The sequence below is a fragment of the Sminthopsis crassicaudata genome, chromosome 5 (assembly GCF_048593235.1).
Source record: "Sminthopsis crassicaudata isolate SCR6 chromosome 5, ASM4859323v1, whole genome shotgun sequence".
NCBI lineage: Eukaryota > Metazoa > Chordata > Mammalia > Dasyuromorphia > Dasyuridae > Sminthopsis > Sminthopsis crassicaudata.
This window is the reverse complement of record NC_133621.1, coordinates 39191590-39335768: the sequence shown is the minus strand read 5'-3', so window position 1 is coordinate 39335768 and position 144179 is coordinate 39191590. Positions and strand designations below refer to the sequence as shown.

At 35.8% G+C, this 144179-nt stretch overlaps 5 protein-coding genes across 11 annotated transcripts; all 5 read left to right on the top strand.

The window, feature by feature from the left end:
- Nucleotides 1-6392: 6392 nt before the first annotated feature.
- On the top strand, nt 6393-13143 carry LOC141544740 (C-C chemokine receptor type 5-like). Of its 2 annotated transcripts, XM_074271235.1 has the most exons (3): nt 6397-6526; nt 7500-7578; nt 11077-13143. In XM_074271235.1, exon 3 carries the CDS (start codon nt 11088-11090, stop codon nt 12135-12137), a length of 1050 nt encoding a protein of 349 aa, XP_074127336.1. In that variant the 5' UTR covers nt 6397-6526; nt 7500-7578; nt 11077-11087; the 3' UTR covers nt 12138-13143. The 2 variants fall into 2 exon arrangements, with proteins under 2 accessions (XP_074127337.1, XP_074127336.1); XM_074271236.1 differs by lacking the exon at nt 7500-7578 and having other exon boundaries at nt 6393-6526.
- A 13978-nt stretch (nt 13144-27121) lies between these two features.
- Nucleotides 27122-30768, top strand: LOC141544737 (C-C chemokine receptor type 5-like). Its single transcript, XM_074271227.1, has 2 exons — nt 27122-27232; nt 29431-30768. The coding sequence occupies exon 2, from the start codon at nt 29442-29444 to the stop codon at nt 30498-30500; it is 1059 nt and encodes a 352-aa protein (XP_074127328.1). The 5' UTR covers nt 27122-27232; nt 29431-29441; the 3' UTR covers nt 30501-30768.
- A 6393-nt stretch (nt 30769-37161) lies between these two features.
- On the top strand, nt 37162-50786 carry LOC141544734 (C-C chemokine receptor-like 2). 3 transcript variants are annotated; one of them, XM_074271216.1, is made up of 4 exons: nt 37276-37541; nt 39300-39343; nt 48624-48857; nt 49662-50786. In XM_074271216.1, exon 4 carries the CDS (start codon nt 49700-49702, stop codon nt 50738-50740), a length of 1041 nt encoding a protein of 346 aa, XP_074127317.1. In that variant the 5' UTR covers nt 37276-37541; nt 39300-39343; nt 48624-48857; nt 49662-49699; the 3' UTR covers nt 50741-50786. The 3 variants fall into 3 exon arrangements, with proteins under 3 accessions (XP_074127316.1, XP_074127317.1, XP_074127318.1); XM_074271217.1 differs by lacking the exon at nt 37276-37541 and adding an exon at nt 37910-38204; XM_074271215.1 differs by lacking the exon at nt 39300-39343 and having other exon boundaries at nt 37162-37541.
- Nucleotides 50787-57003: 6217 nt separating this feature from the next.
- Nucleotides 57004-85175, top strand: LOC141544729 (DNA topoisomerase 2-binding protein 1-like). 3 transcript variants are annotated; one of them, XM_074271209.1, is made up of 14 exons: nt 57004-57313; nt 58011-58099; nt 58548-58682; nt 59008-59151; nt 60147-60328; nt 61889-62085; nt 67652-67831; nt 68266-68390; nt 70937-71106; nt 71293-71525; nt 75795-76111; nt 77056-77231; nt 81877-82088; nt 84155-85175. In XM_074271209.1, the coding sequence occupies exons 2-14, from the start codon at nt 58019-58021 to the stop codon at nt 84157-84159; spliced, it is 2157 nt and encodes a 718-aa protein (XP_074127310.1). In that variant the 5' UTR covers nt 57004-57313; nt 58011-58018; the 3' UTR covers nt 84160-85175. The 3 variants fall into 3 exon arrangements, with proteins under 3 accessions (XP_074127310.1, XP_074127309.1, XP_074127308.1); XM_074271207.1 differs by having other exon boundaries at nt 57302-57379; XM_074271208.1 differs by lacking the exon at nt 81877-82088 and having other exon boundaries at nt 57234-57313.
- A 7843-nt stretch (nt 85176-93018) lies between these two features.
- TOPBP1 (DNA topoisomerase II binding protein 1) lies at nt 93019-135364 on the top strand. 2 transcript variants are annotated; one of them, XM_074271187.1, is made up of 28 exons: nt 93019-93209; nt 93505-93595; nt 93705-93839; nt 93945-94088; nt 94737-94918; nt 95784-95980; nt 97453-97632; nt 98443-98597; nt 102483-102646; nt 102796-103040; nt 108703-109019; nt 109801-109976; nt 112368-112579; nt 114062-114345; nt 120013-120186; nt 120269-120378; nt 122685-122808; nt 124738-124887; nt 125053-125155; nt 126666-126858; nt 128121-128341; nt 129378-129544; nt 129851-129962; nt 132994-133157; nt 133801-133938; nt 134436-134525; nt 134698-134859; nt 135152-135364. In XM_074271187.1, exons 2-28 carry the CDS (start codon nt 93512-93514, stop codon nt 135293-135295), a joined length of 4527 nt encoding a protein of 1508 aa, XP_074127288.1. In that variant the 5' UTR covers nt 93019-93209; nt 93505-93511; the 3' UTR covers nt 135296-135364. The 2 variants fall into 2 exon arrangements, with proteins under 2 accessions (XP_074127288.1, XP_074127287.1); XM_074271186.1 differs by having other exon boundaries at nt 98428-98597.
- Nucleotides 135365-144179: the final 8815 nt, after the last annotated feature.

Below are 144179 nucleotides of genomic sequence, written 5' to 3'. Positions count from 1 at the left end.
GAAAGAAAGAAAGAAAGAAAGAAAGAAAGAAAGAAAGAAAGAAAGAAAGAAAGAAAGAAAGAAAGAAGCACTAGTGATGTTAAAAAAAATAGACTAATTATGAAAATAATTCTGCTTCTGCCCAACCCTGGGAGATGGTTTTGCAGAGTTGTGCTCCATCTAGATAAGGAGATGTGACTTCTGATTAGGGAGACGGGGAAAGATGACAATATCTGCTTAAAAAAAAAACAACTTTGCAGAGCTCAATTTTCTCAAAGAGAGATGTTTAATTTCAGAGAATCTTTAGAAAAGTCACAAGGGGAGAGAGAGGTTATAGAAAGCTAGGGAAAATTCAGGGTCCAACATGTTCATTTTTAAGCTTTCCTTCTTAGAGACTTCTAGAATGGATCTTTTGGTGTAAGACTAGTAAGTATCTCTCTTTTGGTTTGAAATGAAATATTATTTTATTCCCAGATTAAGAGTTCATTCTCTCATATATTTCTGGCATATTAGAATATGCAGTTTTTCTCTAATTTTTATTTGAACTTTTCCTTGGATAAATAGGTTTATTTACTATTCTCTACTTATGATGGTCTTTCTTTTCTGTGTTTGTGTCAATTATAGTAGTAAAATAGAACTCTACTTAACATTTTATTTATGAGGTATCATTTAGTGTTCCAGTGGCTAGCTGCAAATATTATAGAAATTTCAACTATATTATCTTTTGTATACTTTTTAGCAAATCAAGAGGCTTACTAAATTGGATCATATTTAAAGTACGGTTATCACTTGAGTAGATATCAGCCTTGAAGATCTTATTTTATGTACAGCTGATTATAAAAACTTAACTATGACTACATACATAATATCTATAACTAGCACTTTGATAATTGTTATATAGGTCTATAAGATTTATAATAATAACATTTTATAAACAATGCAAAAAACCCCACCACATTCGTGATGGACTTTGATATCAGAGTATCTACTACAATCCTGAATGCAACAAGATTAAAATGTTATTGGGAAAATTTTAACAAAATAAATAAAAATACAACAAGATAATGTTAATATGTAGTTTTCTAAGTCAAAATACAATCCAGGAGGATCCTTATGTATGGGTTAGTGACCCCTGTTTCTATTTGAGTTTGACATGGTTTTACATAACGCAAATTTGGTGGGAAGGTGCTAAACCTGAAAGTAAGCTATGGGCTACCCTACCCTCTAAGAGTGACCAACAAATGACTAATCATTTTATCCTTAAACCAAAGGCATTTAAATAATTAGAACAGATAGATAGATAGATAGATAGATAGATAGATAGATAGATAGATTATATTATATATTATTATAGCCCAGTACTCCTTTTAAACTCTTGAGAAAAGATCACCCAACCTTAAGATATTTCATGCTCTACCTGCTACCATCCCACCATACCATATTAACTACGGGAAGCATGGCTCTTGGCTCTCCTCCTCCTCCCCATTGGGGTGGAATATGGCTTGATACACACAAGCAATATCTATACATTTACACCATACAAGGCAACATACATCTCACATGGGTATATCTATGTTACATATATTTGTGCATTTTCTATAAAGTATTCACAGCTTGTATCATTTTTTTAAAAACCAACTGCAAACACTTTCAAGAAAACAATTCACTGGCTGAGGAGCAGAAATGACATATCCCAAAGTCCCAGAAGTATTAAGAATAACTTATTACTCATTCAGATAACTTATTACTCATTCAATGATTATTGACCTTAACCTAGGATAACTTATTTTCTGAACCTTACTAAACAAAATGAGGATATAATAATAACAATAGCAAAACAGACAACTGCTGCCCACAATCCTTCAGATATAACTTCAATTTATAAAAATTTAAGAACATTTTTCACAAATGACTGTGATTTCTAAGTTATATTTATTGAAAAGCTTTCAAATAAAACAGCACAGAAGAAATTAAAACCATATAGGAACATGAGGAAGCACCCATCATGTTATATCTGCTACTGAAGATATTCCAAAGGAGTTTTCAAGGAGCCAAAAGAGAGCTTCTTCGTGACATATTTAGTCAATTTAGGGGGAAAAAAGAAAGAAAACAGGCATTTTATGCACCTGTACAATAATCACTAGAACAATAAACATAAGAGAATAATAGCAAGCTAGTTACTTGTCCTGGTACCATTCCTACCTTAATTCCATCTAATGAATGAACAGAACAAGATAAAAATAATCATAATCATATTTACAGCAACAAGATTCAGAAAAAAAACACAGAAGAAAAAGAGATAAGGAACAAATGCGATATTTTGTTATTAAGAGATAGAACTGAAAAGGTAATTTAGTTCAATCATTTTACAACTATGGAAACCAACCCTCAGAGAGGTTATGGAACTTGCCTGATATAATATCCCTAGTAAATAGCAAAGGACTCTAAGTGTAATGTGCTCTCTACTATATTACACTATAATTTGGTTTAAAAAGTATATTATTAAATAAACAAACTATAAATAATAAATCAGAAAGGCAGAAAATGTAATGAATAGAGTTCTGAACTCTATGAAAAGAGTCAGGTCTGCGTTTTAATTACAGCTCTGACAAACTCTAGCTGAGAGATCCTGGATGAGTCATTTAACTTTTATGTGCTTTCAGACTATTGCCTAGGAGCTTTCTTCTAAGTCAGCTGTATTAAGGTTGGAAGAGAGAATACAAATTACCTGGTTTGATCCCTCTTGTATTAACTATCATTTACATTTTTCCTTGGATTTTATTTTTAAATGGTACTTTACTTGAATATCTTTGTGGATGGCTACTCAATATAGTATTTTTTTAATATGCAAAAACAAAAAAATGTCTTTGTTGATGGTTACTCAAGGTAGTACTTTGAAAATCTGCAAAAACAAAAGAAGAAAAGTTGGTTTCTTTCCTTTCCCACTGTTAGGTGATTTACCCCTTTATTGGCTGACAGATATCAGCTCTTTATCTTTGGACAAAATCTTTAACTTTTTTTTTCTAAAGTCAGAGATAAAATTCTTTATCTCCTTCTTCATTTCCTTGTTTATTCTTGACTTGAAGATTGAGGTAGGACTTTATGAGCCATTTTCGGAGAGTTTCCTTTCATTTGCTAAGACTGAGCCAATTTGGCAGGGGAAATCTGAGCCAATATAGAGAAGATGTGTTTTTTGGCAGAGGCAGGATTGAGGCACATGTGTGTATGGGCATGAGTGTACATGTGTCTCTGTTAGGAACAGTTAAATTATTTTTGTGGTAGAGGTTTGTGTGTGTGCGTGCGTGTGTGTATGTGTCCAGGACAAAGCAACTAGAGCCCCAGAAGAGCTAAACTCAACCTTCTTGATGAATCAATTTTTCCTTTTCTTTTTTATGACTGGGCACAGGCATGGATCCCTTCAGAGGAATGATGGTCCAGTGGATTGTGTACTCCCATCTTGCAGAAATTCATTTTCATTTTTTGAAAATTCTTTTTTTTTAAACATTCTTTTTGAATGTTTAAAACCTAGAACTTACACTGAATTCAGTGAACCCCCCAAAACCCCACAAATTATCTACATCCCAGACCATTCTAAAAAGTAAGGATTTTGGTCCATTTGGTTTTTAGGTGGCAGGAGTTTATTTTTACTGAAAGTAAATATATCTTTACTTTTCTAAGAGAATCAATAGAAAGGATCAGTGACAAGTAAGTCCATAAAGGTGTAATTTTGGAAATAAGGCAGACCTGGGTTCAAATCTTGATGCTGACACTTACTAACTGTGAGCTCCCAAACAAGTCATTTAATCTCTTTTAAGCTTAGTTTCTTCATCTCTGAAATGAGGACATTGGACCAAGTAGTTTGTAAAGTCACTTCCAGATCAAAACCATGATTCTATGCATAGTTAAATGGCTCACTTACATGACCTAAGACTACTAGGCTACTTGAAAAGTACAACACTAGGATGGAGGTGGGGAGTTCCAAGCCAAGATGGCAAAAAAAAAAAATGCAGCATCTTACTTGAACTTTCCTTAAAGTCCCTTCAAACACCTTTAAATAATTCTATAAAACAATTTCTGGGATTTCTGGGATACAAACATGCAGTTCTGGCAACAGAACCCACAAAAGGACAGGGTGGAATAATTTTCCAGTCAAACATAATTTAGAAAGTCAGCAAGAAAACTCTGTCACAGTTGGGTAAGAATGGAGCACAATCCAATGCAAGCCATGCCAACACAGAGCCAATCCCAGCAAATTTGTGTCATTGAATCAGCTGTGGCAATAGCTGCTTCCAGAGCTCTCAGCCCACAGACAGTAAGGGGCTCAAACAACTAGTTACAAGATTACATGGGTCTCTTTACTAGCACTCACTCTGTTGCTTTGTAACTCAAAAAACTTTCTCATTATTAAGGAAATTTGAAGAAGCATATCTACAGTCAGAGGGCACAAGTATAAGCTGAATACTAAGAGATGATATCTTAAAAAATAAAATTAAAGGGGAGAAAGGAATGCACTGAGAGAAAAAGAAATAAAGAAGTAGAATGAGATATTTATCTCACATAAAAAAAGTCAAGTAAAAACTTTTACAGTGGAGGGGAAAAAGAGGAGGTGAGAGGAATAAGTGAACCTTACTTTCAACAGAATTTGTTCAGAGAGGTAGTAACATACACACTCAATTGTGTATAGAAGTCAATCTTACATTATGGGAAAGCAGGAGGGGAAGGGGATAAGATAAAGGAGTAGGATATGATAGAAGCGAGGACATATTTGGGGATACAATAGTCAAAAACAACACTTTTGAGGAGGAACAGGGCAAAAGAAAAGAGAATAAATAGGAACTGAAAAAATAGCAATAGTAATTGTAAAAAAAAAAACTGAAGCAAGTTTCTTTGATAAATTTTTCAAACACAGAACTACAAAATTAAAATAAGAGCCTTCCTCCAATTGACAAATGATCAAAAAATATGAACAGTTTTCAGATGAAGTAATCAAAGCCATCCATAGTCATATGAACTCTAACTAACTATTGAATGAAGAAATGAAAATTAAAATAATTCTGAGGTACCAACTCATTTCTATTAGTTTGGTTAATAAGACAGAAGAGGAAAATGACAAATGGTGGAAGGAATTTAGGACAAATGAGACATTAATGTATTATTGGTGGAATTGTGAAATGAATTATCCATTCTATAGAGCAATTTGGAACTCTGTCCCAAAATCATGTATGTTCTTTGACCTAGCAGTATCATTACTAATTCTATATCCCAAAAGAGATTTAAAAAGAAACAAATAAAAGGGAAAAGGACCCATATTACCAAAAATATTGGTGTACAGCAATGTTGTAAGATGATCAGCTGTTCTCAGCAATACAGTGATATAACTCTGAAGGATTTATGATGAATAATGTTATCCATTCCCAGAGAAAGAATTTATGGTGTCTGACTACAAAATGAAGCATACTTTTTTACATTCTTTATTTTTCTTGAGAGGTTTGGAGGTTTTTTTGTCTATGTTTCCTTCAACAACATGACTATTAAGGAAATGTTTTGCATGACCACACATGTATAACCTATATGTAATTGCTTGCCTTCTCAATGATGGGGGCAGGAGGGTAAAGAGGGAGGAAGGAAGAAAATTTAGAACTCAAAGTTTTTTTTTTTTAAAAAATGAATGTTTTTAAAACTGGTTTTTACATGGAACTGGGAAAAAATGAAATGTTAAGTCAAATTTTAAAAATAAAAGTATAATACTTCTTTCTTCCCATCCCTGACTCTAGTTCTCTCTTGCCATGGCACAATTTTCTATACTATATTTCTTGGCAGAGAACAGGTTCCAGCTTGGTGAAAAGTCAATGAGTATCGAGGAGAACATGGCTTATCTCAGTTTTGGAATTTTTAACTCTGCCACTGATAATCTGAAGTCTCACTTTTCTCTTTTTGTTTCTCTAGTCAGTCACTTTAAATCATCTATTAAGTGCCTAGTATGTACCAGGTCATCTGTAAAGTAAGGTTGTTAATGACAACCTGCAAAGCTTGTGTTCTGATTCTTCCTTTGGGTTCATTAGCTAGGTACTCTTTCTTTTTTTAGGTTCATTTTGAGACAGGGTTTCCCTGTCTCACCCAATAGCAATTGAATTTTTACCATGAGTGCATCACTGGAATCATCGGTACCATTCATTGCTGACTATTGGGCAGAGGTTACATCTGAGGAGGCTTCTAGATTTGTAAAATAATGAGAATTATGGAACACTGGGCCACATACCAGGGTGTGCCAAATTCAAATCCAGGATTGTGAAATAAGATTTCAACAGATATATTCTATTTGAGTGCTGGAACAAGGAGAAGAACAAGGATTTGTGCAAGTACAGTGGAAGAGGTTTGGTCAATTCTATACTATGTATATGTGTTCAGTATATCCCCGCCCTCTTTTTTTTTTTTTCAGGAAATGTTATTTCCTATTTTTGCACAGCATGTTTTATCTACTGATTTTCACAGCAAGGTCTATGAGAAGGTTAAAACTTTTGTGCCTTCTGGAGAAAACTGTCTATTGGTAAGTTGTGGGATTGTTATTATTACTTTTTTTATTTGCTACCATGACTTCTTTCTCTAAAAGGGAGTCAGGAGGAGGTTATTACAAGCATGCATCCCAAAGTAAATGTATAGTACATTTACATTTGGGTAGCATTTAATTCTGAAAATAATCAGCAAGATAAGAGCAAAGGATTTTCCCTTGGACTAGATCTATTGCTAGATGATTTTGAGAGGTTGCAATGAATGGTAGGATTTTGAAACATCTAAAAGATTATCTAGTACAATATCTTCATTTTTCAGATGAGGAAATTGAGCCCCAAAAAATGCAACAGGTGATTCAAACCATGTTCTTCTGACTATAAACATACACATCAAGAAAGGGAGAAATGGGAATTCCCCCAAGAATTTAAGTGAGACAGAAGAGATTTTTGCTAAAAAACTACAAAGAGAATTAAAATTTACCCCCGAATTAAGCAGAATTAACTTTCCTTCCTTCTATCTTTGCTCCATCCTCACACTATCTAGTTTCTCTTTTCTCTACCTCAGGGAAGAATGGAATGGCTTAAAATCATGTGCTAAAAATTTCCACTGTAGAAGGCAATGTTTTTCCCCTGCTAACTTTCCACATTTATAGTAGTCCAGGCACTTGAGTCACTATATCTCTCCTTCTGTCAAGAATTCTTATTTAGGTATTGTTTGGACTAAATGGCTTCTGAAATCCAGTGATTCATCTCCTGAGAGCCACTGTTGGGAAGTGAGTTTGTTTTCATTTAGGTGGTAGCATTTAGATTTCACTTGGCATTTGTATATATCTGCTTAGTCCAGTACAAGCTGCAATGAAAACTCCCTTTTGTTCAAAAACTTATTTCTTGCATAACTTTCAATCAGGGATCTTAATTTACACTGTGGAAGGTAATTGTTCATCTCTTGCTAAATTTTTTACATATATAATAGTACAGGCAACTGGCTTACTATATCTCTCCTCTTGTCAGGGATTCTTATTTGGGTGTGGACTGAACTAGATGGCTTCTAAAATCCAGTGATTCATCTCCTGAGAGTCACTGTTCTGAGGTGAGAGTTTTTCTTTTCATTCAAGTGGTAGCATTTAGACTCCATATGGTATTTCTATAAATCTGCTTAGTCCAGTGCACGCTGCAATGAAAGCCTCCTTTTATGCAATAACTTATTTCTTGCATAACTTTCAATCAGGGATTCTTAATCTGGTTCTGGGTCCCTAGATAAGTTTCAGGCAGTCACTGAATTTGGATGAAAAATATTTTAATAACTGTGTCTCAATATGATTGCTTGCCTTGACAAACATCTGTATTTCATTTTATGCATTTAAAAACATTCTGGAAAGGGATCCAAAGGCTTCCCTTGACTGTCCAAGGGATCTGTGCCACAAAAAGTATAACAACCCTTGTTTTCTATTATGGAATAGAGATAAAGTCTAGAACTATAAATTCATTGGCCTTTGGAACTCCTGAAGGAAGACATTCCTTCTATCAAAGCAGAGCTCACTTTCTAAAACCTTGAGAGTTAAATGACTTGCCCAATGGCATACAATCAATATGTGTCAGAGAAAGGATTTGAATTCAGGTCTTGTTGGTTCCATGGCCAGATCTCTGCTACCCCAACACTTTGCCTCTCTTCATGCTATGATTATTATAGAAATAACTTTTAACTGGACTTTGAGGGAGTCACAGTTCTCCCTCTGATTCAGGTAATTGTTTCAGCTATTTATGCTAATGGAACTGTTATGTAAAAAAAAAAAAGTCAGTCCACTTTTCTGTAGCTTCGGTTTCCCCATCCGTAAAATGAGCCAGACTGGACCCTGAAGTCCTCTCTATCTCTGAATTTATAATGCTCTGATCCTTTGACCTGAAGGCTTTTGAAATGTTAAAAATAATCTGCAGAAAGCCCAGATCAAAGCTTGCATAGCTGGGGGGAATGTTGGCTCACTATTGTTGTTATTGTTTAGTTGTGTCCAACTCTTATGACTCCATCTGGGGTTTTCTTGGAAAAGATCCTAAATTGATTTGTCATTTCCTTCTTCAGCTCATTTTACACATGAGGAACCTGAGACAAATAGAATTAAGGGACTTGTCCAGGTTCACATGGTTACCAAATATCTGAGGTCATATTTGAACTCTGAGAATGTCTGCCTAACTCCAGATCCAGCATTCTATCCACAGTACCAACTAGCTACCCCAAGGGGAAGTTAAAGACAATTCGTACCATACCTGATACCTACAAGCTTTCTAAGAGCCTTAGCTTGACCTAAGTTAAAGTTCTGCCTTTAACACACACTGTGTCTGATATACTGTGACTATGTGACTGTAGGCAACCCACTTTAACTCTCAAAATTCTAGAAAGTGAACTCTGCATTGATGGAAGGAATCTCCTCATTCAGAAGTTCCCCAGGCCAATGAAATCATGGCTCCAATCATTATCTCTGCAAGCTTAATGAGAGCCGGTGTGGCTTAGTGGAAAGAGAATTGGCCTTGGAGGTTGGAAGAGCTGCCTTTAATGCTGACTAGTTGTATGAACTTGAGCAAGTCACTTTAACTTCCCAGTGGCCAATTTCCTTCTTCTCCCCCCCCCCCCACAAAAAAAAATTAAGTAAAAAATGAGATGTTGATCTGTATCAGTGAAAGGTATTCATTGGGAGTACCCTCCTTGATAAAGTTGGACTCTCCCCTCCCCCTCCAGGGAAAAAAAAAAAAGAGCTTTACCTAATGCAAAGCAGGAAGTACTATCCACTCCATTAATTTAATTGGTCCAGTTCATCTCTACTTACCTCTCCCACCCTGTACCCACAAGAAGTTCTGCTATATCTATTGTATGTAATTCTAAAAGGAAAGAGAAATTCTCCACCCACATCAAAAAATAAGAAACATTCCACTCTACTTGTGTTCTTGGTGGTCTTTTTAAAGTACCCCAAAGCCAAGGAAGAATGCCATAATAAAGGGAAAAGGCAAGGAATGTCTTCATATTAGTGCCCCGAAGATACTTTCTTAGGCAGCCTGTGCCTCAGATCACTCGACCTTTGGCCACAACACAGCTGACAAACTCAGTTGTCTGGTGCAATCAAGATGTCCCCACAGACAAACCTGTATAAAGGCAACAGACCAAAAGTCATAATTGCCTGCAATAGGTAAGAACAGCGATCAAATCCATGTGTTTTGCATGTTTGCCCTTATGTTCACTGAGATGAATATTTAATGTCTGGTTTTCTACCTTTAGCAGAGGTAGAGTTAGGAAGAGCTTTGGATATAACCTAGATTGATGTCCTCATTTTATAAGTGAGTAAACTTTGCCTTGGCCTCAGACACTTCCTAGCTATGTGACTCTGGGCAAGTCACTTCATCCTGTTTGCCTCAGTTTCCTCATCTGTAAAGTGAGCTGGAAAAAGAAATGACAAACCTCTCCAGTGTCTTTGTTGAAAAAACCCCAAATGGGGTCATAACGAGCAGGACATGACTGAAATGAGTCAATAATAGCAAAACCAACAATTTTTGTCCCAGAAATAGGACATGCAGTTTGCCAATGGCAGATCTTGGGCTGAAGGCATCTCCTTTGATTCCTCAACACAATGTTCTTTCTATTATGCCATGTAGATAAAAGAATTTGCTGAATCTGATGACCATGTGTGAAATTTAATATTAATGAAATTTGCCTATGGTCACAAGAGGAATGGAGTGGAAGGACATTAATGAATCACTATATATCAATTACTATTTCTTTGAAGTGGGGTGAAGGAATGCCTAAAAGAGCATCACATTCTGAATGACACTGTGCTGAACTTAAGAGTTCAGTCTGAGTTTAAATCTGTCCAACTGACTTGCCATATCTCTGTGCAATGGGAACAAATAACAGCAACTTCCTCACAGGGTTATGTTGGATCAAATCTGATAAACTACATAGACTGCTTTTTGAACCTTAAAACAAACTTTATAAATGGTAGACAGTGGATGAGAAGCATCACCCCTTAGATGAAGAACACCATTAATGTCATCATAAATATGAACTGATTCAGGTACAGTACCTGCAGTATAGCAAACACTAAATGCTTGTGGGTTAATTGATAGATTGACTTTGTGCATCTCTCAAAGACTACTTGAGAGGCAGCTCACTCTAATGAAAAGAGCAATAAATTTGAAGTTAAGATACATACTTCAAAATTATTATACATGCACAACCTATTGCTTACTGTCTTGGGTACGAAGGGGAGGTAAATGATGGAGAAAGAAACAAATTTGGAACCCAAAATCTTATGAAAATGAATGTTGAAAACTATCTTTACATGTAATTGAAAAAATAATATACAACTGAGAAAAAAAAATTGCAAGTTAGGCAAGCTGGATTTAAACTAGGCCTAAGCTACTATGTATTTAACATTAAATAAGTAACTTAACCTATCTCACCATAAATTCCTCATCTATAAAACAAGGGGGGCTGACTAGAAATCCTTCAAGGTTCCTGTTTGCTCTAAATTTATGGTCTTGTGATTCTTGGTGATACTGTATTGAAGGAACGGCAGGCATATTATTTTTTCTTTATTCACAGAACAAACCAAGATGGAAGACTTGACCACCTCCCCATTCTACTATGATTATAAAGCTCCCTGCCAAAACTTTGATGTGAAGTACACAGCATCATGGCTCCTCCCCCCACTCTACTCCCTAGTGTTCATTTTTGGCTTTGTGGGCAATGCCCTAGTTTTTCTCATCTTGATAAGATGTAAAAAACTGAAAAGCATGACTGACATCTATCTGCTCAATCTGGCCATCTCTGATTTGCTTTTTATCATCACCCTCCCATTTTGGGCTCACTATGCTGCAGATGAATGGATCTTTGGAGATGTCCTGTGCAAGCTGCTGACAGGATTCTATCACATGGGGTTCTTTGGAGGAGTGTTCTTCATCATCCTCCTGACCATCGATCGGTACCTGGCCATTGTCCACGCCGTGTTTGCCTTAAAAGCTAGGACAGTCACCTTTGGCATTTTGACAAGTGTCATCACCTGGGTTGTGGCTGGGTTTGCTTCTCTCCCAGCAATTATCTTCACCGAATCTCAGAAAGAAGGCAACCAGCACACCTGCAGCCCTCATTTCCCAATAGATCAGCCTGTTGTGTGGAAGAACTTCCAAACTTTAAAGATGAATCTTTTGGGACTAGTGTTACCCCTCCTTGTTATGATCATCTGCTACTCAGGAATCATACAAACATTGCTGAGGTGCCGAAATGAGAAGAAGAAACATAAGGCAGTGAGGTTAATCTTTGTGATTATGATTGTTTACTTTCTCTTCTGGGCCCCCTATAACATTGTGCTTCTCTTGAACACCTTCCAAGTTTTCTTTGGTCTGGACAATTGTGATAGCTCCAAGAGGCTGGGCAGAGCCATGCAATTGACAGAAACACTTGGAATGACTCACTGCTGTATCAACCCAGTGATTTATGCCTTTGTTGGGGAAAAATTTAGGAGATATCTCTCTACTTTCTTCCGCAAATATATTGTCCGGAATTTCTGCAAACAATGCCGCATTTTCCATGGGGAGGCACTTGACAGAGTGAGCTCCACATATACCCCATCCACTGGGGAGCAAGAAGTCTCTGCTGGTTTGTAAAAAAAAAAAATTAGTCTTTAGGGGATCCTACAAGTCTTGAAAGGAAGTAAAAATTTTAGAGATTCAAGAACAAAGAGCCCTAAAAAGAATACATAAGAAAACATAAGAATAATCAGATTCCAGGTACAAAACTGAACTTAATATTCCCACCTCTCAAGAAATACATCATCAGAAGACTCTTTGTGTATCAAATAATTTTTCCTAAGTTACAACAGAATGGCCTGTTTTCTTGTATATATACATAAACATGTTCCAAAGATCCCTGCTATAGCTTTTGTGCTTAAAATGAAATATAAGACTGAGACCAAAAATTTTTGGAATGTTAAACTTTTATGAACTAGGGATGGAAATTCCTTGAGTCCTAATTTTTTAAAGCAAGGTAAGGAGATAGGCATAGGGCAGCATAGAAATGAGACAAATGGACTGGAAGGACCGATAAGGAGTGGAATAGCAATGTCTCCTGGGCCAAGATTCAGCTAGTCAGATAAGAGAAAGACTGGCTAATGTTCAGTGTAGAAATGGTCACATGTCATAGGCCAGGCCATGGTCACTGTCACAGATTAAATCTTAGAATATCTAATGCAAATCCCCTATTTCCCAGTGGAGAATACTAAGGCCCAGAGATGGGGAGAGAACTAGAAACCAGCTCTTTAACCCTAAAGACTGAACATGCTCAGAACAAGTTGGACAATTCAACTTCCCAGATGCAAAGTACTGACTTATTCATGTTGTGTCCTTTTATGTATTTGCTATCCATTCCATCAGATCATTCTGGATAAGAATGTAAACGGTATCCTGGATAAGGAGCCTCCAGCTTTGATTTAAAGGGAATTTATTAAATGGCAATGCTCTTTTTTTTTTCTCAAGCATCCTCAGGATGTAACTTAGAAACCTGGTCAGCTCAGATGGCCATAGTTGATATTTTTATTGGTGCCGCTCAAAAAAAATAGACTGGTTTGCTTTCTAGAACTTCATGTGACTTTATTTACAAAATAAAAATTTTCAAACAACATTGTCTGACTTTATAAAGGGGTACAAGTGGCTTCAGGTTGGTACTGGTAACATAAGAGCCTAAGGATGAATTTGAATAGCGTGTCCCAAAAGTCTTAGTGCAGCTGCATATTGTTTTTGAAGTAATTTTATATAAGATGTAAAAGATTTTACATAAGCTGTAAAGTGTCTTATTATCTGGAGGTCATCCAAATGAACTCCTTCATCTTGTAAATATGGGAACTGATGTCCAGATATATGAAGTGATTGAACTAATGTCAGAGAAATAACAGTAATAGTGATGGTCATTATATCATTTTAAGTTTTTCATTAAAACCCCCATTTTCCAGATGAGGAAACCAAAGCTCATTGAGGTCCAGAGCTTTGCCCATAGTCACACAACTATCTAATGTAAAAGTACCAAGAGTAAGGATTCAAATCCATAGTCTGTCTTTATCTCATCTGATCCTATTAATGACCCTATGAGATAGGTAGTCTAAGAATCACCCATATTTTGCAAAAGAGGAAACTGAGTCATAGACTTACCCCAGTTGTCTGGTAAGTAGAACTAGCAACCAGCCATGGACTCTGCCTCCTCTTTAATTTTGTTTTCTACTAACACCAGGATATCTTCCTACATCAGCATCCTGTGAAACAATTATGTCTCACAACTTAATTAACTGAACAGCAATTTAAAGCCCCATTCCATACCAGAGGCATCTATGTGATGGACAGGAGATAAGACATACACAAAAGGATATAAACAATAGTGTATTTGGAAGGTCAAATTTAATGAAGAAATCCTGCCCAAAACATTATTTTTTCCCTTCCCGATTAAGTATTCCTTAAGGGCAGGCAGGTAATGTTAATCTCCTTTACTTTGTCAAAATAATAACAGCTATAGTTTATCTCCAGAGATCTTTAAGGTTTCTAATGTACTTCACAGATATCTCACTTGATCCTCACTACCACCCTCAAAAATAGGTGCTATTATCATCCCTATTTTACAGATAAGAAAATTGAAATAGAGAGTGATTAAAGTAATTTGCCCAGAGTCACACAGCTACTAAATACCTAAGCTATATCTAAGCTCAAGTCTTCCTCATTCCAGGTCTAGAGTTCTGTACATTATGACATCCTCTCAAACCTATCCCACTATATGACTGAGAATTGGAAAAATCAGTCCTTTCTAAAGTCCTGTTAGGGAATATGATTAGTAGAATATGAGAATAAAAGGCAGTCTCAAACATAACACTGGAAAACATGTTTTTCTTTAACAGATATTTTGTCAAATAGATACTTTGCCACGTGACAACTAAAAACAAAACTGCTTAAATGAACTAAAATTATCATGCCCAACTCATGTAAAACTGAATAAGAAGTTTTCCTTTTTGTCTGAATGTGGACTTTATGAACAAATATCATTCTGAAACAATGGGAGAAATAGGGAACTGATAATGAAACTTAACTCTCTCCAATCAGGAAACAGGTAGAGGTCTGTTAGTACAGAATAGAATATAAAATGGATTGCCAAATATGTTGGTTTCATTTAGCTGTTTGTCTGGGGGGAGGGAAGATTGCTGTCATTATTTTTTTAAAAAGATGGTTCAGCGGTGGAGAGGAACATATAGGAAATGATCATAGTCCCTTAAAAACAAAGGGACATCAATAAATACCTTAAAAGATAAGGGAGGGAGGAAGGAGAAATAAGTTGTGGAAAAATATATAGGACCTGTGAGACAACTTGTGAAAAAAAAATCTAGTCAATATTCAAGATGTCTTTTATGGTTCCTTCTACCTCTCTCCTTGACCTTCTTTCTCTTTGCCTTGCTCAGAATTTTTTTTCTGATTCAGTCTTTGGATTAGGATATGAAATTCAATTTGAAAACTACAAAATTAAGAACTTAAGTATATAAGTTCAGAGCTAAAATAAATTTTTCTTATAATAAAAGCCAATGTACTGTGGGGGAAAGAACTCTGAATTTAGAATTAGAAGCTCTCAATTCATCTTGACTCCAGAAGACTGATGACAAGAATATTTTCACTCTCTTAGCAGAGTAGTTATGGGTATAAAATGTGGCATACATTGTGAGAGGAAGTTTCTGAGTCAGTTGGTTTTCCCTCACCATTTTTCCTTCTCTGTTGATGTCGCAATAGAAATTTGTACTGGTTAGAGAAGTAGGGAAGTGGAGAAGGAGGCAGTTATTAGGAAATGATTATAGTATATTTAAAAAGCATCAAATACATGCACATATGCAAATATATGTATGTAAATGTGTGTGTACACAGACATACACCTATATAAATAAATATATATAATTACATACACACACACCAAAAAAAAAAAAAAAAAAGAAGAAGGAAGAAGAAGAAGGAGGAGGAGGAAGAGGAGGAAGAGGTCTAGATTTCTAATACTGGATTGGATAACTTTATCTATGATCTTGGGCAGATTACATCATTCTTGTCACTTTCTGCCCTTATTTTCCTCAACTTAAAGATGAGGAAGATAATATGTAAATTATTTACCTTGAAGAACAATGTGAGAATTACATGAGATATGAAGGGACAAATACTTTATTAAAATGTTAAGTGCTTTATAAATGGAAGTTCTTATATAATTATTATTCAAAGCTGATTTTATCATGTATCATGGATCAGAATTGTGGATCATTGGTTAGGTGTTGGCAACACTTAGACTAAAACTTCCACTTGGGTTTCCTTTCCTTATTTAATTACACAAATTTAGGGGATATTGAATTAAAATGTACTAAACAAAGCTTGGCACTCTCCTAACAAACTAGTTTCTCAGTTTTGATTATGATAAAAAAAAATAAAATTTGTTCAAAAATATTTGAACTGCTCAATGGTGTTATGTTCTGTGAAGTGGGACTCATTCTTTTTATTATGCTATTCTGTTGAATGAACAAATGAATAAATGAATGTATATTATTGTGCTAATCTCCAGGCATACAAATATGAACGCAAAGACAAATTCCTGCTTTCAAGTATCCTGAAATAGGGAGACAACATATAAAGAAGTGGTGGACAAGGAGAGATATATTGGCTTTAAAAGTTACAGGGGTGATGAGTAGGGCCATAGGGAATAAATTGACACATCCTTTCAAGTCATAATGAGTGAGCAAATGAATGAATAAAGCATTTATGAAGAACGAATTGTGAAGCATGTTCTGAGGATACAGGTATATTCCATTAGAATGCAAGCTCCTTGAGTAGAGGGACTATTTTTCTTTTTGCTCATATATGGATCCCCAACACTTAGCATAGTGGCTGGCATATAGTAAATACTGAATAAATGCTTTTTGCCTTGCCTTCCTTATGGCAGACTATGCTAAAAATCTGAAGTGATTTCTGCTAAAAAACAAACAAACAAACAAAAAAATCTACATCTCATTTAGATCTAAAGTGACAATAGAATGGGAATCTATGCTGAGGTATAACTTGTTATCTATGTGCTTTAAATGAGTGCATGAATATCACACTTCCATGCCTTAAAGAAGACTGTGATTTTGTGATTTTGGCAGAATGTTATATAAATATCACCTCAAGGGATAGACATATGGTTCAGGGAATAAACCACTGGTTCTGAAATCAGGAGAACCATAGTTTAAATCATACACTTAATGTTTACTAGCTGTGTGACCTTGGGCTAATCACTGAATACCAATTGAATGAATGAATAAATAAATAGATAAAGAAATAAAGAAATGAATAAAGAAATAAAGAAACAGATGATTGATAAATAAATAAATAAAATAGATGAATAAATAATAAGCAAATAAATATCGCCTCATTTTATTTTCTAATAGGCTTAGAGTTGGTCCCAGAGCTGTCAACAAATTTTATGAAGATCCCCAGACATCACCAGCCCCTATTATGAGAACTGATGGGATTTCAATCCAAGTCTTTTTCATTCCAAGACCAATTCTTTACACATTCTACCATGATTGCTTTGCTAATAATTACTTAATCACATCAAGAAGGAATAATTCATGAAAAATTCAGCATAGAAATATATCTCACATCCCATAACAAAATGAGGTCAAAATGATTTAAGCGTAAAGGGTAATACCATAAGCAAATTAGAAGAGCAAGAGATAATTTACCTATCAGATCTTTGGAGAAGGGAGGAATTTATGACTAAAGAAGAACTAGAGAACATCATGAAAAGCAAAATGGACAACTTTGATTACATTAAATTTAAAAAGTTTTTGCACAAACAAAAACAACACAACCAAGATTAAAAAGGGAAGTACAAAGCTGAGGGGGGAATGTTTATAGCCAGTCTTTCTGATAAAGGCCTCATTTCTAAAATATATAAAGAATTGTGTCCAATTTATAAGAATACAAGTCATTCTGCAATTGATAAATGATCAAAGGATATGAATAGACAATTTTCAGTTGATGAAATTATAGATTTATACACATATGAAAATGCTCTAAATCACTATTAATTAGAAAAATATAAATTAAAATGACTCTAAGTACCACCTCTTAGATTGGTTAAGATGACAGGAAATGATAATGATAAATGTTGGAGGGGGCTGTAGGAAAACTGGGACACTAATGCATTGTTGATGAAATTGTGAAATGATTTAACTCTTCTGGAGAGCAATCTGGAATTATGCCCAAAGGGAAACAAAACTTCCTATCCTTTGACCCAGCAGTTCCACTATTGGGTCTCTATCCTAAGGAACTTGTAGAGGAGGGGGAAAAGGATCCACATGTGCAAAAAATATTTGTAACTGCTCTTTTTGTGGTGGCAAAGAATTTAAAAAATTACCAGAGGCCCATCAATTAGGGAAAGGCTATATAAGCTATGATGTATGAAAATAATGGAATATATTGTTTTATTAAAAATGATGAACAAGCTGATTTTAGAAAGACCTAGAAAGATTTACAAGATGCTCAATGAAACAAGCCAAGAATCCATTGTACACAGTAAGAACAAGATTGTGGAATGATCAACTTTGAAAAACTTGGTTCTTCTTAACAGTTCAGTTATACAAGGCAATACCATTAACCTTTTGACAGAAAATACCATCTGCATCCAGAAAAAGAACAATGGAGATAGAATGTAAATCAATATTATACAATGTTCACTTTTATTTCTGTTTTTTTTTTTTCATGAGAGAAAAACCATGAGAGGTTTTTTTCCCTTTTGTCCTGAGTTTTCTCTCTCCAACATGATTCATAAAGAAATAGATATTTAAAAAATTAATATACATGTAAAAAACAAAAAAATTAAATTTCTAAAAAGGGAGTAACTATATGGGAAATGTTAGATGTTCATAGAGACTTGGAATCACTTAATAAAGAACTCAGAAAAAAAATAGAAGGGGATATTTGTCAAGAAATATATATTATTGACAAAGATCTAAGAAATAATTTCAGTTTTTTGCTGAAAAAAATAACTAGATTTCATGGTATTTGCTCAATGTCTAAAGGAAAATCGAGAGAGAGAGAGAGAGAGAGAGAGAGAGAGAGAGAGAGAGAGAGAGAGAGAGAGAGAGAGAGAGAGAGAGAGAGAGAGAACATGCACTCACCTGTGGATAGTTCTATGAATACAAATACAAGCTTAAGAAACAGTTCCTGCCCTCAAAAAGCTTATTTTCCACACATATAGGGATGCTAGAATGTGGGGGAATGGGTACCATGTTGTGATAAGGCATCAGGAAAAAAAAAGAACAAGAAATCTAGTGACTGAGTCTAAACATGAGAGAGGTGAAACTTGACTGGGTTCCTTCTTGAAATGATAGCCTTGGGGAGGGAAACCTCAATCAAAAGAGCAGAGGCTTAGAAAAGGTTTCTATGAGAATTTGCATTCTACAGATGCAAAGCAACAGGCAAAGAGAAGTCTAGACACTGGGTGCAGGTGTGAGTGAGGTGAAAGATGACTGCAGTCCTTCCTAAAATGATAGATCTCTGGAGGAAATCATAAATCAAGAACATAGATGTCACCAAAGGGTTAGATCAAGGAATTCTAAAGTTAGAAGAGCCTTTAGGAGTCATCTAGTTCAATCTCTGATCCAGTATGACTCTCTTTTTGAAAATAATCCTATGAAATGCAATCTGCATAAATCATTCTAGTGACAGGGAGTTCACAGCTTCAGGAGGTAGTTCTTAGAAAGTTCTAATTGTTAGAAAGTGCTCCCTTACTTATATTGAGCTAAAAATATTCCTTTTATTAGCCTAAATTCTGCCTTCTGGAGCTGTTTGAAATAAAGGAAAATCACAAAGTTCCTATTCTTAGTAAAACATACCTGATACCTTCAGCTTTCCTCATATAATGTTTTCAGCCTCTTCAGCCTAATAACTGTCTTTTGGATATGTTCCAGTTTGTCAATGACACTGTGAAAATGTATCTTCCACTACTAATCATGACGCTCTAGATGTGGTCTGAGCATAATGGAATGTAAGGAGTTGCCCCCAATGTAACTTGGACCATTATTATTCCCATTAATGTAAGCTAAGATAGCATGAATTATTTTGGTAATATAATCATAGTGTTGATTTGTATTGAACTTGTCAAATAAAAGCCTTGCCGTTTTTTTTTTCACATGAACTTCCCTTAAGTTAGGTTTCTTCTATACTATATTATTACTGCATTTGCCTTTTTTTAAACATTGAGAGTAAGACTTTGCATTTTTTTGTTCACTTCCATCCATTCTTTCCTACTTCATATCTTTTTAAATTTTGATTCTGTCATCCATTGTATTATAGATCACCTTCAACTCCTCAAAAATTGAATAGGCAAGCTTTATGGAATAGGAAGGAGAGATCTGAGAGAAGAAAAATATAGTGGAACAAGTGCCCATGTTTGAACCCAATTTCTCCACATCACTTAAAAAAAGGAGCAAGAAATGTACCAATGCAAAAGAAGAAAACAAAAACAAAAACCTTCATAGGGAATATGTCCTCACTGAAAGAGGAAGGGGGGAATCAACTTAAGAGATAAGTAACCACACAATGAATAGTTTGGGATGAAAAAAACTAAATAAAGGGAAAAAAGTCTCTGGAACAAAAATGAAATAAATATATAGCTCTCCAGAAAAGCTAAGTAGCATAGAGAAGTTAAGGAAGAAATTAATGAAAGAAGATAAGATGAAAAAAGTCAATAAGTGAGTAGTAAAAATACACAAATAAGAGAAGTTCAAAAAAATTGGAGATTCTTGCTAAGACATTACAATCTCTGAAGAATTTGATAGTTCTAATGGAAACAAAATAATTAATAAAAAGCAGAACAATTAACTAGAGAAAATCTCCCAGAAAGAATATTTAGAAAAAGTCTGTTTCAGGAAATTATATTTTAAAAAGACATCTAGATAAAACTGAAGAAAAAGTAAAGGCCAACAGAAAACATAGGATGTCAACACAAAGTGTAATGTTCTTTTTCTCTAAAATATAATCGTTCTCTGGGAGTAGATTTCTTGTGGAGCTTCTGGAGGCAGTCTTGGCTTTAGTTCAGTTTCAATAATCACCAAATGCAGCCAGGAGTTAAAGTCCAGATCCTTTATTGTGTCCTTCAAAATCCTGAATCTTTTCCTGGGCCCAGTTAGCTTTCCTTAGAGGCCTTTCTCTCTCTTTGGTTCCTGAGAGCTCTTGTTCGAGTGTCTCCAGCCAGCAAGAAAGTTGAAGTGGGAATGAATCTTCACTCTGAATTTCCCTGAGAAGTTTTCCCAAAGTCCTCCCTGGCCCTGAGAGCTGCTTGCTTATATGGTCACACTGAGTATACACCAATCATTATATCATGAGGAAACAATTATTTGTTGGAGGATTAAATCAATGCTAAATTAAATTTAATCATTGTCTCCTCAATTCCACTCAGTACCTTGTTTCAAGTTCTGGCCCATAACATCTCCTTGTAGGGTCAGATCAATCATACTGAATTAAATAATTATTGTCTCTATTCATTCCAGTGACTCAGCACCTTGTAAGAATCCTAACAATAAAGGAATCACAAATTAGGCTCATTCAATCTTTAAATCAATGAGATTTTGGAAGCAGCATGGAGGAGATGAATCACATAATCTTTCCATTCTTTTTTTAAAATAAAAAAATAATGTTTTTCTATGAGAACATTGTACATAGTAACAACAAGATTATGTGATGATCAATTGTGATGGATTTGGCTCTTTCCAATAATTTGGTAATTCAAGATAATAATCAAGACTTTTGATGGAAAGTGCTATCCACATCCAAGGAAAGAAATATAGAGACTGAATATGAATCAAAGCATGGAAGGAAATAAATGGTAGAGATATTGTGAAGATATAAATGTCAAGATGTAGCAACTTACACACACACACACACACACACACACACACACACACACACACACATATATATATATATATATATATATTTATATATATATACAGAGAGAGAGAGAGAGAGAGAGAGAGAGAGAGAGAGAGAGAGAGAGAGAGAGAGTCCTTCTTTTTTCTCACCCTATATATAGGGTGAGAAAAAAGAAGGACTCAAGGGAAATCCTGAATTTGCAATCTTAGATAAGCAGAAGGATGGGAATATTTGAAAGGAAGGTATATTTTCAGAGGAAGAAAATTAGTTCAGTTTTGACATGTTGAGTTTGAGTTATATATAGGATTATTCAGTTTGAAACATTCAATGAGGGGATGAAGTCAAGATAGCTGGAAAAAAACAGGTACTTATCTGAGTTCCCTCAAATTCAAAAAACTTTAAAGTAATGTTTCAAAAAAAGTTCTGGAGTGGCAGAACCCACACAAAAAAATCAAAGTTAAACAAATTTCTAGTCCAAGAAAACTTAGAATGTTGATAGGAAATGTCTGTCATTGTAGGATGAAAATGAGCCCAGGCCACATGCCAGAAAACTGGAAGCAGGCCTTGGGAATGACTGAAACAGCAATGGCATCAGTGGTTTCCAGAGCTCTCAGCCCATAGATGGAGAAAAGGTCAGACAATTGGTTAGAAAGAGATTACTAGAATCTCTTTGCTAGCACTGAGGCAGGACTCTGTTGCATTGTTCATATGTGGATCCATATTGTGGCCTGCATCCCAATCCTAAAGTTAGGAGGAACACTACCACACCAGATCTTGGGGACCAAAGGTAGCAGGAATGTTAGTTATAGTAATTGGTGGTCATTCATAGACTAGAACACAGGCCAGGAGAGCAATAAATCCATTTTTCCTTAAAAAGAACTAAAAATCACAATTTCCCTACAGATAACTCTGAAAATAGCTGAACAAAAAAACCTAATACTTAGGATAATAGTCCCACTATCCTGGGAGCAGAATTAAACTTTAACATAAAGTTAAAAGTCAAAAAATAAGCTGAGAAAATGATCAAACAACAACAACAAAAAAGATCTTGACCATAGAAAGTTACTAGGGTCACAAAGAAGATCAAAATACAAAGTCAAAACTTCTATATCTAAAGGTCTTATGCCTAAAAAGAATTGCTGGAATAACTCAAAATAAGGCAAAAGGGGGGAAGAACACTGGACAAAAAGAGGTTAAAATGATTCTCTATTCAAATGATATGATGGTTTGCTTAGAAAATCCAATAAAATCAACAAAAAAAATCAAAAAGCTTTAACAAAGTAACAATAAAAAATAAACCCTCAGCATTATTTCTATATTATTTTTACAAGGAAAAAGAACAGAAAAAGAAACACCATTTAAAAATCACAATAAAATGTATCAAATATTTGAGAGATAGCGAACAAAAACACAAATACATGGCCATATTACCCAACTTATTAAAAAAATGTCATTTTATAGCAATAAAAAATATCAATGGGTGTTAGGATTACAAGGTGAGAACTAAGGTTATCTGGACAGTTCTCTGATGTTAGGTTAGAACTCAGGTTGTCTAGACAGTTCTCTGGCTCAGAATTCACACCTTTGGTTCGGCCTTTGAAGGGATCTTCTGAGGTAGAGTTTCCATGTTTAAAAGAAGTTTGCACCTTTAAGAAGCCTGAGTTAAAGAAGCCTTTAAGTCCCTGAGTTCTCACGTGCCCCTTTAAAAGGAGCAAGTACATTGGTTGAAGTATTTTCTCACAAGCCCCGTTGAGATCTCACTACAATCTCTGTGAGGATAAAAGAAGACAACATTGGGCCCAGAGAGGGAGTCTACTCTAGGTCAAGTTGGGGCGGCTCTCTATAGGAAGAAGTCTGGCCGGGAGATTGAGTCGAGACAGCAGATCTCCTCCCAGAGAGCCATCAGCAGTTTCTGGAGACAACAGAACATTACAAATGGGATACTTTATGAAATTAGACAAAATAACAGCAAAATTCATATGTGGAAAATTATAGGTCAAGAACATCAAAATGAATAATGAAAAAAGTAAGAGAGAATGGAGAATGATACTTTTTGGCCTAAAATTATTCTATAAATCAATGCTTATCAAAATAATTTTATACCTTATTTTAAAAAATAAATCTAATAAGTTAAATAAACAAGAAATAGAATCAAATGCATATGGTAGTTTGACATCTGATAAACCCAAGAATAGATTACTGGGAAAGAAAGGCACTTGTTTCTCAACAAAAACTATTGGAGAAGAGTTTGGCAGGAAATGCAATTATACTAATATCTAGTATGATATACAGCCATAAATTTCCAAGAGATTCATTATCTATACTTTAAAATCACCTGGAAGTTGGGTAAGAGAGTAGGGGGAGGGCAGAAGTTTCTATGAGTGGGTAGAAAACTCCTAGTGAGGAAACTCCCCCTATTGGTACAAATTGGAAACTTCTGCAGCTTAGAAAATTGCTTGGGCAGTGCTATTACTGGGCTTACCGTGTTTCCCCGATAATAAGACCTATCCTGAAAATAAGACACCCACATACTCTTTAATATTCCGCTAAAATAAGCCCTCCCCCGAAAATAAGCCCTATCGAACTTACTATGAAAACGGTCATCATGGTGATCCCCTGCGCTATATGCTGCGTAGCGGTACCTTCAGTAAGCAGCGCCGCCCTCCCCTCCCGGGTGAAACGCACGTCGCGCTCCGAGCTGCATCCAATCAGAGCTGCAGCAGTGAGCGCGTCATCCTCTTCTTCCCTGGTGATTTGCTTGCTGGCGCTACTGAGAGCAGCGCCGCGGAGTAGAGCTGAGACAGGACCATCTAAAAACTCGGTAAGTTCAGTAAGCGATGGAGAATAAAATAAGCACTCAGGGGGCATGATGGAGGCTAAAAGGGGCATGATGGAGGCTAAAATGGGCATGATGGAGGATAAAAGGGGCATGATGGAGGATAAAATAAGCCCTCCCCTGAAAATAAGCCCTCTGGTGTTTTTTAGTCCCAAAAAAATAATAAGACAGTGTCTTATTATCGGGGAAACACGGTATATCCCAAAGAAATATTAAAGAAGGGAAAGGGACCTGTATGTGCCAAAATGTTTGTGGCAGCTCTTTTTTGTAGTGGCCAGAAAGTGGAAATTGAGTGGATGCCCATCAATTGGAGAATGGTTGGGTAAATTGTGGTATAAGAATGTAATATAATATTATTGTTTTGTAAAAATGACCAGCAGGATGAATACATGAACTGATGCTGAGTGAAATGAGCAGAACCAGAAGATCGCTGTACACTTCAACAACAATACTATATGAGGATGTATTCTGATGGAAGTGGATATCTTCAACATAGAGAAGATCTAATTCAGTTCCAATTGATCAATGATGGACAGAATCAGCTACACCCAGAGAAGGAACACTGGGAAATGAGTGTAAACTGTCTGCATTTTTGTTTTTCTCCCTTCCTCCCTCCTCACCTGGTATTAAAGAAGGAAACCATTTGATATAAATTTATAAATCTATGTAAAATCATACTATACATACTTCTATTTAATATTTCTTTCACTGGAGGGTGGGAGAACCAGATCCAGAACCTATATTCCCAACATGTCAATTCTGTTTTTTTCTTCTATGATCATGAGTCATAGAATTTCAAAACTGAAATGGACCAGAGATATTATCTAGTCCAACAAATACCTGAAGAATTTTCTGTACAAACCATTAATTTTCAGTCATCTAGCCTCACTTGAAGACCTCTGGCAATGGAGAACTACTACTGACCTTCCTTACTATGGCAAAACTTTTTAATCCATGGATTGAGATCCCATATGGGATAGTGTAATTGAATCTGGGGATGACAAAAAAAAATTGGCAACGGCAAAAGGTATCAAATATTTCTCCATGATTGAATTCTTTATGCAAAAATAAACAAGCATATCCATCTTATTAGCATGCAAATTTGCTTTTGTCTTTAATAAATGATAAAAGTATACATATACCAAAAAACTTTTTAAAAATAAATTTCTTTATGACATTATCAGTAAATGTTTGACTTTGTATACCTATTTTATATACTTAAATACCTGGGGTCTCATAAAAATTTCTCAGGAGAAAGGGGATCATGAATAGAAAAAATTTTAAAAGCTCTGCACTATGACACCATGCTATCTTCTCAACTGTGCTTCATGTAGTTTTAGGTTCATTTGGATATCCAGATTAGTGGCTATCAGATAAGTAAGATGTTTCACTTTCTTCTTTTTGTCAATGCTAATAAGAGCTATCATTCATATAGTACTTTAAGGTTTGTAAAAGCACTTTAGTTTCCCTCATTTCATCCTCATAACAATCCTGTGATATATTCCCTATCTCCTATTATTGATAAGATTAATAATATTAATAGTAACTAGCATTTATAAATTGCTCTAAGGTTTGCTAGGTACTTTACAAATATTATCACATTTGAGCTTTATAATCACCCTGGAAGATGGGTTCTATTATTAGCCCCATTTTACAAATCAAGAAACTGAGGCAAACAGAAGTTAAATGATTTGCCTAGGTTATATAACTAATTAGTGTCCAAGGAAAGATTTGAACTCAGGTCTTCGTTATTCCAAGGGTTAACACTCAATCCAATGCTTCTCTTACCAATGACAAATATTCTCTAATAGTTGTTTTACATAAATTATTTAACTTTAGCGACTAAGATTACAAGCACTTAAGGGGAGGGAGCATATCTACTACTTCCTTGAGGTCCTTTAAAACATGCTATATAACGTGGGTCATCCTGAGGGTACTGATCAAAGCTAAATGATCAGATGGCCAGGGTTAATGCCTCTAATAATTCTAACTCATTGATAAGCTCACCCAGTGTTTTCCTCAGAAGGACAATTTTTAGTATCATTATTTTGCAGATAAAGAAAATGATTTTTCAAAAACATCAGCTAGTCTAAGGGAGAGGGTGAAGAGAAAGGAGGGAGAAAAAATTATGGTCCATGAGGTTTTGCAAAGGGGAATGTGGAATTATCTATGCATATATTTTGGAAATAAAAAGGGAAAAAAAAGCATCAGCTAGAAGTTCTATGTACTCTCTACTCCTCCAAACTGCCTCTCTAGATGGCACTGAAATTTTTAAAAGTGAAACCTCCTTATACCCTTTCCACTATACCTGCTCATAGATGAGGCTCTGAAATCCAGTCTCCTAGGGAAATTTCACCATAACAAGATCATGGGTGTACATGCAACCCAGCTTAACCATAGTCACAAAGCAGGTAAAGGCTCACTCCAGCCATTGATATAACCCATCCTGTGTAACAGTTAATCAATCAATTGGGCTACACATTTGCAAAAATAAAATAAAATAAATACCCACAAACTGCAAAATAAAAATCCCAAATGATTTGGGGACCAAGCTGCTTGAATCAACTGCTTATTCTGCCATCTTGTGGACAAAGATTAAGGAAGTCAGAACCACAGAGATATTTGACTTCCCTTCCCTTTGTATTTGTAAGAATGAATCTTGCCCCTCAGTGTTTGAGCAGAAGCTAATTGGCAAGACAAGTGACTGGGTGTTTCACAAGATGTTCCATACGCCCTCAAAATTGGATGATCTATTTATAAAAAGAAGAACTTTTTTTTTCATCTAATTAGACCAAAAAGAAAAAAAAAAAAAAAAAACCCAACCCACCTCCCTCTGAAGGCAGGAAACATTATTTCCTACTTGGTACTATACTGTCTATACATAATTTATTTTCACAGTTCACTTGGCCAGAAGAACAGAAGTTCCCCTGACAGACTGAAAACTCTTCAGGTAAGTCACTTTTTAGCTCTTCTACCTACTGATTACCAATGCTGCTTAGATAAGCCAAATGAAAATAACTGAAAATAAATGAGAGAAGAACAGAAAATAACTCATAGGAAGATTGTGTTTGACAATATGTCAAAATGATGAAAAAATTATCTTTTTAAAGGAAAAATCATCATCATCATCAAGATAGGGAAAATAGAGAATTTGGGATGTATTTCCGCCTATGATCACATTAGAATCTGAGGAAAATTGTGATGAAGGACAATTGCTATAGAATTCTATGCCAACTCTGAAGAATAAAATCAGTCAGATGACAAATTGTAAATTTAATCTCTAGTCAGAGAGAAGAAACTTTACTGAATCCTTAATTGAAAAAAAAAAGTATTTTGTGTGACAGGAAATTTAAACTGATCTCCCCAGTTCCTCCAAATCTATCTCAGGTCCTGTTTCTCCAAAGGAAGGAAAACCATTACAAAATCAAAACTAATAGCAAAGTTACCCACAAGCTTTAGTCTTATTGATAGAGCCTCTGTTAAATGTAGAGCAAAGTCAACTGTAAGTGGGAGGTGAGGTAGTCTACAAGAAAGAGAACTGTCTCTGAAACCAAGCACCCTTGGTTAAAATCCTGCTTTGGATACTTAACTATTGGGTTGACTTTGAACAAGATATTTAATCCTTTTCTTTAGTTTCTTTACTTGTAAAACAAAGAGACCTCTAGAATCACTTCCTGCTCTCTATTTATGACCCTCTAAGTTTATTTTAAACCTAAGTAATGGGCTGTCATACATTAGATTTAATATATATTTCTACCATGTTTAACATATATTATACTATTTGCTATCTAGGGAAGGGTGTAGGGGAAGGGAGGGAAAATTGGAACACAAGGGTTTGTAAGGGCTAATGATGAAGAATTGTCTGTGAATATGTTTAAAAAAAATAAACAAAATTTTAATAAAAAGAAAGAAAGAAAGAAAGAAGAAATGGGCTGTCATGTATGTCCTGGAGCATACTTTCCACTTCACCATTATATGTCTCATTTTGCATGGCATATGTTCCTTGCAGTGGCTTTATCTAGATAAAGAAAGGTTTCTACACTCCTTTGTAAGGACCAGAGAAAAAGAATATGCTACTCCCTAGAGTGTGTGTAGGCAGAGATCAGCCTTTTGGGTAAAGAGGATGTGAAATTTCTAATGGAAACCTAAGAAATGTGCTGACTATGTATGTCCTTTCTATTTTACCACTATATGCATGAGGGAGGATCCCTAAATATGGTTACATAAAATGGAAAAGAATGAGAAACCATTAAAATTGATAACTTTAGGAGCACTTTCACCATTCCCTTGAAGAAAAGAATTGAAAAGAGCAAGTAGATGGCATGCCCTTGATTATCTAAACTGACTGTATGAAGAAAACTGCTGGGAAGACTATGCATCTCTCCCCTTCATTTAAATTGTAGAGACTCCAAGCTAATCCAATTTGAGTCCCCAGTCTTCCTATTTATAACATGCTGCTGAAATGAATGTTCTCCTAAGACAACATAAGCCGAGGAAGTGGGGGCTCTCTCCTACCCTGAAACTGTGGGATTTTCACTCCCAGTCACTGTAGAAAGCCATTAGATTTCTACTAGTGGAAAATTATGTCCATCCCTCTTCCCAACAGAACAGAATTCTTTGCTTTGTGAAAATGACAGGTAAACCCTCACCAACTCTTGAAATGTCAGAAGCTGGATGAGAGTCTACGTATCAATTAGCCCAGCCCTTTCATTTTACAGATTAAGAAACTGAGACCTAAAAAGTGAAATAACTTAGACATGACCTTCATGACTGGCAAATGGTGGGATATGCATCCTCAGGATCTATTTCCCTGTAAATATTCAATGAATTTCCATTCATTTATTCACTCATTCTTTCATCAAATAGTTATTAGGTACTTTTTATGTACTAAACAATATAGAATTGGGGATACAAAATAAGTCTCTTCCCTCAAGGACCTAATATTTTGTTGGGTGAAGTGATACATACATATATATATATATATATACAGAACTATGTAAATAACCTACAAGTAAAATATATATGAAGAAGAGTTTATGTATGAATGTGTCTGTGTACATAACTATAATTTTAGTTTGTAGGGTAGTTAGAATTTACAATAAGTAAATTCTATGTTTTGAAAAAGAGTATCTCTTCCTTTATTCACAGGACAAAGAAAGATGGAAAATGAGTCAACCTCACCTCTCTATTACCCTGAATACTTTTATGAAGAACCCTGTCAAAAAATTGATGTGAAGTACACAGCATCAAGGCTCCTACCCCCACTCTACTCCCTGGTGGTCATTTCTGGCTTTGTGGGCAACGCCCTAGTTTTTCTGGTCTTGATAAGATGTAAAAAGCTGAAGAGCATGACTGACATCTATCTGCTCAATCTGGCCATCTCTGATTTACTTTTTATCATCACCCTCCCATTTTGGGCTCACTATGCTGCAGATCAATGGATCTTTGGAAATGTCCTGTGTAAGCTACTGACAGGATTCTATCACATGGGGTTCTTTGGAGGAGTGTTCTTCATCATCCTCCTGACCATCGATCGGTACCTGGCCATTGTCCACGCCGTGTTTGCCTTAAAAGCTAGGACAGTCGCCTGTGGCATTTTGACAAGTGCCATCACCTGGGTGATGGCTGGATTTGTCTCTCTCCCAGAGATTATCTTTATCAAATCTCAAAAAGAAGGCAAACTACACACCTGCAGCCCTCATTTCCCATTACATTGGTATGATTTCTGGAAGAACTTCCAAACTCTAAAGATGAATCTTTTGGGACTAGTGTTACCCCTCCTTGTTATGATCATCTGCTATTCAGGAATCATACAAACATTGCTGAGGTGCCGAAATGAGAAGAAGAAACATAAGGCAGTGAGGTTAATCTTTGTAATTATGATCATTTACTTTCTCTTCTGGGCCCCCTATAACATTGTGCTTCTCTTGAACACCTTCCAAGTTTTCTTTGGTCTGGACAATTGTGATAGCTCCAACAGGCTGGACAGAGCCATGCAAATAACGGAGACACTTGGAATGACTCACTGCTGTATCAACCCAGTGATTTATGCCTTTGTTGGGGAAAAGTTTAGGAGATATCTCTCTACTTTCTTCCACAAATATATTGTCCGGCATTTCTGCAAACAATGTCCCATTTTCCATGGGGAGACACTTGACAGAGTGAGCTCAACATTTACTAGATCTACTGGGGAACAGGACATTTCAACTGGCCTTTGAAGTGGATTTATTACTGTGTCTGTTTTAATTAACAGTTTTTTTCATAAAGGTTTTAAAAATAAGTCCTCATTTTTTAAAAAAAAGTCTTCATTGTCAGATTTTTTTTGAAAGTTTACAGCTATAGGGATTGAAATAATTCATTTACTTATTGCTTCTACAATCTCATATTAAGCAGCCATTGTGTGCTTTGTACTAGCCATTTTTAAATCAAGCTATCAAAAATTTGATTGCCTCTTTTGTCTTTAGTATTACAAAGGATATAAAAAATTATGAGGTATAGTCTTTACTCCTATTCTCATGGGTCTTACTATCTAGTTGTGAAAACAAGACATAAATAGTCAAGAAATAAATAAATTACTTCAGTATAACTGTATAGGAAAAAAAATAAAGTAGGAAGAACATAATTGCCCCCAAAAAAGTTCTAGTCTGAGGATTCTGAACTTTATTTTACATGTCATTGAACCTTTTGGCAGTCTCTATTGAAGCTTGGAAATCCCTTCTCATAAATGTTTTCAAATATGTAGAATAAAATGTATAGGATTGTAAAGGAAACCAATTATACTAAAATAATGTTATGAAAATATTTAAAAATAAACTCATACCCCTGAAATTTTCCCATGGATGCCTTGGGGATTGACAGACCCTATATTAAGTACCCTAATCCAGGCTTTGAACACTGGAGAATACTAAGATTCAAGAGCTAATTGTAAAATCAGGGAAGGGTTCACGAAGAAGGAATTCAAACTTTGCCATTGGATAGATGGAAAGAGAAGTATTTTAAATAGGAAAAAGTATATGAACAAAAAGTGTAAAGGTAAGATCTCACCTGTGTAACCATTGTAACAGGTCCGTCCATTTTGATTCTCTCATATCTTTTCTTGCTCCTCTAAAACCACTGCTCACTGAACTATTTTTAAAATTTCCCATCTCTATTAACTTCCTAGAACAACAAAAAGGATGTTCAGTCCATCCATGCTCTATGGTGGAGGCAGACCACAAAGATAATACTAATGAGCCTTAAAACATTTCAGAGTAGAATACTTCAGTAAAGACAGAAGAAAAAAAAGGTCAAAGAAAAGTCAAGAAAATAAAAAGATAGGCATGAGTTTCAGAGCATGAATCTATCTGGAAAAGACACTAGAAACCAACCAATCTAACCCTCTCACATTACACAAGAGGAAAAAACTCTGGGCCAAGGAGATTAAATAATTTGTCCCAAATCATGTGACTATTAAGAAACAGAACCAAGATTCAGAGATATATCTTTTGATACTGAATCTACAACTCAGTATACTATTGCAAGCTGTGATGAAAAAGGAGCAAAGAAGAAAGTATTGTCAGCATATCATGTCATCAAATGAAACTTGTGGGGTTTTCTATGCTGATTCAAAATGAAACATCAGTCTCTATTGAGACTGAGGAGGTTGAGGAGAGTTGTCTTATAACAACGTTTATTTTTATTGGAGACCACCAATAAAACTGAGGATTCAGATTATATTACTATTTCTAAGATGAGAATGACGTGAGGGTGATGCCAGGAAAAATAGTTCATATCAGAAAGAGAATAAGTACTGAGAACAGGGGACAGAGACGCAAAGGGTGAAAGTGAAAGAAAGAAAAGAAGAGAAAGAGAGATGTAAGGAGAAAGGAAGGGGGGAGGAAAGAAGAAAGGGAGGCAAGGAGGCAGGGAGGGAAGGAAGGAAGAAGCAAGGGAAGAAAGAAGGAAGGGAGGAGGTAGAGAAGAAAGAAAGAGAAAAAGAGAAAGAAAAAAGAGGGAGGGAAGGAAAAAGAAAGGATGGAAGAAAAAGAAAAAAGGAGAAAAGGAGAAAGAAAAAAGAAATGAAAGAGAAAGAAAGATTGAAGAAAAAAGAAAAAGAAAGGAGAAAGAAAATGAGATTATAGAAATAGGGATTAAATCTTAATGGAAAGATGAAAAAAATTGTGAAATAATTTTAGACTGATTTTGGTCTCAAGATTCTTCTTTCTGGTTTTCCTTGTGCCTTGATCTGATTTCTTTCAAGACCTGATAAACTAATATTCACATATTTAATAATAAACATTCACCTTAAATTGTACTGTTTTAAAAAATGGACTTGTTCCATAATTGCATTATAAAGACACAACTGTCTTTTCAAAAATATTCTTAGGTGGAAATAAATACAATTGATAGAGAAAAAAAAAAAAAAAAAAGATCACCCAAGACTTTTATTTTCTTATGATGTTAAGTATTTAAAATAAGTAAAATGTAGCTCTGGTTCACACAATTGATATATAAACTCCATTTTCTACTTCTCCAGAAGTATAGTTGACCAGTCTAATATTGACATGATCCTATGGATGGAAGTTCCAAGAAAAACCTTGAGAGTAGTTACTCTGGGGGCAGCTAGGTGGCGCAGTGGATAGAGCACCAGCCCTGAAGTTCAGGAGAACCTGAGTTCAAATGTGTTCTCAGACACTTAACACTTCCTAACTGTGTGACCCTGGGCAAGTCACTTAATCCCAATTGCCTTGGGGGGAAAAAGCTATAAAAGAGAGTAGTTACTAGGTTTTCACTGCTTGTCAAGGTTTCTTTTGCCTTTATTCTTGTTCTGGGTGTATTTAACTGATTTACCTATTTGATGATAGGACTGGCATCTGTGTTCTAAAATAGTAAGCAATTTGTAGCACTGATTTTCAATTCTTTTCTTCTAACTTGTTTATATTAATTATTAATTATATTAATTATAATTATATTAATTACAAGCATTGGGCAAAAAGCTCCACCATGATATACATGTGTCATGATTAAGGGTATAGAGCTATCCTTTAAAAACATTCTTCAAGGAACATGTGATCCATACAAATTGTCAGGGCAAATTTTTAATGTGAAGTTACAGTAATATATTTAAAAGGGATAAGTTCACTGTCTTAGACAAAAATACCTCTTAGTACCTCTAAACATACATATAAATTTTCTTGTTATATAGAATAAGGTATGGAATTTATTGCAGCCACCAGGTAGATAGCATACTAGATAAAGCATTGGATCTAAAAAAAAAGGAAGACCTGAATTTAGATTCAGCCTTAACCACTAGCTATGTGACTTAAGCAAATTACTCAATCTCTATCTGCTTTGGTTTCATCAACTATAAAGTGGGAATAATAATAGCATCTACCTCTCAGGGTTGTTGTGAGGACCAAATGATATATTATTTTTAAAACAATGAGCACAATGTCTGGCACATATTTAATAAATCCACAAGCACTCAAAGGAGATGGATTTAATAATCCATACAGGAAAAACCAAGTGGATGAAGAATCCATATTGTCCAGGTTACAACATGTAGTTGTATAGACAAGTCATTGAGCTGGTCTATCAATATATTTATCTTAGAAGGCCAAAGTCTTGAGCACTGAATAAGAGGTTGGAAAGCTGGGTTGAACTGTACTTGATAAAGAGAATAATCTTTTTAGTGATCTAAAGTGGTTTCTTGATGTAAAAATTGATCTCTTTTTAAATACCAAATTCCTCCTTGTAATCTGTGGCTATAAAATACAGAATATAGCAATCTAAGAATAGGCAAAATTGCAAGTGAGCCAAAGGATAATAGAAAGGACATATGACGAGTAGAAGTCTGAGGTAACATTAACAGCCATGACTTTGAGTATAAGAAGTGGGGTAAAAAGGATCATAAAGGATATATATCATCAAAAAAAAAAAAGTATTGACAAGACATAAAGTGATATTGTAGAATAAGAACCATCTAGCCAAGTTGCTCTGGAACTCCCAAAATAATCAAAAAATTAGAGGAAGGCTTCCAATGAATGCCTTTCCAGGGGCTACATCCCCCTTTTAAAGTATTTAACAAATGGATAGGACACAAAGAGGATAAAAACGTATGAACTGATTGCGATATGCACAGATAGAAGGAATGTCTATATCATGACAGGAATCCAAGTATATCCAAGTATACTCCCATAATCCATTCATGTTTCACATGATTATATTATGTCTATCTTCCCATAATTTCTAGTATCCTTACTAATTGTTCTCCCTGTTAAGATGCTCATAAATGGTTCTTTTCTTTATTTTGAAAACTCTCAAGAATACTATAGTCAAATTCCAGAACTTGCTTGTCAAGGAGAAAATATTGCAAGCATCCAGAAAGAATCAATTAAACTACAGTGAAGCTACAGTCAGAATAATACAAGATTTAGCAGCTTCTAAATTAGAGGGAATGTGTGAAACCTTATTCTCATCAGAATTAGCTCAAAGAGGAATTAACATATATACTCAACAGGAACATAGATATCCATCTTATCCTACAGGAAAATAGGAGGGGAATGGGATATAGGAAGGGGGAAGAATGATTTAAAAAAAAAAAAAAGAGGGCATAGGGGCACTTAGGTGGATAGAGCACCAGCCCTGAAGTCAGGAGGAGCTGAGTTCAAATCTAGCCTCAGACACTTAACTTCCTAGCTGTGTGACCTTGGGCAAGTCACTTAACCCCAATTGCCTTAGCAAAACAAAACAAAACAAAACAAAACAAAAAAAGGCATATCAGGGGAGGGAACAGTTAGTATCAAAACACTTTTGAGGAGAGCCAGTTAAAGGAGAAAGGATAGGAAATAAATACAGTTAACAAAAGTCAATGTAAAAATGAATTTCAAAGCAAATTTCTCTGATAAGACCTCATTTCTCAAACACAGAGGGAACTGAGTCAAATTTATAAAAAGTAAGAGTTATGTCCCAAATGATAAATGATCAAAAGATGTGATCTGTGTCAAAAGGGCTATCCTTTTCTTTCACGGCTTGACTTTTATGGAAATGTTTTGCATAACTTCACATATCCTTTGACCTAGCAGCTCCACTTTTAGACATGAATACCAAAGAGATTTTTTTTAAAAAAAGGGAAAATGACCTATATGTACAAAAATATTCATAACAGCTCTCTTCTCAGGGCAAAAATATTGGAAATTGAGGATATGCCTGTCAATTGAGTAATGGCTCAATAAATTGTGGTATGTGTTTGTGATGGGATATTATTAGTCTACAGGAAATGATGAGCAGGATGCTCTCAGGGAAAAAAAAAACCTGAAAAGCCCTCCATGAACTCAAGCAAAGTGAAATGTGCTATATACAAAGTAATAACAATGTTCTGGGATGATCAGCTGTGAATATCTTTGCTGTTCCCAGAAATACAACCATTCACAACTACTCTGAAGGACTTATGATGAAAAATCCTACCCATACCTAGAGAAAGAACTGATTGTGTCTGAATACAAATTGAAGCATTCTCTCTTTCTCTCCCTCTCTCTTGCCTCTCCTTCCCCCTCTCTTCCTCTCTCTTTCTCCCCCTTCCCCTCCCCTTCCTCCCCTCCTCTTAATTTTTCTTGAAAGTTTTATTTTTATAAATTTGACTCAGTTCCTAATACATTTGAGCAATAAGGCCTTTATCAAAGAAACTTGCTGTATAAAATTTATATATTATTTCATCATGATAATTTTTAGCAAAATGTGGTTTCTCTGGTTATTTCTATTAATTAAGTCTATTTTTGCTTTTGCTTTATCTGAAGTCATGATTGCTTTCCCTGCCTTTTTACTTCAGGTGAAGCTTTATATATATATGATCCAGCCAAGACTTAAAATTTGAAAACAAAAAACAAATGCTAAAAATAATTTCCATGTAATTGGGAAAAAATAAAATATTTGAAAAAATTTTACTTATACTATCTGTTTCATCCCATAGTTATAAGGAAATGCTACATGATAGCAAAATATGAACTGGCACATGTTTGCTTAATAAATACTTATTGATAACTCTCACTGAAGGATTATGAATTCTTAACATTGGCTGACGAGCTAAGGATCATTTAATTCAACTTGCCTTTAAATGCATGAATCCATTCTATAGTGTTTCTGACATATGGTCATTTAGTCACTGCTTAATATTGCCAATGATAGAACTCACTACTTTACAAATCAGCCCACTCAATCTTTGAACATATGGTTCAATTCTTCACAAGATACTTCCTTTCATTGTTGACACCTCTCATTTCTTCTATTAAACTGAAGTTTGCCTCCTTATATCTTCTACCCATTTCTCCTAATTCTTTCCCCTACAGTAGAGAACTTAATTCTTTTCTATTCTCGCTTTTTAAATATTTGAAGACTGCTATTCTGCTCTCTTTCAATCTTGTTTCTAAACCAAAGATCACAAATCCTTCAATTATCACTCGTGAGATGCTTTTCATGCCCTTCCTGACTCCATTCCTGACTCTAAGGGTCATTCCAATTTGCCAGTATTTATCTTAAAATATAATGTCCATTCGAGCACCAGCCCTGAAGTCAGGAGAACCTGAGTTCAAATCGGATCTCAGACACTTAACACTTCCTAGCTGTGTGACCCTGGGCAAGTCACTTAATCCCAATTGCCTCAGGGGGAAAAAAATGTAGTATCCAGAATTGGGGGATGAGATACTGCAAGAAATTTAGATGATGTCAAAACAAAAAACATCAATAAAAATCTATTTTAAAAATATATAGTATTCTGAATTATATGAAATATTCCAGACACACCTAATGATGACGGAATTCGGTGAGACTACTCCTTTCATTTTCCAGACGCCTTCCTTCTATTCAAACAGAAAGCCAACAATCGTCTCAGCTGACATGAGCCATGAGCATAATTTTTTTGTGACTGCCTTTTTTAACTGCCTGCTTTGTACTGATTTCAGTTTCACTCTGAGTTTCCATTTCCCCCATTAAGAAAACAGACACACATGCCACGTAACTGCCAAGAAGAGCCTGTGATTGTTGGGCTGGTGAGCAGGGGATGCCAGCAGAGCTGGAGCCACTCAGCCTGGGGCTGGATTTCATCACCGTTCTGTTATGCGGTGGTGGAATTTCCTAGTAAACAGTCTATAAAGGAAAGGTTCTGGGGTGGAAAATAGTCGCTTTTGCTGGTGGAGTTCAGCTTGGCTACAACCCCTGTCGCCTCTGGAAGGGAACAGTTCAGCTCTGAAGAAAGGAACTGACTGACCTAAGTCAAGCTTCAGCAGGTGGGAAAGGGGTTCAGGGGATCATCAGGGTGGTGAAATCCTTCTCTGAGGTGCTCCTGGGAAGGTGGTTGATGAAGGGTGGTGGAAGCTCTTGGGGAATTCTGAGTGCTGGAGAGTTCTTGGGGAATTTCTGTCTCCAGCACTCAGAATACCTTGGGAAATGAGACTGTGCTCAATATCCACTCCAGAATAGGATGTTAATTTATCAAAAGATAGAGATATATAAATTTAGATACCACCTTGGCTGCATATCTGATTTGGTTTTTCCTAATAGTTATAGATATCTTTTGCTTTTACATTACCTATATTTTTTAGTGGTTTTGATGGTTTTATAGTAGTTTTCAGTGCTTCTGGAGTCAGAGGAGCAGGTTCAAATCCTGACATTGACTACCTGTATATCTTTGGATGAGTCACACTTTCCCCATTTCTCAGTTTCCTCATCTGTAAAATGAGAAGCTGTAAGGTTCCTCCAATAATAAATCTCCAATGCTACTTCTATATATATCCTTCCTGGTTCCTTTACTCAGAATGTTATTCCTTGTAACAGAGAGTAAAAGAAAGGGGGTGGGAAAGAAGTTCAGGAAAACTACCATTGACTGCTTCTGATGGCGTAGATATTGTTCCACCCTCATACTACCCCCCTCACCTCTACAAAAAGAAAAGGTGATGTATTTTCTTATCCTTCCTTTTGTACCAAACTTGGTTAATATCATTACACAGCATTGTTAACCTTCTTTTCATAGTTGTTTGTGCTATTCTTTGTTTTCTTTATTCAAGTCATGTCAACAAGTATTTATTAAGGCACAGCATTAAACACTGAGAATATAAAGAAAACCCTAAATAACCCCTGCCCTCCAGGGCAATTTAATAATGGGGAAGGACAACATACAAAAAACTAGGGACAAACATGATATATAAAAGATAAAATAGAAATCATCTCAGAAGGGAGGCATTAGTATTAAGGTAGAGTAGGAAAAAGTTCTTGAAGAAGAGAGGATTATAGGTGAGACTCGAATGAAACTAATTTAGCCAAAAGCAAAGATGAAGAAGGAAAGCATTTGCTTTTACTATATTATTGTTATCATATAAATTTCTCTCCTGGTTCTGGTCACTTCATTTTGCATCAGTTAGACAGATCTTTCCAGATTTCCCTGAAACCACCTTATTCACTATTTCTTATATTATAATAATGGTCCATCACATTCACATTCCATTATTTGTTTAGCCATCCATCAATTGCCGGGTAATCCTTAAGATGTCATTTTTTGTTACCACAAAAAGTTGTTACAAATATTTTTGTATATATGGGTACTTTTCCTCTTTCTTTGATCTCTTTGCAGTATGGACTCCTCTCTCCATACAGTAGTAATTTTGGAGCATAGATTTCAATTGCTTTCCAAAATGACTGGATCAGTTCATGGCCCCACCAATAGTGCATTCATGCACCTTTTTCCCACAGACCCTGAAGCATTTGTCTTTCTTTCTTTGTCCATTTTGTCAAAATGATGGGGAGAAGTGGGACCTCAAAATTGTTTTAATTTGTATCCTTCTCCTTATTAGTGATTTGAGTTACTTTTCCATAAAGCTATTGACAGCTTGGATTTCTTCTGAAAAGTACTTGTCCATATCCTTTGACCATCACTTGAGTGGCTCAAGTGTACAAAGTTTTCATTCATTTTCCTCTCTACCTTAGAAATAAGAATTTTTATCAGAGAAACTTGGTTTCTCCCTAATTACCTTATTCTCTTATAATTTTAGGTGCACTGGTTTTTAAACAGAAGATGTTATATTTGATCCTAAAGGTAACCAATCAGATCACTTTGATAGATGAGTTTGGAAGATGGCCTGAAGTGGGAAAAGATTTTAGGCAGAGAAAGCAACTAAGAGACTATTTCAATAACCTATCTATGAGGTAATAAGGGCTTGTACACAACTGGCAGTAGTATCAAAGGAGAGAATGGAAAGGAGAAGAGAGATATTGTGTAGGCAGAATCAACAGTTCTTGGCAACAGATTGGATATGGGGAAAAGGTGAGAGAGAAAGTGGGAAGTCAGAATGACATCCTGAGGTGGTAAGCCTGGATGACTAGAAGGATGGTGGAATCTGTGACAATAATATGGAAATTAGGTGGAGGGAAGGATTTGTGGGGAAAGATAATGAGTTCTTTTTTAGACATGCTGAGTTTAAAAGGTCTATAAAATAACCAGTTATGTTTCTAATAAGCTGCTGGAAATGTGAAACTAAAGCTCCACAAAGGGGTAAAGGATGGATAAATAGTTATGAAATAGAGCATCTGACTTACTTCAGTTTTCATCAGTTTATCTAGTTTTTTTTCCCAGCTGCCTATTTATAAAGGTAATTGATCTAAGACTCTGGTTCATCCCTCTTGAGATATACTGGAAATTCTCTAGGACAGCATTTCTACCATAAACAGAGAAACATCTCAGCCTCTTCCCCTGCCACTTTGTAAATCCTGGTACTAGAACTGTACCTAATATTCCATCTCTTCCCTTTGTACCTTTGTATAGTTCCCCATGCTTTGGAATGTCCTTTCTCCTTACTTCTATCTCTTAGAATATTTAGCTTCCTTCAAAATTCAGTTTAAGTACTACTCCCTACAGATCCTCAGTTGCTAGTATACTTTCCTCCAAAAGTCTTTTATCTACTATCTATTTTCTATTCTCTTGCCTGTACACATGTCCCTCAACTTTTATTAGAATTTAAGCTCCTCAAGGGCAAGCACTTTTATTTTTGTCTCTGAATTCTAATGCCAGGCATAGTGGCTGCCACATTAGTGTTCAGTACATGCTTAGTGAATTGAATGGATTTGGATTTACATCCTCCAGGTAAAACTGTATGACTTGGTATTACTGGTTTACTGTTTAGGTGAGGGGTCACATCCAAAGGTGGCTATTTTTGGTCTGTGGTTGGCCCTCCAACATCACAAGCCACAGCAATTTCATCTCTACCAAAACCAATAATAACACCACTAACACTCCTTTAAAGGTCAGTCTCAGCTAATGTGAAAAAAACCCAAACATTTGTGACAGTTAAAATTTAATCTTGAACTTGTCTGGTTTAAGTATTTTTTGTATGATAGAAAGTGTATTAGGGGCTACTATAAGGTAGAAAAATCCTCAGATTTAAAAAAAAAAAAAAAGGTAATTTTCTTTGAGAAGCTTTTAGCAAGTTTAGGAGGTGTCTCATGAACCTTTGGGGTACCTCCATGAAAAGAAAGTTGTAGTTACTGTCGTGCTGGGACTCTGACAAGAATCCTTTTTTATATTCTATATAAATGGAATCTGTCAACTGATAGTCATCTTGAGCTAGGAGGAACTATTTCTTGGATTCAAAAATTCAACTTCACATAAGCAAAGTTGAGGAAATAGGGCAAGTTACTGAGAAAAAGATCTTGGATGATTTAGTGGACCACAAACTCAGTGAGTCAGCAGCTGCATTAAGACAGATATAATTGCAGACTAAAGTCTCAATACATTCTGTCCTGTTTAGAACTCATTTAAAATTTGGACTTCAGTTCTGGATGCCACATCCTAGGAAGGACAGTATCAAAATCTAGCTAAGGGTGAACAGGATGGTGGAGGGTCTTAAGCCCTTGCCACAGGAGGATTTTTTTAAGCAACTGGGGGTGTTTAACATAAAGAGAAGCCTTAGAGAGAAATATGAGGATTGACCTCAAGTATTTAAAGAGCTTGGGGCAGCTGGATGGCTTAGTGAATAGAGTATTAGACTTGGAGATAGAGGAAGCCTTATCCTCCTGAGTTCAAATCTGGTTTCAGACACTTTCTACCTATGTGACTCTGGGCAAGTCACTTACCCCTCTAAGTCTCAATTTCTTTATCTGAAAAGTGGGTTGGAGAAGGAAATGAAAAAAAATATTCTAGTATTTTTGCTAAGAAAACCCCAAATTGGGTCACAAAGGTTTAATTATAACTGAAGCAACTCCACAACAATAAACAATTTGAAAGATTGTGATGTGGATTAAGAACAAGACAGTATATATTGAAGGACCTCAGAGATCATCTAGTCTAACTCTATTTTTTTTTCTGATGAGAAAAGTACGGAGAAATCATGTGAATAACCAAGTTTACAGAGGAAATGGTTGACAAAAAAAGAATTCTGGAGGCATTTTTCAATTGAATCATACTGTGTCTGTTTGTTTGGTCCCAAAGTACTGAAGTTAAAGCAATGGATAGAAGTTGCAGAGAGGCCAGGCCAAAGGTCCTAACAACAAAAACTAACCAAAAGTGAAATGGGTGACGGTGGGAGGAGCAGATTCCTGGTCACTAGAGGTCTTCAAAAAAACAAACTAATGGACTCCCCACCACTGGTTAGGGATTTTTGTAGAGGAAAAGCTTGATATGGCTTAGGCTCTGCGTCCTTTGATGTGCCTGCTGAAGCAGATTCTCGGCTCATAGAAATATTTTGAAAGAACTTTTAAATGCATAGGCCCATTTAAAAGAGAGCTGGTGTTCTCATTTATAGTTTTCATGAACAAATATTTGAACCATTACACAGACAACAGGAAAAAGTGACGGCTCTTTGATAAGAAAGACAATAGAGTAGTACTATGACAGGAAGGCCCAAGATCATGCAATGAGGATCTGCAGAAGAGGGGAGCCTCCTAAAAGGGAACAGGTTTGGCCTTGCTATAGACTATGTGGTGTGATGCCCCTGATCTTTTAATTTGGCATTCAGGAGTTCCCAAGAAGGCAGCCTTTAGAAGGAGATGGAAGTCACAATCAAGGAGAGAACTCTGACTCTGAGAATATGGCTGGAGCTGGAAAACCAAGAATGTTCTACTGTCTCTTGTGCTCTGACTGATCAATCAACTAAATTATTAAATTTAATTATGAATTATAAATTGTGAATTAATAAAAATTTACTATGTGTCAGGTACTTGGCTAAATATGAAACACACCACTGCCTCAAGAAACTTACAGTTGAATGGGGAGAAAAATATATGAATCAGAACATATATGATAAATATAGAGAAAATATAAGATAACCTTATTAGGTTGTCTAAGTAGCTGGGGGGACCAGAATAGGTCTTTTGAAGGAGATGGCACTTGAGTCTTAAAGGAAGGCAGGGATTCTAAGACTCATATTGGGAGGGAGAGGATTCTGGACATGAAGAAAAGCAATTGAAAAGACAAGGAGATGGGAGATAGGATTCCATGTTTGGGAATAGCAAGTAGGCCACTGTGGCTAAGGAATATCATAAACATGGAAAAATGGATTGTCTTCCTCATATGACAGATGAAGGTAATGAGGTTCAAAGATGTAACATGCTCAAGATCACATGCTAAATGACAAAGCCAGCATCAGCTCCAATGCCAATTTCCAGCCCAATCCTCTTTCCATTAGGCAACACTGCCTTCCGTCATACTCTAATTATTATAGTATTCTCCCTTACCACGGTGGTCCCTGAAAGCTACCAATACAGACCAAACTACCAATGGGTTGAGGGAAAGATTTAAAGGTTTTTTTGGTTAGAGCAAGACAATACAAATTGTGGGTGAGAAGCTATTTGTAAGAAATGTAAGTAAGATCTTTGAGGGTAAAGGCTGGCTTTTCTTTGTTCATCCTTTTTTGATTGTTTATATTCATGATTTCATTAGTTTACAGAATTTCCTTTACCTAAGCAGATCAACAACTGTTCTGTGCAACCAACAGGCTTAGAAAATGGTCAAAGGCATAATTAATAACTTCACCCAAGAAAATGACAATAATGAGACATCATACCAAAATGTGTGGGATACAGCCAAAGCAGTAATTAGGGGAAGTTTTATATCTCTACAGGCCTACTTGCATAAAATAGAGAAAGAGAGGGCCAACGAATTGGGCTTACAACTAAAATTGCTAGAAAAGGAACAAATTAAAAACCCCCAGACAAACACAAAACTTGAAATTCAAAAAATAAAAGGTGAGATTAATAAAATTGAAAGTAAAAAAACTATTGAATTAATTAATAAAACTAAGAGTTGGTTTTATGAAAAAACCAACAAAATAGACAAACCCTTAGTAAACCTGATTAAAAAAAGGAAAGAGAAAAAGCAAATTGATAGTCTTGAAAATGAAAAGGGTGAACTCACCACTAATGAAGAGGAAATTAGAACAATAGTTAGGAGCTACTTTGCTCAACTTTATGCCGATAAATTTGATAACTTAAATGAAATGGAAGAATACCTTCAAAAATATAGCTTGCCCAGATTAACAGAGGAAGAAGTAAGTAGTCTAAATAGTCCCATCTCAGAAAAAGAAATAGACCAAGCTATTAACCAACTTCCTAAGAAAAAGTCCCCAGGACCAGATGGATTTACAGGTGAATTCTACCAAACATTTAAAGAACAACTAACTCCAATGCTATGTAAACTATTTGAAAAAATAGGGATTGAAGGAGTCCTACCAAATTCCTTCTATGACACAGACATGGTACTGATACTTAAACCAGGTAGATCGAAAACTGAGAAAGAAAACTATAGACCAATTTCCTTAATGAATATTGATGCTAAAATCTTAAATAAGATATTAGCAAATAGACTTCAGAAAATCATCCCCAGAATAATACACTATGACCAAGTGGGATTTATACCAGGAATGCAGGGCTGGTTTAATATTAGGAAAACTATTAGTATAATTGACCATATTAATAATCAAATTAATAAAAACCATATGATCATCTCAATAGATGCAGAAAAGGCATTTGATAAAATCCAACATCCATTCCTACTAAAAACGCTTGAGAGTATAGGAATAAATGGACTATTCCTTAAAATAATAAGGAGCATATATTTAAAACCTTCAGTAAACATCATATGTAATGGTGATAAACTAGAACCTTTCCCTGTAAGATCAGGAGTGAAACAAGGTTGCCCACTATCACCATTACTATTCAATATAGTACTAGAAACTCTAGCCTTGGCAATAAGAGCCGAGAAAGAGATCCAAGGAATTAGAGTAGGAAATGAAGAAATCAAATTGTCACTTTTCGCAGATGACATGATGGTATACTTAGAGAACCCCAAAGACTCTGCTAAAAAGCTATTAGAAATAATTCAGAATTTTAGCAAAGTCGCAGGATACAAAATAAATCCACATAAATCCTCAGGATTTTTATACATTACCAACACAATCCAACAGCAAGAGATACAAAGAGAAATTCCATTCAAAATAACAGTCGATAGTATCAAATATTTGGGAATATATCTACCAAAGGAGAGTCAGGAATTATATGAGCAAAATTACAAAACACTTGCCACAAAAATAAAGTCAGATTTAAATAATTGGAAAGACATTCAATGTTCTTGGATAGGCCGAGCGAATATAATAAAGATGACAATACTCCCCAAACTAATCTATTTATTTAGTGCTATACCAATCAGACTCCCAAGAAACTATTTTAATGACCTAGAAAAAATAACAACAAAATTCATATGGAAGAATAAAAGGTCGAGAATTGCAAGAGAACTAATGAAAAAAAAGTCAGAGGAAGGTGGTCTAAGTGTACCTGATTTAAAGCTATATTATAAAGCAACAGTCACCAAAACCATTTGGTATTGGCTAAGAAATAGACTAGTTGATCAGTGGCATAGGTTAGGTTCACAGGACAAGATAGTGAATAAAAATAGCAATCTAATCTTTGACAAACCCAAAGATCCCAAATTTTGGGATAAGAATTCATTATTTGACAAAAACTGCTGGGAAAACTGGAAATTAGTATGGCAGAAACTAGGCATGGACCCACATTTAACACCACATACTAAGATTAGATCAAAATGGGTCCAAGATTTAGGCATAAAGAACGAAATCATAAATAAATTGGAGGAACAGGGGATGGTTTACCTCTCAGACTTGTGGAGGAGGAAGGAGTTTGTGTCCAAGGGAGAACTAGAGACCATTATTGATCACAAAATAGAACATTTTGATTACACCAAATTAAAAAGTTTCTGCACAAACAAAACTAATGCAAACAAGATTAGAAGGGAAGTAACAAATTGGGAAAAAATTTTTACAGTTAAAGGTTCTGATAAAGGCCTCATCTCCAAAATATACAGAGAATTGACTTTAATCTATAAGAAATCAAGCCATTCTCCAATTGATAAATGGTCAAAGGATATTAACAGACAATTTTCAGATGATGAAATTAAAACTATTTCCACTCATATGAAAGAGTGTTCCAAATCACTATTGATCAGAGAAATGCAAATTAAGACAACTCTGAGGTATCATTACACACCTGTCAGATTGGCTAAGATGACAGGAACAAATAACGATGAATGTTGGAGGGGCTGTGGGAAAACTGGGACACTGATGCATTGTTGGTGGAGTTGTGAAAGAATCCAACCATTCTGGAGAGCAATCTGGAATTATGCCCAAAAAGTTATCAAAATGTGCATACCCTTTGACCCAGCCATACTACTACTGGGCTTATACCCCAAGGAACTACTAGAGAAGGGAAAGGGTCCTGTATGTGCCAAAATGTTTGTGGCAGCCCTTTTCATAGTGGCTAGAAGCTGGAAGATGAATGGATGTCCATCAATTGGAGAATGGTTGGGTAAACTATGGTATATGAATGTTATGGAATATTATTGTTCTATAAGAAATGACCAACAGGAGAAATATAGAGAGGCTTGGAGAGACTTACATCAACTGATGCTGAGTGAAACGAGCAGAACCAGAAGATCATTATACACTTCAACAATGATACTGTACGAGGATGTATGCTGATGGAAGTGGATTTCTTCAACATAGAGAAGAGCTAATCCAATTCCAATTGATTAATGATGGAAAGAACCAGCTACATCCAGAAAAGGAACAATGGGAAATGAATGTAAACTGTTATTTTTACCTTCTGAATCCAATTCTTCCTGTGCAACAAAAAATTCGGTTCTACACACATATATTGTATCTAAATTATACTGTAATATATTTAACATATATAAGACTGCTTGCCATCTGGGGGAGGGGTTTGGGGGAGGAAGGGAAAAAATCTGAATAGAAGTAAGTGCAAGGGATAATGTTGTAAAAAATTACCCATGCATATGTACTGTCAAAAAATGTTATAATTATAAAATAAAATTAAAAAAAAAAAAAAAAAAAAAAAAAAAAAAAAAAAAAGAAAATGGTCAAAGGGATCATACATCAAGTATGGGTTAGAGAAGGAACTTGAAACAGATTTTCCTGACTCAAGGGCCAGCTCCCTACCCACTATGACACAATGTTATCTAACATGCAGCAACCATTTTTAAGTAATTGTATCTAAGAATAGTATTCAAATTCATTTAACATGTATTTGAGCACCTGCTGAGAAGCATATGAAGGCAACTAAGTATATAATTCCTTATTGTGGAGTTTTCCATTTATTATTAACAGAGTGTAATAAGTGCATTATTAAATTAAGTTCAACAAACATTTACTAAGTACTTACTACAGGAAAGACTGATCTTCAGTACTAAGACACAAAGACTAATTGAAAAATAATCTCTGCTCTCAAAGGAGATAGAGATACAAAATATAGACAAGTATATAAACGAAAGTTAATCTCAGGAAGGATAAAGTAGTAACTAGAAAGGATCAGGAAAGGCAAGTTGAGCCTTAAATGAAACAGCATCTTGAAGCTGACCCTTAAGAGAAGCATATGGGGTGGGTTTTGGAAAGCAAAAAGGCAGGGGATGTAATGATGAGTTATGATAATGGCAAATAGACCCAAGAGGGCTGTAAAGTAACATGTCTGAAAGGGAGTAGAATGTAGTCACCACATTGTAGGAAGAGATAATGTACATGAACTAAATTATGTGTGTTCAGCAAAAGAAATTAAAGCGCACAGGTGAGTTTGACTACTTTTCCACTCAATATGTGAATGACCCAGAGTATGAGATGGAATATTTGTTCCTTTTCTTTTGTCACAAATTTCTTCATTATCTTCAGTTTATTCATTCTTTGTAAGTCAATAGAGGTAATAAGCTACTGAAAAGGAGACCCTAAATTTGCCTTAATGGAATTTTTGGTGAACTAGGATGACCTTTGAGGGTTTCCTATGGTACTCTTGTATCTCCTCTTGTTGTGGTGGTGGTTGTTGTCCAGTCATGGCCCCATCTTTGTGACCCATCTAGGGTTTTGTTGGCAGAAATTTTCTCTCCAGCTCATTTTACATATGAGGAAACTGAGGCAGGCAGGGTTAGGTGATTTGCCCAGAGTCACATAGCTACTAAGTATCTGAAGCCAGATTTGAACTGAGTAAGATGAGTCCTGACTCCAGGATTGGCACTCCATCCAAAAAAAAAAAAAATAGATGTACCACTTAGCTGCTCCCATATCTCCTCTCACCTTAGGGTAAAACAGGAAGAAACAACTGATGGTGTAATCATCCTCTGTTGTAATCTCACTTTATTGCAAAGCCCTTTCAAAATTATTGCTCCCTAATCATTATGTTTCCTATCATCTAAGTCTTCATCAGCTTTTTTTTTAAAATAGGAACAAAAGCTCTAGTTCCTGCCTGTTTCTTAATCAATAGCTTATCTGAATATTGTGAAAAATGAAATTTATATTCATTTGTTTCCATGGCAGATCAACAACAGATAACTGTTGAAGGAGTTATATACACTTTTTATTTTATACTCTGACTCCAGACTTTAATTTCCTACACTGCACTGTGATATGTTTGGAAAAGTAGACTAGAGGCAGACACTCGGTAATAGGCATAGTGCCAAGAAAGTTCAGAAGATGGAGAAATCATTTCTGGTCTGTTAAGTGAAGTGAGACTGAGAGATCTGAGCAAGTTTCAAGGAACAGAAAGTATTTGGGAAAGAATTTAGAGGATGGGTAGGATTTCAAGGGTAGAGAGTAGAAAGGAGGTTATTCTGGGATAAGGAGTGGAATGATGTAAGACTCATTCTAAAATAGAAATGAGCCATGAGAAGTTACAAACTATTCTGCAGAGTAGCCACCTAATATGCTTATCTTGAGTAGTCAGGAGAAGTTGCAGGCGGGAAAACCAGAGGTAGACTGGGGGTGGGGAGAAAAAAGAAAAAAGAAAAACAACAGCTTCCTTTATTTTAACAGGAGCTTTTGAAGATTTAATTGGAGGAGCTTCCAGTTTACTTATTTCAGGAAGTTACAAAGGCTGACCCATGGGTAAAAACTAAGAGAGAAATGAGCTTCTTCCTGTTCTTCGGGGCTCCGGACTGGAGCTAAAAATGACAGGAGTCTCATTATTTGGCAAATGTATTGTTCATTCACGTCTCTCTTTTGGTGATCGACCAGAAAACAACTGAATTTCACATTAGAAGATCTCTGGTAAGACATCTTCTTTTACCCAATATGTATACATAAGTAATATTTGCTTCCACAAACTGTTGCTTACTTACGTACTCTTTGAACTAAGATAACAAGCCTTGCACAAAAAACTTTCAGTTGGTGAAGAATATATACTTTTAAAAAAAGTATTAGATACTATCTACATTTGTTTCTCTTTTAAAAGTGAATGTTATCTTTAATTGTGTTATGATATTTGGTTCTTTAGCAGTTTATATTGAAATACCTTCTATTATTTGGTAATTATTTCCTGCGTATATGTTTTGTTCTACTCCTCCCCTCTCTCTTCCCCACCCTCACTTCCCAAACGATTGTGAACTCCTCAGAGGATATTTATATACTTTTTAAATTTCCCATAGCATCTTGTAAAGAAATAAACACCTAGCTAAATGCTTGTTTAACTGGATTCTTTGTTTTGGTAAAGTATGGACATATTCTGAGAAATTTTTATTCCACACATCAACAAAATGACTAGTCATGTGAGAGCCAAGACTACTCTGGTTAACATTATATGGTGGGGAAAATAGATGGTAGAAGGATTATCATCCTCATTTTTCCAGATAAGGTAACAAATTTTGAATCCCACCTAACTGCCAGTCATTACATACAGTAAATGGAAGAGTACTCTTCTCAACAAGAAATGTAGAACATTTAAGTGACTTGCCTAGTAAGTGCCACCGCAGGCCTTCTAACTAAAGCCAATGGTTTGCCCACTATGAAACACCAACTGTGTAATAGGGAAGTATAGTTATATTTATTTTTCCTGTTTTTTTTTCTTTTATTCAGAGTAAGAGAAAAAAAGATCCTTCACAAGACAGTCCAAGATGGACAATGACACTTTTCCAACCTATGATGTTTTAATAGAAGACGACTTTAGTGATGACATGATAGAAGAGTGTCATAAATATGATGATAAAGTCTTTGCAGCACAAGTTCTGCCCCCATTTTATTCCTTGATATTTATACTTGGTGTGGTAGGCAATGCCCTCCTTGTGCTAATCCTGGTCAAATACAAAGGACTCAAAGAGGTGGTGGATGTCTTTTTCCTGAACACAGCTGTGTCTAATTTTCTTTTCTTGATCACACTCCCTTTCTGGATTCACACTGCAAGACACAGCTGGGACCTGGGAGATACAATGTGTAAAATGATTTCTGGATTCTACTTAGTGGGCTACTATGGATACATGTGTTTCCTGGTACTTTTGATAATACACAGGTACCTGGCAATTGTCCACGTGGGAAGATTTCACTTAGCTGCCAAGAAGACAACCTATGGCATCATTGCAAGCGCATGGGGACTAGCTATACTAGCTGCTTTACCAGAATTTATATTTTCCCAAGTTCAAACAGAAGACAGACATTTTATCTGCCACTTTGTTCAGCCTTATTATCCTCTAGGGGATGAGAAATTCTGGAAAGGTTTCCTGACTTTAAAGATGAACATTTTGGGACTTCTCACCCCACTGTTTGTTGCTATCTTTTGCTATTGGAGAATTAAAAAAACATCAAGATACAAGGAGAAGAAGTATGGACTTCTTAGACTTATTTTTGTCATGACACTTGTTTTTATGGGGTTGTGGACACCTTACAACTTAGTGCTTTTCCTTAAGACTTTTCAAGAGCACTTGAACCTGAATGATTGTGAGAACAGGTATCACCTGGACAGAGCAGTCCAAGTAACCAAAATTATTGCTAACACTCACTGCTGTATTAATCCTGTAGTCTATGGGCTTCTAGATGAAACATTTCGCAAGCGCTTCTATTGCCTTTTCCATCTCCAAAATAACACCGAATGTCATTTGAGGGAGGGACCAGATCAGCAATCACCAACAAAAGGACAGCTGTACAATTCAACTACATTTTAAACTATATTCAGTGTAGGCTAAATAAAGTTTCCCTTGATTTCATCCATTACTTGGCTTTGGGTAATTATTTTGTATAAATCTCTAATATGTACATATATATATATATATATGCATATATATACACACACACATATATATATATATATGCATATATATACACACACACACATATATATATGTATAGGGGTATGCATATGGAACCTTTCTCTACTCCTGATGCTGCATTAATACTGATGGAACAAATGGGATACCCATTAGCTCTGACCCCATGACCACCTTTTTCAGTGATATATTTCTCTAATGTCTTTTTATGTTACTTCTCTGGTGTAGTTATCAGTCAATGTGCTGTTGTGGCAGCTGGCTGGTGCAGTGGACAGAGTGCCAGGCCTAGGAGTCATGGAGACTTCAAATCTGATCCCACATACTTGCCAGCTTAGTGACTCTGAGCAAGTCATTTAACCCAATTTCCCTCAGTTTCCTCATCTGTAAAATGAGCTGGAGAAGGAAATTACAAACACTTTAGTATATTTGCCCCCAAAAAACCCAAAAGACGTCACAAAGAGTTGGATATTATTGAAAAACAATTGAATGATAAATGCAATGCTACCAATCTATGCCCTCTCTGAGCTGCACCACTGCCTTATGAATGACTCAAAGCTAACTATGTCAAAGGACATAGTAGAAAGAGCGCTGAACTTGGAGTGTCTCCTGACAAACACTGGCTGAGTAATCCCCACCAAATCAATTAACTTCTTTCCATTTTGTCAAATATAAAATAGACACAATGTATTAACCTGTTTCATAAACCTTAAATTGCTATATAAATGTCAGACATTTTTATAGATAGCATTGCCAGAAGAATACTCTTTTTAAAAGGTAGGACTTTGTTTCAGTGTCACATTTGGGGTAGTTAGAAAATATTATGTAATTTCTACAATATTATCTAGTTTGCTCTCCTCCCTTCTAATTCTGGGCCAACTCACTATCCATCTGCTTTGCCTGTCAATTCAATTCAACCAGCATTCATTAAGTGACCGTCATGTGCCTAAAAATGTGCTAGGCACTGCACAAAGGAGAAGTAAACATTTCATGCTTTCAATAATTTAAATTTTATGGATGGGAAGGGAGAGGGGGAAAGAGAAGCCAACAGAGGAAACAAATGCACTAAAAATCAAACATAAGATATAAGTGAAACAATTTCCAGCATTCTGAACGGACCCTTGGGATAGCAGATTGTCATTACCTTGGGAGTGGCAATGATAATATAATTTGATTACCAGTCTCTCTCTCTGGTCCTGCCTGATGATCAAGGAAGCAGTTGATACACTCCTTGGAGGTAGATAGTTATAGAGGAGTGAAGTATGTTTGAAGTATTCATATTCCAGTTTTCATTCAGGTTAGTTCCTCTCCAAATGATATATTGATTAATTAAAAATTTTATAGAGATAGAAAAGGAACATATGAGTTGGTAGTTATTAATATTCTCTTGATTGCATTTATTTAATAATATGGAATGTGGTTTTTCTTTTTGTTTAAGTGTAGGTTATATTTCACTTTTGGGTACTTTGAGATTTAATCTCTTATATGTGTGTGTGTGTGTGTGTGTGTGTGTGTGTGTGTGTATATATACATATGTATATAAATATATAATTGGGACCAAAGTATTGGACTACAAAGATGATGGCTCTCCTAGAATTTATGGTGAAAAGATATTGTATGAATTTTTTTACAGATGTTTTTCATTTTTCATCTACTTTTTGCCCTCCAAGTTTTATTTTAAAAATCCTTTAGGATGACTCTGGTTAGATTGATCTTTCACCACTTGTAGATTCATTTTCCCCTTTTTTCTCTTTACTGTTTCTTATTGTTTTATGAGGTGATACAGTTTATAATTTAAGATCTTACAAAAGCTTTTAAACCAATGTTGTTTGGGAAGCCATTTCCCTTTGCTTGGAAATTAAACCAAATGATTGTGGTTCTTGGGATTTTTTTGTCTAATCTTTTTTTATAGCAGTTGATTTACAAAGTGTAAACTTTATTGAGAGATAGTATCAGTCTGGGCCAATATCTGTCCTTTTGTATTCATTTATTTTTAAATCAACACCTTGTTTAAAATGCTTTTTGAAGTTGACTTAATTCTTATCTATATTTTTCCTCTCTTTTATTCTATCTTCCATTTTGATATTGATTTTTATCTTTGAACTAACAAATTAGTGGGATGACTAAATACAGATTGCTTATTCAAAAATACCTCTGACAGCCATGACAAGTTATTTCCTATTTGTTCAAATTTCATTTTTGTGATGTTTCTTGGTCTTTGATAGCTGTGATTCCCTTCTTTAAAAAAGTGTTCATTACATATACATGTGAAGCTTCTAAATTCTATAAGCTTTTGACCCTTCTGATGTCTTATTCCTTATGCATGTTTTTCAACTTTTTTTTAGCATCTGAGTTGTTAAACCTTATTAAATTATAATAGTTCACATATATATTTCTCTTTCAGATTTATAAAACAGTTTCTATTCATTATATCACTCAACTCTCACACAAGTCCTATAAGATAGATATCATAAGTATTATTTCTATTGAAAAATAAGGAAACTAAACTCTATACAGATGCCTGCATAGATACACAACTTTTATGTATGTGTGTATTTATACACATAATATTTAATATACTAGTATAATGTAATATGCTAGCATGTTATATAATATATACTAGATATACTATAATATAGTATATTGTTTCATATAATATAACATAATAGTATAAATATACACATAAAGTGTGTTTTTTCTGAGTTCTAGTCTTCATAACCCACTGCCTGCTAGCTATTTGTACTTGAGTGTCCCATAAGGTCTTCAAATTCAAAATGTCAAAAACAGAATGCATTATCTTTTCCCCAAAAACTCTTCCCTCTTCTGCACTTTTATCTTTCTGTTGAAGGTACCACAATGCTTCCAGTTACTCAAAATTACTACTCTAGAGCCATCCTTGACTCTTCAGTCTACTATATATTCATATCCAATCAATTGCCAAATCTTATCAATTCTAGCTCCACAAAATATCTTTCAGTAGTACCATCTTCTTGATTCTCAAAGCAACAACCCTCCTCACCTCTTTCTAAATGGTCTCCCTGTCTCCAGTCTATCCTTTCTCCAATCTTTTCCCCTCACACAACTACCGAGTGGCTAGCCCTAAAGCACAGATCTAACTATGACATGCTTTTTTATGAAGTTTTTAACGATCCTATTTTGTTTAGAATAAGTTACAAATTCTCTCATTTTACATTTAAAGCCCTTAACAATCTTGCTTCAATCTATCTTTCTAGACTAATTTCAAATTACTTCCATTGCTCTATTTTCCAGCCAACCTGCTCTACATGTTACCCCTACCTGCACATTCCACTGTATTCCTCTATGCTCCCTCGCACAAGCAGAAAGCATCAGAACTAAGATTTAAATCTAGGTCATGAGATCCCACGTTCAGGACTTTGGCCAGCTATGCTGAGAGTTATGCACTGAGAAAGAATGAATCTCCTGCCAAAGCTTCCCAGACCATTTTTGGACAACTCTCACTCTTAGGAAGTTTTGAGAGGAAAATGATCCGTCTTAGCTTTGTCCCCAGAAAATCAAGCAGGACAACTCTAACTAAAGGAACAACAACAATAAAAGTACAGTAATTGTATACCAGGAAGATAAACACTAATGTCAGAATCCAAAACATGATGGGGAAAGTGTTGTTGATTTCATTTATTGTTTATTGTTCAGTTGTATCCAACTTTTAGCGAACTCATTTGGGATTTTCTTGGCAAAGAGCGATTTGCCATCCCCTCTCCAGGTCATGTTACAGATGAGGAAACTGAGGCAAATGGGGTTAAGTTACTTGGCTAGGGTCACACAGCTAATAAGTGTCTGAGGCCAGATTTGAACTCAGGAGGAGTCTTTATGACTCCAGTCCCAGCATTCTATGGAATGCGCCACCAAACTGTCCCATGACATCATCCAGAATTTAAAATTTTAAGAAACTTAAAACTTTTACATTTTTATCACATCATATCTTTATCCTATCCCATACCCACACAGATCTATATATTTATGTCTATTATATCTATGCATCCTAAAAGGGGGGATAGAACAAAGATATGATGTGATAAAAATGTAAGTTTTAAAATTTGTAATAGTTTCAAGTGTCAAATTTTATGTAAAATCTTTACTTTTTAATAGAGCAGCAAATTTTACTTAAAAAATAACAAATTAGATGTTTTCTCTAAGAACTAAGATAGATATATATATATGTACTTATAAATATATATTATTGTGGGACTGGAGAATATTTGGCTCCCAGACCTTGAAATCATTGCTTGAAATCATCACCCCAGGCAATGGTGAGCTGAAAGCTAGGTACAACAATCTCCCACTGCTTGAATTCTATAAATGTATAAGATTTTATGGCTCACAAATGATGTTATTGATATCTAAATGGCCCTTGGAAGACTTCCCTATGTTTTTATTAAGAACAATGACAAAATGACAAGTAAACATGATGTTCCTAGATAATTGCTTTTTGGTTTTGCTCCTGAAGAACAAGAATGAGGAAGCAGAACAAAGTACTGAATAACCTTTAGTTTCAACTGAATATATCCAGAAGATTTTTTTCTTTCTTTTTTTTGCTTAGGATATACAGGCTCTAAATAGGTTTTAATATTAAATTCTCAAAACTGGATTAAGAATCTTACTTAGTCTTAACAATTGCAAAGAAATTTTTGAATCATGTGCCCCCCCACCATTTTGAATTCCTTTCTTAATATAGAAAAAAAAAAGGTTCATTTTTACAAGTCAGGACTTCATGCATTCTTAAGATTCTTCCTTCACCCTGTAGATAACATTATCCATATCAGATTCAGGTTTAGGCAAAGAAAGAAATAGAAAGTGGAATATAAAAATTGAAATTCTCTGAACTTTCAGGTAAATTATGGATTTCTAATTTGATGTTCTTTTAGTTCTGTTATTTATAAGGATAACTCTATAAGGGTCAAACTGGTTTTCAGCTGGATGAGATTATAAATGTTGACTTTTTTCAACTTTTATGACACTGAAAGAATGCACAAGATCACCCTATGTAAAAGAATAATTTTGCTTTCACTGATATCATTTTGTCATCAAAAGGTTTTTTAGAATTCTAACTTTTGCTTTGAATTATTTTTTCTACCTCCTGTATCTGTGTTCAAGCAGAATAAAACAAAGTTTTTTTTTTTTGTTTTTTTTTAACTTCAATTTCGGAGGTGTCGTAGATTTATTGAAATAGCAGGACCTGGGAGCAACCACATGGTTGCCGTGGATAGAGCACCTGCCCTGAAGTCAGGAGGACCTGAATTCAAATTTGACCTCAAACACTTAACACTTCCTAGCTGTGTGACCCTGGGCAAATCACTTAACCCCAATTACTTCAGAAAAAAAAAAAAAAAAAGATAGCAGGACCTACCCCAGTGACATTTCTCTCTCTCACAGGAGTGGGTACTGTACCAAAGCCAGCTACTGGGAGAATGGCAGCCCCTCAAAGCTGTGTCTGGCCAAGGCTAGGTGGCTTCCTCCTGTTACTGTGTTGCTCTATTTGGGGACAATTGTGGTTCTCCACCCTGTAAAAGAGGCAAGGGCTCCAAGGAGGTCTAGGCCCCGTGCCATGGGTACCATGCTTCTGGCACTGGTTACCTAGGCCCCAACCACACTAAGACATTGGGGCCATCCTGTGTAAGGAGAGAGTAGCCTCCTTGTTTCCTGAGGGACCTCTGAACACCCCTAGTGGAGAGAGAGGTCTAGCCTGGCCCTTGAGGCACAAGCCCTCCCCTCCCCCCAGCCCATTTTCATGGGGGAATTTGCATAGAGGCCAAGTGCCAGGAGGAGGATTCAGCAATGCAAGACAAAAATGAAAAACCAGAAGAAAAAACAACACAAAGAAGACATTGAGCTTTTAATAGTCAAGCTGTCCATTGTTGGCATCTTTCCAACAAGAAACAATCCTGGGGACTTTCAACCCCCTCTCCCAATGAAAAATTACCCCCCCCCCCCGAATCGGTGTTAGTTGTAACTTATAGTCAAAGGTATCAAAATAAAATATGAACTTTTCACCGTGAAACATTTACCTTTTTATCGCATCCCTCTTTGTCCTGTCCGCCTTTCAGGATACATAGACAACCATAAACAAGATAGATGTGTGACAGGACAAAGATGGGATGCGATAAAAAGGTAAACGTTTGAAGCTTTGGACTAGTTCTGAGTTTCACATTTTCTCTAAACTTTTTACATTATTAGCAGGACTGTACATTTTGCTTTGGGGTGGAAAGCCTCGAAGGCTAGGGACTATACCATTTTCCTCCCAATTGGCGGGAAACTTGTGCCTAGGAGTAGGGGCTGAAAGCGCACTTCTTTCCTTCCCTACGGGTCCTTTCAACCCCGCCCGGGGCGCGAGCGCAGCTCGACTTCGGAACCTCGTTTGGACCCCCACGCAGCCGCAGTCTCCTCCAGTGGAAGTTCTTCATCCCGGTCACGTCAAGACTTCGAAGAGTCCGGCTGGTGAGTGAGAGTGGCCCAGGGGGACGGCCGTTGTGTAGCTGCTGCGGGCTAGTGTCCGAGGAGCGGGTGGGCTATTGGGCCACAAACTCAGGGAGGGAGAGAGAAAACTGAGCTGGGTTCGAGCCCCAGCTTCCATGGGGGAGGGGCTGCATTGCATAAGGGATAGAGGGATAGCCCCTCCTACTCCGAAAAGGTGGGGACGCAACGGGAGAATCCTTGTCAGGTGCTTAGCACACAGTCGGTGCCATATAAATGTGAGCTAGTATCCTTGTTAGTCGCCTTCATCATCATCATCATCATTATTATTAATTCTCATTCCTCATAACATCAAGGAAAGCCCAGTGACCTGCATGCGCAAATACCCCCCAAAAAGGGATTTGAACCTTTTTTAATGATGAATCTCTCCTGACAACTAATTTTCCACTTCTGACCTTTCTGTTGCTGTGACACATCAGATATTTAAATTATCTTAAGCAGTGAAAGATGGTCTGGCCAACTGACCCTGGGTCAGGAAGACCCGAGACAATTCCTGTCCCCCAACACATCCTGAATCTCTCACGGCTCTTGACAGCCCTCTAAGGTTGAGGTGCCAAGAAAGTGCCAACCTGAAGGAGCACTTCATCTGAAGGCGAAATTGCACGTTCATTCAGTATTATTTTTAAAAAATCATTGTGACCACATTTTATTTTATTTTTAGGTCAGAAAATGTCTGGAAGTGACAGGGATCCATGTGTTAAGTTTGTGAAGGCTCAGGGAAACTCTGAACTTTTTTTTTCAGCTTTTGGGGTAAGTGCAGTTGGCCATTTGTATTGCCTGGAGTTGTGAATTTGTTTTCATTTAACTTTTGGTGACTTTGATTTATCAAGATATTTACAGTCTAATAAAAGTAGATTTGTAACTAAAATGTATTTCCACAATTATACTATATATTCGTGATGTGTATTATGGAGTTTCATTTGTATGTTCATTTCTGTTAGAGATATTCAATATACCTTGGAAGAACAAGGTATTCACCACTAGAACTTCATTATTTTTTGAAGTTTAATATAATTCACTGGAATAGAATCTTATACTTTTAGAAAAATAATTCCTGGACAGAGTTTTTATGCATTGTTAGAAACAAGATTCATTGAGTGCAGTGTAAATTTTTAGTTCTTTTTCTTTCTCTTCTGTCTATATAGCTTAAAGATATGTGAATAGTTAAAATATACTTTCATTTCACTTTTTGCTACAGTCTATGAAAGAATATCTGTCAGAAGAATATCTCCAAACGCTTATAGAAGAAGAGGCATTGAATGTAAAAGAAAGTGACAAATCACTTTATATCTGTGAACCATTTAGAGGCATTGCCTTTGACCATCTCCAAAAGGTTTGTCACCTGTTTTAGTATTTTACTTGGGACTTTCTGATCTTAGTTCCAATGTCTGTTATTTCTGGGATGATCAGGTTTAGAGAAAATGCAAATGATAAACAGAGGTAGGTAAGGTGATAAATTTTCCAACCACAAAATTCTTAAAGACTATCTGCTAAGTTGTAACATAGTGATATGTGTTGGTGGAGAGAGTACTCAAAATTATAGTACTAATTTTTGAAGAACAGATATAAATACTAGTAAGCTTAAAGTTAAGAAGGTATGTGAAGGGAAAAGTCATCTTTTTTCTACTTAAATGATGTTAACTTTGTCTTTTTTATAGCTTGGCTGTAGAATTGTTGGCCCACAAGTAATTATATTTTGCATACAGCACCATAGATGTGTCCCCAAATCAGAATATCCTGTTTACAATATGATTATGGCAGATATAATTATTTCTTGTACAAGCCTTGACAAAGAAACAAAGGTAAGATAATTTAGTAGAATTTTAATGTAAACATACACTTCTTATATGGAATTTTTTTGTTGATTAAGTTATGTCAAAATATTTTGAATTTTGTTTCATATGTTATAAAGTAAAAAGCCGTAGCTTAGCAATAAAATATTTATCTCTAATTGAGTTATATGCCGCACAACTTATCCTGACCAATGGCATCTCATAACAATGTTCATACAGTATAACAAGACTTCCACATATACATCATGAAGCCTACTTAACCTCATAATTGGTCCAATCACAGGACTATAATTTCACACTCCATATATTCCACTTTTTATACACACCTTACTATTTCCTTTCAGATCATATTGCCTACAATTGCCCCAGTCACTGGATCAAATTGACTGCCAGCCCTTCCCCAGAACCAGTGTTTCTCCTTTTGTAATATTGTTCTGGTTGCAACAAGTGCTTGCTTTGAGTAATTATGCCTATAAATCAGAATGTAGAGATAGGATTGTTTTTTTCAAGGTTGGACTTGGCACTTTTTTTGTTAATAATATTTTACTTTTTTCCCATTTACATGTTGAGATAATTTTTAGCATTCCTTTTTACAATATTTTGAGTTCCAAATTACTCTTCCTCCTTCTCCTCCTCTCTTCCAAAAATGGTAGGTAATTTGATAAAGGTTATATATGTGCTATCAGATTTCCATTTTAATCATAGTTGGGAAAAAACATGAAAAAGAATAATGTGAAAAATACTTTAGTCTGCACTAGAGAGAAAATTTAAAATAAAACAAAGAGTTAATAAAATGTTTTTAGTGTCTTTGAATAGACTCATTCACCATTAGAAGACTTCTCTTTTTCTTTACAAGTCATCTTTTTTCTAAAAGATTCATTTTAATATAACTTTGGTGTTTTGATACATATTATTTTGTTATAGGCTTAGAATAAGGGATGCTAGAGAAAAATAATATTGGTTATTAATGAATATATTTTCTGTCCCTTCTTCTGGCACTCCAGAAAGAAATTCACAAATATGTACAAATGATGGGTGGACGATTTTGCAGAGATTTGAACATGTCAGTAACTCATCTTATTGCTGGAGAAGTCGGCAGCAAAAAATATTTAGTGGCTGCAAGTCTAGGCAAACCTATTCTGCTTCCTTCTTGGATAAAAGAGCTATGGAAGAAGTCACAAGAGAAGTAAGTTTTTTATTGGTTATAAGAAATTAAAACCATTTCTAATCATATGAAAAGTTTCTCTAAATCACTATTGATCAGAGAAATGCAAATTAAGACAACTCTGAGACACCACTATACACCTCTCAAATGGGCTAAGATGACAGGAAAATAAAATGACAAATGTTGGAGGGGATGTGGGAAAACTGGGACACTGATACATTGTTGGTGGAGTTGTGAAAGAATCCAACCATTCTGGAGATCAATTTGGAACCATGCCCAAAAGGATATTAAACTGTGAATACCCTTTGATCCAGCAGTGCTACTACTGGACTTATATCCCAAAGAGATCCTAAAGGAGGGAAAGGGACCCACATGTGCAAAAATGTTTGTGGCAGCCCCCTTTGTAGTGGCTAAAAATTGGAAATTGAATGGATGCCCATCAATTGGAGAATGGCTGAATTATTGTTCTGTAAGAAACAATCAGCAGGAAGATTTCAGAGAGGCCTGGAGAGACTTACATAACTGATGTGAAGTGAAATGAGCAGAACTAGGAGATCATTGTATATGACAACATCAATATTATACGACGATCAATTGTGATGAATGTGACTCTTTCCAACAGTGAGATGATTGATGCCAGTTCCAATGATCTTGTGATGAAGAGAGCCATCTGCACCCAAAGAGGATACTGGGGGAGGGGGACTAAGAGTGGATCACAACATTACATTCTCGCTCTTTTTGTTGTTGTTCACTTGAATTTTGTTTTTTTACTCATTCTTTTTCCTTTTTTGATCTGATTTTTCTTGTGCAGCAAGAGAATTATATAAATATGTTTACACATATTGGATTTAACATATATTTTACCATGTATAACATATATTGGATTGGTTGTCATCTAGGGAAGGGAGTGGGGAGAAGGGGAAAATCTGAAACACAAGGCTATGCAAGGGTCAATGTTGAAAAATTATCCATGCATATGTTTTGAAAATAAAAAGCTTTAAAAAGAAAAAAAGATGATGCATGAAGTCACTTAAATCTAATCCTTATGATCCCCTGAAGAAAGTTTTGTATGTTCTTTCCCTAGTTATTCAGTGACCTGATTAGATTCAATACCGTTTTCTTTTCCAAACCCAGAAGGGTAAAAGTTTCTTAGTCACAGAATGACTGTCTGTGGAAGGCAATGTGATGAGGAAAGAGTATAAGAGCACCTTTGTTCGTTGGAATATGTCTGAGTGTTGAATTAGTCACTCTTTGGGACTCCATTTTTTCATTTGTAAAATGAAGAAATTGTATTAGATGACCTCAAGGTCCCTGCAGTCTCTCCATTTAACTTGTTATGAATTAGTCTATCCTCATAATTTCCCACATGTATAACAAGTTCAAAGGGAAGGTGACTTGTATATGGTAGTTCTTATTTAAATTGTTATGATTGTAAACCTAAAATGTGAGAAAAGAAAATGATGGGAAAACCCAGACTATTTCTAGCATCGGTAAAATATTTACTAATCTTTGGAGCAAATATTTTGTTTAACTTTTTACAGTACAGTAAATGTTTTCCTTCCACTGTTTTATTTTTTCTAGCTCTATGGCACAGCATAAAGATATAAATATGGAAGCGTTTAAATGTCCTTTGTTTTTTGGCTGTACAATTTGTGTTAGTGGTATATGTTCCATTGAAAGAAGGGCAATTCAGCAACTCGCATCTGAACATGGAGGTCAATATATGGGACATCTGCAAATGAACGAATGTACACACCTCATTGTTCAAGAACCAAAAGGTAAAAATGATTCCCCAAAAAAGTAAACCACACCAGAAACAGCTATTGCTATTAATATTTGATTTCTCTTGGTAAAATAGCATATGTGTATGGGCAGAACTAAGATTTTAGCAAAAAGACGTATAGGTAGCTTTCTTCTTCCCCAATCCCCTCCCCCAAATAAAATAGATGTAGGAAATGTACTCGATCAAATCCTGAAAGAAAAAAAAAAAAAAGAAAAGGTCATATCAAGTCATAGGGATGCAGACAGGATGGAGACTGGCCAGAAGTATGCCAAAAAGATTCCTATAGCCTTCAGGGACAATGACTAAAGTAAAGGTAAGAATCCAGAATCATATCAGGGCACTTCCTGTCAGCTTAGGAGGTGCCACCTGGCAGTTCCATCCCTTACCACCCAGGGCAGACTGATGAGCATATCTGTATCTAGGGGTGGCAGTCCATAGTCCTAGGTCCTAGGCTATGGTTCAGATTCCCAGGAATGGATTAGCATCTTAGTTCCAGTTCAGTGTGATTCCTGCTGAAGAAACACAAGAGCAGGAATCTCCAACTAGAGGGAAATTTACACTCTAAATCAACTGGGTTTTCCATCTCACTGATGGTTTACTCTGGCTTAGACCCAGACCCAGGTTAAGAACTTGTAGAGTTCAGACCTAGGAGGCAGTGAGCAAGTGTTGTTTGGATTATATTACTTTAGAAGCCACACACTATAACAACAGCAGTAATGATGATGATGATGATGATGATGATGATGATGATGATGATGATGATGATGATAATGATACCTAGCATTTATATAGCACCTACTATGTGTCAGACACTGTATTTTACAAATATCAGTCCATTTCATCCTCACAATGACTCTTGAAGCTAAGTTCTGTTATCATTACAGATGAGGAATTTTTAAAATAATATTTTATTTTCCCAAATGCATGCAAAGATAGTTTTCAATATTCATCTTTGCTAAACTTTGTGTTCCAAATTTTTCTTCCTCTCTTCCCCCCAACCCCCTTCTCAAAGACAGCAAGCAATTTGATATAGGTGTAACATGTGCAATTCTAAACATATTTCCATATTCATCATGATGTGCAAGAAAAATCAGATCAAAAGGGAAAACACAAGAAAGAAGCAAACAAACAGCAACAAAGAAAAGGTGAAAATACTTTGCTTTGATCCACATTTGCTCTCCACAGTCCTCTGTCTGGTTGCAGATGGCTCTTTCTATCACAAGTCTACTGGAATTGCCTTGAATCACCTCATTCTTGAAAAGAGCCAAGTCCTTCAGAGTTGATCATCACATAATTTTGTTGTTGTTATGTACAATGTTCTCTTGATTCTGCTAACTTCACTCAGCATCAGTTCATGTAAGTCTTTCCAGGGTGTTTCTGAAATCAGCCTGCTCATCATTTCTTATAGAACAATAATATTCTATTAAATTCATACATCATAACTTATTTAGCCTTTCCCCAACAGATAAGCATCCACTCAATTTCCAGTTCCTGAGAGAAACATTTTTAAGTGACTTGTCCAAAGTCACAAAGCTTCTGAAACTGGATTTGAACTCTTCCTGACTCTAGGCGCAGTGCTTAATGCATTGAACTACCTAAATGACAAGAAAGCAGCCATTAGATCAACCTAGACCTTCCCATCAAAGTGCCCAGAGCTTTGTCTTAACATTATGTCCAAAGTCAAGAAGTAGACTGGCAGAATGAGCAAACCAAAAAAAGGGTCCTTCCACAAAAAGATGTTATGATGCCATGGTTATCCAAGTCAATCTGAAAAGAAGAGAGTAATTCCAAAACATCTACAAGCAAAGCCTCAAAGTAAAATTCGGCTGGTTACAAGTTCAACTAAAATTCCTAGAAGAGTTTAAACAATAGTTTAAAGAGTTTTTAAAAACTTTTTAGCAAAATGAGAGCATTGGATAAAAAAGTAGAAAAGAAACAAGAGTCATGGAAGAAATTATTACGAGGAAGTACAGTTTAGTTCAAAAGGTATAAAATTTTGCTCAAGCAACAAACTTAGAAAATTACAGTGGACCAAAAAGAAGCTATTGACTCTATGAGATAATAAGAAATAGTTAAATATATATATATATATATATATATATATATATATATATATATATATATATATATATATACATATAAATTCTGAAAAAATTGAAGAAAATATTAGCTACCATATAGGAAAAACAAATGGCCTGGAAAACAATTCACTTAGAAAAAGCTTAGAAATCACAAAACTACCTGAAAGCAATGACCAAAAATGGGGCTAGAATCATATTTTAAGAAACCTTAAAAGAAAACTCATAGGATCTTTTTTTTTTTTATTATATATATATTTTATAATATTATCCCTTGTATTCATTTTTCCAAATTGCCCCCCCTCCCTCTATTCCCTCCCCCCGACGACAGGCAATACTATACATTTTACATGTGTTACAATATAGTCTAGGTACAATACATGTGTGTGAATATTATTTTCTTGTTGCACAATAAACATTAGAATCCGAAGGTACATGCAACCTGGGCAGACAGATATTAGTGCTAACAATTTACATTCGCTTCCCAGTGTTCCTTCTCTGGGTATAGTTATTTCTGTCCATCATTGATCAACTGGAAGTGAAACTCATAGGATCTTTTAGAATCACAGAGTAAAGTAGAAATAGGAGCAATCTACTTGTCACCTTCTGAAAGAAAATCAGCAGGAACATTAGAATCAAAAGTAAGAGCTTTCACATCAAAAGAAAAATTAACATGAAAAAGAGAAGAAAAAATCCAAGTACTAAGAGCCACAGGACCATAGAAGAATTTGTACCATTATTATAAATGAGTGAAAAACTTAGAATATGATATTCTAGAAGACAAAGGATTAGATCTACAGCCAAGAGTTATTTATCCCACGGATGAGAGGGTATTGGGGAACCAAGATGAAGAGATTAAGCTTTAATCCACTGTCCTAAACACTTTAGGAATGTTATTTTATTTGATCTACTCAACAACCCTGTGAAGCAAGTACAATTTTTATCATTTTCTAGTTGAAGAAACTGAGGCAAACCCGTGATTTGCCTACGGTCACATAACTAGTAAGTTGCTGAAGTCAAATTTGAACTCATCATTACAAAAGATGACAAAATTGAAAAGGCAAAAGCTGTCAAAGATTTAAAAACAGATCATTATAATCAACAACCAAAATCCTAGAACATTAATAATGAAACATGCTACCCATTTCTTGATAGAAAGGTGACTAAATAGAGAATGAGACAGATATGTGCATTTTTTTTTCTTTTAAGACATGACCAAGAGAGAAATTTTTCTTATATGTTATACATGTTTGTAGTGAATTTTGTTTTTCTTTAGTTCTCAATTTGTGGTAGGGACAAGGTGAAAGGGCAGATTTTTGCTGATTGAAAAAGTGATGATGATAATACAGGAGCTGAGGAAGAGTCCTATGCCTTTCATTTTCTATAGGAGCAGCTTAAAATATATATATAATTTTCCTTGCATGTTGTCATGCCATATGTTAAGTTAAAAGCCATTAAGTAGCATTTTTATAATTTCATTAAATCTTATGTATCTCTGTTTTTTTCAATTACTATTTTTCCTCCAAATATGAACTACATGGGAAAAAGAAGGGTTAGAGAGCAAAAACATTTTTAAAATAATAATTATTAGTGGCTGTATCTACACAGACAAATAGATGAAATATTTTTACTAAATTGAATAATTTTCTTGTGTTCTTAGAAATTGGTTGAGTGAATTGTTCTTCTTTAAGAGTCAGTCCAGTCACTGAATGATTGTATGGGTACTATTTTCCAAGAATAATGAGCCAGGCAGGGAAGGATATGTTATGGATAGCAAAGAATATTTTTTTTAATGTGGTGAGATGACTTGGCCTCTAGCATTTTGCTAAAGAATAACATGTTCTCACATTCATATCAGAGTTGACAAAATTTTTTCCTCACCGCACATCCTACTAAATAGATGTGTAAATATTCCTATCTGTGTTTTAGACACGAGGAAGCTGAAATTCAAGAAAGTTAAATGATTTACCTGGGGTCAGCACCAAGAGTGAATCCACATCCGATGTCTTCTGACTCCTAGTCCATGCTCTTTTCTTTTCCTGTGCTGCTTCTCACTAAAATAAAGACCTGTATGTGGAATTCCTGAAATGCTTTCTGAGCTTTTCAGTATCTGTACAAATAGACTTGAGAGGGGGACTTGCTACTGTGCTTCCTTTTTTATTATCTTTGGTTGTGTTTGCTGAACTACCTCAGTGGAAGAGATGTTCTTATTCAGGGTCATGAATGTAAAGCTAAGACTGGAGTACAATATAGAGATTGTAATTAAATGTTTATTAAGTTGCTACAGCTACAGGAATCCAAGAACTGGTTTTTAAGACTATCTGAGGCAGAATTATAATTTGGTCACTTCTTCCATCTGATCTTATTTTCTCTGCAGCTATGGAGTGATGTGCAGCATATTAAAATAATTGGAGAAGAGAACAGTTATGTATAGAATTGATTCCAAATTGAGTTAGCTTGATATTAGAATAGTTTTGCTTTTAAAATACTGAATTTTATTATGTTTGTACTTTGACATACATACATATATACATTTTCTCATGTATAGATACACACTTACTTACATTATGATGTTTTAACTTTGAAATATGTCTGTGTATGCTTAACTGGGGGCACCTAGATGGTACAGTAGATAGAATGCTGGGCTTGAGTCTGGAAGTTCAAATCTGGCTTCATACTTAGTATAGCTATGTGACCCTGGACAAGTAACTTGATCATGTTTGCCTCAGTTTTCTCATCTGTAAAAATGAACTAAGGAAAAGGCAAGCTACTCTAGTACCTTTCCCGAGAAAACCCAATGGGGTCATGAGTTAGACACTATTGAACAACAACAACATCCATATTGAGAAAAATGATGTTATTGATGAGCATAAACTGATATTTTATGAAATGGGAGTAGGTGTGCCCAGTTCTTTGGGTACTCACCAAGAAAGGCATCAGTGAAGTGGATGGCAGTCAAAGTTTAATTAGGCACAGAGGGTACAAAGATAATTGTTGAGAGGATAAGTGACATGGAAACTGGGGACAAAATCATAAAGGAAGGCAAGCAATAGTTGAAAGAAGATCAGGAAAGGGAAAGGGAAAAGAGTAGCAAGTAATCATGGTTTTTACAGTTGAGAGTACTCAGCTGCATGCATCTGATAGAGATGGAAGAGTGCTCAGTGTGGCAGAAGTTTGAGGTCTCATTCTTTTATGTTTGGGGGGATAGAGTTTTCTGTGCTACCTTGAGGTTAATTTTAACATATCCAGTGTTGTGATAATTTATAAACTTACTATACTGACTATAAGGGGGTGGGGTGGGTAGGTAGACCAGAAAAATATATAATTTTAACACAGAGCACTATAACTTATAGTCATTATATAGGATGAGCATTTTCCAGTATTGTAATTTAATTCTGATTTTTTTTCACCTGAATTTGAGAAATTAAATAATTATGTGAAAGAATTCATATATTGTAATTTCTGTCTTTTTGTACATGGTAGGTCAAAAATATGAATATGCCAAAAGATGGAATATACATATTGTGACAGTTGAGTGGTTTTATCATAGTATTGAAAGGGGCTTCTGTCAAGATGAAGCTATGTACAAAACAGAGTCTATATCAGAAACAAAGAATGAGCCATGTGTTTCAACTGCTGCAGGCCAGAACAATGAAGCTGGTGGTAAGTTGCTCATTATAACTGGTCGTTTGTTTAGCCTTGATTACCGCAGTGATAGTTGTTTTATTAATAGGCTCATTAACTGTTTCTTATTCAAAAATTGAATGTAGCATTATGCTTTCTTTCGTTTATAAATTTTACTACAATAGAAAAATATTTTTTCAGAATTATTCAGGGTTTCAGTTCATTTTATATTATATATAATAGCTATGTTTATTAACAAATTATGTTCTGTTTATCTCATATTTTGTCTTTTAGCAAAATTGCTGAATCTTATCTTTGAAATTAAAAAAAAAACTTATCAATTGAAAAATAAAGCTCATCAAAGGAAAACAATAGTCATTGAGTACCTGACTCCTTTTTGCATTGTCTTCAATACATTTTATATATAGGTTATACTCTTGCAAATGTATGTCACATTTCTAACATCCATTCAGGTTACACGAATGAATCTATACATAACTCAGTTGTGAACAACAGCTTGGGATCTCTGCTTGAGAATCTACAAAATCTGGATATCAATGCATTTCAAGGACCTGTGAATTTACTAGATGGCTGTCGGGTAGGTCTACTCAATTGATGAACTCTATAATGATTTTCAGCATTCTTTAGCCTTATAATTATAGCCTTCTATAGTTGGGGCCCTGCTTATCTTCAAACCTGACCTTGTATTACTCTTTTAGGTGAAACTTTTCCTTCAGCCAAATTGGTCTGTTCACTATCTCCAGTTATACTTTTTGCATCTTTCTATCTCCACATACTTGCTCATTCTGTCCCTATTTGGGGGAATGTTCTGTTTCTCCAACTCTTCTCTTTCTAACCATGATCTGCTCGATTTATAAGACCTAGTTGGATTTTTGAACTCCTTGATGAAGACTTTTCTATTTTTATTTCTTTTCTATTCTTCTCTGAAATTTTTTTCTACCACTCATTTGGCTTTTGTGATCTTTCTTACATCATGGTTTAATTCTTAACTTATTTACAATTTTCTTTTAGTCTTGTTTTTCCAAATGTATTCTGGGCTCTTTAAAAAGTGTTAATATACTATATTTTATCTCCTCTAGTGACTAGCATTGCTTTTAAATATAGCTTTGCACATAAGAAGAGAGCCATAAATATGAATTGATCCATGTTTTCCATGTCTTTGGTGAAAGAAAAAGGGTATATGTAATTATCCCCATTTTATAATGAGCACAACATTGAAATTATAAAGTGCTTAAATTTATTCAAGAACATGTTCAGGACTCCGCTGTACTATATTGATGAGAACGTATCATTTACTTATTCTTGTCTTTTAAATCCAGCATGTGTGTGTCTCTTGTCTTCCTTGTTAAAATAAAACTTTCACTTCCTAGCAATCAAGATAATTTACAGTGGGGGAGAGAGGTGATAGAAATTCTTGTTTAAAGGAATCATCAAAGCATGCTATTGTCTTTTCATCATTCACTTTATAGAGGTTTATCTAAGACCTATTATGTACCACATACTCTGATAATAGTATTATTTACTGATGCACTGAATTGTACATAACAGTTACAGAACAAGACAAGGTTCATTCAACAAGCATTTATTAAACACTACCTTCAAGCCACTAGATTAAGTTGTAGGGATTCAAATCAGAAACAACATAGTCTTGACCTCAGGAAATTTACATTTTGGAAGCAGATAAAATATATATCAAGTCAAACTAAAAAATATAAAGTTGTTTTTGGTGAGGCAAGAATGCCCTAAGCAAGGTATATGAGGATAGCTTATTAAAGGATCATGGGCTGGAGGGAGGAAGGTGAGAATTTTAAGAGAGAAGTTAAGAAAGGGAAGACATGCATAAAAGAGAGGGAATGAGGTGTTTGATGAGTCTCAAGTATAAGAAGCATATTGAGAGTCAGGGGTAGAGATAGCCTAGAAAAAAAGTTGATCACATTATACACATCTGTAAATGCCAAATAGGAGTTTATGTTTTATTCTAGAGGTATTAAGGAACCACTGTTTTTTAAGGTGTGGAGCAAAAAAAAAAAAAAAAAAAAAAAGACCTTTGCTGTAGAAATATCATTTGGCAGCTCTGTGGATATTGGTTTGGAGAGAAAAAGAAACCAGTTAGGTGGTGGGAGTAGTCAAGGCAGTTGATGATAAAAATACCTGGACTAAGTTTGTGGTTATATCAGTAAAGACAGAACAACAAATAAATCTTTTAAATGGCAGAATTGACAAGATGTAGCAATTGATGGTTATGGAAGTGAGGGAGAATGAAGTAAAAAATGACGCCAAGGGTTTAAAGCTAGGTGAGTGGAAGGGTAGTAGAGCCTCCAAGGGGAAAAGGGAATAAGAGGAGTGAAATTCAGGGACAAAGAATGAATTCCAATGTGAACATTAAATATATAATAAGAATTTAATGGTGTAGAGTAGATGAAAGGTATGAGAGGAAAGGGCCAAAAACCAATATTCCTGGGAATGGATTCAGATGGGCTTAGATCTTGAGCTGAATCTCAGAAAAAGGATAGAATAAGCATAATAAGGAAAAAAGATGAGTGGATATTGCAGCCAAAGGATGTGACCAACAGTGGGGAGGAAGGAATGGGTCCTTGCATGGGTTAGGGAACATTTCTTTTTTGCTACAACGTTTAGGACTTAAAAGACCCATTGCAACTTAAATGAGCAAAAACATCAAGTTCTCAAAGAGAAACAGAGAGGCCAACAAATAGCTTTGGATTAGGGGGAATAGTAGAAAGAGTAAAGAAGCCCTGAGTAAGTAATGGATCTGACACTTACCAACTTTGTCATTCTTGTACACAAGAATGTAATGTAATATAATTTTTTCTTAATCTCCTATTTCCTCATCTGTAAAATGAGAATATTAGGCATTGTCCAAAGCTCCCCCACAGAGTTACTGTGAGGAAAATGCTTTGTATGCCTTTAAGTTCTATGTATTTCTGAGCTATTTTCATGTCATACTTAGAGTACCTTACTTTGTGATTGCACTGGTTTTGCAACTTCAAAATCAAGAATATACTCATAACATAAAATATGTTTGGGAGGTTGTTGCTAAATTATATAATGAATTTATTCTTTACTTTAGTCTAAAGCGAGTATTTTTCTATTCTCTCTATGCAGATATACCTTTGTGGGTTTCATGACAAAAAGTTAGATCAAGATAAACTGAGAAGACTCATTAATAGTGGTGGTGGAGTTTGCTTTAATCAGCTCAGTGAAGATGTGACCCATGTTATTGTTGGAGATTATGATGATGAGTTAAAACAGTTTTTGACTAAGTCAACACACAGGTTCTGACTGTTTTCATTTTAAAATAGTTTCCACAGTGATAAGGATTTTTCTTATCTTGCAAATTATAAAAATGATTGAAGTAGAGGCTTATTATTTAGAAACTTGTAAAAAAAAAAACAAGTAAGGAAAAAATAATCCTCATACCTCAAACTAATATGTTACAACTCTTATCGCTGTTTTCATAGGCCTCATGTAGTGGGAGCAAAATGGTTGCTGGAATGTTTTAATAAAGGTTACCTGCTTCCTGAGGAGCAATACAGCCAGTTGAATTACCAGCCAGTTGAGATATACATATCAGAACAACCAGGAATGAAAACGAATAGCAATTTTCCCAAGATAGAATTTGGAGATGCTAAGAAGCATCAGCAAACTGATGAAGAGTTATTCTCTCAAAATGACAATGATGACATGATGATAGGTATGAACTATTTAAGTCAGACATGTTTTTGAGAAAAATTTACTTTCTTAAAACTATTTCCAAAATTTGGTTTTGATAAGCTCAGTTTTTATTTTCATTTAACTTATTTGTCTTTAAAACACGCCTGTGAGATAGACAAATATTTTTATCCTTTCCTTTGAAAACTATGAAACTCAGACACTGAAGAGATTTAAGTTTACCTCTTGATAGCTAAGCAGCAACTAAAACTCGAAGTCTCATCCCAATTTCATCAGTATTCTATCCAGTAAAATTTACTTGCATCTCAGTATAGTTTAGTATAAGATTAAAACCTTAGGTAGTATGGGTTGGTGTTGTGGTTTCTAAACTGAAAGAGGAATTCATATTGGTTTCTTTTTTATTTAAACAACTTTTGAAGACTTAACTCTGGCCACTGCAAAGAGCAACCTCTATACATAGGTTTCTAATTCTGACTACAACTGCTTCTTGAAAATCCTAACAATAAACAGCCCTATGGGTGAACTCAATTTCCCTTTTAATGCCCAACCAATCAAGAAATTTTGTAAAAATTATTTTGTTCTCTCCCTCCTACCGCTCCCCAATTAAACAAAAGCCTTGTAATAAATATATGTAATCACACAAGACAGACTCCTGCATTTAACAAGAACTTTTAAAGTATCTGCCCTGGGGATAAAAAGACAAAAGCTAAACAGGATCCCCAGGTAATTCTAAAGGAAGAGGAACACACTATGCAAATGTACAGGTAGATACAAAGCAGTAAAATAACCATGTGGGGAAACAGTCTATTGTTTAGGCCAAGACTTTTAGGAAACTGGACATCTGTGGCAGAGCTGTGGAGGTGAAGCATTATATGTGAGAACACAAGGCTAGTTTGGGTTGGTCATAGATACATGGAAGGAAGAAATGTTTCATAAGACTGGAGGAGGGAGAATGAGACCAGCTTGGAAAGAGCTTTAAATGCCCAACAGGAGTTTTATAGCTGTCCCCAGAGGTAATAGGGAGTTGCTGAAATTTATTGAGAAGGATGGGGCACGGTTTGATCTGTGCCATAGGAAAAGGACTTTGGCAACCATGTAGGGTAAGAATTTGAGTATGAAGAAACTTGAGGGGAAAACTCCTTTTCCTGGGTACTTTCCCCATATGTCTGTTGTCTCCCCAACTAAAATATAAGTTTCTGAATAGCAGGGTCTGTCTCATTTTTATATTTGCATCCCCATTACTTAGCACAGTGCTTAAATAAGCATGTAATATGTAGTTCTGCATTAGTTCAGTTGATGCTTGTGAATAGAGAGAAGGGGATGGATGTAAGAGATGTGATAGAAGTGGAAATAACAAAACTTGGCCTGATTGGATATGTGGAGCTGAGGGAGAATCCAGTTGAGGATGACTCTAGGTGATTGGAAGGGCAGTGATATCCTTAACACAAATAGGAAAGTTGGGAAGAAGGGGTGGATTTGGGAAAAATAATGAGTTCTGTGGAGGACACGTTGATTTGGAGATGCCTCAAGGATATCCACTTCAGTTCAAATGAGACTGGACAATCAAGCTTAGAGGCTGGTTCTGGACATACAGGTTTGTGAGCCATCTCCATAAAGAAGAAAATGAAAATTATCATAACTCATTAGGGAAATTTAGCAGGCATGTTTTATAATTGATAAATATTTAAGTGCTTTCTCTGGCATAGAAGTGTGCTAAATCCTGTTAAGGATATAAAAGAATGGTGCATGATTGAAGAGCTTGCAGGCTGGCTAGAATCTCTTAAAATGTTTTTCTTCCTGCAGTTTTTATAACTCGTTGCTTTCATGGATATTGTGATTTAATTAGGAATTTGATACTTTTATTCATTATTAATACTGCACTTTGGAGAACATATCCTTATTTTGTAAGATGTATAGTCTGTGATCATTTACCATTGGTCCAGTTAACCTTTTTTCAGCTCGACCTTATTCTAAAGAGTGACCTTTTGGGGAATCTTTGACTACTTATTTAGCTCAGTTGTTATGTTTAGAGATTCCAACCTCATTAGTAGAATGAAGTCGTAGAAATTTCAGCAATATTGCAGTTTATTTTGTTTGTGGTTCAGACTTGAGATTTCATTAGTACAGGGAATTCTTTCTTGAGGAAACTTCTACCTACTGTTCTAAGGTTAAGCTACTTGTGTAGGGTCACACATCCAATAGGATTTAAAGGTGGGACTTTGACTTTAGCTCTTCTTGACTCCAAGGCTGGTGTTCTCTACCCACGCCATCCTGAAGAAATGCATGATTTTAGGAGATTGTTTTTTTTAACCCCTTAACTTTATGTAGTCATCACCCTATCTACTGCAATAATAATGCCCTTGTAATCACCTTAAGTAGGCATTTCATCTAATAGTACAGAATATCTCCCAATTAGATGAATTGCTGTCCACGTCTTATAAATCTTCTACAGTAAATCTACCCATTTTTAAAAGAGATTTTTCTCTAAGATTTTTTTAACATTTCATGCTAATATAGAAAATTGGCAAAAACGGGAATTGTCATTGTTGGAATTGAATACTGTAAAATTATAATGACCAAACAAGTTTGACCATAAAAGAGAGAGATGAAAAACAATAGCTTCTACTGCTTCTTTACACAATTGGAGAAGCTATCAGAATACAGTATTTGATGTGAGACTTTTTTGGTTTATTAATTACCCTTTTCTTCCTTCCTCTTATTTAGTATTATAAGGGATGGCCCTTTAGGAAGGGGTTAGAAGGGATACAGTGGGGAATGTAAGTATTGTTTTAAAAAAAAAGCTGTTAATAAATATTTGCTTATTTCAAAAAATTCCATAGTTATCACTTTTATAAAGACCTGGGCTGACCATTTATTAACTTCCTTTTCCAGTCATATATTTTTCAAATGACATCTTTTATGCCACATCTTACATGAAAATCATCATTGGTAATAGCTTATCTCTATTGCCCTTTGAATCACTTGTAATTTTGAATCTTTAAAGAGATTATGATATGGCTTCATTTGTAGCTATGTAGAAAGTACTAGGAGAATATTAGTATTAGAAAAATTGATTTTTGTGTTTGAAAATATCTTGGAATTGTTGAAAGTGTTAGATTATCATATTATAATCTATTCTTACTTCTTCCTCCTGTATGATTCTGGGCCAGCTCATTGTCCATTTTCAGAATCTGTCTAAAAAAATGCATACTAATATATTATATCAAACTGTATACCATACTCTGAAAAATAGACATTCTTCATCCATTTTTTTATATGATGGTTTATCTCTTTTGTGTGTTCATAGGTCTTATTGACAAAGCCCGAAAAGCAAGTCTTGGTATTGTAAAAAAAATTATAATAATAATGTATTTGGAGTCAGAGGGCCTGAGTTCAAGTCATAGACCTGCTGCTTTCTATTAGTGTGATTTTAGGCCAGTTACATCACCTCTGGACCTTGATTTTCTCCTTTATAAAGATGGTTGGACTGGATTTTTTCTAAGGACCATCCAGCTCTAAATATCATTCTTTGTAGCATTCAAATTTGTGATGTGTTCAGCACAATATCAGCACACAGGAATATTTAGATATAATCTATTCCATTTTGGTCTTCTTTGTTGCCATTTTATAGTCTGATTTTTGTCCCATTTGTTCACTATCTTCCTTTCTTTAGGTTCCTTCAGAGTCATAGGTTTCTTTTCTCTGTGCTTGATCTGATCTGGCTCTTTCTTATTCCTCAGATACATACATTTGTGCTTTGGGGCTTGCCATGTACATGTGTTTGCAGAGGGAAGTGATACCAGGATCTTTGAATCCAAATGTTGTGTGGTTCCTCTGTTACTGATTATTGACAAATATATCATTTAAAATTATTCCCTTTTCCTCTCTGAGAGTGCACAGTAAAATATAGTATATCTAATCTAAATACGCTTTTAAAAATGAGACCTAGTAGTCTAGATTTAAAATTTTTTAATTTTCAACTAATTGTGATTTAGAGATTATTTGAAATCTTTTGGACACTGTCACTCCATAAGTGAATTTTACTGGCACTCACCATATATATATATATATATATATATATTTATATACACACATATATATCTATTATATAAGTGAGTGAAAAAAATAATTATAGAACTCACATTCCATTCCACCATGCACATGTGAAGATTGTGCTTTGTTTTATAATTTCAGCGACAAATTATCTCTGCTCAGAAATTTGACATAATAGATTATGTAATTTTAAATGTAAATTTGCTTTTATTGAGAAATATTTTTCCTTTCTTTTCAGATAATGATGAGATGTCTGGAGCTAGGATCTTTAATGATGCCCCTCATGTCACTGGACAAATAGAGAATCAGTCTTCTTTTGGCCACAATTTAATGCCTGAGACTCCTACAATTATTGAAGGTTTATTTAGCCAGAAGAGTTTCCTTGTTCTTGGTTTTGATAAAGAAGATGAATCTGTTATTGCCAAAGCTATTAAAGAAAATGGTGGAAAAATATTGCCCCTCCAAAGCAGAACTGTTGTCAACTATGTTGTGGTTCCTTTGCTGGGGTGTGAAGTGGAGTTGGCTGTAGGAGAAATTGTTACAAATACATGGCTGGTAAGAGAAAACTACTTTATGGTTCAAGTAATATTGTTAGAAATAGAAAAGGATGAGAATTGTGGTTGAAGGGTAGCTCTGAATACAGAGAAGGTGATTTATTATTGCACATAAAGTTCTGCTTTAGATAAAGTTTGATCTGAGTCTGATTGAGATATTAGGATTCAGAAACAAAATAAATGTTGAAATTGGAAAGTAAATGGTTGCTATCTATGGGCCCACGTGATTCCTGGCATAAGAATAAGGTGATAATGAGGCTATCCTGCCTTTACCTGCATACTTGCTTGCTTATTGGTTTTTCCCTAAAACTTGCTTCATGATGTTTTTCAGAAAGCTTTTTATGAAACTGGAGAGAAAGAAAGTAAAATATTAATTTAATGCACCCCCGAGGGGAAACTTAATTTTAAAGAAAAGTTCAGTGACTACAGTCATGGCTAATCTGATGGATTTTAATAGTCTAATGAATTAATTCACTTCAGTCCCTTTATTCCTTAAGATTGGAGGGAATTTTGGCAGACCTGGGATTTCAGGACGTTAGGGAACTTTTGAGAAGAAACTCCTTCTACTATTGTAGATTAACACGGGCTCCACAATTTAAGAGTCTTAAAGAGGTACTTGAGACATTGAGAAGCCCTGTGACTTGCCCAAGGTCACCCAATCAGTATGTATAAGGTTCAAGAATTGAGCTCTTCCTGATCTAGAACTAGCTTTCTATCTATTGCTATATTTTACCTCTTAACTAAAAAATATATTCTTTATTCTGCTTATTTTATAGAGGAGAATAAAAAGGTGTAGAGAGTGAAAATATATTGAAAATAAATTTAAGTATTAAATTTTTACTAAGGCAAAACTAATGCTTCTCGTTTAAACAAAAGCTTTTATAGCTAAACTATCATCTATCCCAATTAATTCCTTATCCGTGCTTTTGTCTTCTCTCTTGTTAGATTACTTGTATGGAACAACAAACTCTTTTTGCCCCAGAGTCAAATCCACTTTTCTCACCACTACCAGTATTTAAAGGAAATGGTACTCCTTTAGAAAACTGTGTTCTTTCATTCAGCCAATTTATTGGAGCTGAGAAAGATTCATTGGCATACTTAGCACGTCTGCTTGGAGCAAGGTGTGTATTCTAGACTTGATGTGCACTTTTTTTATTTCATTGGAAAAATATACAAAATAGAATTCAAGTTTATATATTTGTACTATTTATGTCTGTGTAATATGGTTTAAAGAGTCTACTCCTTGAGCAAGCTACATGCTATTAATGTACTTCTTATGGCATGAATCAATTGAAAGAAAAGAGATTATCAGTGAAACAATTCCATCCTTTATCCTTATACTAGAGATTATGCTACCTCTAACTCCACAATTGTGTGTATCCATTGCTAATATACAGTATAAAATAAACTTGAGCCTTTGTTCAATTCTAGTCTAACACTTGACCAGTGCTTAATGGATATCTCCACCTAAATATCTTCTGGCATATCAAAATTGACATATTAAAAACTGAACTTTAGCATTGCTGTCCTAAATATCATCTCTAAAACTCCCTTTTTTCAGATGGTGACATCACTATTTTCACAAAAAAATCAAGATTTGAAATTGCAAAGGTATCTTGACTTTCTTCTCTCTTACCATAATCAATTATTTGACATACTTCTAAGTTTTCCACCAAAACAACTATTATATCTAAACCCAAATCTTACTCTTTTATCTTGTTGCTCTATTCCGTCTCTTAAATAGATTACACTATCTAGAGCAATACCGCAGAAATCCTGCTTGCCTCTTATAGAGCAGTGAGTTTGCAGTTTTGGAATCCTGTCCAGGGCAAGAGCTGTCCTGAGTTGGCAGACTTGTGATCCCCTGTCTCCCTTTTCTTCTAGTATCTTTTAATTCTGTAAAGATTAACAAAGTCCCTGTTAATATATCCACCCACCATTCTTGTGATTCCCTAGAACAAAACTTTGTTTCCCCATTAGAACAGAAGCTTCTTGAGGGCAAGAAGTAGTTCATGTTTGTATTTATATCCTCAGCATCTAACAGTACTTTTTTGCTCATTCTTTTCCTCCACTCATACTGCTACTACCCTATTTTAGGCCCTGATTACCTATTCTCCTGGATTATTTAACAGCTCCCAGCTTCCATACCTTCAGGTTCTTTCTTCTCCATTCTATCCTTCATTCCACTGCAGGAATAATCTTTCTGAAGCACAGGTCTGACCATGTTATTCATTCATTGGCTCAGAAATCCTCAGTGACTTCCAGTTCTCTCTGTAGTATGAAATACAAGATTCTGAGCCTGGACATTTGAAGTGCTCCCCATTCAGCTTCCAGGTTCCTTTTATAGCCTTAGTTCCTAACACACACACACACACCCTTTACACCTTCTCTTCTAAGCTGGATGTGCCATTCTGCAACAGTACATTCCAGCCCAAGTGATCTCTATGTCTTGAATGCAGCAGTCCTTTTTTACCTCTATCTTTGAGGATTCTCCTGCTTTAGTATTCAGCTCCCCTCCTCTCCTCTGGGTACCCTTCCCTAGCTTCTCCCATCTGTTCTTCATCCTATTATGCTTTGTCTAGATCTTTCCTTTGCCTCTCTTGTTTGTTCCTCCCATGCCTTTTGCTTACCTGTGTCCTTGCCCTGTCTTCCCCTTCCTAGCCATTCCCAAGTAAAATGTCAACATCTTCTTGGGAAGATTTATTGGAAAGCGATGCAGAGGTGAAAGAAGCAGAACCAGGAAAAGTGTCCTCATAAGGACTGCAGTCTTAGAATTAAGAAAGAAAGAAAACAAAAATCTTGCAACTTACAATGACTTCAGTTCTACTCCAGGGAAGAGATGAAAACATGCAGCTGTCTTCCTTCTTTGCAAGTTGGGCAAACTCTTTCTTGTAGAAAATTACATATAATGTTGGATTCTGGCAATATGAGAGCTTTGCAAAACTGCTTCTCCCCCCACCCCAATCTTTTTTTTTTTAATCTTCCTTACAAGGAATTTCTAACTGAATGGAGAGGAAGAAGGAAGATGTTTGAAAATGAAAGTGATAAGGAAAACAAAAAATCATTTTTTTAAAGAAGAACTTTTTCAAAAGCAGATAGTATTGACATTTTCTAGATAAAAAAACAAAACAAAACACAAAAATTATTTGATGATGGCTGTAGTAAGCACTAGCACTGGGACTTATACCCAGGCTTTCATAATTTTTTCTTTCTCTTTTAAAAAAAAATTAATGGCATTTTATTTTTCCAAATATATTCAGATAGTTTTCAACATTAACTTTTGCAAAATCTTATGTTCCAAATTTTTCTCCGTCTCTTCTCCTTTTCCTTCTCTCCAAGACAGCATGCATTTTGATTTGGTTAAATGCATGCAATTCTTCTAAAGGTATTTCCCTGTTCGTCATGCTGAGCAAAAAAAAAAAAAAAAAAAAAAATCAAAAGGGAAAGAAAACATGAAAAAGGGAGAAAAAACAAGCAAACAAAGCAAAGCAAAAATGGTGAAAATACTATACTTTAATCCACATTCAATCTCCATTGTTCCCTCTCTGAATGAAGATGGCATTTTCCATCCCAAGTCTATTGGAATTGCCTTGAATCACCTCATTGTTGAAAAGAGCCAAGACTATCATAGTTGAGCATTACTTAATCTTGCTCTATGTACAATGTTCTCTTGGTTCCACTCACTTCACTTAGCATCAGTTCATGTAATTGTCTCCCGCCTTTCTGAAATCATCCTGCTGATCATTTCTTATAGAACAATAATATTCCATAACATTCAGGTACCATAACTTACTCAGCCATTCTCCAACTAAGGGATATACACTCAATTTCCAGTTCCTAGCCACTATAAAAAGGGTGGATAACAAACATTTTTGCACATGTGGGTGCTTTTCTCTTCTTTATGATCTCTTTGGAATATAGACCCAGTAGTAACAGTGATGGATCAAAGGTATGCACAGTTTGATAGCCTTTTGGACAAAGTTCCAGATTGCTCTCCAGAATGGTTGGATCATTTCACAACTCTACCAACAATGCCTATGTGTCCCAGTTTTCCCATGTTCCCAACATTCATCATTATAATCCCCCCCCCCCCTGAGGCTGGGGTTAAGTGACTTGCCCAGGGTCACACAGCTAGGAAGTGTTAAGTGTCAGAGATCACATTTGAACTTGGGTCCTCCTGAATTCAAGGGTGGTGCTCTATCCACTGCACCACCTAGCTGCCCCATAATTATTTTTTCTTGTCATTTTAGCCAATCTGAGAGGTGTGAAGTATAGTACCTCAGAGTACTTAATTTGCATTTCTCTAATCAATAATTTAATATGACTAGAAGTGCCTTTAATTTATTTGTTCATTATCAAAATTTTCATATCCTTTGACCATTTACCAATTGGGAAATAGCTTGTATTATTATAAATTTGAGTCAATTCTCTATGTTTTAGAAATGACGCTTTTATCAGAAACACTTGACTGTAAAAAATTTCCCCAGTTTTCTGCTTCCTTTCTAATCTTAGCTTTTTAGTTTAATTTACTCAAAATTATCCATTTTGTATTTTATAATGTTCTCTAGTTGTTCTTTGGCCATAAATTCCTCCCTTCTCTACAGATCTGAGAGACAGACTATCCCTTGTTTTCCTAATTTGCTTATAGTATCACCCTTTTTGAATCCATTTCAACCTTATCTTGGTGTGAGATGTTGGTCAATGCCTTGTTTCTGCCATACCACTTTCCAGCTTTTCCAGCAATTTTTGTCATATAATGAGTTCTTATCCCAAAAGCTGAAATCTTTGGATTTATTAAACACTAGATTACTGTAGTCATTGAGTATTGTATCTTATGAACCTAATCTATTCCACTTATTCACTGCTCATTCTTAGCCAGTACCAAATTATTTTTATGACTGCTGCTTTGTAATATAGTTTTAGATCTGTTACAGGTAGGCCACTTTCCTTTGCTTTTTTTCCCCCTAATAATTCTCTTGAAATTCTTGACCTTTTGTTCTTCCAGATAAATTTTGTTATTATTTTTTTCTAGCTCTATAAAATAATTTCTTGGCACTGTGATTGATATAGTACTGAATAAGTAGATATATTTAGGTAGAATTATCATTTTTATTATATTAGCTTGGCCTACCACTGAGCAACAAGTTACAAAAATTGCAGGAAGAAAAACATTTTAAGAGATTCTAGTCAGCCTGCAAGCTCTTCAATCATGCACCATTCTTTTGTATCCTTAACAGGATTTAGCACACTTCTACGCCGGAGAAAGCCACTTAAATATTTATCATTTATAAAACATGCCTGCTAAATTTCCCTAATGAGTTATGATAATTTTCATTTTCTTCTTTATGGAAATGGCTCACAAACCTGTATGTCCAGAACCAGCCTCTAGCTTGATCGTCTAGTCTCATTTGAACTGAAATGGATATCCTTGAGGCATCTCCAACTCAATGTGTCCACCACAGAACTCATCACTTTTCCCAAACCCACCTCTTCTTCCCAACTTTCCCATTTCTGTTAAAGATATCACTGTCCTTCCAATCACCTAGAGTCATCCTCAACTGGATTCTCCCTCAACTCCACATATCCAATCAGGCCAAATCTTACCATTTCCAATTCTACATTCATCCCCTTCCCTCTGTTCACTGCCTTCAACTGAACTAATGCATGTCCAGCATCCTTGGATGTTTGCTTGCAGCCCAGATAAATTATTATATTACTCAAGTCAGTTTGTTAAATGTCTATATGTATCACTCTTAACTATTTCAGAGTTCAAGAATGTTTTGTGGGGCACAATGGTGCAAAGGAAGACATACTTGCCAGTACCCATCTTATAGTGAAACAACCAAAAGGTGCTAAATATCAGGCCTCACAGAAATGGGGATTACCTGCAGTGTCTATGTCATGGGTATTGGAGACTGCTATACAGTGGAAGAGAGCAGATGAATGCAAGTTTCTGATTGGAAAGCTACCCAAACAAGGTTGCCAATTTGACTTTGTTTTGTTATGAATATTTCTATCACTAATTGACGCATAATCATAGGCATAAAGCTGAAAGAGACATTAGTGCTCTTCCAGTCCAACTCTTTTATTTTACAATGAAGTAACTGATTCACTTCTGTTAGAGGAAAATACCAGGGTGTGAAAGATACCAAATTGTACTAAATATCCTCCTAAGGGAAGAAATTTCATTTTCACTTTTATAGTTTGAGCAGTCATATTTTTTATTAAAGTCATATAAACTACTGTTCTGTATTATCTTTGGGGGATGGCAAAAGGAATAAGTGGTGCTTGTACAGATAGATGACATTTAATTTTCATCATTTGTAAATGTTGCCTGACTGTACCCCAGGGATGAGCAACTTCAGACTTTTTTCATAATCTCAAAAAAAATTTAAAACATGTAAACTAGAAGAAAAAATAGGAGATAAAACATGAAGATCTAGATTGTTAGTAGTGTTGGTATCTTTTTTGTGTGTTGTTGAACTTCTACAAAACTGTATGTAACTAAAATGAGGCAAGAATTCTCTATAGCAATAAATATGCTGTTCCAGGACAATCTTATAAGAAATTAAAGAAATTTGAATGCTCCAAAATTATAATGACCATTTGAAGGTAAGCTTTCTTGGGGTTATGGTCTGTTTCTGCTTTGTATTCCTAATGCTTAGCAGAATGCCTGGAACATAGTAAATGTTTAATGTTTCTTAATTTAATTAATTGACCAGTTAGAACTTGTGAAACAGAAGTAACACTTCTGGTTATATTGGTCAGGCTATACTCTCAGAGTCAGAGTTCTCTCCATCTCCTCCTAAAGGCTGCCCTCCTGGGGGCTCCTAGATGCCATACTAAAAGATCAGGGCCATCACCCACCCAGTCCAAGGCAAGTCCAGTGCTGCTGCCTTTTAGGAGCCTATTCTCTTCTGTGGACCCTGGCTGTATTACCTTGGGGCCTTCCCATCATACCTGATGCCACTCTGCTATCTTTCTTTTCAAGGGGCTGACACTTCTTCCTGTTGTCTGCGTGGTGATTGAAATGTTTGTTCATAAAAACTATGAATGAAAACACCAGTTCTCTTTTAAGCCCTATGAGCTTAAAAGTTCTCTCAAAATACTTTTATGAGCCCAGAATCTGCTTCAGAAAGGTGGTGGTGGTTGTTTGTCCTTGTTCTCAAAGAGGACCATGACATCAGGGAAGTGATGTCATGACAGCAACTGAATTGGATTTAAGTGAAGGAAAGTGCCTCACTTTCCCTGTCAGAGATATCTAAGTCCAGTGGTAGGATATAGATCAGAATGACTGGAGATGGCCTTGGATGGGGTGGGAGACGTGGGCCTTTATGAGATCTTCAACTTAGCTCTTCATCTAAGGTCTTAGTTTGACTGAGGCCACACCCATTCACTGATTAAGGAAAGATAGCAATTGAGGCAAAGAATCTCTTCTTTCACTTAGTCCAGTAAACATATAAATAAATAAATGATTCTGGAAGGGGAAGATCCTCACGGTTTCTGGCCAAAGCAGAAAAGATTACTCTTTACACTTAATCTGAGTCAATCAGGACCTAAACAGTAAGTGACCAAATGGGCTTTATTAAATTTTCATTTCACAAATCATTGAAACTCACTAGCTGTATGAGGCTATTCTGATTAGAATTCTGATTCTAATTATTCTGATTAATATTAAAGTAAGGACCTGGGTTCAAATCCCTTACTTTACAACTTATTATCTGTGTATCCTTCAGAAAGTCAGTCTACCTTTCCGAACCTCATTTTTTTTCAAGAGTAGAATGAGGTAGTTTAACAAGATGACCTTAAAGATAGAATTAATTTCTAAATCCCATTAATTCATATTTATTTAGCATTTTCACAAGAGATTTTCTTATAACAATTTGAAAGGGGGAGAAGTATCACCTTAATTTTTACAAGTAAGGAAATGTAAGTGTATGTAAGCTGCATAAATACCAATAGCATTTTATTCAGCAATATTAGAATACTGTTCTCCAAAAGAAGTTTAGAAAATTTGTCACTAAACTAGTCCTTTTTTTCCCAGAGTGATACTACTTTAAACAAAGAGAAAAAGATTCTTCACAAGACAGCCCAAGATGAGCAATTATACTTCATCAACCTTCTACGATGTTTTTAATAAAAGTTTCTTCTTTTGATAACATAGTTCCATAAAAGTAATGATGAAGCCTGTATGGCACAATGTATAGTTTATACATGATGTTATAGGCAATGCCTTTCTTGTGATCCTGATTAAAGATAAAGTACTTAGTTACGGTCAACATCTATTTCCTAAACTTAGTTGTTTCTATTTTGCTTTTTTTGATCCTTCTGTATTCATAGGATCAGAGATCCCAGTTTCTATAATTGTTTTAGCATTCTATGTAGTAGGCTACTATACAAACAAAATTTTCAGTTTGATTTTTGATAATATATTTACTTGACAATTGTCCACATATAAATTTCTCTGTTTACAATATGATACCTTGTAGCATTTTTACAATTCTATGTAGAAGAGTCATAATAGCCTTTTTTTCTGTCTTCCCAAACTCAACTGGAAGACAGAGATTACATTTCTGCCAAATCTAATTGTTCTTTATGTGATGAAAATTTCTAGAAACATTTGTTGGCTTCTTGGGGCTTTATGATCCATTGCTTATTGTTACCTGTTGCTATTGGAGAATAAGAAAACATATACACGTAGGCAAAAAAAAAAGTGAGATTTGTAAGTTAATTTTTGCTGTGATGTTTGTTTTTATACTTTACAACCTTGTAGGTTGGTTTTTTCCTTCTCACTTTTGTTCAAGAATACTTGTTCTGATTGATACTAAGAACTACCACCTGAAACAAAATAGTCTCAAGTTACCAAATTATTGTCGATACCCAATGCTGCTGCTGCATTCCTGTGATTTATAGTTTTTCAGATAACACATTCTATCCTTATAGTAAGAATGAAATTAATTTCAGTGAGGAACCATAACAATGGTCTAAAAGAAGCCAGCTGTACCATTCTACTGGATTTTAAACTGTATTCATACATGGACTGAATAAAGTTTTATTTAACTTCATTATGTTGCTTTGGATAATTATTTTGTCTAAATCCTCCATTTAGCTACCAAAAAGAGATTTTCCTAAAGCAAAAGTCCAATAATGTCACTGCCCTATTCAGTAAATTCCACTTTCTCATTACTTCTAGTAACAAATACAAAATGTTCAATATTCAAAGTCCTTTCATTCAAACCTAACCTGCTCCTATCTTTTCTGTCTTCTTGTACCTTAATCCTTTTGATTCAGTGACACTGGCTTCTTTGCTGTTCTTGAAAATTCCATCTCTTGGCTTCAGACTTTTTCTTTGGCTATCTCCCAATGCCTGGAATACTGTCCATCTGTATCCTGGTTTCTTTCAAATCCCAACTAATATAACATCTTCAGGAAGCCTTTCCTAATCCCTCAATTCTATCATCTTTTTTTAGAATTCCTACTTTTCACTATGTTTAGGTTATTTATGCATATTTGTTGACTTCATTGGATTGTGAGCTTTTTTTCTATTTTTAAAAAATGGCATAGTCAATTCATTGGTCTGCTCTTATTTTATTGATGTAGGCATTTAGAGATAGAAATTTTGCTTTGATTACTGCTTTTGCTACATCCTATAGGTTTTGATGTTCCATTATTGTCATCTTTAAGAAATTTTTTTTAATTGGTCTCTTCTGTAGGAACCTTCATTAGTATTTTTTTTCAATTAAAGCTTTTTATTTTCAAATATATACATGGATAATTTTTAACATTCATCCCTACAAAACTCTGCTTTAATTTTTTCCCTCCCTTTCCCCATCCCCTCCTCCAGCTGGCAAGTGATCCAATATATGTTGAACATGTGCAATTTCTCTTTACATATTTCCACAAATATCATGCTGCTCCAGAAAAATCAGATCAAAAAGGAAAAAAAAGAAAAAAATGCAAGCAAACAAAAAGATTAAAAATACTATGTTGTGGTCCACATTCAGTTCTACTGTCCTCTCTCTGGGTGCAGATGGCTTTATTACAGGATCATTGGAATTGGTCTGAGTCACTTCATTGTTGTTGAAAAGAGAAATTCCATCAGAATTGACCATTGTATAATCTTGCTGTTGCTGTATACAATCTCCTGGTTCTGCTCATTTTACTTAGAATAAGTTCATGTAAAGTCTCTCTAGGTCTCTCTGAAATCATCCTGCTGATCATTTCTTATAGAACAATAATATTCTATAATATTCATATACCATAACTTGTTCAACCATTCTCCAATTGATGGGCATCCACTCAGTTTCCAGTTTTTTGCCACTATAAAAAGGGCTGCCAGAAACATTTTGGTAATGGGGGGTCCCTTTCCCTCCTTTATGATCTCTTTAGGATACAAGCCCAGTAAAAACATTACTGGAAAAGTATTGTTTAAATAATGTATTATTTAGCTCACTCAGTATTTTAAGATTAGGTTATTTAATCTTGAATTAATTTTAAATTAATTCCCTTAAATATAATTTTATTGCATGGTGAACTAAAAATCATTCTATATTTCTGCAACTACAAAATTTTTGTGTCTTAATATAGTCAGTTTTTATAAAGATACTATGTACCAATTAGAAAAAGCTTTATTCCTTTCTATTCCCATTTTTAAAAAAAATTTTTAAATCAATTTTATAACATTTTTTGACAGTACATATGCATGGGTAATTTTTTACAACATTATCCCTTGCACTCACTTCTGTTCCAAATTTTCCCCTCCTTACCTCCACCCTCTTCCCTAGATGGCAGGCACTTTCATACATGTTAAATATGTTATAGTATATCCTAGATACAATATATGTGTGCAGAACTGAATTTCTTGTTGCACAGGAAGAATTGTATTCAGAAGGTAAAAATAACCTGGGAAGATAAACAAAAATGCAGTTTACACTCATTTCCCAGTATTCCTTCTCTGAGTGTAGCTGATTCTGTCCATCATTAATCAATTGGAACTGAATTAGATCTTCTCTTGTTGAATATATCCACTTCCATCAGAATACTCTCATACTGTATTGTTGGAAGTGTAAAATGATCTCCTGGTTTCCCATCTTCTTTAGATACCTATCATATCTAGTTTATCTAAGATTCATGTCTAATTTCTTTTCGTTATATTTATCTGGTTTTGAGAGAGAAAAATCTGTTTCCATCTGCAATTAAGCTTTTTCTTTAAAAATTTGAATTACATATCATTTGAAGTATATAGATCTAGTATTGATATTACTATGGCATCTTCTGTTTTTATCTTTTAACTTTTTCTGAGATCATGAAGTTACTCTTGCTTTTTTTTAATCAGCTGAAGCTATTCCAGCTTTTATTTTTACTCCATTTGTATCATTTTAAAATTTGTTTTTTATAAACAACATATTGTCAGCTTCTGTTTTTTAATCCATTCTGCTATTCATTTCGATTTTATGGGTGTGTACATTCTATTAACATTCAAAATTATAATTACTACTTGTGCATTTCCTTCCATTCTATTTTTGTCACCATTTATCCTTCTCTCCTTTCACCTTATCCCCCCCTCAAATGTATAAATTATCTCCAATCACTATCTTTCTAATCCACACTTCTAAGAACCCTTCCCTTATTCTCTCCCTTTACTCTTTTTCCTAATTCTACCCACCCTTCTAAGAGTCTCTTCCTAGTCCTATTCCCTAACCTATTTCTCTGTAAATTAAGACTTTTGTCCTCTTCTAGATGTGTATTATTTTCTCTTTAACCTAATTCTGATGAGATTAAGATTCTAGCACCCCAGTCCCACTTCAACTTACAGTATTGCAATTCTTCCATTCATTCCTCATCTATATGAGATTTTTGCTTTTTCCTCTTCCCTACCCAATTTTATTTTTTTTAGGATCATCCCATCATACTCAACTCTATGTCAAGCTATCTATGTATGCTCTTTCAAATTATTCAAATAATAACATGCTTTTAAAAAAAACTTTCCCAGTTACATGTAGAGTTAACTTTTTTTTTTTATAAATTTGGGGCTATATTTTCTCTATCCCTCCCTGAAATAGTAAGCAATTTGTTATGTCATGTATGTTCAGTTATACAAAACATTATTACTATATTAGTCATAGTGTGAAAAACGACACAGACCCAAACAGAAAAATAAAATAAAATAAAATGAAGTATGCTTCAACCTGCATTTAAACTCATCAGTTCTTTCTCTGGAAATGGATACAATTTTTCATTATAAGACCTTTGGAATTGTCCTGGATCACTGTATTGCTGAGAATGGCTAAGTCATTAACAATTAATCATCTACAGTATTGCTATTACTGTATACAATTTTTATCTGATATTCATTTTATTTCATATCACTTCATATAAGTCTTTCCAGGTTCTTCTGAAATCCTGCTCAAATCACAACATTCTTAAGTTACACATGTCTTCCCATATAAGATTTTGACCTTGTCTTTTATAATTGATCTTTAATGCTTACTCTATTGTTTCTCCTAAATCTAATAGGTAAAATTTTCCATTTAGTTTTAATCTTTTCTCCACAAATACCTAAAAGTTCTTTTTGTTCATTAAATATTCAATTTTTTTTCTATTCAGGAAAATAGTTTTGTTGGGTGTTTTTTTTGTTTTTGGTTGTTAACTCAGCTCCTTACCTCTTCAGAATATATTGCTCCATGACCTTCAATCTTCAAATCCACAGTATTTAAATCATTTTCTTTTACTTGCTTGTAATATTTTCTCCTTGACCTGGGAGCTTCAAAACTTAGTATGGTATTCTTGCAAGTTATTTTGGGATCTGTTTCAGATGGTAATCTATAGATTTTTCTATTTGTCTTACCATTTCCTTTTAAAATTACGGGACAATTTTCCTTAATCTCTTATTTTCTGATCATAACTTTCAGGGAGTACACAATTTTTACAGTATCTGTGTTTTCCAGGTCAGTTTTTCTAATGAAATGTTTCACAATTTCTTCTATTTTTTCATTCTTATTTTTATTAGTTTCATTATTATTGGCTAATAAGTATATTAGTTTCATTATTCCTTGGTGTCTTAATGAAGGCATTAGCTTCTCTTCATCCAATTCTAAGGAGTTATTTTCTACCCTAAACAGTTGGATCTTTTTTTTTTTTTTCCAATTGGTTGAATTGTTATTAATTTTCTTGCATTACCTTCCCCCCCCCTTATTTTTCTTTAACTTCTCTTGATTTTTAAAATCCTTTTTAAACTCTTCCAAAAACTTTTTGGGCTGGAATCATTTTACTTTTTACTTTGAGATAGAAGCTATTTTAATTTTATTATTCTGAGTTTGAATCTAGATCTTCCCTGTCACCATAGTAACTGTGTATGGTTGAGTTCTCTTTTGTTTACTCATTTTATAATTGGTGTTTTTGGTGGTGATGGTGAGTTTTTTTGTTGGGGTTTCGTGGGGTTTTTAGTGGCTTATTCTCTGTCTGCTTTTTGCTGGGCTCTAGTCCCCAGGTGTGGAATAATATTTCAGTTTTCAGGTTTTTTGTGCTGTTTTTTTCTGAGCTCTATCCAGAGGCCTAACTTCAGGTATTTCTCTCAGGCTCTGAGTCACAACCAGATCCCTCTGCAACACTGTCACCTCAATCACTCTTGTTCCCTGTGATCCTTTCTGTAATTGGAAGCCTCAGCTCACCTCTCTGCCCTGAACCAAAACCAGAGACTGTGCAAGTATCCACAGCTAGCAGGCTCCTTGCCCTCTGAGACTACTCACCGGATAGATTCATTCTTCTTCAGCCATAGCTACAGCCCAAGGTTGCATCAGATGAGTGCACCCGTATCCAGCATCTAGCATGGGTAGCTTCCCAGGCTCTAATGGTATCAAACCCAAGGCTGTCTGGAGTGAAAATTCCAGAAGCTGCCTAGAGGTTTGTTGTTGATTCCCTTGTATCTGCCTAGAGGTATTTGCACTTCAATCCAGTCAAATTATTGCTCCAGGAGATCTTGAAGAACTATCTCTGACATTATTTTACTCAGATGGACTATTGCTTTGCCCGTCTTTAAATTATTTCTGCCACTCAAAATGCTTTATATTTTTTTGTAGGGAGATTTAGGAGAGTCAAGTAATTTCCTGCCTTATTCCATCATCTTCACAGAATTTCCCTCTTTGGTTTTTAGAATTTTGAACTTTGAGTTCTTCTAGAAATTTTATATATATATATACACACATATATATATATATATACATACATATATATATACATATATATATATATTATGTATAATTAGTTCCTTGGTTAAATTATTATTTTATTTGCTCTTTCAGTCTACTTCGTGACTCTAAACTTTATATCAGTACTGAGCTCTACACACTGGGAAGAATATTTAGGCTGAGCTTCTGTCCTTACATCTTTCTGCTGATGTCCCAGCTCCAGGTGGGGGCCTGCAAGTTTTCAATACTCTCACAGTAGTGTGATCCAGGGGTGGATCCGTTCACTGCCTTCTTTATCTAAACTCAACAGTTAAGTCCAGACTCAGGTTTGCTTGTCAATTAGCTTGCTTCTGGTTAAGATTTTCAACAGATTTTGTTTAACTCAGCCACTAACGACTTGCTGAGACGCTATGCAGATTTAGAGATACTAAGGCCCATGCTCCTGTTTTTCTCTGACCCAGAACCCGGTAGTGGATAACAATTCACCAGTGCTTACACAAGGTTTCTTTTTGTTCCGTGTTTCTTGCCCAATTGCTTTGTCTTGGCCTCTTTGAGTCCCTAGATGTTGGAATGCTCCTCTATGTGAGCTCATGGCATCCTCATTGTCTAGAAATCTATTTCCCAAAGCTTCTCTGATCCTGATAAATGACTTTGCTTTATTAGGTCAGGTACATTTTTTAGTTCTTCCTCAAGGAGCTATGGTGGGCAAGTGATACTTTTAAAAGTTTTTTTTTCAACTCTACCACCTTGACTCTGCTCTCTCTGAACGGCTACTTATAATAGCCAGCATTTGTATAGTTATATACAGAAACATATAGTCACATTAGATTCAAAATAATCTTCTTAGGTAGGTCCTATTGTTCCCACCCCTCCCCCCATTTTAGAGGATGAAACTTAGGATCATAGGGGCTGTCACTTGTTCTGGGTCACATGGTGTCTCAGGCAAGATTCTCACCCATCTTCTTGATTCCAAGTCCTGTAATCTGTCCACTTCTGTGTCTTTTAAAACTAAAAAAACCTCATCACCTGTCTCTAAATTTCAAGTCCAGGCCCCCACTAGACTGTAGGTTCTCTTTGTCATAATTTTTTTTTTTAATTTGATTTATAAGGAAAACCAAGTAACTGGCTGGAGTTTTTCTTGTAGTATGGAATTTGGCTGAGACTTTCAATAATTCAAGATAATTAGGCAGAAATAAAAGATTTTCCTGATTCAGTTTTGAGATAATCATTTGCTAGTCATAACTTCTGCTCTCAGCATGTTGACCAATTTACTATTTGAAGTAATTTTATCTGTTGCCATGTCACCCTTTTCTTTAGCCCACTCTACATCTTCACTATCTTTGGGAAAAGTGTCAACAGCTTTTTGCTGTATCAGCCTCTGAACCACGAATTGCTCCAAGTGCACAAATCGGGCCAAGAGGCAGGCGTGATCGGCCTCCTGGGCAGGGGGCCTCGCCACCCCCAGTGAAAGGCAGAGGTTCCACACCCACGGGGGGGGGGGGGGGCAAGGTGAATGGCCAGGTCTCGGGGCTCCCACGAGAAGCCTGCGCCTGTAAGACTCACCAGGTCTGAGTCAGAGCGCCAGGCCCAGCACAAGAACGAGGCCCTCGCCTGCAGCAATGTCAAGTACTGGTCCACTCATCACACCGGTCCTGATGCCGGTAAAAGTCATCATCATTTTTTTCCCCACACAAAATTAATTATTCTGGGAAGGGGAGGGAGGAGGAGGAAGGATGCTCTGCACACCCACAACCCTATCCCCTTATTCCCCCCACCCCCACCTCCTGGAGCACAGTCTCTTCTTCCCGACTTAAATCTGATGCCTCGGTTTCCTCATCTGTAAGATGGCCCGAAGAGGGAAATGGCAAGCCATCCTGAAGGGGGAGAGAAACAACCATTCCCTCTCCTGAAGTTATGCTCCTGATCTGTGCTCCCTCGGAGTCCCAGCGCCCCCTGGGAAGGCACGTTCCCCCAGATCGGTTATCTTTCGGGGGTGCCAGAGCCTTCGATTCAATTAGAAATCCTGGTCAAAAAGCACCTCTTCAAAGTGCTGCCAATTCCAATAGGAGATCGGGGCTGAGGAGCCTGGGCGCCCCATCCCCCAGAGGTCTGTGCGCCTTCTACCCAACAATGACTTTCATTTTGCAACGAATGATTCGGGAAAGAGTAAATTCGCTTTTAGACCTGCGACCATCGAAGGACCCTTTCAGGGCTCTCAAAGCCACTAACTTCGGGCCCACCGGGAGCAGCGGGGGTCCAAACCTCCTCAGTCCCTGCCCAGAAAACCTCAAACCGGCCACAACTAAGCGACACCGCAAGGAGAGAAGGGCACAGCTTTGGCAAAACCAAGTCAGACCCTCCTCCCGCTCTCCCCCACGCTCCGGGGCCTTCAACAGGCGCCGCCTCGTCCGGCCACGGTCAGGGTCCCGCCGGCCGCGAGGGCTCGCTCTGCGGGGCTCCTGACCCCGCTGCCTCGCCACAATCCGGGCCAGGCAAACCTCCGGGGTTAGGTTTAGGAAAAACAACATCGGAGACTAGGGAGGGGCCGAAGCAGGAGCCTAAATCCGGGCCTTTTCCTCTCCCCGGAAGTGAGGAATCGAGCCACTTCCGCCCGGTGGGAAAACACGAGAGCTGGCAAATAAATTTAGCTGAGCAGCGGAGGGAATCTTCCTCTTCCTCTTCCTCAGCACACGCCTCCTCCTGCGTCACTTCCGCCACCTGACGGAAGAGGAAGCCCTCAGAGTGGCGCGAAACTCGGCCCCGGGACTCCGAGGTTGCTCGCGTCCCTTCCCCCTCACGTCCCAGTCGCGCGCTGGGTTTTTCCGCACGCCTCATCGGCTGCCTCACCCCCGAGCCTCGTTCTGGTCTGCAGCCACCGCCGCCGCCGCCTCAGGACGTCGGCGCCCCGGGGTGGTGAGTGAGAGCGGCGGGCGGCGTTGAGAGCGACCGTTGTGTGGCCGCTCTGAGCCCGAGAGGCAAGCGGGGCAGAGCCGCTGACTCGAGGGGTTGCGGACGGACGGCGGGGCGGGGCGGGCGCTGCCGTTGGTCTGCTGTCGCAGGAGCGGGGTTGGGGCCGGGCCGGGCGGGGAGACAGCTGGAGCTCGAACCCCCAGAGGCCTCCGCCGGCCCCGCCCCCTCCCGGCCGCCCGTGGCCGGCGCTTCCTCCTCCCCGAAGCAGTCTGTGATCCCTCCGCCTCCGCCTCCCTAGGTACACGATGTCCGAGAATGACAGAGAGCCGTACTACGTGAAGTTCGTGAAGGCGCCGGGGAACTCGGACTTCTTCTTCGCGGCCCTCGGGGTGAGTGTCTTGGGGGCCGGGGCGGGAACTCGGGGGCGGGCGGGGCGCGTCCTAGGAGATCCCGGGAGCTTGGAGCGGCTGGGCAGCCTCTGGTCCATTCTCCCCGTAGTCCATGAAGGAGTTCCAGTCGGAGGAGTACCTGCAGACCATCACGGAGCAGGAGGCGCTGGCCATTAGCCACAATGACCGCTCGCTCTACATCTGCGACCCCTTCAGCGGCCTCGTTTTTGATCATCTCAAAAAGGTGCTTGGTGCCCCGGGGTCCCCCGCTGTGGGGGAGGGGCCGCGAAGGGGAAGGAGCGGGAGGGCCGCCCGTGTCTCCTGAGTGACGCCTGCGTGTCCTCCCCAGCTTGGCTGCAGGATCGTGGGCCCGCAGGTGGTTATCTTCTGCATGCAGCACCAGCGGTGCGTCCCCAAAGCGGAGTACCCGGTGTATAACATGGTCATGGCCGATGTCACCATTTCGTGCACAAGCCTCGACAAAGAAACGAGGGTAAGAACGGGAACGTCAGTGTACCTTGTTATAGGAATCTCTGGCGAAGCGAGACTCCGAACCTTCTGAATCTGGTTTCCCATCCTGCAGACTGGAGGGCTGTGGTTTAGCAATATAAAAGGTTAAAAAGGTGATAGCGGAATACCCAGCACAAGTCATCCGAACCAAAGAGGTTTTGTGATAACACGGTCAATGCAATATAACCAAATCCCTGCGGGTTACTCTCATGCAAAAGTTGTGACCCCTTGGTCCACTCAACAGGACTTGCAGTTTGATACTCCTTAGCTTCTGCGCCTGATAACCCTTCAGATCATAGATGCCCAAGTCTTGCTCCAGCCACTGTAGCAAAGTGGCCACAAGTCCTCATTCAAAGCAGTGTTTCTCTCCTTATGATATGGTTCTAAATACTCTGAAAATTTGGTTAGAGGTAGGATTTTTAATGGGGAAAAAAAAGACTTGTGAACTATGTCTTCTAATAGACCCTGTAATCATACAAAGAATGATTTTTCTTTGTAAATTGTTCATTTGAAAAACATTTTAACAGTTATGGTGATTAAATATGAACTTGTTGTGGATATAATGTAGTGGTTGCTGTAGAAAATTGATGATAGTGAGGATGACATACTTCTCTCTCCCTTTGGTCTCCAGAAAGAAGTTCACAAATATGTACAAATGATGGGTGGACGAGTTTGCAGAGACTTGAGTATATCAGTAACTCACCTTATTGCTGGAGAAGTCGGCAGCAAAAAATATTTAGTGGCTGCAAATCTAGGGAAACCTGTTATGCTTCCTTCTTGGGTACACGAGTTATGGAAGAAGTCACAAGAGAAGTAAGTTGTTTATTGTAAGACTTAGAAAATTACATATGAATCACATAAGCCAATCTGAAGGTTTCCTTGGAGAAAGTTTTGTGATTGTCTTCTCTCTTTAGTCACTCAACATCTTAGTTCAACACCCTTCTTTTTTCCAGACTCAAAAGGGTAAAAGTTTCTTAGGCACAGAATGTTGATGAGTGCCTGTGGTAGGCAGTATGATGTGGAAAAGAGGATTGAGTTTGGAGTCAGAGCACTTCGGCTCATTGGAATGTGTTTGAATGTCCAGCTAAAAAGTTCACCCCTCTGGGATTCCCATTTCCTCATAAATGAAGAGGTTTATTAGATGACATCTGAGGTCCCTGCTGTCTCTCCTTTTACTTTCCTTGGAATCACCATATTCCCAGAATTGCCCACATGTATATCAGGTTCAAAGAGGGTAGGCTATGTTGAGTATAAATTGCCATTAAGAATTAGCCAAAACATTCCTAATTGTTTGCAAAGCAGTGATTAAGTGAGAGATGTATGAAGGTAATTTCAAGCTTTTAAATTGAAACGTTTTAAAGTTAAATCTCTGGATAAAAACACTTAGTGTGAAATTTGGAATTTTGGGGTAGTATATTTAGAGAGAGGTTGTGAAGTGTAACAGTCACTTTTTTTTCCTAAGAAAATTTGGATTCAGATTTTTTTTTTTCTGAGTGTTTCTCAGTCATCTTATGACTTTGAATATGTTGCAGTAAATCTAAAACACTAGAAGAAAATAATGGATACAATATTAGTTGCTTCTAACAAGTAAAATTTTTCATAATATTTTGAGGATTTTTTTGTCTAATTTTTATTGTATAGCAACTGGTTTTCCTTCTGCTACTTTGATTTTCCCCAGATGTATGACAAAATTAACAGATGTAAATATGGAAGATTTCAAATGCCCTTTATTTTTCGGCTGTACTATCTGCGTGACTGGTTTATGCAGTTTGGATAGAAGGGAAGTTCAGCGACTTACTGTTGAGAATGGAGGTCGATATATGGGACAGCTGAAAATGAATGAATGCACACACCTCATTGTTCATGAACCAAAAGGTAAAAATGTTTCCAGAAAAATAACTTTTGTTACTGATGTCAGATTGAGGGTAGTTAGATAGTTCAGCGTAAAATGAGCTGGAGAAGGATATGGCAAACGCTCCAGCATCTTTGCCAACAAAACCCCGAGTGGAGTCATGAAGAGTCAGACGTGACTGAAAAATGACTAGATGATAACTGGTGTCTTTTTTGTTTGTTCCTTTGTTAAAATACCATATGGGTAATATGGTTTGCTTGGAAGTTTGCTTTGTAATAATACATTATCATGCTGCTGGTTATATTAAAAAAGAGTAGGTAGCATTTTTAGTCCTTTCCCAAATCTTATGGTTTTCTATATTATTAGCTAACGTTGTTTGTTTTTTAACTAAATTGACTAATTTTTGTTACTCCTGGCTAAACATTAGTTACTTTATCAAATTGGAGAATTAATTCTTGTTCTGTTTTAAGGGTCAGTCCAGTCACTGAATGATTGTGTTCTGTGTGCATGGGTACTTCCCAAGAATGATGAGCCAGGGACCAAAGGAAGTAGAGGATATGCTATTGACAGCAAAGAATGTAAAAAAACTTGATAGATAAGTTAACATAAAATAACTTGGACTCTAGTATGTTGCTAAAGAATAGCAGATTCTCATATTCGTGTCAGAATTGATAAAATAAATTTTTCTTTACCACACTTCCTACCAAGTAGATAGTGTAAATATTATCTGTGTTTTAGAGATGAAGATACTGAGGTTCAGGAAAGCTAAATGACTTACCTGCGGTCAGCACCAATAGTGAGCTCAGGTCACAGATTCTGAATCTACACCATGTCTTCTGACTCCTAATCCATGCTCTTTTCTTTCCCTGTGCTGCTTCTCACTAAGATAAAGACCTATATGTGGAATTCCCATAAATATCTTTCTGAGCTTTTCAATATCTGTACAAATAGACTTGAGAGGGGAACTTGCTACTGTGCTTCCTTTCTTATTATCTTTGCTTGTGTTTGCTGAACTGCCTCAATGGAAGAGATGTTCTTATTCAGGACCATGAATGTAAAACTAAGTCTGAAATGACTATAATACAGAGATTGTAATTAAATGATTTTTCAATTTACTAATGCTATAGGACATCTAAGAACTCCTGGTTTTCAAGAATATCTGACACCGAATCTAATTTGGCCACTTTATTCTTCCACTTGATCCCATTTTCTCTACAGTTATGGTGTGAAGTATATTTTATTAAAACACTTGGAGAAAAAAAAAGTTATGTGAAGAATTGATTCTAATTTGAATCAACTTGATATTAGAATAATTTTTGTTTTTAAAACAGTAAGTTACTTACAGTGTTAAAAATTATTGTCTCTGTGTCATAATATTTTCTGTTACTGTGATTTTAATTCAGTTTTTTTTATCCCCATGCTTGAGAATTTAAAAAGTTTTATAAAGGGAATTTTTAGTAGATTGTAATTTTTTTTCTTATATTATACTTGATAGGTCAGAAATATGAATGTGCCAAGAGATGGAATGTACATTGTGTGACAATCCAGTGGTTTTTTCACAGTATCGAGAAGGGCTTCTGTCAAGATGAAGCCAAGTACAAGATAGAGCCTAGATCAGAAATAAAGAGCGTACCAGGTACTTCTACTCCTACTGACCAGAATAGTGAAGCTAGTGGTAAGTTTCTAACCATAATTTTTTTTTTTTTCTTCTCTAACCATAATTTAATGAAGTAATTTTTTTTTCTCTGTACTGATTAGTTGAATGAAAAAATTTGTTTTAATTAGTTTTACTAAGATGTTTTTTTACTTAAAAATTCAATACATTATTCCATTTTCTTTCATTTATAATTGGATAGTAAAAAAAATAGGTTGTCAAAATTATAAAGGGCTTAGGTTTTTTGTTTTTGTGATATATGACAGCTAGGCTTATTATATCACTATTGATCCATGGAAAAGCTGAAGAAAACTGACAGAAATATAAAAAACAAATTCTTCAAATACTCAAAATTATTCCTGAATTTCATGTTTAATTTTCAATATTATTACATGTTATAGTTTGTTATCTTCATTTTTGTTGGTGTCATATTCAACTTTTCATGTTAAAACTTGTTTGATGGAGTGACATATCTTAAAAGTTGGAATTTTTTTAATTCCAAAATATTCTAAGCCCTTAAATCTAGCACTTAGAAGATTTGCCTTTGTGGGGGAAGGGAGAGGATTTTCTATTAGAGCATGAAAGAATTCTAATAATGTCTTTTAAATGAAATTAGCTTTCTGTAGTATAACACATTTAGTTTTTTTTTCCCTTTTCATATTTTGTCTTCTAGCTAAAATGCTGAATCTTATTGAAAAGTAAAAATCCTTTTCGATTGCAAAATCAAGTTCAGTGGGGGAAAAACATAATCAGTGAGGACCTGATTTATTTATCTTCATTTATGAATGCTTGTCTTCATTACATTTTGATATGTAGGTCGTACTCTTTCAGATGTCAGTCACATATCTAACATCAATTCAAGTTGCATTAATGAGTCTACACATAACTCAGTTATGAACAACAAATTGGGATCTCTTCTTGAAAATCTACAAAATCTGGATATCAGCGCATTTCAAGCACCTGAGGATTTACTAGATGGCTGTCGTGTATGTTTGTAAATTAACTCTTATGATACTTAATGCATTTTAATTAATTAGCCTTATATTTGTGGCCTTTGCATCCAATCAGCAAGTATTATTTAATTACTATGTCCCATATACTGCAGTTAAGTGTTGAGGATCCAAAGGAAGACAAAAACAGTCTGTACCTAAAGAGTTCACAATTTAATGCAGGAAACAACATACAAACAATTCTCTACAAAGAAGATACAAATGTACTATAAAGTGGAGGATCAGAATGGAGACAGAAAAGTTCTTTTGCAGAAAATGGGGTTTGAAATAAATGTGGAATCTGGGGATTAGAAATCAGGAAGGAGAGAATTCCAGGCATATATTCTCATTGAAAAAGTATCATAGGGCAGCTAGGTGGTACAGTGAATAGAGTACCAGTCCTTCTGAAGTCAGGAAGACCTGAGTTCAAATCTGGCCTTAGACACTTAATATGTCCTAGCTGTGTGACCCTGGGCAAGTCACTTAATCTCAGTTGCCTCAGCACCCAAAAATAAATAAATAAATAAAGTATAGACTGTGTCAGGAGATGGCAATGCCCTATGTGAAGAGCAGCAAAAAGTCCAGTGATGCTTATTCCTAGAGTACGTGATGGAGGAGAATGAAATGTAAGAACAAGGATACTTTGTAAATGGCTTTAAAAAGACAGAGGATTTGATATTTAATCCTGGGTTAGTAGGAAGATATTGGAATATATCAAGAAGGATCATGATATGGGCAGACTTGTGTTTTAGAAAGATCATTTTGGCAGCCAAGCAAAAAAATGAATGGGGATAAGAATAGGCAGTGACTTGAGGCAGAAAGATGAATCTGCAAGCTTGCTGTCAAAGTCTCTGCATGAGCAGAGAGAAGAAGAGGACGGATGTGAGAGAGAGATTATTTGGTACAAAATAGTAGGACTTGACAACAAGTTGGTTATGTATAGTGAATTCAAGTAAGAAGCTAAGTGACTGAGAAAGTAGTAGAATCATTCATAGTAATTGGCAAGTTTGGATGAGGGGAAGGTTTTTTTGGGGGGAGGGGGATTACTGTGTTGTGTTCTAGACATGTAGAATTTAAGTTTTTTGTGTAGCATCTAGTTCAAGCTGATAATTCTAGCTTGAATTTAGAGCTAGATGAATAGATCTAAAAAAAATTAGAGTTGAATGAATAAGAATTAATGATACCATTGAGTGAAGAGAGCCCAGGACAGAAATTTGGAGAATACCTGTAGTTAGTGGGCGTAATCTGGATGTAGAGTCAGGAGGTGGGAGGAAAATGAGAGAGAGAGGAGTATGATAAAAACCTTCAGAAGATAAAAGTATGCAGAAAAAGAGGGTGATCAGCAGTGACAGAAGCACAGAGAGGGCAAGAAAGATAAGGATTAAGATGACCATACCTATCTATCTACCTCCTTTGCTGGATCTTTTTCCAGATTAGTCCTCCAATTGTAGATTTCGCAAGATTCTGTTCTGGATCTTTTATTCTTTTCTATACTACTTCACTTGGTGATCTCATCAGTTCCTATAGATTTAATTACCATCTTTATGCTGATGATTCTTAAATTCTCTTGCTCCCTCCTTCCCTTTCCTGCTGATTTCATCTTTGCTTCCTCTCCTAAATATGCCTCCCCTTCTTGGCATTTATTACCCCTCCCCCCATATAGATTCTCATTACTTCTGAACTATTACAGTAACTGTATTACAGTAACTGCTACAGGTTTTGTCTGCTTTGAGTCTCTGCCTATTCCAAACTACTAAAGTGATTTTTCAGTTCAGAAGTACAGATCAATCATGTTGCCTCCCTAATCAGTAAAACCAACGACTACTTATTACCTCCAGTGTTATATACAAAGTTCTGTTAGGTATTGGAAGCCCTTAATAATCTGAATCTCTCCTAACTTTGTACTCTTGTTACATTTTACACCCCCACACACACATACACATTGTTTTTGATCCAGGGACACTGGTTGCTATTCCTCTAACAAACAAGACTGACTCTCTCTCTCTCTCTCTCTCTCTCTCTCTCTCTGTCAGCTCAGAGCATTTTCTTTCTTTGTCCTCCATGCCTGGGATTCTCTATTCTTCTTGCTTTTACTTATTGGCTTCCTAGACTTCTTTTAAATCCTAACTAAATTCCATCTTATACAGGAAATTTTTCCTTATCTCTTAATTCTAGTGCCTTCCCCCTCAATTATTTTCCATCTGTCCTGTATAGAGCTTGTTTGTACATAATTGTGTGCTTGTTGTCTATCCTCTTAGATCCTTAAAGGTAAGGATGTCTTTTGCTTCTTTTTGTATCACCAAGCTTAGCATGGTGCCTGGACAAAGGATGCATTTAGCAAATGTTTATTAAATGACTGACTATTAAACATCTTGGGTAAAATTTAGATACCTTAAACTCAACATGTCTGAAAATGAGCTTAATATGTTCTTTCCCAATTACTTACCTTTTCCTTTCTTTTTACTACTGTCAGGGGCATCACCATTGTTCCAGACTTTGCAACCAAAAGTCATTCTTGATTCCTCACTCTCAGCTATTCCTCCATATCCATTCTGTTGCTAAATCCTGTTGTTTGTTTTGTTATTTTTCCTGTATACTCCCCTGAGGTGACACTGTCATTACCTAGAAAGTACTCATGCTTATAAAGTCCTTCATAACCTGAACCTTCCTGTCATCTGGTCTTCTTTTTATTTACTCTCTGATCCAGTAACTCTAGCCTCCTGGGTTCCTTCTATTTTATAGTTGAACTTAATAAATATGACATGATTTATTTTCACTTATAATGAACTTAAATGTCAAATAGTTTATTTTTTGTTCTAGAGGCTTTAGAGAACCACTGGTGCTTCCTAAGGAGTGGAGCAAAAAAGACCTATGCTGTAGGAATATCATTTTGCAGCTTTATGGATGTTGGTTTGGGGAGGGCAAAAAAGAGACCAGTTAGGTAGTGAGAGTAATCAAGGTACTTGGAGATAAAAAGACCCGGATTAGGTCATATTAGTAAAGATAGAACAATAAATAAATGTTGTACTGATAGAATTGAAAAGATATGACAACTGATGGTTGTAGAGATGAAGAAAAATAGTCAAAGAGGACACCAAAAATTCAAACCTAAATGAATTGGAAGGGTGATGAAAAATGGGGAAAGGAAGTTAAGTAAGAGGGTTGGGATTCAGAGACAGGAATGGGTTCCATGTGGACATATTAAATATATAACAAAGTTTTAATAGTGTGAGGCAGACAAAAGGTATGAGAGAAGAAACCACTGTAAATGAGTATTCTTGAGAAGAGGCTCAGATTGGGGTAGGACTTGAGCTGAATCTTAGAAAAAAAGACATAATAAGCATAATGAAGAAAAAAGTAAAGTGGGTATCGCAGGCAAAGTATGTGACCAACAGTGGAGAGGAAGGAATAGGCATTGCATAGGTTAGGGAACATTTCTTTTTTGCTACAATGATAGGACTTAAAAGACCTAGTGCAACTTAAATTAGCAAAAACATCAAGTTCTCAAGAGAAATAGGCCAACAAATAGCTTTGATTTAGGAGGCAGCTTAGTGTAGTAGAAAGGGTAACAGAAGCCCTGAATAAGTAATTGATCTGACACTTAACTTTGTCATTCTAATTCTCCTATTTCCTCATTTGTAAAAAGAGGATTATATATCAGTTCTTGTGCAAATTCTCTCAACAAAATTATTTTGAGGAAAATGCTTTGTATACCTTAAAAGGTCTGTGTAAATGTGAGCCATGATCATGTTATCCTGGGGGTAGATTTTGCCAATCCAACAGCATACTTGTGCTCATAAAGGGCTATGTGGAATTTAGATTATGAACGGAACCAAAAATCTTAGTCTAAAACTATTTTTATTTTTATTTTTTTTTTTTCAGATATACCTTTGTGGTTTTAGTGGCAGAAAGTTAGACAAACTGAGAAGACTTATTAATTGTGGTGGTGGAGTTCGTTTTAATCAGCTCAATGAAGATGTGACCCATGTTATTGTTGGAGATTATGATGATGAATTAAAACAGTTTTGGACTAAATCAACACACAGGTTCTGACTATTTTTTACTTTACAGACTTTCCATGGTGATAATGACTTATAATCATAGCTATAAAAATTCTGTAAAGAAGGCCAGTTGAACAAAGAATGGTCTTCATGTTTCAAGTAACAGATTATGACTGTATTTACTGTTTTCATAGGCCTCATGTAGTGGGACCAAAATGGCTACTGGAATGTTTTAGTAAAGGTTATCTGCTTTCTGAGGAGCCATATATTCATTTGAATTACCAGCCAGTGGAGATAACTGTTTCAGATCAGCCAGGAATGAAATCAGCCCTTTCGAAAAGAAATAACAGTTTTTCCAAGAAAGAATTTGTGGGCCCAGAGAAACATCAGAAAGCTGATGAAGACTTACTTTCCCAGTATGTGAATGATCACATGATAGGTAAGATTTGTATAAGTCAGATTGATTTTATGAGAATTATAACTTTCTTAAAACTTTCCAAAATTGTTATGTCACTGTTATTTGATTTTTAAAAAATCAACTTTTATTTTACTTTAGCTTATTTGTCCTTAAAACACTCCTGTGAGATAGAGTGAAGTTGTTAATCTACTTTATAAATGTGAAACTCGGATACTAAAGGGGTATTTTAAAAGTTTATTTCCTTGTTGGCTAAGCTGAAACTAAAAGCCAAGTCTAATTCCCAGCTGCATCAGTACTCTATCCAGTAAATTTTATTTGTATCTCATTATAGTTTAGTCTAAGATTAAAACCTTGGATAGTGTGGATTCATGTTTTGGTTTCTAAACTGAAATATGCTTTTATATTGATTTTTTTTTTTAAAACAACTTTTGAAGATTTAAAAACTGGTCACGGCAATGAGCAGCCTCTGTACGTTGTACGTAGGTTTTTAATTTTGACTAATAACTGCTTCTTGAAAGTCCTGACAATAAAACAGCTCTGTGGATGAACTCAATATCCCTCAGTCCCCAAGCAATCCAAGTTTTTTTTTTTCTTTTTAATTATTTTGTTCTTTCCCCTCTCTCCTCCCCAATTAAACAAAAACCTGAAGCAGAAATATATTAGTCAAGTAAGACAAACTCCTGTCTTCAACAAGAATTTTTAAAGCATCTGCTGTGTGTCAAGTGCTGTGCCAGTTGCTGGGGATAAAAAAAGAAAAAAGCTAAGTAGGACCCACTGGTTGTGAAGCTTAGATTCTAAAGGAAAAGGAATACATTCTGCACATGTAGAGGTGGACACAAAGAAGATAAAAAATAATCATGTGGGGGATAGCGTTTCATGCAAAAGGTGTTGTTTAGGCCAAGTCTTTTAGGAAACTGAGTGTCATGTTATATAGCTATGGAATAGACTATCATGGAGGCTGGTTTTGTCTGGATCATTGTTACATAGGAGGAAGGAATGTAGTCTTATGAGAGTGGAAAGAGGGAAAAATGAGACCAGCTTGGAAAGAACTTTAAATGCCAAATAGGAGTTTTATGGCTGATCCTAGAAGCTAGTAGGGAGTTACTGAAATTAATTGAAAAGGGAATTTTGGCAGCCATGTAGAATTATTGAATTTGAGTAGGGAGAAGCTTGGAAAAAAACTCCTTTCTCCTAGATTCTATCCCCCTATGTCTTTTGTCTCCCCTACTGAAATACAAGTTTCTGGAGAGCAGGGCCTATTTTATGTTTGTGTTTGCATCCCCATCACTTAGCACAGTGCTTAAAATAAGCATGTAATGTGTAATTCTGAGTTCATTCAGGTGGTGGTTGTAAGTAGAGAAGAGATGGATGTAAGAGATGTGGTAGAAGTGGAAATGACAAGATAGCCTGATTGGATATGTGGAGTTGAGGGAGAATCCAATTGAGGATGACTCTAAGTGATTAGAAGGGCAGTGATATCCTTAACAGAAATAGAAAAGTTGGGAAGAAGGTGGATTTGGGAAAAGTGATGAGTTCTATGGTGGCCACGTTGAGTTGGAGATACCTCAAGGATATCCTTGATATCCACTTGAGATAGCCATTGGGGAGATTAGTTCAAATGAGACTAGACGGTCAAGCTAGAGGCTGGGCCTGGACATACAAGTTTAGGAGCCATCTTCATAAAGAAGATGAAAATTATCATAACTCATTAGGAAAGTTTGGCAGGCATGTTTTATAAATGATAAATATTTAAGTGCTTTCTCTGGCATAGAAGTGTGCTAAATCTTGATAAGGATATGAAAGAATGGTGCATGATTGAGGAGTTTGCAGGCTGGCTAGAATGTCTTAAAATGGTTTTCTTCCAGGGCATCTAAGTGGTACAGTGGATAGAGAATCAGCCCTGAAGTCAGGAGGACCTGAGTTCAAATTGTGGCCTCAGTGGCTTCAGACACTTAACACTTCCTGACTATGTGACCCTGGGCAAGTCACTTATCCCCAATTGCCTCAGCAAAGAAAAAAAAGTTTTTCTTCCTATGGTTTTTGCCACTTGTTGCTTTCATGGATATTGTGATTTTAATTAGGAATTTGAAACTTTTATTCTTCAATGTCAATAAGTGCACTTTGGAGAACATAAACTTATTTTATGAGATTTACGGTCTGTGGCCATTTACTGGACATTGGTCCAGTTAGCCTTTTTTTTTTTTTTTTTTTTTTTTTTTTTCCCCCCAGCTCAACCTTATTCTAAAGAATGAACCTTTGGGAATTCTTGACCACACTTAGGTTACGTGTTATGTTTAGAGATTCCAGCCTCATTGTGAAACAAGTAGAAATTTCAGCAGTACTGCAGTTTATTTTATTTGTGATTCCTTGTTGAGGAAACTTCTTCTACCTAACATTCTAAGATTATTACTTGTGTGGGGTCACACATCCAATATTATTTAGAGGGGGGACCTGAATCCAGCTTTTCTTGACTCCAAGGCTGGTTCTCTCTTCACCTATGCCATATTGATTTTCTTGAGATTTATAAGAAATGGATAATTTCAGGAGTTGTTTTCCTCTTAAGTTTATATAACCAAAATCCTGTTAAGTTCTTACACACACACACACACACACACACACACATACACGCAGAGTAATATTTGATTTATTTGTAATTTCATCATGCAGGCACTCCCATCTAATGTATCCTATCCATGCCTTCTCATCCTGTGATTACTATCTATGTCTTTTATCTAGTATAGTATTTTATAGACCTTTGTCTAGATCTTTTGATATTCCATGCTAATACAGTAAATTGAGAAAAATTACTAAAGATGGGCAATTCCCATCTTTGTTAGAAAGGTTGTTGAAATATGGACACACTAAGATATTTTTGGTGGAACTAAATTGGTAGAACTTTTTGGAAATCAATTTTGAATCATGCAAAGAAAATATCTAAACTATCTATGAGTACCTTTTCCTCTGTATGTACCCCAAGGTATATGACTAAAAGAAATGTTCCACAGGCATAAATATTTATAAGCTTTAGGCACTTAACTAAATATTGGGGATACAAATAAGAAAAAGACAGTCTCTCAAAGTTTATAACCTAATGGGAAAGGAGAAAACACACATATAAGCCAAAAAGTAAATGGTAGGAGGGGATATGGTTTGTGGGTGGGGAAGGTGCCCAATACAGGAACTCAGTAGAGAAAACTGATAAGTCCCACAGCTGGGTGAGAAAGAAGATATTTGACCTGTGATGGGATACCACAGTGAGCATAGTGGTATCTTTTACAGCATGATGAGGTTATCCCAAGAGTATCCTGGACTTGGTGAGGAAATCACTCAGATGACCCACCCTCTTACAGCCAGGGGAGCAGTAAGGACCCCGAAGCAAAGTAGGGCCCAGCAATGGGCTGACAAAACAAACTGAAACATGATTGGCTTGGATATGAGTGTGATATAAGGAAGAATAAGCATGGAGAATAAAGAGGAGACCTGTATGAGCTGATGGAAAATATCAAGCTGATTCAAATTAGGAACTATATATATATATAACTGTCCTATAGCTTTTCGCAAAGTGTTCTAATCCAATACACTTGACATCATAGCTACAGGGGAAAGTAGGATCAAATAGAAGAATAAAGTGGCCAAATTAGAATTCTACACCACATATTTTTGAAAACCAGGAGTTCTTAGATGTCCTATAGCATTAGCAAACTGAATTATCACCTAATTACAGTCTCTATGTACTTATTTTAGACTTAGTTTTATATTCATGGTCCTGAATTGAACACTTCCATTGAAGTAGCTGATAGGAAAATAAGTAGAACTGAGAAAATTTTATATATATATATATATACACACACACACACACACACACACACACACACACACACACACATATAGTAATGATGGTTGATATGATATAACACTTATACTGTGTGCCAAAGTGATCCCATTAGATCCTCATGACAACACAGGGAGGTGGGTCCTGAGATTATTTCCATTTTATAGATAAGAAAGCTGAGGCAGACCAAAGTTAAGTGACTTGTTCAGGGCTATATAACTTGTATATGAAACCACATTTGAACTCAGATATTAACTCCAGGTTTATTGCTCTACCAGTGGTTACCACAATGTAAATGAGAAGAACTACAAAAAAAGAATTGAATCTGAATGCTACAAAATTATAATGACCAGACAGATTTTACCATAAAAGAGTTATATAAAAAGATATCTCCTTTATTTTCACAAGTGGGTATTCATATATAAAATATAACTTGTAATATCAGACTTTTGGGGTCTGTTTATTGGTTTGGGGGACTTATTTCATCCGCTTTTAAAAAATTCTTTATTAAAAAGTATTGCCCTCTGAAAAGGGCTTAAAGGAAGAATATGGGAAATGTACATATTAGACAACAAAAATTTTCCTAATTTTAAAAATGAGCCTACAGGTACCAGTATACACCTTCAGCTTTATATTGATGATGTCCTTTCTTTTCCAATTAGTTGTTGGTTTGTTTGCCTCATCCTCTATAATAAGTTTCCTTGATAATAGTAGTCAGCTTTTAAGTTAAATCTTCAGAGTTTTTGACCCTTATAATGATTTGCATCCACATAAGGCATCATTGGGAAGATTTTAGGGTTAAAAAGTTGGGAAATACATTGGAATTGTTGAAAGTACGGAGGCAGTTTTACAATATGCCCATTAGTCTTGACTTCTTCCTCATTTATTTTTATCTTAGGACCAACTTATTGCTTATCTTCAGTTCCTGTTCAATATATACATATGTATATATGTTACAATGTAAATATATTAATAGCTAACATGCAAATTTTTCTTGTGCAAATCATTAATTTGTTTTGACACTTCAAGTATCTTTATCACAAGTTCCTCAGAAACAAGTGTGATTTAGTTGAAAAGGGGTGGGGGGCAGCTAGATGGTGTAGTAGATAGAGCACCAGCCTTGAATTCAGGAGGACCTGAGTTCAAATGTGGTCTCAGACAATTAACACTTCCTAGCTGTGTGTGACCCTGGGCAAGTCACTTAACCCCAGCCTCAGGGGGGGGGGGGGGGGAAGTATAGAATTTGGAGTCCTAGAACCTGAGTTCAAGTTCCAGCATTGCTTCTTTCTGTTCTGATTTTAAGCATTTCATTTAAGTTTAGGACCTCACTTTATCCCTTTATAAAATGAGGCTACAGTTCTAGACATTCTTTCTGATTCCAGCTGGTCTTCTCAGTTGCGAGGGGAATACAGTAGATATATATACATAATAATATATCTGTTCAATATTTTCCCTTCTTTAGGATATCTGGAAAATCCTCAGCTTTTTCAACATCATATCACTTCCATGTTGGATTTCTTGATGTGTGCTTGATCTGATCTGTCTCTTCTTTATCTCTCTGGCCATTTCTTCTGAGAGAAGTGGCAGGGGTGGGAGAGCACCTTGAGGATTGAGATGGCTAAATGTACCGTGGTTCTTTTGTTATTGTTCATTGGCAAATGTGCTATCTAAAATTTTTTTTCTCTTTACTGCTGTCACTCTTTAATTGAATATTATTGTTCTTCAGAGTACATGAGAATTCCTGAAAAAAAGCCATTTATGTGACACATGATACTAACTCCAGCAACATATTATAGTTGGAATCTGAATTTGCTCTCATTGAGAAAATTTTTTTTCCCTTTCTCTTTTCAGATGAAGGCGAGAACTTGGAAACTGGGATCTTTAATGATTCCACTCAAACTACTGTACAAGGGGATAACCAGTCTTTCCTCAGCCACAGTTCACTGCCTGAGACCTCTACAATTATTGAAGGTTTGTTTATCCGGAAGAAGTTCCTTGTTGTGGGTTTTAGTGAAGAAGATGAATCTTGCATTGCCGACGTTATTAAAGAAAATGCTGGAAAAATTCTGCCCCTCCAAAGCAGAACTATTGCTGACTATGCTGTGGTTCCTTTACTGGGGTGTGAAGTGGAGTCAACTGTAGGAGAAGTTGTTACAAATACATGGCTGGTAAGAGGAAACTGTAGCAGTTGAAACATCAGCGAGTAACATTGTTAAAAATAGACAATGATCAGAATTTGTGATTAAAGGATACTGGTGTTTTTGGTTGTTGATTGTTTATTGCATATACAGTTCTGCTGTAATGAATTGATAGATTTTATACTAACCCCTGGGGAGGTGTTAGATTCAGAAATAAAGTAAATATTGAAATTTAAAGTAATTGGCTTTCTGGAAGTGACCCTTCTCTGGGAGAGGGGGACAATTGTAAAGCATGGTTCATGATCTAAAGGAGGGCCAGTCTGATGAACCTTATTATTTCATTCATGAAGTAGCTTTAATAAATTTCTCTATATTGTATAAGGAAGGGAATTTTTTTTTCCATCAAATCTGTGATTTCATTATTACAATGAATGGATGAGGAAATTCTCCTTGTTAACACCAAAGATTCTGAGAATTTACTTTAGCGATTGGCCCAGAGCTTCCCATGTAATAAGTATCAGAGACAGGACTTGAACCCTGGTCTTTCTGACTCCAAAGCCACCTTTCTATCTACTGTGCTTGTTTACTTCATTGAAAGCCTTTTTCTTTATTTATTTTCAGTAAAGGTATGTGCATATGTTTGTATGTATGCATTTATAAATACATATACATATAAGATTGAAATTATGTTGAGAACAAAGTTAAATTTTGCACTGATAATTAATGGGTCCCATTTGGACAAGAGTTTTTACAACTGAATTTGCATTACACCCTGATAGCTTATTCCTGTTTTTGTTTTCTCTCTTGTAAGATTACTTGTATTGAACAACAAAACCTTTTTGACCCAGAGTCAAATCCACTTTTCACACCAGTACCAGTCTTGGAAGGAAGTGGTATGCCTTTAGAAAACTGTGTTCTTTCATTCAGCCAATTTGTTGGAGCAGAGAAAGATTCCTTGGTATATTTAGCAAACCTGCTTGGAGCAAGGTATGCCTTCTCATTAGCAAGTAACCTTAAATAGACTCTTACATGTGAAATAGAATTTGTCTTTGTGTGTGCAATATATGAGTATAAAGTAATGGCGTGAAGGAAGTGTTGTTTGAACAAGCAGGCTGTGTGTGAATCTGATCCATTCCAGGCCACCACCCCCATAAATATTATCTTCAACTCAGTGTCTTATTGGTACCTCAAATTTGATATGTCCAAAATTGAAGGGAGATTAGGATTAACTGTCTTCACATTTGCCCCACCTCCAAAACTCTTGTTTCTGTTCATGGCTCTATGATTTTCCCAGACCCCAAGATTAGAATTGCTAAAGACATCTTTTCCCTCAGCTCCCCATGTCTAGTCATTCACTAACCTTACAAAAATATTTCTTTACAACAGCTTTTGCATCGTTCTCCTTCATATTTATCTCCTTTCAGCAAAGTTGTCACATATTCTCCTCACTCACTCTTCCCTAAGACTCACTCACTCTTCCCTAGGAACCCAACCCAAGGCTGGTGCTGTCCTGATTGGTGTGAATGAAAGAAAATCCACCTAACTTACTCTCTAGCCAGTCCAAGACTTACTTATCCCATCTACCTTGCACATCTTGCCAGCTAACAAAACTACCCTCCCCTGCTAGTGTTAGTATTTCTAGAAGGGCTTTGTAGCTGGCTCAATTGATGACTCTACTCACCATTCTATCGATTTCCTAGCACAAAAGTCTCCCCCATTGTAATAGAAGCTTCTTGAGAACAAAAACTGCTTGTATTTATATCCTCATTTATATTTCCATTAGTAGCATCCAGTTCCCTCTGTAGTATAAAATACAAGATCCTGAGCCTTGCATTTAAAATTCTCCCCATTCAGTTTCCAGGTTCCTTTTGTAGCCTTAGTTCCCAACACCTTCCCCTTCCCTCCTCTAGGTGCCCTTCCCTAGCTTCTCTCATCTGTTCTTCATCCTATTGTGCTTTGTCTAGATCTTTCCTTTGCCTCTCTTATTTGTTCCTCCTGTGTTCTTGCCCTGTTTGTCCTTCCCTATCCTTTTCCCCAGTAAAATGTCAACATCTTGGGAAGATTTATTGGAAAGTGATGCAGAGGTGAAAGAAGCAGAACCAGGAAAAGTGTCCTCACAATGACTGCAGTCTTAAAATTAAGAAAGCAAGAAAACAAAAGCTTCGTACTTAACAATGACTTCATTTCTGCTCCAGGGAAGAGATAAAAACATGCAGCTGTCTTCCTTTACAAGTTGGGTGAACTCTTGAGTGTAGAAAATTATATATAATGTTGGATTCTGGCAACATGAGAGTTGTCAAACTGCTTCTCTCCTCCCCCCATCTTCTTTTCTCTTCCTTACAAGGAATTGCTAGCTGGATGGGGAAGAAGGAGGGTGTTTGGAAATGAAAGTGACAAGGAAAACAAAAAAAGAATTAATTTTTAAAAGAAAAACTTCTTACAAGCAGAGAGTATTGACATTTTCTAGATAAAGAAAACAAAGCATAGAGATAAATTGACCATAGTTGCACAGCCAGTAAGTGCTAGTATTAGGACTTAATACCAGGCTTTTGTATTTCTTTCTTTCTCTCTCTCTCTAAACCACATTGTCTCTTAGTTGCTACATGGCTGGCAGACTAACTTGAAAAATTGCTTTCAGAATATACTTTTCCCAGACCAAATGGGAATTTTAAGGGAAAAAAATCTGAGCTTTTTGAAGTTCTAATTGTTCACATCTTCTCAGACAGATGATTTGAATACTCCCATCCATTGTTCAGTTTACCATTTCAGATAGACACAAAGCAATTTGCATATGTTTATATTATATGTTCTTTTGTCTATAAGCTTCCAAGCTTTCTTTACATTTAGCTATCTTCCTTAATACTATCTAACAAAGTCATGCAAGCTATCCCATTACTTGAGGGTTGCAACAGAACAAGTATGGTACATATTTCCCTTCTATTCAGCTGATACTATATCAGTAAGTAAGTCCCTAACATCTCTGCCTCAGTTTTCTCGACTGCTTTGTTGTGAAGCTCAAATAAGATTTGTATGTGAAAGCTCTTGGTTCTTGGGAAAGTTGAGAACAGCTTTATGGATAAGATATTACTCTTAATAATAAATTACTATTATCAAGTAGGTAAATAATTGTGTAGGCTAAAACTTTTTTTTTTTTTTTTTTGCTATTACAGAAACATTTGCATTTTGTATTAAAAAAAAGGTAGTCATATCTAGTCTTTTTTTTGGGGGGGGTAGCATTTTTATTTAGTTGGAAGAACTCAAAATATAGTTGAGTTTTGAGTTCTTCCAAGTATCCTCGGTTGGTGCAGTTCACATAAGTCATTGTATTATTCAAGTCAACTTATTAAATGTCTATATGTATACTCTTTATAATTTCAGAGTTCAGGAATTCTTTGTGCGCAAGGACAGTGAAAAGAAAGACATGCTTGCCAGTACCCATCTTATAGTGAAACAACCAGATGGTTCTAAATATCAGGCTGCACAGAAATGGGGATTACCTGCAGTGTCTATGGCATGGATATTAGAGACTGCAAAGTTGGGGAAGAGAGCAGATGAATGCAAGTTCATGGTTGGAAATCTGCCCAAGCCAGGTGTCAATTTGACTTTGTTTTGTTATGAATATTTCTATTACTACTTGATTCATAGAATTATAGATTTACTAGTTCAAACCCTCTTTTTTTTGCAAATGAAAATCAAAGTAACATCATCAATTTGTCAAATGACTGCATGCAAGGGATTCAAAAACATAATATGTTCCCATAGCTCTTGACATTCTATTGCACTGAGGGCTCTGTTCTAGGAAGAGCTTTGATTTTTGCTTTTGTATTTTGGGCACTATATTTTAAAGTCAAGTTAAAGTTTCTTTGCTATTTTAAATCATCTTTGAGATTGGAAATAAGCACAGAGATTTTTCGTCATCTGTAACCTCCAAGATATACAACAGTTTAAAAATCTTTCCTTAGTCTCTTAAAAATATTTTTAAGTGGCTGAATTAGAACAAGTGGTAAAATTGGAAGGTCTGGGTCATGTTTATTTTGCCACTATTCAAATAAAATAGAATGGAAACCCTCTATCAAGAGTCTTTTACCTCTTTTAGCATCATGGATCCTTTTGGCTGTCTGCTGATGCCCATGGCCTATAGACTCATTCTCAGAATAATGTTTTTAAATACTCAAGGTAAAAAACATGGGATTACTTGGGAAAACAAGTTATTGTTGAAATAGGAGAAAATTTGTTTTTGTTTTTTAAGTTCACAGGTCCTAAATTCAGAACATTTGCTATGTAACGTTTACTCATTGGTGTTATTTCAGGACAAATTGTTGAAAGATCTGGGTTTGAGAGCAGTGCTAGGAACAGCTCTCTGCACCACTACTCAACTCAACAAAAATGATACAAAGACATAAACTTTGATCAGATTATTAAACTTTAATTGTTTCTCCAAAAACATAAGCAACCTGTGCGGTTCATTCTTAGTATTCATAAACATGCAACACCTTTAATTTGACTCTGCTGGTGACCTGCAGATATCTAATAGACATGAGACATATTGTGAGGATCATTCAGACGTAAAAATAATGAAAAGGAGAACATGCTATGTTGGGGACGTTAGTTTTCTTACAGAAAGATGTGTAAATTGCATTAATTATATTTAAGCTGTATTTTAAAAATTCATATTGCTAAAAGAATATTTTTGAATGGTCTCCTTTCTCCCCCTCCCCCCAAGGTAGATTGAGCTGATGCAATTCCTAAAATAGTTGTTTTCAGTGATATAGATGTGAGCCTGTTCCTACATACCCACATTTACTCTAAGCTAAGGGCATAGTAAATTGAGTGCAGCATTACCTCCTTCCTTTCCGTGGAAAAGTTATTAGTAACAGGGCTTGGAATGATTCATCCATTGTCAGATCTTGTTCCTAAGTTTGGCTTAACTGTTATAAAGGACATATAAGACTGTTATATCCACAAATAATGTATGTTTAAAAAAAAAAAATTGTTGGGACCATCATTGGGAATTAGAGACCAAAAGAGAGCTTTTTTGGTTCATATTTGTATTATTTCTTTTAATCCTACAGGAAGAAGCTTTGAAACTCAAATGACAATAGACAAGACTTACTCAGATGCTTCAGAGGATTCTAGTACAGTCCTAGAACCTGAAAGAAAACCACCTGTTACACCTTTAGATGTAAATAAATTCCGGAGTAAAACTTTTCATACTGTGATCTCACAGCAGACTAGAAAATCCTCAGTCCCTCCTGTTGAAGTACAACCACTTCCAAAAGAGCCTTCCCTGCATCTTGACACACCATCTAAATTTCTGTCCAAAGACAAACTCTTCAAACCTTCTTTTGATGTAAAGGTAAGAACTCATTGGTTAGTATTGTCAGCCTTGTAGTTTATATAGTTAACACCAAATGTTCTATTCCTCTTTATCATACGGTGCCATAAGATATTTCTCAAAGGTGTTAGCAAGCAAATTTTTTTGACATTATCTGAATAAGATAAGGGAAGATTAAAAAAAAAAAATGTTGATTTGACTTCTGTAATAAATTATAGTATTAGATAATCCCTAATACATTACAGCTTTAAAAGTAGTAGACTTTCAGAATAGCAGCAATAAGGAGTAAATAATATTATAACAGACTACTGAAAAGGGCATCTGTCCAGAAAACCAGGGTTCTAGTCCCAACTCTTCTGGAAGTATTTGAACCAAATCATTTCACCTCTCTAAATCAGTTTTGCTCATCTGTAAAACGAAGAGATTAGGCCAGATTATTTCTAAAGTCAATTCTAGCACTAATTCTGAATTCTGACTCCACTGGTAAAGTCTGTATGTTGTTAGGCAAGAGTCATCTGTCCATTCACTTGCACAATTAAAGTATCTTATCAGATGAATTAAAAATATTTTGCAAATCTTCAATTACCATATAAAGGTGTTCTATCATTGATACTCATGGATATTTTATTGAGGTACAAGTGGGTATTTCTGAGGACAAGATACACACTAGTAGTGCCCTATCTTGAAGATAGGATCATCTTGAAGGGTACTGTATTGAGGTGCACATAATTTTTACTCACATTCCACTAATGTGAAATCATTATTTCTTTTGTATTAGTCAGTGACTTCTTTCTGCTGTTAAAAGAATTTCATACTCATCACTTCAGATTTTTGCACCTCTTGCCTTTTGCATCCTCTTTTCTTCACTTTTTTTTTTCTTTCCATTTTGTCTTTTTCCCCATCCTTATGTATAAAAAAATAAGATTTTTGAAAGTATACCATCTTCTATTCAGTAAACCAACAAGTCTGGATATAAAGTATAATCTTTGGATCTTATTTCTTTGTTCAGCTACTTCTAGGTTCTAGGGTGGAGAGCAATTCTAGAAATTTAGGATGAGTAGTCTGGCTGACATCGTACTCTTTTAAAAATTATTTATGGGGAAGCTAGATGGTGCAGTGGATAGAGCACCAGCCCTGAAGTCAGAAGGACTTGAATTCAAATCTGGCCTCAGACACTTAACACTTCCTAGCTGTGTGACCCTGGGCAAGTCACTTAATCCCAATTGCCTCAACAAGAAAAAAATTTGTTATATATGTTGAATAGAATTTTATATTTTATACTCCTTAAATTTTATGAGTGAAACATTTAGCATTTCTTTTTAGAAAAGACAAAAAAAAAATCAAAATTCCTTTTTACTTATGTCCCTCAATTTATTTTTTTCTGTTGGGCAGTGGCATTTGATAAAAGAATGTTCCCCTCTTCAGCTATGGAACATCTCCTTCCCCTCTCTCCCTCCCAAAAAAGGATAAAGCCATAAGAAATAGTTTTATGGAGAAATCAAGATTTTAATTAAAGATTGAAATGATGTCGTTCATATACTATATGCACTATGGACTCATACAGTTTTTTGGTTTGTTTTTGTTTTTGTTGAGGCAATTGGGTTATGAGACTTGCTCAGGATCACATAGCTAGGAAGTATTAAGTGTCACGATCCAGATTTGAACTCAGGTCCTCCTGACTTCAGGACTGGTGCTCTATCCACTTGTCACCCAGCTGCCTTTGACTCATAGTTTTGAAGTTGGAAAGGGATATTGGACATCATTTAGTCCAATCTGCCACCTAATGAAGGAATCCCTTCCACCATATCCCTGACTTATCAGGGATAGGCTACTTTTCATGCCCTTCTAGTAATGAGGAATTTGCCACTTCACAAGGTATTTCATTCAATTGTTGGACAAACACAGAATTTTCCTTCCTTCTGAGCCACTATCTACTTCTCTATAACAGTATGTTTTAATCTCCTTTCAGATCTTTCGTTTCTTCATTTGTAATGGAGATGATAAAATCTAACTAATAGGATAGAGTTTTTTGAGGAGAGCACTTTATAAATGTGAGTTGTTAACTAAAGCAATATATAAAAAATACATGTATACACACATAAACATCTTTGAGATATCTTTGATAAAAAATCTTTAAGTATTTGAAGACAGCTGCATGTTTCTCCTAAGTTTTTACTTTTCTAGACTTACATCTCCACTTGTTTTTACTTTTGTAAATATGATTTCATTTTCAAAACCTGTAGTCTTTCTCTCAGATTTCTCTACTTTAATTTCATGTTTTGAACGTATAAGTTTCAGGGTATCAGTGTTCCTGTACCATTCAGATCATAGTCCTTCCATGCCTTCTAATTATATTCAACTCTTGTCCATGTAGAAGATCTGCCCTATATACTAGAGGCTCATTCTTTGATTAAAATAGCACAATTCTTCTTATCTAGAAGTGACACTTAGGTTCTCCTCTGTCTCTCATTCTTACACAATTAGCCTGCCCTTTTCTTGTCATAAATTTCCTGGATAATGTCTTTACAACACTCCTCATTTTTGAAAATATTCTGCAGTCTTCTAAATACTATGTATCTTTCCATTTCCCTCTAATTCAACAGCAGTTTTGGTTTTTCTGAGGTCATAATGTTTCAGGATTTGTCGTATATAGTAGGAGAACATTTCCAATAATTGGGTATTTACTGCTTCAAAAGGCCACTTCAGACAGCCAAAAAAGTAATTCTTTATATTGAGCATATAGATATTTTTAACAAACCAGTATTTGTCAGACAAAAGCCACAGTAATCTAGATATGGTCTAACAATCCAGAATTCGGTGAAACTGTTTAATCTAGATGTTACATTAATACAGTAAAGACACTGTGGTAAATCTAAAATCCCTAGACCTTTTCCCCATACTATTAAGCCAGGTTTTCTCACCTAAAACTTTACACAGTTGGTTTTAGGCATTTATAGTTTTCTTTTTTACTCTTCATTTCAGTTTTCAGTTCATTAATTCTAATATTTTGGTAATTTTTTGTTCAGATAATTGTGATTTTTTTTTTTGTCTCATCTATTATACTACATAGAATAATTTTGTATTTAATATTGTATTATATACACATTTGACATACTTATGTCTTCGAGTTATTTAGAAAAATACTGAAAAACAACTAAGGGCAAAGCCCTTTCTATTGATTTTTGATTATCATTCTTTATGAAAGATGTCAAATAATTTAGCTTCTTAGGGAACAGAGAATATCAAAAAGATAACAACAAAGAATACTTCTTTGTTTTTTAAACAAATTTTTAATATCAAAAAAACTCCATTCTTGGTAGTCCATTGGTATTTGTAGAAATCAACTAACGTATGTTGCAATGATGTCCTAAAGCTTCCTATGGATAATAATACAAAGGGCCACAATTTTCATATTTTTTCAATTTGTACAAGGCATATTAATGCACTTCCTGGCAGATTCCTGTTCAGATAGGAATTTACCTAATTAAATAGTGAACCCCTGGGTCTAGAGCAAGAAGGGAGAGATCCAACCATTGTTGCTGGAGTTACAAGTTTGAAGCCTTAACGTATTTACCTAAAGAATTATCATTTGGTGGCACTGGTTCCATCCTTTAAATAATACTTGGAAGGAGGGGGATTTTGACCTGCTCTAGAGAGTGAAAATCAAAAACTCTTCATTTTGTGAAAAAAAAGAAATAAGACTTTACCAAATTCATCCTCTTCTAATTGCGAAAGTTATTGCATTAATTCAGTTTGTTTCATTTAAATTCAACTAGCTTTTTAAAAAAAAATTAATAGTGTTTTGTTTTTTCCTTTTTTTGTTTTTTGTTTTTCCAGTTACATGTGGAGACAGTTTTTGACAGCAATAACAAAATCTGCTAGGAAAACTAGAACAAAGTTTGGCAGAAAATAATTTTAAGGCCCAAAACTTAAACTATATGTGATAATAAATCTTAATGGATAATTAACTTAAGTATCTTTTTCTTTTAATGGTAGAAGGAGAAAAACAACCCCAAAAATGGAGATAAGGAAAGACAATGAGAAAAACAGTTCATTAAAATTTATCTAAAATTAAAAAATAAAACATGGTCTTTTAGTGTGTATGTTCCACATCTATAGTCTTCTAAGAAAGGGAGTTGTATCTTCTCTCTTCTTCAGAAATAAAGATAATCATTAGAATTTTAAACATAAATGATTATTTATACATAGTGGTTGCATTCTCTACCACTAATATACTTCAGAAATATAGTAATATGTTAAATATATTTTGGGAGGATTAATTTAGGATCCTCACTGTTTCTAACATTGGAATTTGGAGTACTTTTTCCTATCAAAATATGTAATTAAATCTATATGACATCTGTGGAATATTGCCTTTATTCCCAACAAGCCTGAAGATTATCATAAGAAATTGCCTGCTGAAATTAAGAAATCTTTTGTCAGTGATTTCTCCCCATCTGTAGCCTAACTACTCTCTAGAAGGAAATTCATTTTGGTATGATCTATACTAAGTGAGTTTGTGCTTATTCTTTGTGATGACCTCTTATCTGTTTCATATACATTTTGAATGACATCAAGCGTATTTATCAAGATTTTAAATGTGCCATTTTTTGGGGGTCTTGGAATTATTCTCCTTTTCTCCAAGATTTCTTGGAGATGACTAGCAGGAGTTATGTGGTCACTTCTACAAATTTTTTAAATCAGTAGATTAGCACCAATTAGGGCCCCCTCTGTCCTACATACGAACTAATGTCCAGACACTTGAAGTAGACAATAGTGACTCCGAGAAGAGGATTTTGCATGTGATTGACTTGACATGAGTGGGGATGAATGATCTTATATTTTCTTGCTGCCTATTTGCCTCAGTTGCTCATCAGTCTGTTCTGCACAATAGAAAAATTGTTCTCTTGATGAAGAAAACAAAGACAAAATGAAGCATTCTGCCTTTTTTTGTTGTTGTTGTTATTTGTTTAAAAAAAATCCTGCCTCTTTTCCAGTTTAGGTGTCTTATTCATTTTTTAAATATTTTTAAGAGAATTTCTTTTTAATGTCTAGCATTTTTCACAAACTTCAGCTCATTTTAGTTCACTTTAGCTACTTTTTATGTTAAAAAGCAGTGAAAAGAGTGCTGGCTTACGTTCAAAAGATCTGAGTTTGAATGCCAACATTACTTACTATGGGACCATATGTGTCCTTTCTTAATATATTAAAAACAGACAACTTTTTATGCATTAGGATAATTGAGAGCAGCGTTTGAAAATACTAGAATATTTACTAGCTATGAAGCCATGTGTATAAGTCATTTGACTTCTGATCCTGTTTTATCTAAAATGAGGATAATACTGCTCTACTACAAAGGTTGTTGTGATGAAGATATATTTTGAACTACACAGTGCTATAGAGAGCTTCTTATAGTTCTTCTGGCTAATAGAATTTATATTCTTCCTATAAGAAGTGATGATTATGTATTTCCAATTTCACTTATTTTATCCCAGTGAATAAATATGACTAAGTCTGGTAAAATTTTTGTAGGCTTAAGTACTTTAAGAGTGCCATAAAATCTGAATTTTCTCCCTTTTTCATATATGAATGAATATATATATAGGGGGGCTAGCTAAGTAAAAAATTTGGGATGTAAAATTACTAGATAAAGATATGACAAAATTATTCTGTTTCCTTTATCGATAGGATGCACTGGCAGCTTTGGGAACTCCATTAGGTCCCAGCCAACGAAGCAGAAGAATGAGTACCCCACTTTCTGAAGTCATTGGCAAGAACTTGAAACTTGCTCTGGCAAATAGCACTCGCCACACAGTAGCTCTTACTGCCAGCCCTGTCCTGAAAAATGCTCCAACAGAAAAGGTAGAATTGGATCACTTAACAGTTAGAAGTAATGGTTTGAAACTTTATTTATGATTGATCTATTCTCTTTTTCTACATACAGGAGGAAGATCCCAAACCACTTCACAATGTAGTAATATGTGTTAGTAAAAAACTCAGTAAGAAACAGAGCGAACTAAATACTATTGCAGCATCCCTTGGGGCAGATTACAGGTTTGTATTTATTTGATAATGCATTTCCTGATCTCCTGCTTTCATTTGAGATTACATTCTCAATCAGCTCTTCTCCATATTCAAGCCCTAAACCTCTCTTTATCAGTTTCTTCCTTTTCTACTGCTGTCATATATGCCCAAGTCTCCTCCACTTTTATAAGATCTCTACTGGATCTTGTTACTCCCACAAGCTGTCATCTTCTTACTCCTCATCTCTTTGCAATCTTCTTCTAACTTCATTAAGTGACCTGTGATCTCTAAATTGCCAGATCTGATGTCCTTTTCTCATATATAACCCTTTTTGCTGTATCTACTGCACTTTATGCTATTATCCATTGTCTTTAGGTTAGTGTTCCATGATATTGCTCTCTTGGAGTTCACCTTCAGTTTCTCCAGTTGATTCATCATCCAGAGAATGTTCTTTAACTATAGGTGTTCAATTTTTCCTGTTATACCTTTGATCAAACAACTCTAGCTTCTTCTGGTCACCAGACATTGGTCCCCAGTTGACATAATATTGACTTAAGTCTTTTTTCTTATCCTCAAGGCATTCTGTTTTTGAGGACATCCAGAGGTTCCTATACAGTCTTACAATTTATCAGCAACTCTTTTGCTTCCTTTTTCTGCTTGGCAGCCCTATAGGTCAGCACAGATTATTTTCCCTTACTATAGCATTTTGTTACACTCAGACACAAATTTAATTCTTCATCTGGGATTTTGAAATTCTTTTTTTGTACTCTTTTTTTATGTTTATACCTTAGGATTTGAATTCTAGGTCTCCTACTCTGTGGATCAAATGAAGTCAAGGATTTTTTTTTTTTTTTCCATTATTGTCTTTTGACCTTTTTAGGTCTTTTTCTTGTCCATAGACATTCTGCCCATCCATTAACTTTAGTTGAAACCCATTCCTTTGGACAAAGAGAAAGAAGAAAGAGAAGCCTTTTATTTAATCTTCATTTAAAACCAAGAATGCCCTCCTCCCTGGTGGGAGAGGCTCAGTGAAAATCTTTTCCTGGAGGAGAAAAGAAGTTGGAAGTCTTTTTCTTCATAATGTTTGTTTTAATATCAACCTGAACAGAAGTTTATTTTTTTTCTTACAACAAGATATTTTCTTTTTCCTTAGTGCCTAGGTTTTGAGATTCTCTGTTTATTTTAGTTTTAGCCCTAAATTTCATTTTAAGAATTTCTTCCTGCTGAGACCTGTGAGAAGTAACTTTACTTTGATTTTTATGTGGAATCTGAAGCCTTTCATTTTCATCCCTAAGGGATCTGGATTTTATTTCCTAATTATATAAGGGATGAGTTGTAATAGGCTTGTTTAGTGATGGGATAGCTGAACTGTACTATTTCTTCAACTTCACCATTTTGGTGCTTTTTCTTCCTGAAGTAGCTTTTGTCATTCTTAATATCATATTTTTCCTTCACCTTAGAACTATGTAAAAACAAATGTGTTTAAATAAAGAGCTTTTAGTGGGAGTTGGTTGTGAGTTCCCAAAATATAGGCAGTTTTCTCACTAAGAGTCAGACCAATTTCTGTATTTATCCCTGCCTCCCTTCCCCAAATCGGTGTTGGGAGGTAAAGGGTGGGGGAGAGGGGAGATGGGATTCTGCAGTATTCAACGTTTTAGAAACATAGATTTGAAGAGACTTTAAGAGATGATCTGCCTCAAACCCTTTGCCTTACAGCAAAGGAATATTTGAACCAGTCGGTCAAATCTACAAGCGTTATTAAGTGTCTGGAATATGCTGGGCACTGGGCTTACAGAGATTCCACAGACTTCTTATTGCAATGGTAGGGCAAAGAAGTGAGGTAAATTTTCCAGATAATTACAGAAAACAAACAGTAATCTTTTGCTTTGGTAGCTCATATGACCAATTTAAATTTGCTTTTATACTTTAATAGTTGATGATAATTTCAGTTAGAGGGAGAAGAAAAAACAAATACTTACTGGATGACCCCTGGTTAAGTAAACCTAGAGCTAGAGGAAATGAAGGAAGTTAATATAAATTTAGTCATCCATGAAGAAAATTTGTTTCTGTTTTGGGGTAATTTTAAATGTTTCCCTCTTTTTTCTTTGATATATTTGAAGTTTTGTAAGTAGACCTGGACTTCCTAAAATTTTTCCTTAAAGTCAGAACTTAAAAGGGAGTGGGATTCAGTTCAATTAAGTTGTTTACAGACCATTTATCATATAGTTCCTTTCTTTTTTCTGGAATTTAAAAGTATTCCCATATTCCAAGCAGCAGTGATGTTAAACTGGTTTGTATATCTTCTTTTAGTTATATTTCATTTGTCTGCATTATAGATGGAGTTTTGATGAAACAGTGACTCATTTCATCTATCAAGGTCGAGCAAATGACACTAATCGAGAGTATAAAGCTGTTAAAGAAAGAGGGATACACATTGTTTCAGAGCACTGGCTTTTAGAAGTAGGTAATATTTTTCTTCCTTTGTGTTAAATGAAAAGGTAAACAAAACTTGTTCTAAAGTAACAGCAAGCTTCATTTAAATATAAACTGATGATCAGTTTTTATGATTATCATGAGTAAGTCTTTGACATTATAAAACTTTAGTCCCCAACCTGCTACCACTCACTATCCAATGCCCCTTGCCCATCATTTTGATGTTCTCTTTGGCTCTTCCTTAAATAGGGAATATCTTTCACAACACTCCTCAAACCTTTCTCCTCCTTTTTTATTCTTATTGCCACCACCCCATTACAGATTTGATCACTGGTCTGAGATATGGTAATGAACTCTTAACGTTTTTTCCACTGATAAATTCATCTTATGTTCCCAAAAGATACAAGTTTTAGAGAGGCAGATTTAGGCTTCAGTGTAAGAAAAACACTTTCTAACAATTAGAAGTCAGTTGGGCTACCTAAGGAGGTAAAAGTGTCCTCCCTATCAAGTCAGTTAACAGCCATTTATTAAGTGCGTACTATGTTCCAGACATTGTATTGGTGAATCAAAGAAAGACAAAAAAAAAAAAAAAACTGTTCATGCTCTCAAGAAATGGGAGTTTTTCAGTCTTTTTGACATTTGCAAGCAGGTTAGATTACTGGGGGGAGAAAGGAGATGATTCATTGGAATTTGAGTTTTCCATCTTTGAGATTAAGTATATGCTTCTAACATTCATACACTGCCATACTTTTCTTGCCTAATCTCATAAACAACTTCTCCCTCTCTTCCTATTAAATTATTTCTAATCCTAAAAACTTAACTCAAATGCTAGAAAATCTTTCTGAATCTTCCTCTGTGAGTTTCCTCTGGGGTATTTTTATACTATATCGTAGCTTTTGATGAACTCTGAAAGCAGGAACTGTGTTCTTATCTAGCACCATAGCACAGTGCTTGGCACACAGTAAATGCTTAATAAGTGTATTAGTTGTTATTAATCATTATTCTCTTATATTGAATTGAATCATAAGCTCTTCTTAAATCATTAGATTTTTGGTGGTAGATTCCCTTTTACTTAAGGTTTTTTCACAAGTTAAAAGCTATGCAAATTAAAAATATGTAGTTTATTCCCTAAGATTGTTGAGAATCAATCAGTTCCATATATTAGTTTGATATAGAGAAGCACTTCCATGCCAGTGACAGCAACATAGCAATGAAATTAGGTTGTTTTTTTGGTTTTTTTTTTTAATATATTTTTTATTTACCATATATTTGCATGGGTAATTTTACAACATTGACAATTGCCAAACCATTTGTTCCAATTTTTCCCCTCTTCCCCCCCTCCTCCCTGGTCGACCAATACATGTTAAATATGTTAGAGTATAAATTAAATAAAATATATGTATACATGACCAAACAGTTGTTTTACTGAACAAAAAGAATTGGACTTTGAAATAGCCTGTGAAGGAAATCCAAAATGCATGTAGCTTCTAGTTTCTGGCCATCACAAAGAGGACTGCCACAAACATTCTTGCCTTCTTTCCCTTCTTTAAGATCTCTGGGATACAAACCCAGTAGCAGTGCTGCTGGATCAAAGGGTATGCACAGTTTGATAACTTTTTGAGCATAGTTCCAAATTGCTCTCCAGAATGGCTGGATGTATTCGCAGTTCCACCAACAATGTATCAGTTTCCCTGTTTTCCCAAATCCCTTCCAACATTCTGCATTACTTTTCCCTGTCATTCTAGCCAATCTGACAGGTGTGTAGTGGTATCTCATTTGCATGAAATTAGTTTTAGTACTTCAATGGACACTTTCTTTAAAAAGGAAAAAATTAAATTTGCTTTCATCATGTAAACATTTTTGTACTGATCTCAGACATAAAGATGATCCTTATTCTATAGCATTGTGGGTCTGTTATAATTTTTCAACATTGTTACGAGTGTGTTTGTGTTACAGAGTGCTCAAGAATACAGGCGTCTTCCTGAATCTCTTTATCCACATACTTATAATCCAAAAATGAGCCTGGATATAAGTGCAGTGCAAGACGGCAGAGTTTGTAGCAGTCGGTCTCCATCTACTAGTAAAATGGCAAAAGATGACAATGAGGTATCTAATGTAGATTACACATTTAACAACTTAAATGAATGTATAATAGGGTATACAAAAATTTTGTGTGTGTGTGTGTGTGTGTGTGTGTGTGTGTGTGTGTGTGTGTGTGTGTGTGTGTAAAAATAATGGTGTTTTGAGAAATTGCATTTTTTCCCCCAATAGCCTCTTCTTCATTTATCTTTGGAAGGAAATGATGAAGATATGACTATTGATCAAGAGGAAGTTACAAGTACAAATGGAGAAATATCAAATATCCCCAAAGGAGGTAAAATTTTCATGTCCAAACACAGTCATAAGAAAGTTAATTGGGTTACAAAGATATCTTTTAAATTTTTGTTTTATGTAAAGAATTACCAGGACGGCTGCCAAATTACAAATATTTTTACTATCAATAACTTTTTAAAGACTGATCTGTGTTGTTGAAGGGAGAAAAGCAGAGATCCTTGAAGTATTGGAAGAAAAGGAAAATGTAAATGTTTAATACAAATTGCCTTCTTTCCATTGTATACCTGGTGGCTGTCTCTCTCCATATTGCCAAATATAAAGGCCACCCTTTGGCCTAATATGTAACAAGTGCACAGTTTAAGCACTGGATACAGTGCTGTACTGTGAGTCAGGAGACTGAGGTCATGCCAAAATTTTTTTTCAGTAATTAAGTCACTTAACCTCTCAATGCAATGCTTCTTCATGTGTAAAATCGTGTTAATACTTTTTATACTATCTACCTCACAGAGTTGTTTGGACAAAAGAGCTGTGAGAGAAAATTTAAAGTGCTTTTAAAAATTTTAGTTATTTTGAAAAGGAAACATTTTTGTGTGCCTCACCCCTCATCATACTATACTAGATCTGCAGATTAAATTAGACTACTATGAGCTTGGCCTTCCAAAGGTAGTGGTGAAATGGGAAAAGTGAAAGAGGGATAAGAGGGAGAGAAAAATAAGCTTGTTTATTGAATAAAAAAATTAAATGTTGAGAGACACATAAAAATAAAATGGAAAAAAAAATGCTGAGTTTTAAAGTGAAAAGCCCTGGGTTCAAGGTCTGAACCCACTTGTTTGGAGATGATGTGACCCTCCGATGTCCCAGTTATAAAATGACAGGGTTCAGTGGATGACCTTGAGCCTCTTGACAGCTGTAAGTCTGTGATGATCTTTAGTGTTGATGACCTGCCTTTAATAGGCTAACATCTACTTATAATTGGGTTACTTTGGACTAATCTATCATTTATGTATCCATTCTTTAATCTTATCATTCCACAATTCTTAATGGAGCAGCTGCCATGCGGGGTGCTAGAAGTGGCAATTATTCTTGTCCTCACAGAACTGGGGAGATAAAATGTCCCTATTTAACCAAAAGAAGCAGAATGGGATGAGATTTCAGGAGGAGAGCAATCCCTATATGTGCCTTCAAATGATATGAAGTCCCTAAAAGGCAGGAGTTTTGTTTTGTTTTGTTTTTTTTTTTTTTTTTCTTTTGTATCCCATATCATGTTGTAGTGAAATGAACATTCTTGATTTGGAATCTGGTGTCAGATGCAGCCAATCATTTCACAATCCTCTACAGCTGTAAATCATGGGACTAAAAAGATAATCTTCCTGATTTCCTCTAGGTTTAAGTACTATGTTACTGTGAGGTGGATGGTGAAGAGATAGTTAATAAAGGTATTTGTACTTAGCCAGAGCCTGAAAGTTAAATATATCCCAAGCCCCGTTTAAGAAAAAGAAAAAAGGAAATAATACATGAAACTTAGATGCTGATTTTATTGTTATTCCAAGCTCTAACACAGACCCTGGAAATGAGAAAGAGCTTCCAAAAGCAGCTACAGGAGATAATGTCTGCTACATCTATAGTAAAACACCATGGACAGAGGAATTCCCTTTCCAGAAATGGCTGTGACAGCTCTTCATCCACTCCTGATAGCGTCCGCTCCGTACGCAGTGGTCGAAGCAGAGTCCTAGAAGCATTAAGGTATCTGGCTGATGATGGGAGGCCCATGGAGGAGGGCAGTAAGCATAGAGAAGGAGGCAATTCAGATCATATTTTTCCTATCTGTTTAGCACTTTAAGAAAGCAGCATGGTGTGGTAGGTGAAGTAAACAAAAGTTTTCAGGACTCATACATAGTAAATAGTATGGTAATTTTCTTAATCTAGGATCTTGTAGGTGTTTAGACAAAATTATACTTATATTTTAAATTGCTGAACAATATCTATATAACATTTGGTATAGATAAAAATAAAATCGCCTAAGGCAATAGAGTATATTTTGTTAAAAGTAACCTACCTTGGTTCCTTAAGGTAATCCTTTAGCTAATTCCCTGTAACAATTTGATTTATAAAGTATTCTCATTACATGACCCGCTATACAGCATTAAGATAAATGTTACTTTTCCTCCTCCATTCTATGTGCCATCCAAATTGGCCTGGTTGGTGTTTTACTCTAATCTATGAGTCTTTGCCCTGTTTTCCCCTTTGCCTAAAATGTGTTCTCTTGAGTCCCTGAATTTCTTCAAGTTTCAGTTCAAGTCCCACTTCCTGCAAGAAATCTTTCTTTGTTCCCCAGTTGTTATCAGTAATTTACTTATCCATGTATCCATCTGCTTCTAGAATGTGAATTTCTTGAAGAAAAAAACTGGTTTAGTTCTTGTTTGCATCCCTGATAAGTCCTTTATGAATGTTTGTATTGAATTATTATTGTCATTATTTATGGCAATAATTTTAATATATACCATTACTGATAGAGTAATTATTGCAGTTAACTAAAAAAATTACCTAGTGTGGGGTACTTATAGTTCAGACAGAATTATATATATGATCAGATTTCAATAATTACAGGATGTTTTTTTGGGGGGGGGAGGTTTTTTTTTGTTTGTTTGTTTGTTTGCTTGTTATTATATTTTTGTGATGAGAGAGAGTTCATTCTCAAGGTCACAGGGAAATGGGAGAAACAGGTATTCCTTTCCCTTTCCCCACCCCAAAGAAAATGGAAACTTTTTGGTCACATAAAGATTAAACACTTCAGTAAAATGCCTTTTTTTTTTTTTTTTTTTTTTTTTAATTACAGGGCATTATTCCATTTTCCTAAGATACTGGAACAATTTTGTTTAATGCTGTTATTTGAAAAGAACAAGTTCAGGAAATAAAATTCCAGCTAGAACTAGGGAATTTTGACAAAATGAATTTTTGTCACTGCAAAGATAGTTTGAACATCATCTTTTACTTGTATTTCTTAGGCAGTCTCGTCTAGCCATTGCTGATGTCAACACAGAGCCTTCCCAGAGTGAACAAATCATTTGGGATGACCCTACAGCACGGGAGGAGAGAGCGAGGCTGGCAAGTAACTTGCAGTGGCCCACGTGTCCAACACAGTATCCTGAATTTCAAACTAATGTCAAGAATTTGGAAGATTCAGCCTTCCAGGAATCTTTGCAGGCTTCTGCAGTTGCTGAACATGGTAGGGAAAGAGAAATACATTAACTAATTTGATGATGCTTATTAAAAATAGCAGATAGAAAATTAAAACCATTTAATATTTATTCCATAGCTTTAAAGTTAGAATTCATAAATTTGAGATACTTCATAAGAAGTTTTATTGATTAGGTCTTTATCCTTGCCTTTCTTCTCAACATATTATTTGCTTTTGTCTAATTTTCTTATTTTTTATTTAAGCTTTTTTTTTTATGTTACAACACAAAATTGAAAAATTAGCTCTAAATGCCTTATCTTTTTATCTTTTGAAATTGCTCTAAAATATATTTAGAGATAAACATTTTAGTAGTAAAGCTGTTTTAATAAAGGCTTATATTTTTGACAATAACATTTAAGAAATTTACATTCATATATTTTTGTAGTTTGAAAACAGAAAGCTTTATCTAAATCTAAATAAATTAGAACTGAAGAAGACTCACAACATAGACAAAATTTAAGTGCTATTGCCACTTGAAAGCTACCACATCCAAATGCAAGTTCAGTTTTGAATCATTACTAAAGCACTCTAGGTGAGATTTGGAAAAACATCTCAAGCACAACTACCTTCCTTCCCTCTGATAAGTATCTAATCCTTTATGATTCTTTTCCTGTGCTGATAAAAAGTTTCTCCTCAGCACCTTCTTTACATTCTTCATGTCATGTGTACCATATCATCTGGATTTCAGTTTGTTTCTTTCACTGAAGAGCTTAGCTTTTTATTATCTCCTCATAAAACTCTCTTCCTGTACACTATACTTTTCTCTAATACTTATGTTCTCACTGTAAATTCCTTTCCCTTTTTTCAGAATGGAATTGTTCTGCAATGAAATACAGAAATTTGCAGAAAATAAAAAATTCTGTCCCTTTAAAGTTGACAAATTTTTTCCTAAATTCCTTATACAAGGTGGCAACATCTTTTGCATGTATTTTTGGTTCCTTGAAGTGCCAAACTGAATATATTTCTCAGAATTTATTTTTATTTATATTCAAATAACCTACTGCTGCATTTTATTGCCTCTCAGATCTCTGTGATCCTGGAGACTTGTGTGCAATAGAGGGCCCAAAAGAGCTACTTTGTGAAGACTTGGAAACTACAGCAAAAGACAGCCACTTTATCCCTACACCACAAGCCCCCAGCATTGCTTTCCCCCTAGCTAACCCACCTGTGGCTCCTCATCCCAAAGAAAAGGTAAAACTTAAAAAATATGTTTCCAAAAGGCAGCTAGATAGTACAGTGGGTAGAGCACTGGCCCTAGAATCAGGAGGACCTTAATTAAAATCTGGCCTCAAGAAACTTAACCCTTACTAGCTATGTGACTGTGGGCATCTCACTTAACCCCAGTTGCCTAAACCATTAAAAAAAAAAAAAAAAGTTACCAGTATGATAATGTGATTTGTTTCAAATATTACGTTATTAGTTTTAAAGAAATGTATTAAATATGCATATGCTTAAAATGTGAATATTTTCTAAATCTGAAATTCTGGTTTATTCCAGATAGTACAGACAGAGGAGACACATGAAGTATTAGAAAAACAATACCGATTTCAACTGTCATCTCTTAATCCTCAGGAGCGAATTGATTATTGTCATCTAATTGAGGAATTGGGTAACAATACTTTTCCATAAACCATTAAAACTTTCATAGTAGTTTTGTTATGTAGTTAAATGTTACTAATCTTTTTCTAGCCAGAAAAACTGGGATGGAGGTAGTAATAAATTTATTGTGTGCCAGGTAATTAGTCAACATCAGAGCTAGGATCAGAATCTGTTTATTAGTCCATTGGGCCATGAAGTCCAAGTAATAATTTAATCCATCAAGGTTTACATTAAAGATTTTGAGGCCTTGAATGTTCATAGTTTTTAACTCTTGCATAAAATTGATGTTGAAGTAGACTTGCACTAAAAACTAGAATAACCTTTTAATTAATTTTATATTACATTAATAACCACTTGGCAACCTCAGTTCTCTAGACAACCTGAAAAATAACAGCTTTACAAGTCTATACTTGGATTATTTTTTAACATAATTCTTGAATAAGCTTAATCACCAGGTATCCCAGGCCACATTAGTTTAGAAACTGCAAAGTAGAATGGGTGATGGGAGAAGGATGTATGTTTGTAGGCAGTTAAAAAAACCAGTCCAGGGAAAGAGATTAAAATAAAAAGGGGCATTTACTGGGTAAAAAGGAAGGAAAGAATAGGGTGTCATTGATACCTATAGAAGGGTTGGCCATTACAAGCAGATTCCTCTCTTCATTAGAGACAGGAGTAAAGGAAGAAAGAATGAGGAATAGTACACCAAGGGGTGTTATGCTGGTAGAGGGAATGGTGTGGTAAACTTGAAAGAAAAGTTTGAAGCCACCTCTGGTGAAAAGTGGCATAGAGAGTCAATTAAAGGATCAGGAATAAAAGGATTGTCTAAAATTGGTGAGGTCAAAAAAAAGTAAATTGTGTTCCATTTTCCTTATGTTAAAGCCAAGTAGGGAAATGTGTAGGAGAGAAGTGCTTATAGCCAAAAAGTTTATAGGACATAGAATGAGGACACAGCTCACAGGTGTCACTATCTGCACTATGTAAAAAATAATTCAGTAAATGTCCCTAACATGTTGGGTTGACCATTCTTCTCCCTCTTAGTGGATTTATGATGGGATGTTAAACAGTAGTTCACGGGGTGGAGAGATGTGAATGGTTTAAATTATTTCTTTGGAGGAAATAACCACGTTAAGGAAATCCTGTTGGATTATTCCTGAATAATGCTAAATAACTGAGTTGAGACTATTATGCCTTACAATTACCTAATATTTTTGGCAAAGTTCTTGCTTCAGTGTGTAGAAAGCATATGCTAAGTATGTGATGTATTTATAAGCAATAGTAAGAGTAATGATAGATAAATATGCAAAAACTAATGTTTTCTGTTTCTAAAAACATAATGTAAAAGAGGATTCCTAGAGAATAGAGAGATTCTAAAGTATTTCCAGTAGAGAACACTTCAGGATTGTTGCTCTAGTAGCTTTCCTTAATCAATTGAATTTGTCAGGACACTTTAAATATTCAAAACTAAAGGCATTAAGCACAGCAAGACCAGTTTAACATGTTTAACAAAAGATGTAAAATTACAACATCGTTTTAGCTTGTGATTGTCGAGATAATATAGGCTCCTAGGGATAGATTTCTATTTGACTTTGATACTCCTGCTGAAAACCATACATTTTAAAGTTTTCCTATATTTGAAAGCATTTTAAAAGTATGTTCAACAGATTTGATGCATTTTGAAAAAGCATGTCAATTTTAGGTGATGCTTAAGTCCCCAGGTATCTTTTGAATAGAGGAAAGTATTTGATAGTGTGCTAATCTACCAAAACTGTGATCTCAGCACTGATTTTTCTTTTCTGAGCTAACAAAATTTATATTATAGGCCCAAATAGTCAAAATATCAATGCCAGGAAGTATTGTTGCTGTCTTAGGTCCTTCCTTCCACCCTCACTTTATTTCGAAAATAGTATTTTTATAAAATGTAATGTCTTAGTGAATGAATTTTTTTTAACCATGTTCACTAAAATTGGTTGCTATTTGCTATTTTTTTGCTATTGCTAAAATGAGTTTTTTTTTTAATGTATAAAATCTGAGATAGAAGGAACTAAAGCAATAATCGAATTCAATCCATTTCTTTTATAAATCTGAAGGCCAGAAATTTTATTCTATTCCTGCAAAACTTTATAGTATAGTAGAAGGAATGTTAGATTGGGATTTTTGAAGGTCATAGGTTTGAGGCTGGGATCTGCCATTAGTTTTGTGATGAATAGCAAAGTCATGAGTTCAATTTATTCATTTGTCATCAGATGATCAGTAAGGTTTCTTCAGGGCCTAACACTATTCCATTTAGTATGTGGTATATGCGCTATATTGAATGAGATATAATAAATAAGAGCTTTTGTTTTTCCTTCTTTTGCACCCATGCCTAATTTTTTGTTGTTCCTTTAACATGTGTAAGGGATGCTTAAGAAATGCGAATTTGTAAGCCTTTCTCCAGGCCGTTTATCCACGTTTGATGTCATCCTATTACCCAACTCTCACTTATGACTCCATATGGCACAGTGGCCACATAGTGACAGATTAAACCAGGGTCGAGGCTAATTTAGGGGGATGGCCACAGAAAGTGCCAAGTCTGGTCAACTTTTGTCATGACTCTGGAACCAGATTAAGGCTGGCAGCTTGGAGAAGCTTTGCTTCACTCCCAAGTCAATACATCGCTTATCTGCTATTTTCTATACCTGACCCCAGCGTTGTGATGACATTAGTCCATTCTACATCAAATTGTAATAGCTTGCGCTTTTTCCTCGTTCCTTTGGCCTTTTCCCACAATTGCTTTTTTCCTTCAAGTCAACTTTAGCTTACCTCCACTCTCTTAAGAATTTTTCTTTTGTAAAGTTCTTTTCTATTAATGACTACATCATAAGTGATTACTCCATTTTCAATATTAGTCTGTAACTATAATTTCATTTTAAAAAAGCTTATGAAATATTTTTTAATTGAGTTATTTCTATAGTACCATCAACTTAAGAATTTTCTTACTAGAAAAAAGTGCCTTAAAATCAATCAGTTACTTAATTACATAACTAATTACTGTTCTCCTTTAGGTGGTCTTGTGCTAGAGAAACAGTGCTTTGATCCAAGCTGTACACACATTATTGTGGGACATCCGCTTCGGAATGAGAAGTATTTGGCTTCGATGGCAGCTGGAAAATGGATACTTCATCGTTCCTACCTAGAGGCTTGTAGAGCAGCTGGACACTTTGTCCAGGTATGTATTAATAATTTTCCTTCCAATCATTAATTACCATTCAAGCACCTTAATGTTACTCAGATGGCTAAAGGAAGAGAGAACTGAAAAGTACACTTAACAATTCATCTAAATTAAAGTCACAGAGTCACAGCTCTTTCCATGGCACCAAAAGTTTTAAAAAAGTTAATAGCTTAACAGAGTAGACTCCAAGTAACCAGATTCCATTCTAAAATGTTTAATTGCTTGAATCTTTGTTCTGTATGGCTTTTAACAGAGCATAACAAATTTTGTTTTAAATATGCATACCATTTGGAGATTTGTCTGCTACAGCAGAGCTCTTACAATCTTTTATTTTCTGATGCTATTTATGGTGGTAGAACATTTAGCTTAAAACTTTCATTACAAGAATCAAAAATCTGATAGCATGGTATTCACTTAACTGCCTTTTTTTAAAAAATCAAATTATCTTGTCTACCCACTGAATTCATGTTCAGCATGGGGTTGTGAAAGGTTCCTTATGCTTTTTTTTTTTTTGTAGGTTAGTCTCAAAGTATTGTTTATCATGGTAGTTGTGATTTGATTATTCTGAATCAGACATTTCCTAAGGGCACAATTTTATTAAAAGCTAGAAAGCATCTTTACTGAGGCTAAAATCTTCTAGGAAGAAGAATATGAATGGGGAAGTAGTTCTATACTTGATGTTTTGACTGGAATAAATATACAGCAGAAGAAACTAGCACTTGCAGCAATGAGATGGAGGAAAAAGATACAGAAAAAACAAGAGGAGGGTATTATGGAGGTGCGTATTTGTTTGTATGTGTTGTGTAATGTGAATAAATTGTACACGTGTATTCAATATACCCAGTGAACCTGGGAACCTCTCTTCAGTAGAAAGAATGGCTACCTCTAGCCATGGGTGGGAAACCTTTGCAACTTCATGAAGCATGATGACTTCAGATAAAAAAGAATATAAGGCTGTAGATTTTTTTAGCCTGCCTAATTTTTTAGTGTTCACAACTAACCAATTTTCTCCAAATTAAAATCTTTTCTTTCTGAACATGGATCCAAATAGCCCTTAAGCAATAGTTAAGAAACTTTCAAAATAAAACAAGGGCATCTAAAAATACTTTACTTTAAAAAAGACTCGAGCAAATGCTAAACACAATAAAGCTGCTTTATTATTAAAAGCCATATTTTTTGTTGTTTTATTATCGGTGTCAATTTCTAGCACTGGTTTTTGAGTCAGGAAGAAAATTGTCCTAATTGATTTAAATACTTGCTTTTCTTTCGTTGTAGGGGGCTTTTAGTGGGTGGAAAGTGATTTTAAATGTCGATCAGTCCAGAGAAGCAGGTTTTCGTCGTCTTCTTCAGTCTGGAGGAGCAAAGGTTTGTTGAAACATGAAGTTTCCTGAGTGTTTTTTTTTTTTTTTTGGTTGTTGTTGTTGTTGTTTTTAATAAGATCTTCCCCCATGTTCTGAAATGGTAATCAGAACATGGAGTTGATTGATCTACTTTGACCAAAGACAGTGGTCCTATTTTTTTTTTTTTTTACTACTAGGTGTTACCTGGTCATTCTGTGCCTCTCTTCAAAGAAGCCACACACCTTTTTGCAGATTTTAGTAAGCTGAAACCAGATGACACCAGAGCTAACATAGCAGAAGCTGCTGCCCAGAAAGTGAGCTGTTTAAAGCCAGAGTACATTGCAGATTACCTGATGCAGGTTGGTGGCACTTTTAAAATTAATTGCAGAAGGCACTAAATCAGAAAAAAAGCTTTCTCCGTACCCTTGTGCTTAGTGAATCTCCCCTCCCATAACACAGAATATAGCATAACAAAGTACATCTCTGTCTGTCTTTATAGTAGCCCTCACCTAGATCAGAACATCTGGTTCTATTGTTAAAAATTTAAGAACCTCTTTTTCCCTAGAGTTCATATTTCCAAAGCAGGTAAGAAATCACTATGGCACTTTTGAGACCAAGGAGGAGGGGAAAAAAGTTTGTTTTGTTTTACAGGAATCTCCTCCTTTCTCGGACCAATATTCTCTACCTGAAGCAGTCTCGTTTCTCCAAAATAATAAGGAAACTGGGACAGCATTACCAGAGAAGAGAAAAACTTCTACAGAAATTAATAAATTTAAGCGACCAAGAATATACTAATTTGGGTCTGCACTTTTACTTAATGTGAAATATGTTAAAAATTAAAATATACAATGTTAATTTCATAAATTTGAGTGGTGATTACTAGTTTATCTAGTTTTTTTTTTTTTAATCTGGTACTGAATTTTATCATGTGATCATAAATCTAATATACAGTGTAGATTTTTTTTTTTTTTTAAAGTGGCACAGGATAAGCTGGGAATCAGGAAAATTCACCAAATATGTATTTCTACAGTGGAATTTTTGTTTTTATAGCAGACCATAAGGATGTGACATGCTAAACTGTAATTTACAGGTATTGCAAGCTTTCCAAAATATTTGCCTCATTTTAGGGAAGAAATCAAAATATCTACACACAAGATGATTTCTAGAAATAAATGCAGGCAGCAACCAGGAGGCAAAGATGGAACAGTTCGTTCTAGGATAATTATCAGAAATTCAATTATCAGCACTGAGCTGAGCTCACACACAGCTGAGAACTATATAAAGTCAGGTAAATGTGCTATAATCTCTAGGTTTTAATTCAATCTCATACTAACATCTACAGTACTTATTCAGTGAATGCTGATGTTGGCAAAAAATGTTTTCTCCAAGACACTTAAATAAAGTAAAATAGCGACATTTTCAAATAAAAGCTGGTAAAAATTGAGAAGGCAGTATAAGCATCCCCCAGAAAGACATTGGTACTACTATCCTAGGTGTTTATGTCACTGAAAGAGTTCTTCGGTGAGAAACATGGTTCTCCCCTCTCCCCCCCCCCTTCCTCAAGAAGTTTGAAGCTTATCTAGAAAAATGTTCACCACCACCAAGCAGTGGGTGGTGAATAGTACAGATTACTAGGAGGCAGGAAGGAATAGAACCGGCCCTTTTAGGAGGGCTTGGCACAGGAAAAAGTCGTCCTGGGAATTTACATTTATGTGGTGGAAGTGTTCCAATACCAGATAAAGATTTTATAAATCTTACACTGACTGGACCAGGATTCGTCTGAGGCAGACTATTCCAGAGTCTGTAGCTGTACCTCATTATGCCACAAGGTGGTGCTCTTACCTGAGAAGGTGCCTATGAACCATTCTGCAAGGGACTAGGCAAGCAGCAAATCAAGGCAGCTTCCCATGAATCCAGACCATACCAAGTTTGTCAGGCAATCATTCCATTCATTGCAAGGGGAGCACAGAGTTTGAACCCTATCTTCTCTCTCCACTTAGCTAGGCCATGCCAGCCTAGTTTGATTTCAGCTCCTACATGTTAGATTTTAATCCATTCAAATCACTTTTAATTACATCCTAATATTTCCCTGAATGGATTTTTGTTTTTCTAATACACTTGCCTTACAAAGTTAGATCTTCCTCCCAAAATTATAAGCTCTTGAAGGTAGGAACTAAACAGCTACAACCCACTAATCGTCTAATAATACCGTGATCCAAATCACAATTATTTTCTCTTCTTACTATGATCAAAACATCTAATAGTTAAACTATCAGTGGAGGACAATGGAAGCATAACCCGCAAGTGGCTTATTAGTGAAGCTAAGAAATTCTCATGGTTAAAAAAAAAAAAAAAAAAAAATCAAGAGAAATTGAAGCATTTAGAAAACAAGGAGAAATTTTAATTCTTTCTTTGGATGTTGCCCACAAATATTTAGGAACACTTTCTATGTTCATCAAGATTTAGAGTCACAAATTCTCAAGAATTGGAAAATACTAGAGGGCCTCTTCTGTCCAACATATATTGATATCATGACAACTTTTCTTGTGCATACAGACTCAAGTCTTAAAATGTATTTGCAAACCTACATTTCTTTCACTTTCTTCCTGTTGCTTCCAAAGTACTTAGAGAAGTAACGAAAACAGGGACCCCTCAGTGAAGATCTTACAAAAGTTTAGTTTAGTGGTGGGATAAAGGAGGGAGAAGACAGTGCTATGAATGAAAGAAGCACTTCTATGTGCCAAGGGCAAGAGATACAAAGAGAAAACAACATTCCTGTTTGAGAATGTCTGGCTCTTGTTGGGGGTAGGGGAACATCTATGAAAGACACAGTTCAGTGAAAACAGCTGAAGAAGTTTAGACAAGGGCCTGAAGACAGAAAGGGCTGGCAGGACTCCCATCTTGAATGGCCAGGGACAGACAGGAGGGTCTTTCAGTGGAGCCATGTTCTCCCATGGCAGACTGGCATCTATGGGTACAGGGGCCTGGTAATTAACAGGTAACAAGGTATGGGACAAGAAAGTGCTAAACCTCCAATTAGTAAGAAAGAACTGAGTTCAAATCTGCCTGAGGCGCTTGTTAGCACAAGGTTTAGGATCAGATGAGAATCATCGGAAAGCTTTTGGCAGGGTCTAGCCCACTGGCTCTACACAAGTATATGCCATCATTCATTAGTAAGCGAGCATTTATCAAGCAGCTACTACCTGTGAGGCACTAGGCTAAAACACTGGGGATGTAAGAGGAAAAAAAGAGTTCCTGCTCCCAAGGATCTCTCAAACTAATAATGAGGGAGATGTGCTAATAGCTCTGCAAATGTGCAAACTCCAGTGAGGAACATGTTGTGCTTGAGCAGCCAGGATGTCCGTGCAGCAACAGGGGGCAAAGAGCAGAGCACTAAAAGCCTGTTAAGTCTTATTCTTTGTCAAAACCACCTAGCGTTTTTAATGCATGCTTTCTCAAATACAGATCTGTGTTCTATATCAGGTAAAAAAGGCATACTGATATATACTAATCAGCTGCCATGATAAAACATCTGACCCCTTCCCTCCTTAGCAGAGAAACAATGTCATGATCTAGAACACTGGACTCTGCAAAAAGTGGGGAAGGTGGCAAGCAGGCCAGAGAGGGGATGCAGGGGAACAGCCAATGTCAAACACAAAAGGCATCAATTAAAAATGGTGCCCTGATTAGTCTGGCCAGGTTTCCCAAGCATAAGTGGTCAAGAGGCAGGATGAAAAATAGCCCCCAGAGCCCATATGTGAAAAACCTGCGTGTCTTTATTCCAGAAACGCCAAGGCATGCGTGCGTGCGTGTGTGTGTGTGTGTATAATGTGTGCATGTGTATGTGATGTCACAGGAGGGTAAGGGAATGAAACTTATAGACAAAGAATATAATGTCCACAGACCAGGCAGTGAGAGGTCGTGTCAAGGAGGGAATGTTTGGGGAAAGGTCTCCAGTCAGAGTTAGCACATGGGCTGTGTAGGAGGATCAAGACACAGGAGATGGTTGATAAACAAGCTTGACAAGAACAGAAATTAAGACGTCAGTGGGATCTAGACTAATGGAAAAATCTGGATTTTATCCTGTAAGAGTTAGACACTAAGCAGGAGCAATACTTGGGATACTTAAATACAGGAGTGATACTTGTTGAGGTTTGTTTTGGAAAGAATCTGAAAGCTTCAAGGAGGAAGACAACAAATGTTCATTTGGATAAGAGGGCTTAAGAAAAATACAATAGAGGTTGTTGGCCAGAAAAATAAGATGGAGGGACAATCACATTTCGATGCCTAGAGATGAAGTGAAGGAGAAGAAAGCATCAATATTTATCCCCAGGTTATGAACCCGAGTACCTAGAATGGAAAAGGGAACAGAAATGAGGTGGGCAGGGGAATGTGATGCCCTCTGCTTGGGACATACATGGTCAGGTTCAAGCCATCAGTGGAACACGTTGCAAGAAGAGGTAGGCAGTTGGAAAAATTCCAAACGCTTTTATAATTGGCCTGTGAATATCCTGTGGTCTCAAAGACCATTTCCAACCGCCACAACTGCACTTCTGAAGTTTAGATTTGGGTGCTCTTGTGGTCACTGAAGAGCCAGACCACCACCAAGACTACAGTACCAAAGAAGCTAATTGATTCAGGTAAAGGAAAAAGGATGGTGTCCTTAAATCTGGCTCACTGCAAACCAAATTTTGTGTTAGATGCAGTTGCTTAGCATTTAAAACCTGAACAGAAAGGGAAGACGAACCATGAAACAAGGATATATGGGTGAAGCATAAAGCAATGGCATGAGGCTTTCTTTAAGTAAATGAGCTGTGCCATTCCATACCAGCTAAAACTTCTCACTGCATTAATTAAGGGTTTCTTTTCAGGGTCACCAGGGAAAACCTTCAGACTCTTAGGAAGTGCTAAAACCCTTGGGTCCCCTAATTGAGCACCCAAAAAGAGGCCAAATGAGAGCATATCACCTGACTCGCCCTTGGATTGATGGGTGGGTTCTTAGCCCACCCATAAAAACTGCCAATAATTAAGTACAATCTACAAAACAATTACATTTTTGGACTGAGAAGTTTAACATGGAGGCAGATAATTCAGTTAAGCAACGTGTTGCTAATTCACCCACTACAGAATATGAAACAAGTAGATTTTCAGAAAAGCTAACAACCAGAAATTGACAAATAGGAGGTTCGGAATGGGAAAGCTGACCTTTTTCTTTCCATGGAAGAGGTTTCCAAATAGGACCTCTGCACTGAGTGCATGCATGCTCACAAACAAGTAGCACTGAGTGGAAGGAGCAAATAGCCCAAAGATACAAGTGTGAATGAGACATTAGCCAAAAGTGAGGATGCAGAAATTCCGAAAGCAGCAAGAGTTGAGGCTTCTTATCTTCACAGTCACAAAGCAAACACGGAATGACTGCAGACTCCGAATCTTGTACTCAGAGCCTGAGAGGGCCTTGGCTGTTGCCCCAAGGGCCTGACTGAATCTAAGCTCAAAGCCCCAAAGCCCTGGTCTGCCAAGCCTTTGCCTTCTTCCCACATGGTATAGCACCTGATGCTCACAATAAAACTACCAGCTATTTCATTGGGAAGTGAACGCTTAGAGGGGTGACATAATTTCGTCAAGAACCTAAGACTACTAAGCAGCAAGGACAGATTTCAAACCCTAAGACTTCCCAATCTAAGTTCATTCATCTTCCTAAGTTGAGGAGTAATTTCTTCTTTAAAATTAAGTTAATTGGGATAGTTAGGTGGCACAAGCCCTTAAGATCTCAGACACTTAACAGTTCCTAGCTGTGTGACCCTGGGCAAATCACTTAACCCCAATCGCCTCAGCAAAAAATAATATTTAAAGTTTTTTTTTTTTCCCCACACACCACCACCTAGTTGCCTTGAACTAATTTTACATTGTTTCTTTTCAGAAAAACTCATAGCAATGTCATTTCTAACAGTTAAACTTTGCAAATATCTGATTGGAGAATGTTCTTCCCTATGAATATGAAGGGGACCACAAAAAAAAAAAATGCCCTTGTTGACAAGAACTTTAAAAATTGTTGCTTAAGATCATCTATTTCATCCATTTAAGACCCTCCAATTGATTAAAAATAGTCTTTAATTCACAGATTGGCAGATTTAAATCATCAGTCCACATAGATCCTATCACCCTATAACAGATGAAGAAAGAATCCCACAGAAGGGAGTTATTCTTTGGGACACAAAATGAGGCCCAACAGGAAGGGCCCTTTGAGGGAGTCCACCCTAGACTCCAGCTTCAAACTGGGGGTGGGGGGGTTGGAGCCCATTGGGAGGGCCCATAACTGAATGGGGGGAGGGGAGAACTACAAAACAATGATAGTGTTTGTTTTGTACACTAACACACCAGGGTGGTGGGCAAGAAGGGGCTGTGTGTGGAAAGTGTGAGGCCTGGCCTAGGCCTGATCTGAGGACTCTGTGCCATCGCTGCTATTCCACAACGTCTCACTGTGGAGCCAAGTCCAGTTCCTGACTTACCTAAAACAAGTTGTGGAGCCATCTGCACGGAGAGGTCAGCAGGTTTCTGAAGGACAGTATTGTTCACAGCTCATCACTCCAGAAGGTCTCCAGGGCTCTTCCTGGATCTGTAGAGGACCCTATGCTACTTGACTATTTTCATTAATGATTTGGAAAGCAAAGATGGCTTACTTATTAAACTGACACACGACACAAGGGTGATGATACAATCGTTAACAACTCAAAATTGGTCTTAACAGGTTAAAACATTTTCTGATCCAATAATTTTAATTTTACATTATTTTATTATATTCATATCATTGATATAAATACAATACACAACATATAAATTATATATATAATGTACTTTAAAATAATTTAAATTGCACAATGGATGGAACATTAGCTCTGATCAGGAAAACCCAAGTTCAAATCTGGCCTCAGACACCACTTCCTAGCTGTTTGATGTTGGGCAAGTCACTCAACCCCAACTGCCTCCTGGGGGGGGGGGAAGATGAATAATCCCAAAATTTAGCAATGAAAAGAACCACCAGGAAAACATGGGAGAATCCATCATTTGAAGCACATCATTCCACTTTGGGACCATTAAGTGTTGGGAAGGTTTTCCTGATCAAAGCCCAACCTCTTTTGAATACTTGCACCCAGTTAATGCCTCCCTCTCCCAGGAGCCCTTCACAGGCTTTAGACACAGCTATTATGTCCCAATTAGGCCTTTTCAACTGTATCCCTAGTTCCTTCCACCCCTCTATGACATAGATTCAATTCCTTGAACCTGTAGCAATCCACCAGGCCCAACCATGTCTTTTTTCAAGACAAATTCCTACCCAGTACTTATGAATAAATTTTTGAACCCAAGTGTAAACTTTACATTTATCACTAATGAATTTCATCTACTATCCTGTCAAACTCTTGCATTTGGAACAAGAACTCATTTTCAAGAAGTTTAAAATAAAAGTGACCAAGAGGATCTTTGACCCAGAGATCACACTGCTGCTAGACTTACTCAGAAAATTAATAAGAAAGGTGGCCCCATAATACACCAAAATATTGAGTGGTGCCACTTCAGGAAGGAAGTGAGAAGTAGGTACATATAGCTTAGCAAATAAGAGTGCATTTAAACAAATTTGTGGAATGGATAAACCAACTAGAACATAATAGAATATCATAGCTCTGATTAAGAAATGAATGACGAATTCAAAATACAAATTTCTGTAGAACTAAGAACCAGAAAAAATGTTAAAGTGGCAATGAAATACCAAATTATGACAAAGCTTTGGTGCAAAACAATTGAGAAAATCCATTTCCCTTCCCTTCCTTACAGAGGTGGTATTATGTGGTATAGTTGTGCTTTTCCCCCAAAAATCTTTTAAATGAGGGATGGGGTTTGCTGAGTTGAGGAAAGGGTAGGGATATACATAAAGGTAAGATGTGATTCAAAAACTTAAAAATCAACAAAAATGTTTTCTAATGGAATCTGGAAAAGTGGGACTCCATAAAACATATCTAGCATTAGACCAGCAAACATCAAATGCTAATAGCAAAGACCCATCAATTTATGGGAAGCAATCTATTCAGGGAGGCCCAACCCATGGCTGGGTGTAATAGGGTGATCTTGAACCCATGCAAGAAAGCAAAAGTAACCTGTTCACATAAGAATTAGTCAAAGACACCATAGCTATGAAAAGGGCAAGGACTTACTGGGTTGGTCTTAAAAGTTCCATTCAGTTGTCTAAGGCAACCTTGGGACAAACCTCTTAACCTGAAAGCACATACTCTGATGGTGCTTTTCAGGACAAAGGTCCCACATATGCCTAACCTTTGTCATTTCCTTCTCATAAGAGAATATATAATGCTGTAGGGGGAAAATGTTTTATTTGTAAATTTATGCTGCACAATACTAAAAAATTCAGCTTTCTAACCAATATCCAGAACAAACTAAGTTCTCTTCCAGTTGAGTCCTAGCAGCCAAGTCTTGATGGGGATATGTACCCTGAACAACTTGTGGATAGAGCACCAGCCCTGAATTCAGGAGGACCCGAATTCAAATCTGGTCTCAGACACTTAACACTTCCTAGCTGTGTGATCCTGGGCAAGTCACTTAACCCCAGCCTCAGGAAAAAAAAAAAAAAAAATTAAGATCTAGGTGAAATTTCATTTGGGTGACCAAGGCCAAGTCACAAGCTGTGACTCTCCACCAATAAACAATCAGAAACTATGACACACTCAGGGCCTGGTGAGAGGCTCCAAGTAACAAAGCTTTGAAGTGCTTTGCAGTAAATCTCCAAGTGTTGGGACCTCACTTTTTGTTCCAGGATCTGGTTTCTCAAAATGTTAAGAAAGAACTTATTATGGGAGAGCACTTTACAAACTTCCCTGGCTATGACTACTATTTTTAAACAACATCTTGAGCATATTGAAATGACTGGTTCAAGTGATATCTCTATATTGACTCTTACACAAAATTCTTTAGTTTGTATTATAACTTGGTAGTGATATCTCGTTTCATAACCACCACACCAAGTTGTAAATACCAAATCAACTCCCAACTATATTATGAAATTAAAAACTAAAGCACACTCAAATAGGTCCTTACCAAGTTTCCCTATTTCCACCCAAACATAAAATCTTCCTCCATTCCCCCTTTCCCAAAAAGAGCTCAAACATTTTTAAACCAAATTATATCATGAACTAAGGATTAAGTCTGAGAATAAAAGTCACGCTCAAAAATCCATATACATTTCCATTTTATTGAATTTGTTAATGTTACAGGGTTCTTGCACTGCCAAAACCATGCCTGAGAATTCAAATAACGAAATAAGGTACAATGGACATCTACCCATCATACAGTATATTAAAACTTGATTAATGTGCATTTTGACAATTTCACAATCTCTTTAAAATGTTATAACAAGAGTTGGGATTTAAAATCTACTGCAGGTCTTCAAATTTCTAGTACAATATGCCATTAAATAACACTTCCACATAATCATCTCGGTTCATTCCTCAGTAATATAATCCAACAAGACACTGCTGGCAAAGATGCATACTTTTCAGGAAAAATAGATGGCTCAAAGTCCAAGAATTCTATTTAATTCTTTTACTAAGATTTTTGGTTCCCAAATGAAGTCTTCAGTTTTTTTTCTTTTGAACATCCAACTCCTCCTTGGCTC

Coding starts and splice junctions, on each gene's coding strand:
- LOC141544740 (XM_074271236.1), top strand. CDS start 11,088: ATGGAAGACTTGACCACCTCCCCATTCTACTATGATTATAAAGCTCCC.
- LOC141544737 (XM_074271227.1), top strand. CDS start 29,442: ATGGAAAATGAGTCAACCTCACCTCTCTATTACCCTGAATACTTTTAT.
- LOC141544734 (XM_074271215.1), top strand. CDS start 49,700: ATGGACAATGACACTTTTCCAACCTATGATGTTTTAATAGAAGACGAC.
- LOC141544729 (XM_074271209.1), top strand. CDS start 58,019: ATGTCTGGAAGTGACAGGGATCCATGTGTTAAGTTTGTGAAGGCTCAG. Junction 60,329..61,888: donor TGGAAGAAGTCACAAGAGAA/GTAAGTTTTTTA, acceptor TATTTTTTCTAG/CTCTATGGCACAGCATAAAG. Junction 76,112..77,055: donor TTGTTACAAATACATGGCTG/GTAAGAGAAAAC, acceptor CTCTCTTGTTAG/ATTACTTGTATGGAACAACA.
- TOPBP1 (XM_074271186.1), top strand. CDS start 93,512: ATGTCCGAGAATGACAGAGAGCCGTACTACGTGAAGTTCGTGAAGGCG. Junction 125,156..126,665: donor ATCAAATATCCCCAAAGGAG/GTAAAATTTTCA, acceptor TGTTATTCCAAG/CTCTAACACAGACCCTGGAA. Junction 134,526..134,697: donor TTCAGTCTGGAGGAGCAAAG/GTTTGTTGAAAC, acceptor TTTTACTACTAG/GTGTTACCTGGTCATTCTGT.